General features: G+C 42.7%; 1 long non-coding RNA gene across 1 annotated transcript; it reads left to right on the forward strand.

Annotated features, from left to right (window-relative positions):
* Positions 1–14888: 14888 nt before the first annotated feature.
* Positions 14889–106453, forward strand: LOC140486162 (uncharacterized). Its single transcript, XR_011962533.1, has 4 exons — positions 14889–14982; positions 95735–95843; positions 96621–96786; positions 104935–106453. It is a non-coding gene; the product is annotated as an uncharacterized lncRNA (long non-coding RNA).
* Positions 106454–144179: the final 37726 nt, after the last annotated feature.

Raw genomic sequence — 144179 nt, forward strand, 5'->3', positions numbered from 1 at the left:
GGCAGCATCCAAGGAGCAGTGAAATCGACTTTTCGGGCAAAAGCCCTTCATCAGGAATAAAGGCAGTGAGCCTGAAGCGTGGAGAGATAAGCTAGAGGAGGGTAGGGGTGGAGAGAGAGAGTAGCATAGTGTACAATGGGTGAGTGGGGGAGGAGATGAAGGTGATAGGTCAGGGAGGGGAGGGTGGAGTGGATAGGTGGAAAAGGAGCTAGGCAGGTCGGACAAGTCCGGACAAATCAAGGGGGCAGGGCTGAACTGGACGTGTGAAGCTAGGATGAGGTGGGGGAAGGGGAAATGAGAAAGCTGTTGAAGTCCACATTGATGCCCTGGGGTTGAAGTGTTCTGAGGCGGAAGATGAGGCGTTCTTCCTCCAGGCATCTGGTGGTGAGGGAGCGGCGGTGAAGGAGGCCCAGGACCTCCATGTCCTCGGCAGAGTGGGAGGGGGAGTTGAAATGTTAGGCGACGGGGCGGTTTGGTTGATTGGTGCGGTGAAGCAAGGAGAGGCTCCACAGATGTGCATTGAATTTTCTGCAGTCTGAGGTAGACAATTGGGAGACAATTAACTTCATACAACTTTGAGGCTAAAGTACAGTGGAGTTGGTGCTGGACAGCATTAGTTGGTGTGCTTGGAGATTAGAACTGTGAGCTTGGAGCCAATAAGTTTGAAACATCTTTTCTCGGAGGTTCTGGTGAGTTGGGACTGCAACTTTGCACATTCTTTATGAACAAACTCCAGTGCCCATTGGATGAAAGCTGCTTTACATCATAATAAAAGGCATCAAATTATGTTTAAGAAGAAAATTGAGGATCCAACGCCATAATGTTAGTGCAAAGAATGTGTCAGAAATGTTATTCAGAAAAGAAAATATGCATTCTGGACCCACAGCAATTTGAGTATAAAAAGACCTTCTGAAATGACCTAGCAGCCATAAAGTTATATCAAGCCACTACAGACAATTTGAATAAGTATAAAAATAGAGGAGCCATCCAGCATTAGCCTGGGAACTGGAAATGACAAAGGACTATCCTGCTCAACCAACCCTGCAAAATCTTTCTGATAGACATGTGGGGTCCTGTGTCCAAAGAGGGATAATTTTTGTCCACATTGGGAGAGTTGTCCCACTGACTAGTAAACAGCCCAATGTTGACATACTCACTAACTTTACTGACCATGTCTGAGACTCCTTCATTGCCATACCTGGCTATACACTGCTCTGAGGGAGAACAGACACATTGGAGGTGCCAGCAAATTAATTTACATTTAAATGGAGTTAGCCCCGGGAGCCTCTGCATTGACTCTGGACTTCATGACATCAGGCGAAACTTGGGCAAGGAAACCTTCTGTTGATAACCAACTACTTCCCTACCTCAATTGCCACATTAGCTCTCCTTTTTGAACACCCATGAGAGGAATGACCAAGGATGGCAAGGCCAGGAGATGTACTCACGTAAGGTCTTGAATATCTATCACCAAGAGTGGATACATAGCTTCAATATTGATTGAGCTGGCTGAGTTCTGAACAACATCAATACTAGACTGTGACTGAAGCAGGTATTGAGGGAAAAACACATCTTTGAACTTGTGCCAAGCAAGATACCTGTCGCAAAAGCTTCTGTCCATGACATTGCTGGGGACTGCACAGACCCACAGAGTGGAAATCCTTCCTTCAAATTGAGGATACCCTAGCGAGTTTTGAGAAGATTTGTAGCTCAGGTTGAGGTTCTGGATGTAGGTTTGCTTGCAGAGCTGGAAGGTACATTTTCCTGAAAACAGGTCTTCCAGCTCAGTGAGCAAACCTACATCCTGAGGATACCCTCCGTTGGGTTGGATGGCTTCATATCATACTAAAGTCTAACAGTTCAAAATTGGGCATCCATGAGGTGTTGTGGACCATGAACAGTAACAGACTCACTTTCAATTAGTATTTGTAACCTCCTGGCCAAGTAAATACAGAGGAACCTTGATTATCTGGCATTCGATTATCTGAATATCGGATTATCCGGCAAGATCCGATGCTTGGCGAAACTACGTTATCCAGCATTTGATTAACCGGAATTCGTTTAACCAAAAGAAATACTTCCCGCCCGTGTCCTTCGGATAATTGAAGTTCCTCTGTACCTCATTGCACCAGTACCATTGATGCAGGAGAGCAACCAAGGTCAATAAGGAGTATAGATGAACATATTAGGGTGCATCCAAAAACAGCATGCCATCCCGCTGAAGCGATAACTCAGGCTTTCATACACGCTCAATAATAGCAACAAGAAACACAAAGAGCCAAGCAATCCCTCAACAAATGCATCAAATCAAAGCTCTGGAGTCCTTTCACATCTAGTCATGAAGGGTGGTGGTGGTAGACATGTAAGGGAAGGGAGTGACTCTATAAATATCCCCATTGTCAATAATGTGGGCAGTCAGAACGTCAGTACAGAAGACAAAGCTAAAACATTTCTGAGAATGGGTGAGTAAAGGATCCACTTTGGGTTCTTCCTGAGCTCCCTATTCTAGATCCCAGTCATCAGACAATCTGATTGGCTCGACATGTTATCAAGAAATGGCTGAAGGTGTTGGATACAGCAAAGGCTCGAGGCTCTGACAGTTTCCTAACATACTAATTAAGGTGTGCTCCAGAAGTAACCACACTGCCATCCTAGCTATTCCATTAAAACCACAACAACGGCATCTGGTGTACAATATGGAAAATTGCTTGGATACATCTTGTACACACAAAACCAGGATGATTCTAGTCTGCGGTACCACTGTCTTATCAGTCTGTGGTCAGTTATGAAAGGAATGGAAGGTATCATTGACAGTGCTATCAATCAGCACTCACACAGCAATAACCTGCTTAGTGATGCTTAGTTTGTCTTGGCACCAGATCTCAGCTTTTCTCCAAAATAGACAAAAAAAGCTGAATTCCAGAAGTAAAATAAGACTGATTGCCCTTGAAATCAAGGCAGCATTTAACTGAGTTTGGCATTAAGGCATCCTGAAGATAGTGAGAACTGCAGATAGAGTCATAGAGATGTACAGCATAGAAACCGACCCTTCGGTCCAACCCGTCCATGCCGACCAGATATCCCAACCCAATCTAGTCCCACCTGCCAGCACCCAGCCCATATCCCTCCAAACCTTTCCTATTCATATACATATCCAAATGCCTCTTAAATGTTGCAATTGTACCAGCCTCCACCACTTCCTCTGGTAGCTCATTCTATATACGTACCACCCTAAACCTATGACCTCTAGTTCTCCATTCCCCGAACCCAGGGAAACGACTTTTCCTATTTACCCTATCCATGCCCCTCATAATTTTGTAAACCTCTATAAGGTCACCCCTCAGCTTCTGATGCTCCAGGGATAACAGCCCCAGCCTGTTCAACCTCTCCCTAAAGCTCAAACCCTCCAACCCTCGCAACATCCTTGTAAATCTTTTCTGAACCCTTTCAAGTTTCACAACATCTTTCCAATAGGAAGGAGACCAGAATTGTACGCAATATTCCAACAGTGGCCTAACCAATGTCCTGTACAGCCGCAACATGACCTCCCAACTCCTGTACTCAATACTCTGACCAATAAAGGAAAGCATACCAAACGCCTTCTTCACTATCCTATCTACCTTCGACTCCACTTTCAAGGAGCTATGAACCTCCACTCCAAGGTCTCCTTGTTCAGCAATACTCCCTATGACCTTACCATTAATTGTATAAGTCCTGCTAAGATTTGTTTTCCAAAAATGCAGCACCTCGCATTTATCTGAATTAAACTCCATCTGCCAATTCTCAGCCCATTGGCCCATCTGGTCAAGATCCTGTTGTAATCTGAGGTAACCCTCTTCGCTGTCCACTACACCTCCAATTTTGTGTCATCTGCAAACTTACTAACTGTACCTGTTATGCTCACATCCAAATCATTTATGTAAATGACAAAAAGTAGAGGGCCCAGCACCGATCCTTGTGGCACTCCATTGGTCACAGGCCTCCAGTCTGAAAAACAACCCTCCACCACCACCCTCTGCTGGAGAGTCAGGCTGAATGGAGTTGAGTTGGACAAGGCACAGCAGGTCAAGCAGCATCAGAGGAGGAGGGGAATCGATGTTTCAGGTCAGAACCTTTCAACAGGACCCTGCTCAACCTGCTGTGCTTTTTCCAGCTCAGCTCTCCATCTAGCATTAAGACACCCTCACAGTTCTGGGGTCAATGGGAATCAGGGGGACCTCCCACATTGCTTAGAGTCGTAACTGGCACAACAACAGATACTTGTGGCTGTTAGAGTCCAATTAACAAAGCCCCAGGACATCTCTGCAGGAGTTCCTCAGGGTGGTGTCTTCGACCCTTCCATCATAAGGTCGGAGGTTGAGATATTTGCTGCTGCTTGCAAAATGTTCAGCACCATTCATGAATCCTCAGATACTGAACTAATCCATGCTCAAATACAGCAGGATTTGTACAATATTTGTACAATATTCAGTCTTAGGTTGATAAGTGACAAAAGACATTTGTGCCACCAGGTGGCACAGGTGAGTTGTTGCTCAATTGGTAATACTGTCATCTTTGAGCCACAAGGTTTAGGTGTTAAGTTTCACTTCAGAAATTGAGAACAAAAGACTGATACACAAGTGCTTTACTGAGGAGACTGGACTGTTTGAGGCACTATCTTTGGATAAGATGTTAAACTGAGGCCTTATCTACCTCTTATTAGGGACAAATGTAAACATCTAGCCTCAGACTCCATTAGCCCTCCTGCCTGCCATCTTAAGTCAAGCGCATATTTGCAAAGCACCAGCTACCTACTTGACTCTAGCTCAATGTCTAGGCAAAAGTGATATTAATATTAATATCCAACAGCATAAAAATAATGTTCACCTGGTAGCCTCAGGAATTTTGCATAGAAGCCAGCTGAGCCAGGTGGGCCTGATTTTTAACTCTGTACCGATGAATCAGATGCATTCTTGCCCAATCCAGTGCAGGAACATTTGTATTGAGCTGGTTGGTCTCAACCCACACAGCAATGAGAGATACTGCTGGTCCTGAGCTGTGAGAGTTGGGGACGGGGGAAATTTAAGGAGGCAAATCAACAATAGCTTTGATATTCCGATGGCCAGATAATCTTTGGATTGGCGTAGACTGAAGTTAGGTGTGGCTTTTATGAAGAGTTTCTTCTTCTGCTGGGTGGAGACTTGGAGTGGCCCTCCATGCTGTCTTCAGGCAAAGTTAGCGAGCACTGAAACAGGAAGCAGGCAAAACCCCTTCCACCACCATCTTAAATTCTTGCCATCTCTGTCACCACGGAGCTTGGTCTGAGGGGACTGGAGCCACCAGATTGAAATCTACTTCAGTGTTTTCAAAGCAGGGTGAGGGGAAGGCAAAAATTAGTCATGGAGAGGAGGAAAATAAATTACAGAAAGGCAAAACCCCAAGAATGTATTCTCAGACCTGTATTTTACATCCCGGGTCTTTGATCATTCAAGCTAGTACAAGGAAGTGAATATTTCATGAAAGGAATGAAACAGACTTGCTGGATTCCAGTCTCCCATACTAATTCGTTAATTATTCTTTCAACCAGTCTGTTCTTGCCAGTGGTCTTCATTGTGATAAGTAGGAGCCGGAATTCTGCACACAAGCCAAAATTCATCATCTAAAGCCTGGATATAAATGGTCCTATTCAAGTACTCTTGGAAAAAAAGTGACCTGCATTTTATACAACCAGAGTCCATTAAATGTTAATGGGACCCTAACTGCTTTGAAGACAGATTGATTGGAGACAATTTGCCATCCACAATGGCAAAGAACTTCAGGGAACACAAACTAAAAGAAAAAAGATTTAGCCCACAGCTTCCCACAATTGCTCATACTCTCTCAGTAACTAAATAATCAGCTGCTGCTTAGTATTACCTCCCCTGTCAGTTAAAAAGAGGATGGAAAACTGCACTCTCATGTTGTGACAACTGTTCCTCAATACTTCTCCCTGCAGTTATTTTAAATTGTATAACTACGGACCAGATTAAACACTCTCAAAATATATTAAGAAGATAATAACTCTAACTCTTTCTTACCTTAAGGGCAAGTGCCAGATGCAATTCGATTGGTCAAACTACCAGTCTTGAAGCAAAACGCACTTTATTTATATGTTATAGTTAAAATACAGCATAAGAAATTTGTCTAACTTAACTCTAATGGAAAACTTAACAGAATGACAGATTAGGAGAAAGTGAGGACTGCAGATGCTGGAGATCAGGGTTGAAAGATGTGGTGCTGGAAAAGCACAGCCAGTCAGGCAGCATCCGAGAAACAGGAAAGTCAATGTTTCGGGGATAATTATTTAACTACTAGACAGTAACTGTTTCCATATTGTAACATCCCATAAATACACCCTTGGCAAAATAAATTGTCACACATGCAATTCTAGCAGCAGGAGGAGAACCCCAGTTTGTAGCTGTAAGAGACAGAGGAGAAACAGCTTCAAGACCCTAGCAGCAACTACTACTGAAAAACAAAAACTAAAAATCTCGGTTCTGTGGGAGATTGACCATGCTCATTCAAGTTACTTTTATTGTTCTGAATTTGGAAAAAACACAAGGCCTCACAAGTTGTTAACTTTACTGGCTTTGAAGCAGACTGTCTTAACCCTTCTTCATAAAGAAAAACCCAGGATCAAATATATCTCTTAAAGCCATAGTATTGTTGCCATATAACCAGAATAAATCTTGTCCAAAGACAAATGGAGCTTTTTTGAGAGTGAGACAGTATAGATTTTTTTCCTTTGAGTTAATTTGATATTTATTTGATGAAGCAACAGGGGCAGATCAAATGAGGAAAAAATTGAATTCAGGTGAAGGAAAAGGAGGCAGGTGAATGAATTAGATTTAAACAGCAGGAAATAGGGGAGGCAATGGCTTAGTGGTATTATTGCTTGACTGTTAATCGTTAGACTGTTAATCCAGAGACCCAGGTAATGTTTGCAGACCCAGGTTTGAATCCTGCCATGGCAGATGGTGCAACTTGAGTTCAATAAAATTTGGAAGGAAGAGTCTAATGATGACCATGAATCCATTGATGTTTGTTGGAAAAACCCATCTGGTTCACTAATGTCCTTTAGGGAAGTAATCTACCATCCTTACCTGGTCTGGCCTTAACCAGACCCAGAGCAATGCGGTTGACTTTTAACTGCTCTCTGTGCAATTAGGGATGAGTAATAAATGCTGGCTTGGCCAGTGACACCCTCATCCTGTGAATCAATAAAAAAAAACAAAGATGGCCATCAATTATCGTGTGACACATTGACTATCTGGAACCACCTTTCATGGCTTCCAAGAGGGATTGTGGGAGAAAATACAGGTCCTGGCCTCCTCATGACATGGCCACAAAACAAACAACACAAAATGTCTGCACTTAGCCACTAAGCCTACCCACAATGCCTCAAATTTACCAAACCAGCCACCCGAGACATCACGCATACCTCATGACATGACTCATCCAGCTCCAGACCAAGGGAATTTACTTCTTCAGATTAACTGATAATGAGCCTCACACTCCACAATAGCCCAGCACCTCTGATGTCCTTGGGGCACAGCTGCTCCCACTAGGAGTCAAGCCTTCACAAAGGGTACCCAGACAAGGAGGCACCAAAGGTACTTTGCTTGCCCCCTCAACAACACAAACACGTTGATACCAGGATGAAACCCACTAACACCTACTCAAGCCAAGGATCGAAATCTCCTGAGTCAATGAACAAACTCATTGTCAGACACTCGACTCTTTTCAATGAATGAACTTTATTTTTCTTTGTTGTACAACTCACACCATTGTCTCATAACTCACACTTCATTGTTGTAAGAGTATAAAAATCCACTGCATTCTCTGCTTGGGGAAGAAGCTGTGGTTCCTTCTGAACAGCCTGTCAGTGACTGTTTCAGTGAGGATCAAGTCTCTTTCGCGATATCGCTGTTTGTTAAATAAATCCTTGTCAGTTCTCAGTCCGATCTGTATGTTAGTGATGGCAGATTAATTGGGCTAAATTCTCCGACAGGAATCTAGCCAACATTCGATGGTGTTAATGCTTTGATCCGTATTAATGCAGAATAGTCCCCAGCAACATGTAACAGCTACTTTATTCTAACATTTGGAACCCAGGAATTCTCTGATTGTACATGCTGCAGTGACACCAGCAAGCCTTCTTGGTAAAAGCAGGATCGTGCCTCTCCATCATTGCATCATTACAAAGCAGCACTCACCCTGCTTCATGCTTTACTATCCCCTCCATGTTTATCTGAGGCATTGTATAGAAAACATGTTATGGATGGCAGTTTATTAGAAAAAAGTATATTTCTAATCTATTTTGATCTAGGCAACCTAAAGCTTCTGCTTCTTGGCAAATGATGAGAGGTGGCTCCCTGTGGTGGATTTACCTGAGAATTATGCTGAAGCTGCATCATGAACCTCCATTTGCTATCTCTGCTTTGAATAAAAAAGACCTCTATTCAAGTTTGAGAGTTTTGGTTATGGGTTTTCATGTGTATGAATGGGCTGATTCTTGACCCACAGATCTTTGGGTACACAGGCAGGAGGTGGTGGTATATGCAGAGCAGGATTTACTGCCTTTTCTTTCCCTTATCATTAAGACGTTATAACTCAAAGCATGGCAGAGCTTGACACACACATTGTCAGCATTCAGAATGACTGGCAGGAACCTCCTGCTGGATATTGATGTCAATGCTGCCTTACTTCAAGGAGATCGGCAGAGGATCTTTGAAGAATGTTCTTTGTCCTTCCTGGAATGTTGGCTGTTTGAAGATTCAGACAGCAAGCCCTTACAGGAGAGATGGTTCAGCTATCCAAATGCAATGGGTTTGATTTTGCAGGAATTTTGCCTTGAATGTGCTAAGCAGGCTTCAATATGGACATGAGCATTTGTTTAATGGTCCTCTCATTGAATCTGGAAGACAGGTTGGAGACATTGCTGGTGGAATTTCTCTTGTGCTCTTCTTTGATACACAGTTCAGGTCTCACTGCAGTGTGTGAGCCTGGTAATGATAACTGTTCTGTTTGCTAGGGTTTTAGCTGACTTGTGGAGATTCTGCTGTCAAACATTCGCTGCCTCAGTTGGTAGAAACCTGGTCTGATGATGGTCCTTCTTGTTAATGACTGGTTTCTCACAGGCATGACTTCCAAGTTATGGGAAGTGCCCCACATATTCCAGAGTCTCTCCTTCATCAATTATGGGAGATGAAATCTTCAGCTGACCACATATGCATTAACAGGTTTTGTTTGAAAAATATTCAGGGAAAGATGGAGTTTCTTCGTTGCAGAATTGACAAGATGGAGAATGGCTTGCAAATATGCAGTCAACTGTGAACATGTATACTTATGGGTGTCAATTGAGTTTAGCTGTGGAAGCAAGTGAGGTTAAAGCTGTTTCCATCAAGATGTTATACTGAAACCAGAGAGCAATTGGGTCTTTAACGATGCGAATAGCCAGGGTCAGGCAGATTGCAAATATGAGGGAGTTGCCAATGCTATCTCAATACCTTTTTTCATCCTGCCTTGGACTTTGATGGGGACTGTTTCAGATCTTCCATCAAGACAGTTGCAGTCATATCATCATGAAACAGATGCAGAATTGTAATGAAGCTCCCTGGACATACGAATCTCTGGAGAACAATCCACAGAGCCTCATGACTTACTGAATTAAAGGCTTTCAGTCCTTTCTGTTGTTTTTGACATTTCTCTTGGATTTATCACCAACCTGTCAGAAGCTCCCTGGAAGGTTTAAAGTGAAACTCTGTTTCTGAAAGGACCTACCTTGGTCACAGGAGGTAGAAGATTCAGGAAAATATATGGCAGCATACAGGATTACAGTCATCTGGAGGAATGCACAGCAATATAAGAAGAAGATCAATGACCTTTTTGACCCTGTCAGCCTAAGTGCCACCATCTTCTTTCTGATATCTCACACTCTATCTCTGCTACTGTATCCACCTCCACCAAGGCTCAGACTCTATCACTCTCACTATTGCATGTAACCTCTTCCCTGCTAACTCTCACCACCCAATCTGTGACACCACTAACCCTGCATGTCCTCTGTGATGCCTACTCACTCACCTGGGACATCTCCCCACCTGCACCAACAATTGTGTCACCCACTTTCATCTCCTTGATATCTACCTCTTTCACATTCCCAGAGGGAAGCAGCCCACAACAGGGCAGAAAGAGACACGATGGGTGGCGTGCTCCCTGTCATTTGGCTTTTCGATTCTTATCAGGAGAGGATCCTGATTCTGACTATCCAAGGCTGGTATGTGAGGCTAGCTTACTGTGCCATGATCCCCTAACTGAAGGCTATCCACATTGACTGAGGACTGTTGATAATCATCGCTTGCTTCCTGGATTTGTGCCTGTGCTAAATGGCAAGGAAAAGAGGCAATAATGTGAGCCTGGTCTCTGAGAGAGAAATGCACAGAAAGGCAGTACAAGGCAAGGATATCATGAGCATTCAGGGATGTTCGGAGTGAATAGGTGCTTTGGCAGCAAGCAACCAGCCCGGCAACGCATCCTGGTCCAGTCCATGAGCTGAGTATGTGTCCCTGAGCACACAGTGTCCTTGCTGTAATATTAGTTACCAATGCAGCCCCAGGTATGCATACTGTAGAAGTGCAGAAGTGTACTGTAGGTGGATTGGAGATGTGCCATGAGGGCTCATAGAAGCCAGAATCTGTTGGCTTTGTCTATGAATGTGGAGTGCATGTGCCCAGTGACCGTAGATTGTGCCTAGGGATTTTGGTGCCCAGTGCCCAGCAAAGAAGTCTTTCAGAACCCACCAAGCACCACCTCTGAGTTGTTCCGATGGCCACTTTGTGTGGTGAGTTTGGTAAGATCGCCACCACACATGTTGGGGTGGGGTGTGAACATGGCATTCAACAAACAATGATGCCCGTCAATTGGAACTCGCTGCTGCCTAGTGAGAATCTCACCACACTTCTTGAGAAGATGTAGCAAAATGATTTGAATTGAGATGGGCCTTGTCAAACATGTAGCTGATTCTATCTCACGTTTCACCTTAGCCCACATCACTCATAGCCTGATAGGATCCTGCCCTTGGAGTCCGGATCTGAAACTAGTGCAGGAGCCCCTCTTCAATATTTTCATGTGGCTGCCTATAACAGGGGCTCAAACTGGTTTAGTAGTGACCAATGCCACTTCACTGATTATGTGAGCACGGCTAAATTGCTTTTCGCCGCATCCCATTTTAAGTCTATGAAAGTGCTGCAGTGATCTTTAAAATTGGACCTGAGTGGGTACCAATTACTCTGGTGCTTTTATAGAGATCAACTTGGCTGTGGGCTACCCAATGTGAGCAATGTTACTTACTGCTGAATGTTTTGGGAGTGGTCTACCAGAGCAAGGAGAAGGCTGGGTCCTTTGCCAAAAGAATGACTCTTGACCTGCCTCTAACATGCCCAGCATTTACCACACTCAAGAGTGGAATGCTTTACACTCAACTGGATGTGAACAGCTGCAATGATATAAATAGAAGATAACACTTTCCTGACAGATTTGCATGATTGTCATGAGACTCCATATCCTCTACTGCCTCTGAACCATGACAACACTATGTCCAGAATCTGTTGTAGCAACTGACCTAGGTAACTCCAATAGCATGTACCTTCTCTGTATGACCTGGAAACAGGGATAATCACCTCCAAGTCACATACCCTTCTGACTGACACAGATCCTCACTGGATCAGAATCCTGATATACCTTGCGTGACTGTGGTTGCAATGTGAATGCTCCCCACATCCTTCTTATGGAAACTCGAACAAAGCGTAAATGAAGTAAAAGCTTTCACAATGACTGTGAACCCTCCATAAGGTATGTAGACATACTTTTTTTACCGAATAAACTGGAGCTGTTTTTCCTGGGCCGAAGAGACACCTTGTTTATAAAATCATGAGGGACATGGATAGGATGAATAGCCAAGGTCTTTTTCCCAGGATAGGGGAGAACAAAAAGTAGAGGACATACGTTTAAGGTGACGGGGGGGGGGGGGGGGGGGGGAGATTTAAAATGGACCTAAGTGGCAGCTTTTTCATGCAGAGGGTGGTGTGTGTATGGAATGAGTTGTCAGAGGAAGTGGTGGAGGCTGGTACAATTACAGCATTTAAAAGGAATGGGGACATAACTAGGAAGGGTTTAAAGGGAAGTGGGCCAAATGCTGGGAAATGGGACTACATTAACTTAGGATATCTGATCAGTATGGACTAGTTGGAACAAAGGGTCTGTTTCCATGTTGTACATCTCTATGACCCTATGACGGGATGTTCTCATCTGAGTTCTTCTGTCCTGACATCTGTTTGGAAGCTCACTGCTGTGGTGATTCTAGATATTTGCCTTGTTTTCCTCACACTCCTATTGTTTTCATTGAAGATATTCTCCACCACAATGAATGCTGGGATAACCCGGCATCTGCAGCTTTCTCTTGCTTTATTTTCAGTCAATGAAATCAAGAGGAAAGTCTGGCAACTCTGAAACAGCCAATAGACAATTAGGAATAGGAAAATGAATGGAAAATGGTTGAAAGAATAATGAGTGACAGAGTAAAATAGATAAAAGAGGATAAAAGAGAGGGGACAAAAGCCTTGATGGCAATGCCTACATTCTACGAAAGAATAAAAATGAATATATTGCATTTAGCTTATCACTCTAACATGTTTCTGTGTTAGGTATGAGGTGATAACTCAGGGACATATTGAAAATCTCACAGATGTGGGAGCTCATGTTACCCAAATATGATGTGGCACATGTGTGGAAGATGCAGCTGTATGGCGTGCCTAATTCAATTGAAGAGGAAAGAATATGGTCATCAAATCCCCCTTTGTGTTACTCACGTTTTAGTCAGCCATTAAAGTTTAACATGCCTTTGCCGTAACATTGTCGTGAATTTTCCCAAACATTCGGTCAATGCTCTGTGCGAGAAAGTGAAAGTATCTTTGGAAACCTCTTCTGTTTAAGTTTGATAGTAGGAATGAAAATCAGGAAATGACCCCCTTTCTGAAAATTAGAGAATGATATTACAGATAAAACACAGACACGGTGACTCCAGACTGCCTCAGAGTAACTACTTAAATAACAGACACTAGCTGATTAGTGTTCTCTTTCACAAAATCTCAAGCTGTGGCCAGACTTTGAATCAATTGAAGAAAAAAAAAACTCATGGCTACAACTTAAGTAAGTGATCTGTAATGATGGATGCTCTTAAAATCATGAACCATTTGTGTGATTACTGCTGCTTGCCAGCAAAGGCTGTTGCTGCCCTCTAGTGCTACATCTACAATTTGCAGGTGGCAACTGTAGATTCCTTTCCCCTTTCCCGCATTTGCCTTGCTCTCTTGCATCCTGGCTTCTGTAACCCATATTGCAATATCTAAGACAGAGAAGAGAGGGATAACTGAGTTTTGGAAGCATATGTGCAGTTTGTTAGGCGCAGCGTGTGAGGTCCAGGGGAGTTCAGAAGATATAGAGTGAAGTAACCCTGATGATGTCTCGTCCCGTGTCATTAGACGTCATGGCCTCCACTAGCCCTTCCTGAATGGCGAGCAACATTCGTCAAGAGGGAGTGGGAAGAGAGTCTGTAGATAGATTGTACTGAGAAACTGCTGCCTTGTATAACTTCCCCTGCAAGAACAAACAGTGCAGTGGAGTCTTATGAGATGTTTGGAAAATGGAATAGTGAAGCGTGAGACATGATCTACAGGTAGTTCTCCTATAATGCTGTAGCTGCATTCCAGCGCAGCCTCACTTAATAGAAAATAGCTTAATAGAAATAATGGAGCCAATGGGAAAAGTGGGATTGGGGCAGATCAGTAACAAATATCACTCATGCCCGCTCAAAAATCACCAAAACGTCTAACGGGAAGTATAGCACAGCCTGAATGATGGTATAAATTATATTTATCAATGAAACACATGTAAATTTAACACAATACATTTAAAAAATATTGTTAATGCAGGGACAGAGGGTCACTGTGGTGCGTAAGGTAGAAGTGGCACGGTGGCTCAGTGGTTAGCACTGCTGCCTCACAGTGCCAGGGACCTGGGTTTAATTCCTGCCTCGGGCAACTGTCTGTGTGGAGTTTGCACATTCTCCCAGTGTCTGCGTGGGTTTCCTCCGGGTGCTCCGGTTTCCTCCCACAGTACAAAGATGTGCAGGTTAGGTGAATTGGCCATGCTAAATTGCCCACAGTGTTAGGTACATTAGTCAGAGAGAAATGGGTCTGGGTGGGTTACTCTTCAGAGGGTCGGTGTGGACTGGTTGGGCTGAAGGGCCTGTTTCCACAGTGTAGGTAATCTAATCTAGACTTCCTCATTTTTGTTAAGCAAGCTATATAACATTCTCTCCTTATGCTCAAAGCGCTTTATAATATCTAGCTTCTCTTCCAGTGTTATAGCCTTTCTTTTGTGTTCACCCCCACCCCATAACTTTATCACCAGGATGCCTCTTGCTCACATTCTTGTCATTATTCCCCTCCATTTTTTCAAAACAAGGGATAATCTAGGATTGGTATACCTTTAACAGGAAGTGCTCAATGTATTTCTCTCAGAAAGCTGTTGTCTGGACAGTATCTCTCACAGAAAGCTGCTCTCTGTACACTATCTCTCTTAGAAAGCGATGTCTGTACATGATTTGGAGATGCCAGTGTTGGACTGGGTGTACAAAGTTAAAAATCACACAACACCAGGTTACAGTGCAACATGTTTAATTGGAAGCAGCAGTTTTCAGAGTGCTGCTCTTTCCTAGTGCTTCCAATTAAACCTGTTGGTTTATAACCTGGTGTTGTGTGATTTTTTTAGCTCTCTGTACAGCGTTCTCTCTCAGAAAGCTGCTTTCTGTACAGTATCTCTCACAGAAAGCTGCTCTGTCAGCAGCTGCTGGCAGAACAAAGCATATGACCAATCCCCGCTGGAATCATGTTATTGCGAACAGAGGTAAGTGTTCTCAAAAATACCATTCCTTAGTTCCTCAGTGACATTATAAGCAAATCGCACTGCTGGAACACACACCATCTGAGAACTACCTGTATCTTAAAGATGTGGATATATAAGGATTGTCAAACTTGAGAGTGTGTCAGTATAAGGAGAGAGAAGAGCAGTGATGAATAATGCTGATGGGAGAGTGGTGGGAACTGGGGAATAGCTGTCTGGTCAGAGCTCCCAGTATTCTGCTTCATGGGAATTGAATTGGTGCAGGTTTGGGTAAAGAGTATAGAGCAGTCTTCTGCAAGAACCTTAGTGAAGATTATTAAATGTTCTATGGCATTGTAGTTATGCTCTTAATGCAATCTTCCTGGCATTAACATGTATATTGCACAATTTGGAAAGCAGATACCTAGAGGATATCCTGCTCCTGATGGTTGTGGGGTGAGGATTTCTTTGTTAACACAGGTCACATACCTCATCATTAAAGCAGGAATGCTATGTGTTGCTGCTTGCATACTAACTGACCTGTTCTTTCCTGGCCTATTTTCCAGAAGTGATCGAAGTTTCAGGTCTAGAGTTAATGAACTTCACCAGCACTTGTACAAAACCAGATAACCAGCAGCTGAGCGAACCAGCAGGATGACAGCTCAGAGGAACCCAAGGAGACAGCTCTCCAAACAACCTCTGTGATAATCATCCCATGTCCGTCATGTTTTACTGGTCAGAGAGTTTGTGGGTCATGCTCCATGTACTGGGCCTTAAAACTGCACTAAAGTCCTAAACTTTGCACTAAGATCCTAGATTATATCATGGAATCCCAAGTGTGTAAACTAATGAGGCTCCTGCCTCATTCTTGTGGGTACCTGAGTCAATGTGAATCAGATGATAGGCAAAATAGGGAAATGTAGTAAGTCATAGAATCACCTTATCCCTACAGTATGGGGGCAAGCCATTTGGCCCATTGAGTCTACACCAACCCTCCAAGCAGCATTTCACCCAGATCCCCTACTCTATCCCTGTAATCCTGCATTCCCCATGGCCAACAATCTAACCCTGCATATCTTTGGACTGTGGGAGGAAACCAGAGCACCCAGAGGAAACTCACACAGATATGGGTAGAATGTGCAAATTCCACACAGACAGTTGCTTGAGGGTGGAATCAAACCTAGGTCTATGTTGCAGTGAGGTAACAGTGCTAGCCACTGTGCCAACCTGACAGCCTTTGTTTTAACACTTTCACTCTCTTGGTTTAGTCAGCTGAAGGGAGTTAAAATTTCCTGTGGAACATACAGCTTTAAACTTAGCACTGAATTATCTGTCTGCCCATGGTCCAACTTGTCCCACAACCTGTAACCCTGCTGTGTCTGAATGTTAGGATTAGTCGGTAATATAATACAGCTGGCTATTAAGGGCTCTCGTGATGCTTCTGTCTCTGAGCCAGGAGGCCTGGGTTCAGTCCCAGCTGCTCCAGAGGAGTGTAATAATATCTCTGAACGGGTTAATGAGAAAATATCAAGAACTGGCTATCGGCTGAGGTTTATAACAGATGGTGCATGTAATGCAGTTTGTGCTTTTGGATGTAAGTTTGCTCGCTGAGCTGGAAGGTCCATTTCCAGAAGTATCGTCACCCTATTAGGTAACATCTTCAGTGGGCATCAGGCGAAGCACTGCTGATCATTCCTACTTTCCATTAATATGTTTGGATTTCTTTAGGTTGGTGATGTCAAAAGAAACCCAAACATATAAATAGAAAGCAGGAATTATCAGCAGTGCTTCGCCTGGAGGCCCACTGAAGACGTTACCTAGTATGGTGACAAAACGTCTGGAAATGAACCTTCCAGCTCAGTGAACAAACCTACACTCAGAACCTCAACCTGAGCTACAAGTCTTCTCAAAAATCGCTATTTGTTGCTATTTTATCATCCAAAACAAACTTCACACCCCTTTTCTACAATCCAAATGAGCTTAATATTATTGAGTAAATGTTTTATCACTTCCAATGCAATAGTCCACCAAAGAGTCACTTCACACAAAGGCAGAACTTAAATGAAAGATGGGTAAACCACTTACTATAGGAATATATTTCACATATTGAATCAAACATTCCTGCTTGTGGTGCAAGGATTTCCAATAGTCCATAAACATTTTAACAAATGGGGAGGTATGTTTCCTGTCGTAATTTATATGATTTTCAGCAGTATGTCCAGATTTGGGCAATATGATTCAAGATAGCCAGGACATACAATGTACAACTAATGCATAGTCTTGACATATTTCACAGCAGAAACTCTCATTATAAGCATGCACCTCCCAACCAATAAACCCAGCTTCAATCTGTCAATGCATCTATAAGGAGAGCAAGCAATTAAATACATAATTAGTATACTATTTAACATTAAAGGGGTCTTGAGTTGAAATGAATTTAAGTCGATGTTTAGCACGGAATGTCCTCTTGGCAAAAAAGTTGAATTCGGAAGAGGGTCAAGGCCCATTAAAGGGCTGATTGCCACTTAGTTTTCCAGCTGGCACTCAGTGAAGAGACTGCAAACAAAAAACCAAGACACTGCCTGGCAAAATGGTGGCTGGCACCTGTGAGGAGGTTGCAGTGCTCTGTCACAAGAGCAGAACTTCAGCAAGTATCTTCAAATTCTCTGCTTTCAAACAGTTTCCAATAGAAGAGAGTTAAAAAATTCAACTTACCCGACTATTGGGCTGGCTGGCCCTATAAAATGCTTCTTCAATGTCAAAAAACACACAACACCAGCTTATAGTCCAAAAGGTTTATTTCGAAGCACTAGCTGCTCCTTCATCAGGTGGTTGTGGAGAATAAAATTGTAAGACACAGAACTTATAACAAAAGTTTACAGTGTGATGTAACTGAAATTATATATTGAAAAAGACCCGAATTGTTTGTTAAGTCTCTCGTCTTTTAGAATAACCAAGTTGGTTTCAGTTCTTTCATATGTAAATCGCAAAACCTTTTTTAAAAGTTACATTCTCAAGTGCACTTTAACCATTGTCATCATGTCGGCCCGGATAAGGTACTGAAGGTGTTAACTCCCTGTGAGTCTGTCTGTGCCACACTAGTCAGACTAATTCTAATCTAAAAAAATTGATTTATAGAATCTTACATGGATTCATGCAGTTTCTGAGCAAAGTAAAATGTAATTCTGCAAGTACAAATTCACCCCACAAACCTATATGTATATGTGTGCATGTGGGTGTGTGTGGGGGGAGGGGCTTATGAGTGTCTGTGAGAGGGTTTGTGTATGTGTGTGAGTGTGAGTGTAAAGGGGTTTAAGTCTGTGAGAGGGTGTGTGTGGGAGTGTATGTGTGAGTTTATAGAGAGGGTCTGAGTTTTGTGTGTGTGTGTGTGTGTAGTGCAATGGGGTCACCTGTAGTGTGACATGAACTCAAGGTCCTGGTTGAGGTCATCCCTATAGGTACCTAACTTGGCTATCAGCCACTGCTTGGCCACTTTTTGATTTAGCCAAGCAGAGGCTGATAGCCAAGCGTTTGGAGCGCTGCTCTACCTGATGAAGGAGCAGTGAGCTGAAAGCTTATACTTTCAAATAAACCTGTTGGACTATAACCTGGTGTTGTATGATTTTTAACTTTGTCCGCCCCAGTCCAACACGGGCACCTCCACATCGTTGCTCACTTAAGACAGAGATTGGGAGAATACTTTTCTCACGTGAATCTTTGGCTCTCTGCTTCTGCTGCCTTTTAAGTAAGAGAGTATTTGAAGGTTTTTAAAGCAGAGATTGACAACTCTTGTTCAGCAAGGGGATGAAAGGCTCCAGGAGTAGAAAAGAATGTAGAGTAATCAGATTGGTCATGGTCTTATTGAATGGCATAGCAGGGTCAAGGGGCCGAGTGGCCTCCTCCTGCTTCGAAGATGTGTGATTGTATGTAACTGTGATGTGTTAACACTGCCGGCAGAGGACTGCATTGCTACATGTGTTTGCAGCAGAATGGGTTCAATGACATGACAGGTTGCTTAGTATTTCTTGTCTTTGCCTTGTCTACAAACTTTTAAACTGTGAAAAGGTGACAACAGCCTGGTTTTGTTGGCCTCACTGTCTACTGATGTAACACCAGGCAGCAAGCCAGTTGGGCGACAAAACACCAAACTGTCTGCAAAACTAACACATACCTGCTTGAGTACATCGCCCAGAGTGCAAGGAAGTGGGAAGTGATGGTATCATATTGATACTATGTCCATACTTTAAATATTATTTCACCTTTGGCTCGGCTTCAAGGATCAAAATTGTGAAGAGAAACCTTAACAGCAAAAAAGAGCTTGATCTTCCCTTTCCAGCAATTCAATATGACTGCTGACTAGGCGAGGACAGAAAGGGCACATCTGCTGTCAGTTATGCAATGTATTGGTTTCTCAAAGTGTCAACAGACATGAATATGTTGTAAACAATGGTATGTAACAGTAGAAACATCTGTCAGAAAGGTATAATGTTGCTTAAAGAAGGAAAAAATTTTTGTTTTTTTAAGGGTGGTTACGGTCTCCTGGGCTTGTTTTCATAGAATCCCTACAGTGTGGAAACAGGCCCTTCAGCCCATTAAGTCTACACCAACACTCCGATGAGTATCCCACCCAAATCCATTCCCGTATATTTACCCCTGACTAATGCACCTAACCTACACATCCCTGAACACAATGGGAAATTTAGCATGGCCAATTCACCTAACCTGTATATCTTTGGATTGTGGGAGGAAACCCACACAGACACAGGGAGAATGTGCAAACGTCACACAGACAATTACCTGAAGCTGGAATCAAACCCGGGTCCCTAGCGCTTGAGCCACCATGCCTTTCAAGCTTTTTGGAAGTTCATTCTTGAGCCTGCATTTATTGCATACCCCTAGTTGCCAGCGGTGAAAAGATGGTGGTCAGCTGCTTTCTTGAACCGATGCTGTCCATGTGCTGTTGGTAGACCCATGTTGTTAGGGAGGAATTCCCAGGAGGAATGGAGATATATTTCCAAGTCAGGCTGGTGAGTATTTTCAGACTATAGTGATCAATGTAATGGGAGTTTGATTATTCTATCCTGCTATTTTCTCACTGGCTTTCAGAGTCATATGAGGATGGGTGGAAAGAAGATCATTTCTTCATGACTGGACTGCTAGGATGTGTGCTATTAATAGGCCAGACTGATTAATCTATCATCATTGACTAAATGCACAATGGTAAAATACATTAAAGATTGATTAACAGTTGTGCAGCATCATAGTTAACTGCCTTGAATTGAGTCAAAGTGACCAGGTACTGTGTATGAGAACAGAAATGACTTTTGCATTGAGCCATGCAGTACTTGTGCACTCATTACCAGTACCTTTAAAAATCTCTAAAGGAAGATTCCTATATGCTTTATGAAGAAATCAAACATGCTCATGGGAAAAAGTGGCTATTGTGCATTGTAGCGCCCAAATCAGACACTGTTAAAGAGGACTAAGGAAAGAATTATTATTTACGAAGATCACAGTTCCCCATATGACTGTTGTCAGTCTAATTCCCATCTCAAATGGATACTATATTCATGAATGCAGACAGTTTCGTTTCAGTGTCTGGGATCAAATGCAAGTTTAGATTCTGCTTTAATTTTCCATCAAAATGACGATTGTTGATGTTATGTTCAAATGGTACACAGCAAGTTTAGGGGGCAGGCATGCACATGGTTAAACAGTTGCCGTTTGAGATTCACCACTTTGCAAGAAACTTTGCAAAATTGGCACCTTGGTTCTGACTTACTGTTGTTATATTATTTGTATCATGTGAATTCAATGTGTGCAATATCAAAGTAAACTTCACAGGATATTAAGCCTTCACAGTTCAGGCTAAATTTGACCTTAGTATTAATCAATATCAGTCATCACCTTGGGACTTGAAAATTAACAATAACGAGTATGGAGTTTCACTTTGTCATGTTTAAACTGGTGTTGGAAAACTTTAAAACAGAAAAATATTAAATGTAATCTCTATTAAATTTCTCCTTTCTGCTTTTTGCTCTCTCTTAATGTTACGTTCTGTTATCTCTCTCTGTGGACCAGATTTGCAAAGCTGAATTTCAGGCCCCAATTCCAAACTTCAACTTATGCTTGCAGGAACTATTTTTAAGTGGAAATGCCCAAGTTGTGCAGGAGGTGAACTCCACACTGAATTAGTGGCATTGAGTGTCCTCAGGAGTAGGAAGGTGGAAAATTGCAGATTGCAACCATGATGGTCCTCTTATCATCTTGCGAAACAGGGAAAGCCAATTCATGAGAGGGCCGTGAGTATTAATGAGGAGGATAGTGCAGATGAAGCAATGGTATTGTGCTTGACCTGGAATAGCATAGCCTCATTGCTGATGAAGAGCTTTTGCCCGAAACGTTGATTCTCTTGCTCCTTGGATGTTGCCTAACCTGCTGTGCTTTTCCAGCACTACTCTCTTGACTCTAATTTCCAGTATCTGCTGCACTCACTTTCACCTGGAATAGCATAGCTCGTGAAACGACAGTTTTCAATAAATGAAAGGAAACTTTCATATGTCCTGAATTGAGTCCAACTGCTGGATGCTAACAAGTAAGTTTGCAGGTGACAACAAAATTGGAGGTGTAGTGGACAGCGGAGAGGGTTACCTCAGATTACAGCAGGATCTGGACCAGATGAGCCAATGGGCAGATGGCGTTTAATTCCGATAAATGCGAGGTGCTGCATTTTGGGTAAGCAAATCTTAGTAGGACTTATACACTTAATGATTAGGTCCTAGCGAGTGTTGCTGAACAAAGAGACCTTGGAGTGCAGGTTCATAGCTCCTTGAAAGTGGAGTCGCAGGTAGATAGGATAGTGAAGAAGGCGTTTGGTATGCTTTCCTTTATTGGTCAGAGTATTGAGTACAGGAGTTGGGAGTTCATGTTGTGGCTGTACAGGACATTGGTTAGACCACTGTTGGAATATTGCATGCAGTTCTGGTCTCCTTCCTATTGGAAAGATGTTGTGAAACTTGAAAAGGTTCAGAAAAGATATATAAGGATGTTGCTAGGGTTGGAGGATTTGAGCTATAGGGAGATGTTGAATAGCCTGGGGCTGTTTTCCCTGGAGCGTTGGAGGCTGAGGGGTGACCTTATAGAGGTTTACAAAATTATGAGGGGCATGGATAGGATAAATATACAAGGTCTTTTCCCTGGGGTGGGAGAGTCCAGAACTAGAGGGCATAGGTTTAGGGTGAGAGGGGAAAGATATAAAAGAGACCTACAGGGCCACTTTTTCACATAGAGGGTGGTACGTGTATGGAATGAGCTGCCAGAGGACGTGATGGAAGCTGGTACAATTGCAACATTTAAGAGGAATTTGGATGGGTATATGAATAGGAAGGGATTGGAGGGATTTGGGCCGGGTGCTGGCAGGTGGGACTAGATTGGGTTGGGATATCAAGGGTCTGTTTCCATGCTGTACATCCCTATGACTCTATGACTGTATGACTGTTATTCCCACATTGCTAGCTCTGCAATAATTGAAGATCGAGCTCCTTATTTCTTTTTCTGACCTGATTTGACATTGAAATCTCACTTTAATTTACACTTCTTTCTCAGTTCTTGCACAAGTTTATTTTAGTTAAAGAAATATACAATAGGTTGCTCTGCTCCTGAACAAATCTGATATGCTCTATTTTCTCCACAACAATGCATCAGTTTATTGTATGCTTAAAATACGCAAGAGCGGATGTAATTGATGGCAGATACCACATTGTGGATCATTGAGAATAGGAATGTGTTCAATACATTGCTTACTGTGCTTGTTGGTGGGAAGATAAAGGACACACTACCCAAGATAAACTATCAGAATTTTGAGACAGTTCGGAAACCAGTCATGGATTACTGAAACCTGATGAATCAGGACCTGTAGTTGACATCTGTAATTGATATGTAGAACTGCTAGTGACACTTTTGTCTCCAGAACAATCCATTAGGATACTTCCCACATGTCAACCTGTTTCCCATCTCCAAATACTTCAGAGGAGACAGAGAATTTGTTCCATGGGACACACTACCTGCCTGCTGACCAAGTTCAACAGGAAATGTTAACACAGTTCTGTTGGGACATCATAAATGAATGCAATTTGTAGCTCTTGTTTCAACCTATGTTATGCCTGGCTTTAATCTAATTGATTTATAGTTTATTAATAAGCAGCAGCTTTGTAGGGAAATGAATATCTAATTTCCCAGCAGCCCTTTTCTTTATATTAAGGTACCCGTCATATGAAGTACGGGCACAGACCTGAAGGAGGCGTTTTAAATTGGGATTTTCCAGTCTTGACCTTGAGTCACAGTCTTCCCAGTCCCTTATGATGTTCTCCTTAAGATTACTGAGGATCTAAGTTTGCTAAATTTGCACTCACACTCTCTCTTTGGTTTACTTCATCATCTTCCCTTCTCCTCCCTGCTGACTTAGAAAGGTCATATTTTTCTGTTTTAATTTCATGTTGTTTACTTGATGGTGTAAAAAAGTATTTACTAGTTAAGGTTATAGAAGTTTCTTCTTCATGGAAGGCCATCTTATCCTGCTCTGGATAATTTATACATACTCCCAATTGCATATCAGCGATGGTTGGATAGTTCCCTTACCAGACTCAGCAATGACATCATACCTAATTCACTGCAAATCAAATCTTTGGATCCTTGATGGCATTTCTGTGGTTTCTGTTGTTTCTAACAAGGTTACTAGTAGCTATAATTGGTTTCACTTTTGAACTATAATCCTATAACATATTCAAATAACTATATGGCTCCAAGCACTTCTTATTCAATATTCTTGTATCTATGCTCAGTTTTAATGAAGGAATTTGATGAATTGTAAGCTGCTCTTCCTTTGTTATCTTCTTCAATCTGAAACAAGACGATTGCAGGTGTGTTGAGATATATCAGTCTCCACAATGCTTATTTGATTTGGATCGTCGTGGGTTCAATCCAGCACCATAGCTAGTCTTGCCTAAGATGTCCAGAAAAAAATCTTTGATTTGAGATAGATGCATTAGAATTTGGATGATCATTCCCATAAATTTTTATTGTTCAGCTTGTCATTAAGATGGATCAGAACTGTGTGAGAAACCTGTTTCAAGTCACCCACTTTCAGAAATACACAGGGGAAAGGGTTTAAAGCCAGTTCAGCCGTGATCTATGTGGAAGAAGGTGTGTGTGCGGGCTGAGGTGCTGGAGTGGCCTAGAGGGCTGAGGTTCTTGTGAACAGAGCCTGGATTCAAGCATGACCATGCAATAAAAGTCACAGTCAATGGATCATCCATTAGTCATCCCTGCATTGCAGGTACGAAACTCCTTATTCTGAGTGTTGAAAGCCAGTTAGGTAACAAGCCAGTCAAAAGGAAACAGGACAAGAAAGACTTGCTTACCCTGAGTGCTACAAGCTAACCGTAATCAATAGGAAACAGGACAAAAGAATTTTTAGTAGCCCGCAAACCCAGGAGTCCCGAAATTGATGGTTTAACAATGAATGTTCCATCATCCACTCCTCATGAATGACATGTATGGACTGATATTACATATTTTAACTTGCATTTATTTTTGGCTTTCTCTTGAATTTAATGTGCGCGTGGTGTTAATATTCAGTTTTGCATTTAGTAGCTAATAATATTGATCAAGAAAGGCTGGTTGGCTTGGCTCCTTTTAACACATAAATCCATTTGGTCTAAGCAAAAGGCATTTGCAAGGGAGGGGATTCTTTTTAAATTAGCAAGTGAGGGGGGTGAGTGAATAAAAAGGGGAGCCGATTGATCTCTTCTCACCCAGGAGCTTGACAGTTTGTAATTGCATCCCATTTGGAACCATAACCAATTTGATAAGCCTTGGCCAGGATCTCGTTGTGATTCCAGTTGTTTATTATATGCTGCACCATCATAGGTCAGATAAAGTTCAGTGGTTCAACACAGGTTTTAAAGATGTCTTTGCTCCATCTAATAGTTATGCTGCACCGTGATGAGGGCAAGCGTTAAACTGGAATGAAGCTAAGCCGCTATGGGTGACTATGTATCCAGTTTAAGTTGGAATGTTTTATTTTACAAAGCTTAAACCTCTAACATTGTCGCAGCAAAACATTTTAAATAATATTCTTCGGTGAAGTGTCCATATGTAGTTGTAAGAGATGGTAATACTGTAAAATGGAAAACATTTCTGCCCTTTGTTCATGGAGTCCACATAGAACAAAGCCAAAGCAAATAGACTGAGATTCAAAGGTCATTCCATCAGGTCCTGACAATATGGTTTAATACCATCCTTGCCCAGCTATTGCACCTATGCAGAGAAAAAAGCCCAATTTAATTAGAAATAAGAGTCTTCTTTTAATGAGAATTTAAAACTAAACTGACTAGGAACTGCACAAATTAAAGACATAGAGGTGGTGAGTAAACTGCAGTAGAGGCAAAAATATAAGGCGATAAGAAATAAAAGTGTGGATGGATTCGGGGAAAGAGAGTTGACTTCAATCTTTCTGAAATATTTTGTCAGGGTACTAGGGCAAAAGTCAGATATTGTCACTATGGCTGTAGGCCCGCTGGAAAGGTAAGAGCTGTATGGAGATTGTATGGAACCACCTGATGAAGGAGCAGTGCTCCAAAAGCTAGTGCTTCCAAATAAACCTGTTGGACTATAACCTGGTGATGTGTGATTTTTAACTGTATGGAGATTGTTGGCTTTCTGTTGACATGAGAACTGGAAATGTAAACCTGAACATTAATGTTGGTAAACTATCGGGCGGCACGGTGGCACAGTGGTCAGCACTGCTGCCTCACAGCGCCAGAGATCCGGGTTCAATTCCCGCCTCAGGCGACTGACTGTGTGGAGTTTGCACGTTCTCCCCGTGTCTGCGTGGGTTTGCTCCGGTTTCCTCCCACACTCCAAAGATGTGCAGGCAAGGTGAATTGGCCATGCTAAATTGCCCGTAGTGTTAGGTAAGGGGTAGATGTAGGGGTATGGGTGGGTTACGCTTCGGCGGGGCGGTGTAGTAATCTAATCTAATCTATCTAATTATAGAAATGTATAACTATTTTCCTGAGATTTTCAAACACGTTTTCCAGAGGACAATAATCAGCAGTGGGAATGCTAGCTATTTTTATGCGCACTCTTTTTCAGATTCAGAAAAGCTGCCCCATTGTGGTGACTTTATCACATCCCAACTATTGTCATTTAACAAAAAAATCATTCCCAGTATCTGGGTATTGCTAGCAGTTCCAGAATTTATTGTCCATCCCAAGTTCCCATGAAAAGTTAGTGGTGAACTGTAACAGACTGAAGATTAAGTCTGGGACCAACTGGTCTCTGTGGCTCAGTTATGTCTTCAGCTGAACAGAATGAGCTGGAAAATAAACTGCTCCAAAATTCACAGGATAAAAATGTAAACCAGCAGATATTTGACTTTATGCATCAGAGTAAGACTTTGTGGAATTTATTTATAAAGTTTACAGATTAGTCTGAGGGATCATAGCACTACAATAAACATGATGAAAAGCAGGAATTTTAATATTTATAATTCCAAAGGCAATTTGCAAAGCACTGAGAGTTTTTGTTATGCAGACAAATATTCAGAGACACACGATCAATGCCTGCAAATTAGAAATACTTGCCATCTTTAACTTTACTCTGCTTTAATGCTATAATTTTTAGCTGCAATTGGTTTCATTTTTTTCAAAAATAGAAAACAGAATTAGTGCTAATGAGTTGAAAATGAAGGGAACGTGGAAGGAGGAAATCATTACATAGAATCTATCGCTGCCTGAACAACTTGGTATAATGGGAAATGCGATAGAATCATATGAGAAGTGTAGCAATGACTATCTCGACATCAGGAGCAAAGCACTGTATCTTTTAAATATGTTCTGGGTGATGAAGCAAGGTTCTTGCCAGGCAGCAGCAAATTTTCTGTTTTGGGGGTGGTTATCATTGCTGGTTAACAACCTGATTAATTGCTGAGTTTGCCTCATTAACATGCGTCTCCCTATCCACCACCTTTCACAAGCAAAATCGGTACCAAGTATCTTGGTATAGATGTCAGAGCGGGTACATCGTGACTTCAGCTACCACTCACTCTAATGAACCTTTGTGTTGGATATCAGGCACAAACCTGTCAGTGCTAACTTTATAGGCACGAGCTGTACACACTTGACATCCATAGACATTGGCATCCAACATGTGCTCGCTTCAGGGCACATCTCTGATCCATTCATAGGACACTTCTGCACTTCAGGTGGGACAGCAACTATCATTGTAATGCTGCAGCAAGGACACTGTATGCTCAGGGCCATGCACCCAGTTCACAGACTGTACCAGGCTTCAGCCCTAGGCTGGTCCCTTGCCCACCTATTGTTCACTAACTTTGAGCCTTCCTGGATGCTCACCGCATTCCTGCCTTGCATTGCCTTGCCTTTTTTATGCTTTGCCCTTCAACCAGAGATATCAGGCTTGTAGTACTGCTGTCTTGCCTTTAGATTTTAGATTAGATTACTTACAATGTGGAAACAGGCCCTTCGGCCCAACAAGTCCACACCGCCCCGCCGAAGCGTAACCCACCCATACCCCTACATCTACATCTACCCCTTACCTAACACTACGGGCAATTTAGCATGGCCAATTCACCTGACCTGCACATCTTTGGACTGTGGGAGGAAACCGGAGCACCCGGAGGAAACCCACGCAGACACGGGGAGAACGTGCAAACTCCACACAGTCAGTCGCCTGAGGCGGGAATTGAACCCGGGTCTCCGGCGCTGCGAGGCAGCAGTGCTAACCACTGTGCCACCGTGCCGCCCTTGTTGTGCTGTTAAGTGTTGTCACAGACCAGGAGGCTTGTCATGGTTTGTCAGCAGTCCTCAGTCAAGTCAAGGGAGCTAACCATTAGTCAGAGGGGGTTCCAGGACAGTATGTCAAGTACAACCCTGATAACAGTCCAGGGGCTTGGACCCAGTCAGCCACTCTGATATTCAGAATCATGAACCTCTTATTTGGGTGATAAGCTGGATGTTGTGTAGGCCACAGCATCTTGGCTCTTTCTGCCCCATTGTAAATTTTTCAAGTTTCAAGACATTTACTGTAACAAACAAATTAAAAGCAACATTGAATGAATATTATATTTATAGGCAACCTTTACAGTAAAGTACAGAAATGTTTCCCCATTTTAACTTTAGAACAAATAAAAATTCCATTCCACTGTTACATTTTACACTAGCTCCTGAATGGATATCTCATTCTCTGGGATTCAGACCAAAGTAATTCTCAGCTCCCATAGCTTTGCTTCACTTTTTTTCTTAACAGAGCTGATTAACTTCAATTTTCCAAACTGACTTTCATGGTGAGGGATGAATTGGAGATTTTTCCCGCTAGCTAAGATAGACAAATCTTCCAATTTCATTTAAATCCTAATGAACTTGGTCTCTTCGTTTTTTTTATTAACTTGAGAATGTTGCTGGCTTGGCCAGCATTAATTGAATGTCTCACATTGCCCTTGGGGGGGTGGTGGTGAGCTGCTTTCTTGAACTGCTCCATCCCATGAGTGTGAGCTCCCATCCACATTTGATGTGTGAATCATCAGGCCAGAATTTCTATGCTGAAACTGTAGGTCTAGCAGCCTCTATCTTTCTCCTCTCTCCCTCTTTCACCCAGAATCTTGTGAACTGATGCTGCGACTCCTGTATAGATCTGTCTGCCAGGACAGGTATTTTGGTTCATTTGCCCACCTCTGCTGATCTGGAGTCTGAGAATCCCGGGCCATTATATTTAAAAGCAGTAACTAAAGGAGTACAGTAGCCCACCCCTGTACCCACAGGAGATACATTGCAAGACCTACAGCGGAATCCCAAAACGGTGGATAGGAGCGAGCCAATTCATTTAAATGGGAAGGTAAACTTCCCAGCAGCCTCCTGGTCCCTGGTTCTAGAAGGTTTCCTATTATATATTCAGGTTGCGATAAATCGCCGGTAACTGAAACTGCGGATAACGATTCCGCGGATATGGGTGTCGCCCTGTAATCTTATTATGGATGGGAAAGCAATGTAATAATTGAGGTTCTGTGTTCCTGTGGTATGGGAGACATGTCATCCCCTAATTATTGTTTTATAATGTGCTGTGTAAAATTTTGTATGATGAGATGGGGATAGATGGGCTTAAAGTCTCCTGCTCTGACTTTACTAAATCCGTTTTCTTCTCAATTCATTCATCAGTACTGACCGAATATCAATGGTATCTGAGGATTGTGGATGCTTGTGGAACTGTACAAAGGTTACAGTCAGCATTTTCCAGAGAAGAAGGGAGAAATGCCTCAAAAGGAAAGCTAACTGAATTGTAATCTGTGTCCTCATACCAAAACATTACTTTATCTGTATTTTTATTTGCAAAGACTTTGTGATTCAGGGAATATTACACAAGCTGAAAATAACAGCATTTTATGCAAGGAATTGTAAGCAAAGTACTGATCACAGTGTACAACGTTGCTCGGATCCTTGTATTTTCTGCTTTTCATCAATTTAAACAACAATTTCTTGTGATGCATGAGAACTGTTGCTTCTTAAGGCCGAACCAGTGAAAACTGAATACTCAAGTTTTCATGATTCAGAGAGAATAAATTTGCTGTATTCCATTATTCCAAATGTTATTCCATTTAACCATGATGGTGCTGGTGTTGGACTGGGGTGGACAAAGTTAAAAATGACACAACACCAGGCTATAGCCCAACAGGTTTATTTGGAAGCACTAGCTTTCAGAGCGACGCTCCTTTGCCAAATAGCTAGTGGGGCAGGATCATAGAGCACAGAATGTATCTTAAATAACTGATGCGATGTATTGAACAAACCTAGGATGCTGTTAAGTCTTTAATCATCAGAGTGGGATTGCAGGTTTCGATTCTCCCAGTTGAGAAACATTTCAGCGGTCAAGGACATTTGGCCTTGGATCTTTGGGTGACTGTCCTCCAAGACAGACTTTGGGATATGCAACAAGGCAGAGCTGCTGAACAGCAGTTGATAGCCAAGTTCAGTACCCATGAGAATGGCCTTAACTGGGATCTTGGGTTCTTGTCACACTACAGGTGACCACACTACACTATACACTCTCATACGCACACACTCTAACGTACGATCACACTCACATATACCCTCTCTCTTACACACTCTCTCTCTCTCAGAAGCACACACCCTCCCACACTCACACTCATGAGCACACCATCCCACAGACATATACAGAGAAACCTCGATTATCCGAATGAGATGGGTGGGCACTATTTCGTTCGGATAATTGATTATTTGGTTAATTGATCCAATGCCTTTCCTCTGAGGCTAAGGGTTTTCAGTTAAATCCTCTCCCTGTTCAGGCGATGAGGCAGCAGCATAGCATGTGCGAGACCCCGCCCACCCCCATCCGACCCCAAACCACATCCAACTCCGCCCCCTGTCCGCCCCATCCCTGCCTCAACCCTGTCCACCACAGTCACACCCCGTGTGCCCCCATCCCGCCACCTGTCCGCTCCCCCACTCCCCCAGTCTGGCCCGCCTCCTCTCCAGGGCAGCCGGATTGGACACCAACAACAAGCCTGCTGCTGCCTTTTGGGGGTGGGGGTGGGACTAGGGGGTTGGGGGGGATGAGTCTCCAAATAGCAAACACACACACACACACAATTTTTTGACAGGTTCCACCTTTACCCTTTACTGGACAATGTTGGAGAGATTATCTGGGTTTAGGGTACATGACTGTGTAGAATTCCAGGGAAAGTGTGTGGGGAGAGAGAGAGGGCGGGAGGTCAGTCATTTGGAGATGGTGCCCGGGCTCCCATCAGTCCAGGTCTGTTCTCGGCAGCATTTCAGTAAGCCGAGTTCACTTTTAATCACTGCAAACAAAAGACGTGATCTGTGTTGGAAACACGCCTTTGATGTAATGATTCTATTGGGACCTCGAGATCTCCTTCAGATAAGCTGATATTCGTATAATCGAGGTTCCTCTGTATTCCAAAACCCTCGCGCACACATTCTATCAAACATGCATGCACACACACACTCTCCATCTCTCTCTCTCTCTCTCTCACACACACACACACACAGTCTTGCTCTCTCTCACACACGTGTACACACATATATAGGTTTATGGGGCGAGTTTGCATTAGCAAATACATTCTGTTTTGTTCAAAAATCACACAATCTATAGGTAATCAGCCAATGTGGAATTTTATCAGTTCCTACTTTGGAAATAGAGCCAGTCTGACTCAAGTTTGGGATACAGACAGACTCTAATCTCACACCTTTAATGCATTGTCTGAGCTGAGATGTCACTTTTTAAAAATAAATCTTAAGTTATCCCGAGAATGTAACTTGAAAGAAGTCCTGGGATTTACATAGTCGTGAATTGAAACCTGCAGCCCCATTCTAAGTGATTAAAGATTTAACAGCAATCTAGGTTTGCTCAATACATCACATCAGTTGTATGATACTTTGATCTTTTAAGATAAATTCTGTGTCCTATGGTCATGTCCCGCTCGCTACCTGACGAAGGAGCAATACTGCAAAAGCTAGTGCTTCCAAATAAATCTGTTGGATTATAACCTGGTGTTGTGTGATTTTTAACTTATTCCATTTAACGTTGTAGGACATGAACTGATATTTGTGCTTTTCAGGGTCAATTGAGTGGGCGGCAGCCCTGTGTAACACTTTTAAAGTGGGTTTGACCTAAACAAGCTTGAGGCCAGCCAGGAAATGTTGCTGCTGCTTACAGCCTTTAGATCTGTAACAGTGCTAATGGCAGGCAGCATTGAGAAACAAGCTATTCCCAAGCCTGATGGAGCTTAGCCATAGTCATTGAGTCATAAAGGTCTACAGCACAGAAAAAGGCCCTTCAGCACATTGAATCTAAACTTGTCAAAAACTATTCTAACTAGCCTCCTAACTATTCTCATCCCATTTTCTGCAGTTGGCCCATAGCCTTGTATGCTTTGGCATCCCAAGTGTACATACAAAGACTGCCCTTCCAGGCAGTGAGTTCCGGATTCCCACCAGCATCTGAGTGTAAAATCTTTCTTCACAGACCACCCAAAATTCATGCCCCTTATCTGGAATCTATGCCCTTGGTTATTGATTCCTCCATCAAAGGGAAAAGTGCCTTCCTGTCTATCCTGTCAATCCCCCTCACAATTTTACACTTCTCAATGATTTCACTACCCCACCCCCACCCCCACCCCACCCTCAACTTCTCTGTTCGAAGGAAAGCAGCCTCATTCTATCCAATCTCTTTTCACAATTAAAACTCTCCGGTCCAGACTGCATCTTGGTAAATTTCCTCTGCATCCTCTCCAGTGCTAGCACATCTCTCCTATTATGTGGATCCAGAACTGTACATAATACTCTAGCTGTGACCTGACCAATCTTTTATACAGTTCCAACATCCCCTCCCTGCATTTAAACTCAATGCCTCAGCTAATAAGGTTAAGTATCCCATATGCCTTCTTAGCCACTTTAACTATCTTAAAGTGGACCTGCACACCAAGTTCACCACCTGTTTCCCCAGGGTTCTACCATCTGTTATGTATTTTGGGTGTGGGTGTAGATTTGCTCACTGAGCTAGAATGTTCGTTTTAAGATGTTTCATCACCATACTAGGTAACATCTTCAGTGAGCCTCCAGATGTATTTCCTTGCTTTATTTGTCTTGCCGAAATGTATCATCTCCCACTTATCCAGATTGAATTTCATTTGCCACTGATCAGACCATGCTATCAGCCCGTCCATATCATTCTGTAATCCAAGGCTATCTTCTTCACAATTTACCATGCCACCAATGTTTGTATCATCGACTAATCAATCCTCTCACATTCAAATCTAATTTGTGTATGTATATCAGCAAGGACCCCAGTACTGGTCCTTGCAGGCCCCACTGGGCACAGGCTCCCAGTCATAAGAACACCTCTTGGCTACCACACTTTTTTTCCTGGCGTTCAGTCAATTCTGAATCCAATTAACTAAGTTTCCTTGGATCTCATGGGCTCTTACCTCCGCTTTTAGTCTCCCATGCAGGTCCTTATCAAAAGCCTTGCTGAAGCCAAGTAGACTACATTGAATGTGTTGCCCTCATCTCCACACTGTGGTGTCAGATAGTGTGATGCTTCTCTGTGTCAAATTCCAGCAGATGATGAAGTAAATCCTTGGTCACATTTGTGTTTAACACATTTGTAGTGTTCAATCTTACCCTTGACTGTTGTCGCCATTATCATAGGCCATTAGACCACAGTAGCTGTGTGATTCCTCTATTTCAGATGTTAAGTATCTTTATATTTCTCTTTCTTTGCTGGTTTTTAGTTGACTGTTATACAAACCTGGTTATTTATGTGGAAAGTGGGGAAGAAAAAAATGGATAGATAGTTTTGCATTTTTGAAGTGCCTTTCAAAAGATATCCCAAGACCCTTTGTAATCAATGAAGCATCTTTGGTGATGTGCTGTTGCGATGAAGAAACAGTGATATAGGATTAAGTTGGACATTACCTTAAGCTGTACATGCAAAGTGGTGATTAAATTTACTTTTGGAACAGCCTCTGTGTGAGGAAATTAAATTGTAGCACAACTGTGGAATCTGAAAAGATGTCATCTTTGAGGTAAGCCAGTACTCCAGTAGGTTATAGGATTCGTCTTCAAAGTGGCAAACCTCAATGAGGAAATGGGAATAGAATCCATTTTACCGTGTCATGTAGCTAAGCAATAATTTCCTTTCTCATGTGGTGAATGAACAACTGATTCACAGATGACCACTTGGAGCCCAATACATTGCTTGAGATCGAGCTTGCAGTGGGGGCTTTGCCTCATCATGCAGATTAAATGTGCACGTGGTCACATGCATGCAGCTTCTTACCTGAAACCCTCTAAATAAAATGAGATTGAAATCTGTGCCTGTTGGACGTCACATTCATGAGCACCCTACTGATTCTTAATCACTGTCCAGGAGAAATACACAATTGTCTTTTGAGGAATTCAGCAATAAACATATGTTAAATTGCAGCGGAACATTGAGCTGTGTGGGCTCAATTCCATCTGGAAAAAGAAATAAGCTTGCTTTTTATCATCTTTCAGAAGCTGCGGATGTCTGATAGTGCCTGACAGCCCATGACATGCATTTGAAAGGTTGTCACTGTTGAAATGTAATAAACGTTACAGCCAAGTTTGTATGGCAGATTCATAAACAATAATGTGTCAGTAGCCAGACAGCCTGATCTGGTAATGTTGATTCATGGATACAAAATGGCCAGTGCATTGTGGAAAATCTCCAAAATTAGGTGACAGCATATTTAATAGGCATCTGAGAGGGAGGTCTTGAGGTCTAATCTCATCCAAATGCCTGCATGTCTGACTGTGCACAGTCATTCAGCAGTGCACTGGATTGCCTAAACACGGTGACGTGTATTTGTGTTCATTCCCTGGTGTCTTCTTGAGTGGAGAGCGCATATGTTCAATATAACTGAGGAGAAAACAACGCTCTCTCTAACCCTCTCTTGTGAAAAGGCATTTCCTCTGAATGTGGTTCTTTGCAAAATCAAAGCCAAAAAAATGTGGAGCTAATTCCTTGGTATTTTTGAGAAAGCGGCAGCCAAAATATTTTTCTAATTTGTGCCGCAGAACAGGCTCTGTTTGACGTAGTTCTGTGTTGGATGAAGCTGTGCAAATTTGGGAGCCCAACCACATTTCCACTCCTGACTGGATTTCAAAGCATTCCTGGCCAATGCAGCTGGTAACACGACTCAAAATTTCTTTTAACGACTCTCTCCAACTGCTTTTCCTTTCCTTTCTTATCCTTCTTTTTGTGTTTTTTTATTTATTTTCTATTTTCCTTACATACCTCTTCAGTTCAGATGGCATTGGCAGCAGACCTTGAGGACCTCAGTTGAGCCCTCCACACCGGAGAGTAGGCCCAGCGTGCACCTTGAGTGTTCCTGAAGCAGATATTGTGGAGGAAGCAGTGATGACAGAGCATGGAAGAGGTTGGAGCCCAGTGTGAGCCCAGGTGGCAGCAGCAACGATTGGCAGTCGGTGGCCTAGGATGGCAGCAGCGATGGTTACCTTTGAGGTGGCAGTCAGTGACGAAGCCTTGCGAGCTGTGGCGGAACCTGGAATGCCCGGCCTGGTCTTAGCCTCGGGTGGGGGAGAGCATGCCCAGTGTGGGGGAGTGTGTGCCCAGTGCGGGGGAGAGTGTGCCCAGTGCAGGGGGGAGTGTGCCCAGTGCAGGGGGGAGCATGCTCAGTGTTGGGGAGAGCGTGCGCAGTGTAGGTGGAAACTTTCTCAGTGCAGGTGAGAGCGTGCCCAGTGCAGGGGGGAGTGTGCCCAGTGCAGGAGAGAGCATGCCCAGTATGGGGGAGAGCATGCCCAGTGCAGGGAAGAGCGTGCCCAGCGCGGGGGAGAGCATGTGCACAGTAGGTGGAAACTTTCCCAGTGCAGGTGAGAGCATGCCCAGTGCAGGGGAGAGCATGCCCAGTGCAGGGGAGAGCATGCCCAGTGCAGGGGACAGCATGCCCAGTGCAGAGGGGAGTGTGCCCAGTGTGGGGGCAGAGCATGCCCAGTGCAGGGGAGAGCGTCCCCAGTGCAGGGGACAACGTGCCCAGTGCAGGGGGGAGCATGCCCAGTGCAGGGGATAGTATGCCCAGTGTGGGAGAGAGCATGCCTAGTGCAGGGAAGAGTATGCCCAGTGCAGGGGAGAGCATGCTCAGTGCGGGGGGGGGGGGGGAGAGCATCCCCAATGCAGGGGAAAGTATGCCCAGTGCAGGGGAGAGCATGCCCAGCACAGGGGAGAGTGTGCCCAGTGCAGGGGAGAGCATGCCCAGTGCGGGGGACAGTATGCCCAGTGCGGGGATGAGCAGGCCCAGTGTGGGGGAGAGCATGCCCAGTGCGGGGGACAGTATGCCCAGTGCGGGATGAGCATGCCCAGTGCGGGGGAGAGTATGCCCAGTGCGGGGGAGAGCATGCCCTATTAGGGAAGGTCACCTTGGAGCATCACGGAACAGACCCAAGGCTCAGGAAATGACTGTAATGTTTGACATTTCAACTTTAATTCTTTGTTTTTCCATATTAATACCAAGACGACTGTGGTGCTGAACTTCTTAACTTATTTCTTTACTTCTCTATTTCTGTGACTAAGATTTTGTACTAGGTACTTGTAGGTTTAGTTTTTACTGTCACGTGTATTCAAATACAGGATAGAAGGGTACAGTGAAACATGTACAATGTCTCCATGCACACCAAACACTAACCACCCAACGCCTAGAGGAAGAAAGCCTCATCTTTGGATTGGGACCCCCCAACCACACGGGGTCAATATGGATTTCACAAATTTCCCCATCTCCCCTTCCCCCCCACCTTATCCCAGATCCAATCTTCCAACTAGGCACCACCGTCTTAATCTGTCCTCCCTGTCCATCTTCATTACCATCTATCTACTCCACCCTCCTCTTCGACCTATTAACATTACCTCAACCTTCATCTACCATTCCCAGCTACCTGCACCCCCAGCCTCAACTCCCCCCCCCCCACTCCCCAACCCCCCCTTCCACTATCTCTCAGCCCCCACAAGCCTCATTCCTGCTGAAGGGCTTATGCCCGAAATGTCAATTCTCCTACTCCTTGGATGCTGCCTGACTGGCTGTGCAAGACCAACATAGATTATCCTTCGAGAATCTGCTGTCATATAGAGAGGTGCGTATGTGTTGCTGGAGAATATCACTACAAACTATTGAATTTACTGAAATTGTTCTGTGACATCTGAGGTTTTGAAACAAGTAAATGCAAGTCCAGAAGTTCAAGCTAAATAGGATTAATAGGTTCTTAGTCATTGGAGTTAATGTCTGGTTATCACCTACAGGTGATCTAATGCAAAATTATAATAACACAATAGTTGTGGGTCAATATGAAAGTTAACAAAAATCAATATAAATAAAGTACACAGAAATACATACACAATGATGAAATATTCACCACCTGGTGGTGTTCATGCTTTGAGGACCAACTATACTACAGCCATGACAGTGGTGCAACTGTCTATCAATCTGATTTTATGTTTGTCGAGGGCACATTGGTGTAAATGTTGGTGATGAGACTGACCTTGATCTGGTGTCAAATCCGACAGTAATTTAACAGTAGCTCGTTGGTTAAAGATGAGACTTGCACCTCTATCGGAGAGGAAGACCTGCCTCCGAGACCCATGGTGCTTACAATTGGCCAGCAGATCATTGATAGCAGCAGTGCCACCAGGAGCGATGGTGACTACTGGGACTGCATGTGGTTCAGAAAGGAAATATTTATTGAAGCCAAACACTGAGAAGTTTTGCCAGGCTAAAGTTTTGTAAGGCTAAAAATAAAGAGCACACAGGGAAGGAGTGGACAGGCTGGGGTAGGAGAAAGGGTGTGTTTCCACTTTCAGAGAAATGGGATGGGGTGGGTTTCCAATGGGCCAAGGTAACCCATAAAGGAGACTCACCTTCCTACCCAACACCAGCCTGAGCGTTAAAAACTAATGGGCTTCACTCTTGGCATGAGTATTACTTGACACAGGAATCCTGTGGCTGAGATGGAGGAGACTTGCTGCAAATGGTATCCATGGCATTGCAATGAATTTCAACCCCTGTCCACTGCCTGTTAACTTGTCCAAAATTCAACCAAGTGTGTGCAGCCTCATTTACATATAAGCCACACTTAAAGGTCTTACTGTAGGAAGGAAATCTTCAAATTTGTTTTAACCATTATCTCATCTCCACTTTTGATAGATTTCTTCCATGGAGGAGAGATACATTCAATAAAATGACGGTTGGGAATTTTCAGGAATAAACACATTTGTGTCTTCATATAGAAGTTGAAAAGTGAGAAAACATTGTTGATATTATAAACTGAGCACTTAATACATTTGCCTAACATTCCACTGTTTACTCTTTAAACAGCAAAGGTTTGATGCATTGTTTGTAAAAGTGGCGAGGTTTTGCTCAAAGTCATTTGTTTATTACTTACAGAGAATTCGCTAACACACACCTTGAAATCGTTTCTCTAGTTTCAGATGAGAGGCAGAACTGAAGGAACAAAGCCAGCGTTGTCACTGACAGAGTACTGCACAAATCAATGATGAAGGCTGAGGGAAACCCTCCAGGACAATAACATTGAGAATTTTGAGGAAAGTTTTGCCCATATTCTAATTTAGATGAACAAAAATGATACAATACAGCAATAAGCCATTTGCCCCATGATATTCTGGCAGCTATCCAATTAATCCGACCCTCTGACTCTTTCCTCATAGCCTTTTCCAGGATTTATCCAATGTCATCCTTTCAAAATCACACAACGCTGGGTTATCGTCCAACCGGTTTATTTGGAAGTACCAGCTTTCGGAGCGCTGCTCCTTCGACAGGTAGCAGGATTCCGAAAGCTTGTGCTCCCACATAAGCGTGTTGGACAATAATCTGGTCACAGAGTCATAGAACCATAGAGATGTACTGCATGGAAACAGACCCTACGGTCCAACCCGTCCATGCCGACCAGATATCCCAATCTAGTCCCACCTGCCAGCACCCGGCCCATATCTCTCCAAACCCTTCTTATTCATATACCCATCCAAATGCCTCTTAAATGTTACAATTGTACCAGCCACCACCACTTCCACTCATTCCATATACGTACCACCCTCTGTGTGAAAAAGTTGCCCCTTAGGTCTCTTTTATATCTTTACCCTCTCACCCCAGTCCTAGTTCTGGACTCCCCGACCTCAGGGAAAAGACTTTGTCTATTTATCCTATCCATGCCCGTCATAATTTTGTAAACCTCTGGAAGGTCATCCCTCAGCCTCCAATGCTCCAGGGAAAACAGCCCCAACCGGTTCAGCCTCTCCCTATAGCTCAGATCCTCCAACCCTGGCAACATCCTTGTAAATCTTTTCTGAACCCTTTCAAGTTTCACAACCTCTTTCTGATAGGAAGGAGACCAGAATTGCAAGCAATAGTCCAACGGTGGCCTAACCAATGTCCTGTACAGCTGCAACATGACCTCCCAACTCCTGTACTCAATACTCTGACCAATAAAAGAAAGCATACCAAACGCCTTCTTCACTATCCTATCTACCTGCCACTCCATTTTCAAGGAGCTATGAACCTGCACCCAAAGCTCTCTTTGTTCAGCAACACTCCCTAGGACATTACCATTAAGTGTATAAATCCTGCTAAGATTTGCTATGCCAAAATGCAGCATCCCTCATTTATCTAAATTAAACTCCATCTGCCACTTCTCTGCCCATTGGCTCATCTGATCAAGATCCTGTTGCAATCTTCTTTGCTGTCCACTACACCTCCAATTTTGGTGTCATCTGCAAACCTACTAACTGTGCCTCTTCTGCTCGCATCCAAATCATTTATGTAAATGACAAAAAATAGAGGACCCAGCACTGACCCTTGTGGCACTCCACTGGTCACAGGCCTCCAGTCTGAAAAACAACCCTCCACCACCATCCTCTGTCTTCTACCTTTGAGCCAGTTCTGTATCCAAATGGCTACTTCTCCCTGTATTCAGTGAGATCTAACCTTGCTCACCAGTCTCCCATCTGGAACCTTATCAAACGCCTTACTGAAGTCCATATAGATCACATCTACCACTCTGCCCTCATCAATCCTCTTTGTTACTTCCTCAAAAAACTCAATCAAGTTTGTGAGATATGATTTCCCATGCACAAAGCCATGTTGACTATCCCAAATCAATCCTTGCCTTTCCAAATACCTGTACATCCTGACCCTCAGGATTCCCTCCAACAACTTGCCCACCACCGACATCAGGCTCACTGGTCTATAGTTCCCTGGCTTGTCCTTACCACCCTTCTTAAACAGTAGCACCACGTTAGCCAAACACCAGTCTCCCGGCACCTCACCTGTGACTATCAATGATATAAAAATCTCAGCAAGATGCCCAGTAATCACTTCTCCAGCTTCCCACAGAGTTCTCGGGTACAACTGATCACGTCCTGGGGATTTATCCACTTTTAACCACTTCAAGACATCCAGCACTTCCTCCTCTGCAATATGGACATTTTTCAAGGTGTCATCATCTGTTTCCCTACAGTCTATATCTTCCATATCCTTTTCCACAGTAAATACTGATGCAAAATACTCATTTAGTATCTCCCCCATTTTCTGCGGTTCCACACAAAATATGAGATTTTTAACTTTGTCCACCCCAGTCCAACACCGGTAACTTCCACATCAGTCTTTCAATAGTTATCACTAAAACTGCTTCCACTATCCTTTCAGGCAGTGCATTGCAAATCATTGTAACTAAAGTGTGTCACAAAATTCTTCTCCTTTCCCCTCTTTTGTCAGTTACATTAAATCTGTGTCCTCTGGTTAATGACCCACTTATTAGTGAAATTTCTTTCTCACTATTTATTCTATCCAAAGATTTTCTTGATGGAAGGCACAGTATTCAAGTAGGCCTTGAGATTTGCTGAAATACAACTGAACGAATCATGGTTATTCCTGCAGCTTCAAAGCTCACTCAAAAACTGAAATTGAAGGTATTACTGAGACTTTTTGTGATTTGCAAATTTTACTAATGCTGTAGCCGCTGACCGAATTGTGAGGACACGAGAAAAGAGTTCAAATGGCAGAATATGAAGTGCCCTTGCTCACAGACCCAAAGTTCCAGAAGCTACAGGGAATTCAGTATTGGCAGAAATAACGGCATGATGAGATACGTCGGTTAACAAAATAGGAAACCACAGAAAAGGGTGGTGCAGGCAGCAAGTGTTGCATCTCAGGCAGTTCGTCCCACATCAACCACACCGTAAATCATAAGATGTGGCTGCAAATGTTTTAGTGACTTGGTGAAGATGGCAAAGGTCAGTGAGGCATGAGTGTCAATTCAGATTCTAAAATAATGTGGCAATATGATTTATCACCACACCATGCATATCTGTGCAGTTAATATGTACAAAATGCCATATCAACCCCACCACTAGCACCTATCCTTCTATGTAGGCTGATTCCCAAAGCCTGTCGTGTTGAAGTTGTTGCATAACCTGCAGAGAAAGCTACAGCCACCTAAGTGATTGCCAAATCTGACTCTGTCAGTAGCCTTTGGAACTCTTTATTTTCCTCCTGCCTCACAGTGCCAGGGACCCGGGTTCGATTCCAGTCTCGGGCAACTGTCCATGTGGAGTTTGCACATTCTCCCCATGTCTACGTGGGTTTCCTCCAGGTACTTCAGTTTCCACCCACAGTCCAAAGATGTGCAAGTTAGGTGAATTGGCAATGTTAAATTGCCCATAGTGTTCAGGGATGTGTAGGTTAGGTGCATTATTCAGGGGTAAATATAAAGTAATGGCTTTAGGTGGGAGGCTGTTCAGAGGGTCGGTGTGGACTTGTTGGGCTGAAGGGCCTGTTTCCACACTGTAGGGATTCTATGATTCTAAGAGATTTTAAGATCCTTGCAAAGGATCAATTGGGATCAGCTATGAACATAAAAACAAAAAACAAGAGCAGTTCACTTGGCTCCTTGTACCTATTCCATCGTTGAATAACATCATGGCTGATCTGATTTTAAACTTACCTTGACATTCCTGCATACTCCAGATAATCTTTCATCCACTTGGAAATTACAAATCTATTTAGCTCTGGCTGAAAAATGTTTAAAGATTCTACTTTCTTTTGAGGGAGGGAATTTCAAACAATCCTCCAAGACATTTTTTTTTGTCATTTGTGTCTTAAATGGGTGGCCACTTACTTTTAAACTCTGACCCTTGGTTCTAAATTGTCTCACAGGAGGAATTGTCTTCGATACTGAAAAGACAACCTGAAGGCAGCAAAAAGAAGCAATTCACCTTCTTAGCAAATACTGTTTTTGGTGTACATTAGTGATTTAAACTTAAATGAAAGGTATGATCACGAAGTTTGAGGATGACTTGAAAATTTAATAGGGTTATAAATAGCCTTAAACTGCAGCAGAATGTCAATGGACTGTTCAGCTTGGCAGAGCAGTGCCAAATGGAAAAGTGTCAGGTAATGCACTCTGGCTGGGCTAACAAGCCAAGGATGTGATTGCACTAGACAAGGTAGAACAGATTGACCAGGATTCTGCCTGGGCTGGAAGGTCTGACTTATGTGGTTTTGATTTATAACCTGGGGTCTTTTACTTGGAACAGTAAAAGGTTGAGAGGGATCTTGATAGAGGTGTATAAGATTATGAAGGGCATGTATAAAGTAGACAGGAAGATTTTTTTTTCCATTAGTAGAAGGGTCAATAAACAGGGGAATAGATTTAAGGTAAGGATAGAAAGTTAATAAGAGAGTTGGCGAGAATTTTATTTCATTCATAGGGTGGTGGGATTCTAGAACTTTCTGTCTGACGGAAGGTTGGAGCAGATATTCTTGTAACATTTAAGCAGTATTGAGAAAAATCACATGTTTCCCTTGTCTCCGGGGCTATGAGCTAAGAGCTGGAAAATGAGATTAGTGTAGTTAGATCTCTGTTGACTGTTATGGACATGATGGGCTGAATGGCCTCCTTCTGTGATGTAGATGTCCCTGAGTCTGTGAATGTGGTAGAAGATAGAAATATTGCAGAATCCTATGCAATTCATTGTAACATGTACTCAACTGTCTGAGCAGTTCACTGCACTTTTTAGAGTCCCACAGGGAAACCATAGACCTCTTCTTTTGAGACTCGCCCTCCCTTTCCAATACAAGACAGATCCTGCACCCCTGCTGTCAGAGAGCATCCTCTGTGATGTGTGATAAATGCTGGCTACTCAGGCTCATGACCTTCTGAGGGAAATGAAGGTAAGCAACACATATTACCTTTGACACCGATGTACACTTCCTAACAATGTTTGATATTTTCCAATGGCAGAAATATTCCGGGTGTCTGGGGACAGCAGGTGGGCAAGTTCCTCAGAAATAATCAAGGGATGAGTAAAAATGCAAGAATAAGAAAGTGCTGAAAAAGCTCAGCAGATCTGATGGCATCAGTTCCAAAGAAATATTAACTCTTCTTCTGTTTTCACCGATGATGAGTTTGTCGAACTCTTTTTGTTTTTATTTCAAATCTCCAACCTTAACAGTGCTTAACTTTTATATGAATAGAAACACATTGGACTTCATTTACAACATTGAACTTGCTGTCATAAATGAAAACGTAGTGGGCATATAAAGTAGTGTTATGTTTCACCCAGGCCTTAAGTAAGATGTCCCAAATTCCATACAGTGGGGGTGAACTGGCTTTCCTCCTTTACCCACTTGACCCCTTCCCTAAAGTTCCAATCTGTTGTTCCCTCATAAAACAAGGATAATTTAAAAATATATCCCTTTGTTTGTGGTTACTTTTCTCCCAGACCCAAATGAACTCATGGTTTAATAAGAGCCAATTTTCTTGAGTCAATAAGAAGTTGAGTTTATTAATGAATCAACACACGAAGATTTAGTAACACAATGCATGCAGACACAGATCAGAAATAAGAGATGAATCTAAAAAGATAAAAGCATTTTTGAAAAGTTATTTGGATCAGTTCCTGAATTGTTCATGAATGTGGGTAGTTGAACGTTGTGGTCATTATAGGTGACAATACATTTTGCCAGAGAAGCGAGGAGAGAAGGAGAGGTGAAGTGAGGGCTGCAGGGAAGGGTGAGTTTTCCCATATTAAAAGGGACTTACTTCGGGAGTCGGGCCTCCATTTTGCCAGAGCGGCGAGGAGAGAAGGAGAGGTGAAGCGAGGACTGCCGGGAAGGGTGAGTTTTCCCGCATTAAAAGAGACTTGGACTTGGGAGTTGGACTTACCTCCATTTACTGAGAGGTGCGAGGGAGGAGCAAAGGATTTCTGGGAAGTCATATATTTGTGTGGTTGCGCCTGTGCGCCAGATTGCCTTATTTTTTCATCAGTCTCTTTGTGAATTTAGAATAGTGGGAACGGAGGTTAGGGCAGTTGAATGCTCCTCCTGCAGAATGTGGGAGGTAAGGGTCAACACTAGTGCCCCAGCTGACTACATCTGCGGGAAGTGCACCCAAGTCCAGCTCCTCGAAAACCGGGTTAGGGAACGGGAGCCAGAGCTGGATGAACTTCGGATCATTCGGGAGGCAGAGGGGGTTATTGAGAGGAGTTACAGGGAGGTAGTCACTCCTTAGGTACAAGAAAAAGGCAAATGGGTTACAGTCAGGGGATGGAAAGGAAACCGGCTGGCAGTGCAGGGATCCCCTGTGGCCATTCCCCTCTACAATAAGTGTACCGTTTTGGATACTGTTGGGGGGGACTTACCAGGGCGACTTACCAGGGGAAAGCAGTGGGGTACAGGGCTCTAGCACAGAGTCTGTCCCTGCTGCTCTGAAGGGAAAGATGAAGAGGAGCAGACCAATAGCCATTGGGGACTCGATAGTTAGGGGGACAGATAGGAGGTTCTGTGGGGACGAGAGAGACTCACAGTTGGTGTGTTGCCTCCCAGGTGCCAGGGTTCATGATGTCTCTGATTGTGTTTTTGGGATCCTTAAGGGGGAGAGGGAGCAACCCCCAAGTTGTAGTCCACATAGGCACCAACAACATAGGTAGGAAGAGAGTTGGGAATTTAAGGCAGAAATTCAGGGAGCTAGGATGGAAGCTTAAAGCTAGGATGAACAGAGTTGTTGTCTCTGGTTTGTTGCCTGTGCCACGTGCTAGTGAGGCAAGGAATAGGGAGAGAGAGAAGTTGAACACGTGGTACAGAGATGGTGCAGGAGGGAGGGTTTTGGATTCTTGGATAATTGAGGCTGTTTCTGGGGTAGGTGGGACCTCTACAAGCAGGATCGTCTTCATCTGAACCAGAGGGGTACCAATATCCTGGGGGTGGGGTGGGGGGGGGGGGCGGGGGAGGTGGGGGGGGGGGGGGTTGGAATTTCTCTAAGGCTATTGGGATGGGTTTAAATTAATCCAGCAGGGGGATGGGAACCAAAATTGTAGTTCAAGTATAGAAAAGGTTGAGAGTAGGGAGGTTCAGGGATGCATGATGGCACCGGCAAACAAGAAGTTGGTTTGAAGTGTGTCTACTTCAATGTCAGGAGCATCCGGAATAAGGGGGGGTGAACTTGCAGCATGGGTTGATACCTGGGACTTCAATGTTGTGGCCAGTTTGGAGACATGGTTAGAGCAGGGACAGGAATGGTTGTTGCAGGTTCCAGGATTTAGATGTTTCAGTAAGAACAGAGAAGATGGTAAAAGAGGGGGAGGTGTGACATTGTTGATCAGGGACAGTATTACAGTTGCATAAAGGATGTTTGGGGACTCGTCCACTGAGGTAGTATGGCTGAAGTTAGAAACAGGAAAGGAGAGGTCACCCTGTTGGGAGTTTTCTATAGGCCTCCGAATAGTTCCAGAGATGTAGAGGAAAGGATAGCAAAAATGATTCTCGATAAGAGTGAGAGAGACTGGGTAGTTGTCCTGGGGGACTTCAATTTTCCAAATATTGACTGGGAACACTATAGTATGAGTACAATAGATGGGTCAGTTTTTGTCCAGTGTGTGCAGGAAGGCTTCCTGACACAGTATGTAGACAGGCCTACAAGGGGCGAAGCCACATTAGATTTGGTACTGGGTAATGAGCCCGGCCAGGTGTTAGACTTGGAAGTAGGTGAGCACTTTGGTGATAGCGATCACAATTCTGTTATGTTTACTTTAGTGATAGAAAGGGATAGGTGTATACCACTGGGCAAGAGTTACAGCTGGGGGAAAGGCAATTACGATGCAATTTGGCAAGATTTAGAAAGCATAGGATGGAGAAGGAAACTGACGGGGATAGGCACATTAGAAACGTGGAGCTTATTCAAGGAAAAGCTACTGTGTGTCCTAGATAAGTATGTACCTGTCAGGCAGGGAGGAAGCTGTAGAGCGCGGGAGCCGTGGTTTATGAAGGAATTGGAATCTCTGGTCAAGAGGAAGAAGAAGGCTTATGTTAGGATGAGATGTGAAGGCTCAGTTAGAGCGCATGAGGGTTAAAAGGTAGCCAGGAAAAGCCTAAAGAGAGAGCTCAGAAGAGCCAGGCGGAGACATGAGAAGTTGTTGGCGGATAGGATCAGGGTAAACCCTAAGGCTTTCTATAGGTATTTAAGGAATAAAAGAATGATGAGAGTAAGATTAGGGCCAATCAAGGATAGTAGTGGGAAGTTGTGTCTGGAGTCAGAGGAGATAGGGGAAGCACTAAATGAATACTTTTCAACAGTATTCACTCTAGAAAACGACAATGTTGTCGAGGAGATTACTGAGATACAGGCTACTAGACTAGGTGTGATTGAGGTTCACAAGGAGAGGTATTAGAAATCCTGCAGAGTGTGAAAATAGATAAGTCCCCTGGGCCGGATGGGATTTATCCTAGGATCCTCTGGGAAGCCAGGGAGGAGATTGCCGAGTCTTTGGCATTGATCTTTAAATCGTCATTGTCTACAGGAAGAGTGCCAGAAGACTGGAGGATAGCAAATGTGGTTCCCCTGTTCAAGAAGGGGAGTAGAGACAATCCTGGTAATTATAGACCAGTGAGCCTTACTTCAGTTGTTGGTAAAGTGTTGGAAAAAGTTGTAAGAGATAGGATTTATAATGAATTTATAAAGAATAATTTGATTAGGGATAGTTAGCACGGTTTTGTAAAGGGTAGGTTGTGCTTCACAAACCTTATTGATTTCTTTGAGAAGGTGACCAAACAGGTAAATGAGAGTAAACCGGTTGATGTGGTGTATATGGATTTCAGTAAGGCTTTCGATAAGGTTCCCCACAGTAGGCTATTGTACAAAATGCGAAGGAATGGGATTGTGGGAGATATAGCAACTTGGATCAGTAATTGGCTTGCTGAAAGAAGACAGAGGATGATGGTTGATGGCAAATGTTCATCCTGTTACCAGTGGTGTACCGCAAGGGTCCACTGCTGTTCGTCATTTTTATAAACGACCTGGATGAGGGCATTTGCAGACGACACTAAGGTTGGTGGAATTGTGGATAGTGACGAAACATATTATAGGTTACAGAAGGACATAGATAAGCTGCAGAGCTGGGCTGAGAGGTGGAAAATGGAGTTTACTGTGGACAAGTATGAGGTGATTCACTTTGGTCGGAGTAACCGGACTGCAAAGTACTGGGCTAATGGTAAGATTCTTGGTAGTGTAGATGAGCAGCGAGATCTCGGTGTTCAGGTACATAGATCCTTGAAAGTTGCCACCCAGGTTGACAGGGTTGTTAAGAAGGTAAAAACAATGACTGCAGATGCTGAAAACCAGATTTGGATTAGTGGTGCTGGAAGAGCACAGCAGTTCAGGCAGCATCCAAGGAGCTTCGAAATCGACGTTTCGGGCAAAAGCCCTTCATCAGGAATAAAGGCAGTGAGCCTGGAGCGTGGAGAGATAAGCTAGAGGAGGGTGGGGGTGGGGAGAAAGTAGCATAGAGTACAATGGGTGGGTGGGGGAGGGGATGAAAGTGATAGGTCAGGGAGGAGAGGGTGGAGTGGATAGGTGGAAAAGGAGATAGGCAGGTAGGACAAGTCCGGACAAGTCATGGGGACAGTGCTGAGCTGGAAATTTAGAATTAGGGTGAGATGGGGGAAGGAGAAATGAGGAAACTGTTGAAGTCCACATTGATGACCTGGGGTTGAAGTGTTGCTTCCTCCAGGCATCTGATGGAGAGGGAGCGGCGGTGAAGGAGGCCCAGGACCTCCATGTCCTCGGCAGAGTGGGAGGGGGAGTTGAAATGTTGGGCCACAGGGCAGTGTGGTTGATTGGTGCTGGTGTCCCGGAGATGTTCCCTAAAGCGCTCTGCTAGGAGGCGCCCAGTCTCCCCAATGTAGAGGAAGAAGGCATACAGTGTTTTAGCTTTTATTAATAGAGGGATCGAGTTCCGGAACCATGAGTTTATGCTACAGCTGTACAAAACTCTAGTGCGGCCCCACTTGGAGTATTGTGTACAGTTCTGGTCACTGCATTATAAGAAGGATGTGGAAGCTTTGGAAACGGTGCAGAGGAGATTTACTAAGATGTTGCCTGGTATGGATGGAAGGTCTTACGATGAAAGGCTGAGGGACTTGAGGCTGTTTTCGTTAGAGAGAAGAAGGTTGAGAGGTGACTTAATAGAGACATATAAGTTAATCAGATAGGGAGAGCCTTTTTCCAAGTATGGTGACGGCGAGTACAAAGGGGCATAGCTTTAAATTAAGGGGTGATAGATATAGGACAGATGTCAGAGGTAGTTTCTTTACTCAGAGAGTAGTAAGGGTATGGAATGCTTTGCCTGCAACGGTCGTAGATTTGCCAACTTTAAGTACATTTAAGTCATCATTGGACAAGCATACGCACATGGAATAGTGTAGGTTAGATGGGCTTCAGGTTGGTATGACAGGTTGGCAGAACATCGAGAGCCAAAGGGCCTGTACTGCGCTGTAATGTTCTATGTTCTATGGTAGCTATGATATTGGTAGCTGAACAATTGATTTCAAGATTCTTAGTTTTGTAGCTTGATTGATATTCTGTTGTTCTGATTCCATTCAATGGTGGTGGGATTCCAGCATTCAGTGGGAGAGCACCCTTTTGTTGTCTTGTTTAATTTTAACTAGCTTGTTTGCTCGCCAGCTGACTGTGAGCACTCAGATTGAGAAAGTTGCTTTCACCTGCAACATGAGGGTGACTAAGGAATAGTTCTTTGACTGTGTCATGCATAGGAGCTAACACTGAAACCCAGACTAATGCTCATGAGCCTCTTGGAACATTCAATCCCACAAGCACAGAGGGGAACTCGGCATCTTACCCCTATCCTTGTGTATTCTTCAAAGGGAAGAAAATAAAATGTGCCTGTAGTTTAGACACAATCCCCAGGGGGGTGGGCTTGCTGATGAACAGGCAGTCTTCAGCCCCTCATTATCTTTTTAAACACAGATCTCAGTCCAGTCTGTTTTGATTTGTCTTTGCCCCTTTGAAGGATTGTTGTTTGAAGTTTGTTTTTCCATCTTTAGATGTGGCATTAATTGCATTTCTCTCTCCCTCTAGTCGCCGCTTAAATTAAATCAGCGGTGAGATCAGCCCAAAACACATTTTGGAAGTACAAGGCTCAGTACTTTGGGGTTCTGACCCTTAGTCAAGACAGATATGAGGGCAGCATGTATAAAACCAAAACGAAAATTGAATGAGAAAAGGCCTTTTGACCCTTCAGGTCCATTTCTTCTGTAGCTCATCTACAATCTGGACAGCAATGAACTTTACACACATCTTCTATGAAATGGTTCTGCAAGGCTTCTCCCTGGTTCCCCCCAGTATTCCAGATAAGAACAGAGAAACACATTTCTTTCTGCATACCTGACATCATTCTTTAGCAAATGGCAGACTCTGCATTGAGTAAATGAAGCTGAAGTCTCAGCACCAAGCTCCAGCACACTTTGCCTCATACCTGGCTCACATGAACTGACCTTTCTGTCAGTAGGTGCCCTCCTTGACGTGATTGCCACCTTGGAGATTTTGGCAGGCTTGAAATGAATCATTACCATCTGACTCCGAGAGGAAGAACGCCTCATCTTCCACCTTGGGACCCTCCAACCCCAGTGCATCAGTGTGGGTTTCACTAGTTTCCTCATTTCCCCTCCCTCCATCCTACCCCAGTTCCAAACTTCCAGCTCAGCACCATCCTCACGACCTATCCCATCTGTCCATCTTCCTTCCCACCTATCCGCACCACCCTCCTCTCCGACCTATCACCTTTACCCCCCTCCCATCCACCTATTGCACTCTCAGCTACCTTCTCCCCAGCCCCACCCCCCTCCTATTTATCTCTCCACACCCAAGCCTCATTTCTGATGAAGGGCTTTGGCCTGAAACGTCGATTTTCCTGCTCCTCAGATGCTGCCTGACCTGCTGTGTTTTTTCAGCACCACTCTCCCGATTTGTAATGAATCCTTTCCTTTTATTGCGCATTGTGAGGAAAGCTAGCTCACAAGCATGATTTGTTAATTCATTCAACAAGACTATAACAAAGACCTGCCTAGGTGAATACTGCTGTCACGCAGCAAAACCAATTTAACAAGGTTTGTTCTACATTGTTTAACCACAGTTACCACAGTTTGTTTGCAAAAGCACCAAATGAACTGCTGCACATCTTTTTTTTGTTCCTCCTTTGGTAGTGAATGCTTTTCAGTCCACGTTATTATGACTTGTAGTATTCTATCACAGCCATTATCCATGATCATTATAGCTGAAGAATGCAGTCAGTACCTAAATAGAGCAGCGCATCCACAGAAAGAAATGTGTTTTATATCTTATCTGGAGGATCCTGTAGTTCCTGCTTTTGTCACTTCCTCCTTGAAAGAAATCGCACTGCTGGGTCATAGGCCGCAGTAACTCTGCACCAATGAGACAATATCAGGTTAATATTTTTTCATAGACAAACATCATGTTTCAAATTGAAGCTTAAAAGCAACAACTTATATTTATATTGTGCCTTTAACATGAAGAATTGTCTTAAGATGCTTTGCAAGTGTATTAAGCAACATGAAGAGATGACTCAGGTCTGATGACTAAAAGCTTGGCCAAACAGATAGGTTTTAGCAAGTGTTTCTAAAGGAGGAAAGTAGGGATGAAAAGGTGTATAAAGACCTAGCGCTTGGGCCTGGACGCTGAAACACCACCACCAATAGTGGATCTATTTTGATTGGGAATCCACAAGAGGCCTGAATTCGAGGAGTACCTCAGGATACCTCAGAGTTAGTGATGTTGAAGAAGATTAGAGCTATGGTGAGGAGAAAGTCATGGAAGAATTTAAAAATGACGATGAGAATTTCTACATTAGGATGTAACCTTACTGAGAACCAATTTAGATCAATAAGCAGACGGTGATAAGGGAATGGAATTTCATGAACTTTTACATGGCAGAGTTTTGACTGATCTCGGGTCAACAGACAATAGAATCTGGGAGACCAATTAGGAATGCATTGGAATAGTGAAATCTTGAGATATGTTCCCTAATGTTGAGCAACATAATGGAGGTGAAAATTGGGGGAAGTAGAGATGGTAGCATAATGAGATTGGAAGCTCATCTCAGAAGAAATGTGACGTGAAGTTGCAAGGAGGCTGACTTGATCTCAGACTGTTGCCAGGGAGACAAATGGAGTTAATAGCTGGGGAATGGAGTTTGGTGTAGAGAGTGAAAACAAAGGCTTAATCTATTGTGTAAGTATGGCAACTCATTACACTGTAATGAAGGTTAAGTTAGAATTAGAATTAGAATTGGCTTTATTGTCATATGCACTTGAATGAGTGCAGTGAAAACTTTGCAATGTCGCCACTAATGGTGTTTTCTTAGATATAAGGTACATAGGTACAGATCATTGAGTACTTGGTACAGACTTGAAAAAAAAAATAAAGTCCAGCATAGGAATACAAAATTTTCAAAAAATACTTGAATTACTCAAAGTCTAGTAGAAAAATAAAATTCTTTTTAAAAAGTACTCAAATTACTATCTTTTTCACCAAGTCTGTGCCAGCACCTAACCTCCACACTGCACCTGGCTAAGCCTTCAGACCACATCAGCCTTCAAAACCCTGCCTTGCATCCAGTCTGCAAAGATCACAACTCCCTTTAATGCCCTCCAGTCCAGGACTAACCTCCCCTCGATGGCCTCGAGTCCAGGACTAACCTCCCCACGATGGCCTCGAGTCTGGGACTAACCTCCCCATGATAGACGCCAGTCCAGGACTAACCTCCCCACGATGGCCTCGAATCTGGGACTAACCTCCCCATGATAGACGCCAGTCCAGGACTAACCTCCCCACACTGGCCTCCAGTCCAGGACTAACCTCCCCACGATGGCATCCAGTCTGGGACTAACCTCCCCGCAATGGCCTCCAGTCCAGGACTAACCTCCCCATGATGGCCTCGAGTCTTTGACTAACCTCCCAACAATGGCATTCAATCTGGGCCTAACCTCCCCACGATGACCTCAGTCTGGGACTAACCTCCCCATGATAGATGCCAGTCAGGACTAACGTCCCCATGATGGCCTCCAGTCCGGGACTAAACACCCCACGATGACCTCCAGTCTGGGACTAACCTCTCCACGATGGCCTCCAGTCTGGGACTAACCTCCCCACAATGGCCTCCAGTCCAGGACTAACCTTCCCATGATGGCCTCAGTCTGGGACCAAACCTCCCCGTAATGGCCTCCAGTCCAGGACTAAACACCCCACGATGACCTCCAGTCTGGGACTAACTTCCCCACGATGGCTTCCAGTCCAGGACTCTCCTCATGCACTGGCCTAGTCTCAGAGTTGCCTCCAGGACTCGCTAGCAACGTCCTCTGGTCTGGGAGTCACCTCTTCCATTCCCTCTAGGTAAGTTTAGTAGTTAAAAGTTTGGGAAGATAAGGAAAACTGCAGGAAAGCAAAGAAAAATAGGAAGAGAAAAAAAAGGGAACTGGTGGAGCAGAGGAGCTCCTGCTGGAGTTTCCTACCCTGCTGCCATCTTGCCAACGTACCAGGAATGCAGGAGACTACAGGGCCTACTAGATCTAGTGCAGTGGAGGAGAACCACTTTGTGGTCTCAATCAAAGGATGTAGTATGGTTAACAAGATAGCTTATTGCATTTTAGCAACTGGTTACAACTGATATAACAAAAATTGTTACAGAGACTTTGAAGAGGACTGGTGCGAGGTCTAACTCCTTCAATTCCTAAACTGCTCTGCCCATGAGTCCATATGACACCATCACAGTGAGTGGTGCTTATGGCAATCATGACTATTAACCCTTTCAACACAGTCATCCTAATCTTTAATTGGAGGACATTTCTGCTTACCAATTACTAGATGTTGAATGAGTAGTAGTGATAATTTTGCAACAGTGACAGAGTCGAGAGAGGTGATGGTGAGTTTGAGCTGATTATGTGCAATATTAAAACTGATTGTGGAATCTAACTGAAGTTTGAGTTATTCACACAGGATGATCAGAATATAAAATGATAATGCAGTTATTTGCCTTAATAGCAACCTCTCCTTGAGGTACTCAATATTTTAAAGGACAGGATGTTCTTATTTTTCCTCATTTCATAATGATTTCATTTTTTAATCATAATCCGTGTATTTGGGTCCCAACAAGATCATCTGATTTTCCTCAGGTTGTCAGGGACAAAATGTCTCCCTTCTAAACATAACTTTGTTTTTTTCCCACTTACATTCCTGATTTATGGGCTGGAGGTATTAGTTGTCATGGTCACCAAGATTTGCAACAAATTCCAAAATAGCGAAAAAATTAGGTTTCAAACCAGGGGAACATCATCCCTTAAATCCTAGCCCACACCCCCACCCCATTATCTTTTCCCTGAAAGTTCCCTGCCAGCTTTGGAATCTGTTCGTTAGCCATATAAGGCAGAACGTTCAATTGTCCACATATCTGGAAAAATTGATGGTTATGTGGAATCAGCAGGAATAACAAATAGTTGAAAATCAGAGAAAATGGGGAATTACATTAAATCCCTGGAAAATCTATGATTGGCCCAAAAACATTTTTTCCTGTAAAAATGGCCTGGATTTTAAAATTCTTTCAGTCGTTCATGGGACGTGGCTGTTATTGTCTGGGTCAGCATTTATTCCCCATCCCTCGTTGCCATTGTGAAGGTGAAGGTGAGCTGTCTTCTTGAATTGCTGCCGTCCATATGCTATAGATACATCCAGAATGCCCTTAGAAATGGAATTCCAGCAACAGTAAAGGGACAGCAACACATTTCCAAGTCAGGATGGTGAGGGGCTTGTCCCATGATTGATTTAAAAGCAATGGGTAACATCCATACTTTGTACCTTGCCCAATTTTCCTACCTAGTCCCTTCAATGAAGGTGAAAATCAGGCATTGTTTAAAATGGCTGCTACCTGGCAACGCATTTCCAAGTCAGGGTGGTGAGTGGCTTGGAGAGAAACTGGCAGTTGGTGGTGTTTCCACATATCTGCTACCCTTGTCCTTCTAGATGGAAGTGATCATAGGTTTGGAAGGTGCTGCTAAGGATCTTTGTGGAATTTTTGCAGTGCATCTAGTAGGCAGTACACACTGCTGCTACTGAGCATCGATGGTGGAGTGCGTGGATGCTTATGGATGTGGCGAGAAACATATGGGTTACATTGTCCGAGATGGTGCCAAGCTTCTTGAGTTGATGAAGCTGCACCCACCCAGGCAAGTGGGGAGTGTTCCATCGTATTCCTGATTTGTGCCTTGTCGAAGGTGGACAGGCTCTGGGGAGTCAGGAGATGAGTTACTCACCCCAATATTCCTTATACTAAAAGAATCTCAAGGTTTGCCCTGATTAAGATTGATTGATCTGAATCTTCTGTTGCTACAAGAGATTGCTGGAAAACGAGATTACCATGCCTGGGCGATAAATGTGGGACTATGATTGCTGCCGTCCACATGCTGTAGATACACCCAGAATGCCCTTAGAAATGGAATTCCAGCAACAGTGAACGGACAGCAATGCATTTCCAAGTCAGGATGGTGAGGGGCTTGTCCCATGATTGATTTAAAAGCAATGGGTAACATCCATACTTTGTACCTTGCCCAATTTTCCTACCTAGTCCCTTCAATGAAGGTGAAAATCAAGCATTGTTTAAAATGGCTGCTACCTGGCTCGTGAATACTTTATGATGCTACCCCACCTCATTTTTGTTGAATCATTTTGGTATGAGTCACACAAGATAAGTTTCGAAATTGTTCATATATAAAAAATGGCTTACACTGTGGAATGGAGATTTGTTTCATGGTGACTGGGAGCTCATTTTAAAAAAATCATTTTTGAGAAGTCAGCTTTGCTGTCCAGGTCAGCATTGATCTGTCTCGGCCAATGCCCCTAACTGATCTGAGAGGATGGTGGTGATGGGCCTTTCCCTTGAATCACTGCATTCAATGTTGTGTAGCTACACCCAGAGGGTCATTGTGGTGGGAATCTGTAGTTGGTAATCCAGCAACAGTGAAGGCATGGTGATCCAGTTCCAAATCAGGATCTGCCTGGGACCTAGAGGGGAACTTGCTGGTGGTGATGCTCCTGTGTCGCTCCTGTCATTGCTTTTCAGTCATAATGCATTTGAACAAGTCTACAAGCTTTGGTCAGACTTTTTTTGATGAGCTCCATTTTCCATTTCTCCATGATACCATAATGACACTATTGGCAAATCACACAGCTCTAGTTTATGCTGGGCGGGGCTAACTTTTACAACCATTATGAGGAACAGTTCTAAAAGCTTTCACATTCATTTGCTGAAAATGACAGTTCCAGCACTGAAGGTCTTGAGCATGGAGATATATTGCAGTGCCCTTTTCAATGTTTATGGAATTACTACGCTATCTACATTTAACAAATGGTTACTCCTGTTGTTGTCAGATTAGATTAGATTACCTACAATGTGGAAACAGGCCCTTTGGCCCAACAAGTCTACACCGACCCTCCGAAGAGCAACCCATCCCCCTACGTTCACACCGACTAATGTACCTAACACTACGGGCAATTTAGCATGGCCAATTCACCTAACCTGCACATCTTTGGACTGAGGGAGGAAACCAGAGCACCTGCAGGAAACCCATGCAGACATGGGAGAATGTGCAAACTCCACACAGACAGTTGCTTGAGGCAGGAATTGAACCGGGTCCCTGGCGCTGTGAGGCAGCAGTGCTAACCACTGAGCCACCGTGCCGCCCCATTCTCCTGTCTTAACCCATAGAGAATAGTATAAATCCATGGAAGGAGCTACAGGCTGATTAAGGCTCTGCCAGCATGATGTGAATACTGTTGCCATTGCTGTTAACCTCGATACTTGAGATAACAGGATTTTAAAGCCATAAGGAGGGAATGGGATTTATAAACTCCTCCAGAGGCCTGATGGGAAGGATGGGTAGGGCTAAGAGTGTGTTGCTGGAAAAACACAGCAGGTTAGGCAGCATCCAAGGAGCAGGAGAAGCAATGTTTCAGGTCGGAGCCCTTCATCAGGATTAAGGTTGGGAGTCTCGGGGGTGGAGAGATAAATGGGAGTGGGGGGTAGGGCTGGGAAGAAGGTAGCTGAGAGTGTAATAGGTGGATAGAGGTCGGGGTAAGGGTGATAGGTAGGAGAAGAGGGTAAAGCAGATAGGTGGGAAGGAAAATTGATAGGTAGGACAGGTCAGGAGGGCAGTGCTGAGCTGGAAGGTTGGGGTAAGGTGGAGGAAGGGGGAATGAGAAATGAAGGGAAGGATAGTAACAGTGCCACCCCCATCACTTGACGTGGGTAGCCTGCTGGAATCAGGATGTAGAGTCTGAGCTCTATTTCCAACTGTTGACACTTTGGGATATGGTTCAAACCCTGTGTTTCTGTCTCAAACCCCAAGGCCCAAACTTTATTTTGTAAGGTGCTGGGAACTGGACACTGTGGCTACATCTAAAGAAAGGCAATAGGGACTGGTGTTAGCCATTCTGCCCCTCAAACTACCGCTGCCATTTAATAAGATCAAGACTGATCTGATTGTGGATTTAATGCCAGCTGTCCCCCAGCCCTTAATTCCATTGTCAAATCAAAATCTGTCTACCTCAGCCTTGAATATATTCAATAACACTGTGCTCTGAGAGAGAGAATTCCAAAGATTAACAACCCTCAGGGAGAAGAATTTTATCTTTATCTCTGTCTTAAATGGGAAGCCATTTATTTTTACATGTCACTTACAGGGGTGATCATTTTCCCACCATCTATCCTGTCAACTTTTATCAGAGTCTTACATTTCAACCAAATTACTTTTCAATCTTCTAAACTTCAGTGCATACAAACTTAACCTTTCCTCACAAGGCAACCCGTACATCACAGAAATCAGGAGGAGAAAGTGAGGACTGCAGGTCCTAGAGATCAGAGTCAAGAGTGTGGTGCTGGAAAAATGCAATAGGTCAGGCAACATCCAAGGAGCATCCTGACCTGCTGTGCCATCACAGAAATTAAGTGAGCCTTCTCCAAGCTGTCTCCAAAGCAGCTGCATGCCCCCTATTATAAAGAGATTCAACTGTACACCTCAGTCTATGTGTGACCTCACCAACATCCTGGGACAGTGTCTAATTCTGGGTCACAACTCCACGGGACATGCTTTAGATATGACCACTGCCATTTTGAAAGCTTCTACCAATCAAATAGGAGAGAGTGGGCTTGCCATGCAATTAAAGATGGTGCAGATGGAGTTTTCATGTTGAAGGGCAGAGGAGACGAATGCCAGCATTCACTGAACAACAGCTCTTAAAGGCCAAAGTGGAAGCTGCCCGCACGAACTGCAGGCAAGTTCATTTTGTTTGTTTTTAAATGCCGCAGGTTACTGGCCGTGAGAGTCAAGAGTGTGGTGTTGGAAAAGCACAGCAGGTCAGGCAACATCCAAAGAGCAGGAGAGTCGACATTTCGGGCAAAAGCCCTCCATCAAGCCATGAGAGTCAACCCCATTTAGGAGATGGGCTGAGGGTTACAACTCAGGCCACAGCAGCCATTTTGGATGGTGGGCAGGACACTCATGTGACATATTGTATGATCTACGTGCGGCTCGGAGGCAGTTACATTGGCTAGCCTACAGCTTCAGTCAGTGTAAGAACAGTATGGAGTTCTCAATTACATTTATTAATGGCAATTAGATAACTGCCACTTTCAGAAATTCAGCATGGTCACTTCTACCCCTTCGTCATCACCTTTACAGCCATACAAGTAAGGACTAGGCCACAAGGGTCTCCCCTTGCCATTCAGTAAGGTCATGGCTGAGCTGATTGCAAACTCAAAACCACATTCATGCCTACCCCACCCTTGTAGATTTCCATTCCCTTACTCATCAGGTATCTACCTGCCTCTGGCTTCAAATGTTCAAAATCTCTGCTTTTGATGGAGAGCTCCAAAGACTCGCAACTTTCTGTGAGAAAATATTTCTTCTTATTTCTATTCTAAGTAGGTGACCCCTTATTATTGAAAGGTTTCAGACTCTCCCACAAAAGAAAACTAGGTGCGAAGTGATCACAACCACCTGATGAAGGAGCAGCGCTCCGAAAGCTAGTGCTTCTAATTAAACCTGTTCGACTATAACCTGGTGTTGGGTGATTTTTAACTTTGTACACCCCATTCCAACACCGGCATCTCCAAATCCTGGTTAAGTGATGGCAGTACATTTCATTTGCCTCGTCATGTCAGGGAGAGGTCATCTGGAATTCTGCTTTGCCAATGGGGACCTGCTCCCCTGAAGGTGCATGCAGTCACTGCCCTGACCTTTTTAGTGTTGGATGGAGATCAGGAGGAACAAGTAACAAGCTGGAATCACTAAGTTACTGTTTTGGCTTTCATGTCAGAGATTATTGCCTTCCAGTTTCTAATGCAGTGCATGAGAGACTTGGAAATGAATTAGCATTAAATAAATGTGGGGCAGTCTGCATGTGTGCTGGCATTAATGTCACACTGTCCATAGAATGAATCCTGAAGCCAGTTGGGGGTAGCTGACTATCACTGTCCCTGTCCCTGCATGTTGGCCATTTAATCAGCCATTTAGGCATTTACAGTAATCACCTCATTTTGGAAAATTAAAGCCAACATAACTGTCTCATTAGCCATTTCTTTTAAAGCTATAAGATGAAATCCATCAGGACTCAAGGACATGTCAGCTCACATGCCCATCAATTTGCTCACTACTACTTCTCTAGTGATTGCAATCTTCTTGAGTTGCTCCCTCCCCACTATTTCCTGAAATATAAGTAGTCCTGAGATGTCTCTTGTATCATCAGCATTAGTGACTGATGGAAAATTCATGTTCAATTCTTCTGTTGTCTCTTCGCTTTCTCTCATCAATTCTCCAGTCTTGGTTTCTCTAGTTCCAGCACTCACTTTGTTAACTGTTTTTGTTTTCTTTAAATGTTAATCCTATCTAAAATTCTATTATCTGGTCATATATTTCTGGTTATGTCATACTTCACATTTTCCCTCCTTGTTAATCTTTTGGACATTCTTTGCATTTTTGAAATATTTTGTCCAATCTTCTGACCTGCCCCACGTTCTGCTTTTTCTTTAAGTCTGCTACAGTCTTTAACTTTCTCAGTTAACTACACAGGTCAGGTCCTCTGCCTGGAATTTTACTTCTTCATTGGAATGCATCTCTTCTGAAATATCTCCTTAAACGTCTGCCATCGCATCTTGATTGACCTATCCTCCAACCTAAGTTATTAGTTTACTTTAATTAGCTTTGCTTTTGCACCCTTATAATTCTCCTTATTCTCTCTCCTTCAAATGGAAAGTAAAATTTGATCATATTATGATCACTGCTACCTATGGGCAATTTCCCCTTGAGGTCATGAATCAATTCTGTCTTGTTATGCAATACAACGCCTAGTATAGCCCTGGGAATGGAGGATTTGAATTATAAGAGAGGTTGTAATCTTTTTTAACTGTAGCATAAGAGGTTGGGAGGTGATCTTATAAAGATTTATAAAATAACAAGGGTAATAGATAAGGTGAATGACAGGTGTCTTTTCTCTAGGGTGGGGGATTTCAAGACTGGGGGCAAAATTTTAACGGGAGAGGAGAAAGATTTAGAAAGAAAGTATCAGGCAACTTTCTTACACAGATCATGCTTCGTGTGTGGAATGAATTTCCTGAGAAGGTGGTGGGGTGGGTAGGGTTACAACATTTAAAAGACATTTTAATACGTACGTGAATACGAAAGGTTTGGAGGGATATGGGCCAAGCACAGGCAGGTAGGACTAGCTTTGTTGGGATTATAGTTGGCATGGACTGGTTGGACCGAAGGGTCTGTTTCTGTGCTGTATGACTCTATGACTCCAGAACAAGCTGTTCTCAGAAACTATCCTGGAAATATTCTATAAGCTCCTTTTCCAGGCTACCTTTGCCTAACTTATTTGTCCACTCTGCATGCAGATTGAAATCCAAACTGAAGACCAGCAAATCTTTCTGACAAGCTTCCATTATTTATTTTTCAATTGTACTCAGTCGTACAGTGTGACCACAATTGGAGTTTAATGTCAGTATCATTCTATGGAACAGGTTGAACTGACCGGTTAGAGCATATGGTATAGTCAGAAATTAAGAACATAAGAAATAGGAGTTGGAGTAGGGGTAAGCCATCTGGCTCTTCAGTAAGGTCACAGCTGATCTTTTCATGGCCTCAGCTCCACTTAACCGCCCTCTCACTGTAAACCTTAATTCCCTTACTATTCAAAACATTATCGATCTTAACATTAAAAACATTCACTGCAGGGAATTCCATAGATTCACAACCCTCTGGCTGAAGAAGTTCTTTCAATTCAATCCTAAATCTTCTGCCCTCTTGTCCTAGTTACGCCTGCCAGTGGAAACATCCTCTCTACTTCTATCCTACCTATTCCCTTCATAATTTCATACATATCTATAAGAGCCCCCTTTATTCTTCTAAATTTCAATGAATGTAATCCCAATCTATTTAGTCTCTCCTCATAAGCCAACCCCCTCAACTCCGGAATCAACCTAGTGAACTTCCTCTGCACCCTGGAGAAAGTGAGGACCTCGATGCTGGAGATCAGAGTTGAGAATGTGGTGCTGGAAAAGCACAGCAGGTCAGGCAGCATATGAGGAGCTGGAAAATTGACGTTTCATGCAAGAGCCCTTCAACCGGAAACTTCTTTCCGGATGAAGGGCTCTTGCCCAAAAGGTTGATTCTCCTGCTCCTCGGATGCTGCCTGACCTGTTATGCTTTGACGTGCTATGCTACGTAGGACTAAGTACAATTGAAAAATAAATAATGGAAGCTTGTCCAGCACCACACTCTCGACTCCTCTGCAGCCCCTCTAATGCTAGTGTATTGTTTCTCAAGTAAGGAGATCAAAAACTGTGCACAGTACTCCAGGTGTGGCCTCACCAGCACCCTGTACAGCTGAACATAACTCCATGCTTTTAAACTCAATCCTTTTAGCAATGAAGGACAAAATTCCATTTGCCTTCCTAATCACTTGTTGTACCTGCAGACCAACCTTCTGTGATTCATGCACAAGGACACCCAGGTCCTTCTGCATAGCAGCATGCTGCAATTTTTAACCATTCACATAGTGTTCCTTTTTACTGTTATTCCTACCAAAGTGGATGACTTCACATTTATTAGTATTTTAGTCCATCTCCCAGACCTTTGCCCACTCAGTTAAATGATCTATGGGTGAGTGCCTCAGTTCATTTACGATTCAGAAGTGGTAAAAATGTGAAGAGTTCAAAAGCTCAGTGTGCAACAGACAACATATCTCCTCTTGAAGGAAGCAGCCATAACAGATAATAATTTATGAATCTAAAACGTTTTTTATTTGACAGGCCTTAAGCTGCTGTCAGTAGCAGTTAGTTAAAAACAGTCTAAAAAGTATGCTTTATGAGTTAATTCCTGGCAGGGGGTGCAGGTAGATTTCCACACAGAAGAAAATAAATGTCTAAGGCATTTTCATGTTGATTAAAAATTTATTGAGGTAGAAAGCTCTGGCAGAGCTGAGTTACTTACAGGATTCATATTAGGTACAGTTTACACTGTAAGTCACTATTGCCACACACTGAACTGGAAACAAGTCATAGAGATGTACAGCGTGGAAACAGACCCTTCAAACCATCTCGTCCATGCCGACCAGATATCCCAACCTAATCTAGTTCCATTTTCCATCACTTGGTCAATATCCCTCTAAGCCCTTCCTATTCATATACCCATCCAGATGCCTTTTAAATGTTGTAATTGTACCAGCCTGCATCACTTCCTCTGGCAGCTCATTCCATACACGCACCACCCTCTGCATGAAAGGTTGCCCCTTAGATCCTTTGCAAATTTTTCTCTTCTCACCCTGAACGTATGCTCTCTTGTTCTGGACTCTCCCACCCCAGGGAAAAGGCCTTGTCTACTTGCTCTCTCCATGCCCCTCTTGATTTTTTAAACTTCTCTAAGTTCACCCCTCAGCCTCCGATGCTCTGGTGAATACAGTCCCAGTCTATTCTGCCTCTCCATATAGCTCAAATCCTTCAATCCTGGCAACGTCCTTGTAGATCTTTTCTGAACTCTTTCAAGTTTCACAACATCCTTCCAATAGGAATTGCACACAATATTCTAAAAATGGCCTAACCAATGTCCTGTACAGCTGCAAAATGACCTCCCTAACTCCTATGCTCAATGCTCTGTCCAGTACAGGAAAACATACCAAACGCCTTCTTCACTATCCTTTCAAGGAACTATGAACCTGCAGTCGAAGGTCTCTTTGTTCAGCAACACTCCCTAGGACCTTACCATTAAGTGTATAAGTCCTGCTAGGATTTGCCTTATAAACATACGACACCTCACACTTATCTAAATTAAACTCCATCTGCCACTCCTCAGCCCATTGGCCCATCTGAGCAAGATCCCATTGTAATCTGAGGTAACCTTCTTTGCTGTCCGCTACACCTCCAATTTTGGTGTCATCTGCAAACTTACTAACTATACCTCTTATGCTTACATCCAAATCATTTATATAAATAACAAAAAGCAGTGGAGCCAGCACCAATCCTTGTGGCATTCCACTGGACACAAGCCTCCAGTCTGAAAAGCAACCCTCCACCACCACTCTGTTTTCTACATTCAAGCCAGTTCTGTATCCAAATGGCTAGTTCTCCCTGTAATCCATGAGATCTAACCTTGCTAAGTAGCCTACATGAGTAACCTTGTCAAATGCCTTACTGAAGTCCAAATAGATCACATCCACCACTCTGCCCTTATCAATCCTCTTAGTTACTTCCTCAAAAAACTCAGTCAAGTTTGTGAGACATGATTTCCACGCACAAAGCCATGTTGACTATCCCTAATCAGTCCTTGCTTTACCAAATACATGTTAATTCCTGTCACTCAGGATTCCCTCCAACAACTTGCTCATCACCAATGTCGGCCTCACCAGTGTAAAGTTCCCTGGCTTGTCCTTACCACATTTCTTAAATAGTGGCACCGCGTTAGCCAACCGCAGTCTTCTGGGACCTCACCTGTGACTATTGATGATACAAATATCTCAGCAAGGGGCCCTGCAATCACTTCCCTAGCTTTCCACAGAGTTCAAGGGTCCTGGGGATTTTTCCACTTTTATACATTTTAATATATCTTTTTGTCTTTCTCCAACTTAATGCGAACTTGGTGCTCAGTCCAATTCTTGAAGCAGGTGGCAGCCTCAGTAGAATACTTGAACTTGTTCATTTGTCCTTTTTAATATCACTGTGTGATACACACTCAGAAACCAAACCTTCCATGATCAGAAATCAGATAGTCTGGGAAAGATTTGTTGATAGACTGGAAAAGTTGGGTTAGAGCAGAAATGGAATCAGGTGATTTGACCGAATTGCTTATAGACATGAAGAGTTTGGATGGAGAAAGGAGAAACTGAAGAGACTGACTTAAGGTAATTAACCAAAGAACCAGGGAATATTGGGAATTATTTGCGTCAAAACAGGCATTACAATTCAGAGTGCACTGCCTGCAATTTGGTAGAAAGAGAGTCAGTAGTAAATGATAACTTTTGTGATGGAATTTGAAGCACTTGAAGAGTGAATAATTGCACGGTTATGGGAAAACACAAACCCATGAAATTAGGACCAATTAGAGAACCAACTTGGACCTGATGGATTGATTGGCATCCTTCTAGATGATGCCAGTTTGTGCTTGCATGATAAACAAGCCTTGCAGCATCTGCGAAGAGGGAAATAGTTAACATTTCAGCTTGGTGTCAATTTTATTAGGACTGCAACACTCTCACTCACACTATCAAAAAATGTATTGAAAGGGCAGATGTAATTTCATGCTGATTTCTTCAGCCCTGGTGCTGAAGATCAATTTGCAAATTTTCCACACAGCAGCTATTTACCTTTATTTGACCTTAAGCAACTTTAACTGGTAGGCTTAAAGTTGTCACTAAACATAGTTGTGGATTGAAATAGAATTTTGCATATACCATCACAGGACTGGATTTTATTGGGTGCTGCACTCATCACAGCCCTGGTTAAAAAGTCAGTGGGGAGTGCACCTAATCTGATTGCTGGTCTGCAGCAATTTGACATTGGGAACAGCATTGATTTAAGTTGAGACTACCATCCCTATCAAGTTGGCTCAGTGGTTAGCACTGCTGCCTGGGATTAGTATTCAATTCCACCCCTGGGCAACTGTCTCAGTGGAGTTTGCATATTTTCCCCATGTCTGCGTGGGTTTCCTCAGTGTGCTCTAGTTTCCTCCTACAGTCCAAACATGTGCAGGTCAGGTCGGTTGGCTATGCTAAATTGCCCATTGTGTCCAGGGATTTGCAGGCTAAGCGGGCATGCCATTGGAAATGCAGGGTTACTAGAGGTAGGTCTGGGTGGGATGTTCTTCGGAGAGTCAGTCTGGACTTGATGGGCCAAGTGGCCTGCACTCGGACTGTAGGGATTCAATGATCTTGGGAAGATAAGTAAAGTCATCATAGTCCCAGAGGAACACAGGTCTGTTCTCTCAGTGGATAGAGCTGACAGACGGTGAGTTTAATGTGAGGGTCACCATGCCTCAGGCCAGGGGAGAGGTCGGGAAGGCAGGATCTTCACAGTGATGTCAGCTGGTGTGGGAAATGAACCTGTGTTGTTGGCATAACTCTGCATTGCAAACCAGCCGTCCAGCTAAAGGAACTAACTGACCCCAAGTCCCATTAGGGGAGCAGATAACATACTTTCTGGAAGAAGCACATAAATTGTGCACCTGCTGGGCTGCAAAGCAGGAACACAAGCCTGGTCACACACCAGCTATTTAGTAACATATAAGTAAGCAGATAGATACCACCTCCAAGTTAAAAGCAATTGTAAGTGAGGAAATTGTCAATCTAGGATCAGGAAAGCCCTGGAATGTTATGTGCTGTTCCTTAGCACAATGCATGTTCCTGAGTTAGAGAATGGAAGATCAGCAGCGACCCTGCTTCTGACCATTAGTAAGAGAAAGTATAGGTATTTAGACACTAGGTGATGGTTCATTGGGTTCAGCTGTTACTGTTAAACAAGTTTGCCAAAAGTCGCAAATGTGTTTTCTTTATGAAAGAGGATGATAGGTGAAGTAATCAGAGGAGGTTTTCTTTCTCTTCTGCACTGTGAAGTGTGCTGACAGAGTGGAGGGTGGAGTGTGCAGGGGGTGGGGGTGGAGGGAGGAGTAATCTTTTTTAAATGATTAATATAAAAGAGATTGTGAGACTTGTATTGATAGACAGTTCATTCTGTTAATCTCTCCAGTAAAGCCTAGCTCAGGGAAGCAACCAAACTGTTCAGCTCCTCACCCAAAACACGCATCACGTTAAGATGTAGTTGGAATAACCACATGGGGAATTAGGTCACCAGCCCCTTTGTTTCCACTCAATCTTTCTTCCATTTTAGTTATCTGGCAATGTTCTATAAAGAGTTGTGGTTTTGTCTCTGAAAGCTGTCATTTGAATGGACAGCCCACATCACTGAGTCATTGCGAATGTGTCTTTCTCTGATAGTGTTGTAGATGTGAGCTGTGTTTGTGCCAAATGTTTAAATCTGCTTTACAATTCCAATCAAATAAAGTCAAGTAAACATTTCTTTGTGGAAAACAAAAGGACTTGGGGGAAAAGGGGTTTAACATTTTTAAAGTGCCTATTTTCTTTCTTAATCCAATAAGAATACAGCAAGGACAAAGAGGTCAGTGATGACACTGACCATAGATGTCCACACAACTGCATCTTTTGTGCTACTTGAGACAATGACTGATCTACACTGCAAGCTGATAATGCTTGGAAAGAAAATAGACTTGTTATGTTCATTCCCTAAAGCAACATGTGCTACTACAAACGCTACATGCTTGAGTTAATCATTCAGAGGTCCAATGGGAACAGCTCAGTGGTAATCCTGCCTCCTTGTTTCCATGTGGGAAGCATCCTTGTTAAGCCAGGAACTCAGCAAGTATCAACACAAAGTATTTCCTTCTTTCCGTTCTTCCTTTTCTTTCTTTCCTTTGCTTTCAATCTTTCCTTTCATTCATCCATTAAAGTTGCAAAGTATAACAAAGTAATTAACCACAGAAACAGGTGATTTGGCCTGACTGGTCCCTGCTGGTGTTTATGTTTCATCCAAATCTCCATCTACTCTTCTTTATCTAACCCATCACTACATCCTTCGACTCCTTTATATATAATTAATGTACCGTTAAATACATCTATCAACATCCTGGCACATTACAATTGACCAGAAATGAAACAAGATGTGCCATGTGGCTCAACAGCAGGTCAGAGGCTAGGAGTACTGTGGCAAGAAACTCACCCTCTGACTCCCCAAAGTCTGCTCACTATCTACAAGGCACAGGTCAGGAGTGTGATGGAATACTCCCCACTTGTCTCCAACCACAATCAAGAAGCTTGACACTGTCCAGGATGATGCAGTGCACTTGATTGGCACCACATCCACAAACAGCCATTTTATCCACTACCGCTGCACAGGAGCATCAATGTATAATATTTATAAGATGCTCTGTAGAAAGACTCCTTAAGTCGCACCTTCTAAACCCACATTATGATCAGAAGAATAAAAGTTACAGATACACAGGAGACCCACCACCTGGTTTCCCTTCAAGTCACTCACTACCCTGATTTAGCACTATATTGCCATTCCATTGGTGTCACTAGGTCAAAATTCTTAAATTGCATCAATCCCCCCGCATCTACAGCATTGTAGTTGTTGCTGTACCTACATCAAATGGACTGCAACAGTTCAAGAAAACAGCTCACCACCGCCTTCTCATGGGCAGCTGGGCCAACCAGTGATGCCTAAACCCCATGAATGAATTAAAAATCGTAAATTGTACTCCCCTCATCCACTCCTTGTAGTAGCGCATATTTCAGTCAAACCAGAATGAAATGAAAGCAATCAAGTTTCAGATCAGTTCTCTGTTTGCTTCAGCGACGTCATAGCCTGAGGTGAAATGAAATGATCAATTGATAGGACTTCACTGAAATGTTACTCAACAGAATTGCCTTCTTGTCCCAATTTATTCATTTTTATTAACATTAATAATGACAGGCATATCTCAGCTCGGCAGATACTTTCACTGAAACGTACTGTGCACCCCTTCCCAATGACATGTTTTTGTACATATCTGTTGTAAACAAACATAATTGCACTTGAAGAGTAAGATAGACTTGCTTGGAAATAAAAAATAATAAAATGCACACAGGTCTTTCAACATACGACATAAGCTGTTTGTTTTATACTTTGAGGAAAGATTAATACTTTGACTTCACCATCAATGTCCTATCAATGAAAAGTTTAATTTTAGAACCAGGCAGTTCCATTCCTGTCTCTTGAGCTGTCGACCTGTAAAATACAATGACCTTCAGTTCCTATTCGCATGAATCCACTGCACTGTTCTGTTTGTTTACCCAGTACCCAATTGCTACATGCCGTAGTCACCGATAATTATGTGTGGGAATTAGAGACAGCAAGCTTGTGTGGACAGATTCACAGTCAAGTTTGATTCTCACATCCAGACTTTATGGCAGGAGTTATTTGTGCATTGGGCTGAAATAGTTCATTTTCACCTCCCAATGTGTTAGAGGTAATTCTTGTCCTTATTGTTGGTCCAGTTCAGAGTGGTTCACTTTACAGAGATGTGTAATACCTGAACATTTGGTGCAAACTTGGAGGAGGGCAATGGGTTGGTGTCTACCAAAATATGATGTGGCAAGACAGCAGTTGTCTTGCTCATAGTGTTCCCACTGCCATGCCACCTTGCCAATTAGCGGGATAGTTGGTAGTTGATATGCCTGCCTGGAACCCATTGTGCCACAACAATCTAGTTAAAGACTTCTTCCCACCACAGTTAGTATTGTACTAGTGACACTGACTGTCTACATCACTGCCACCCACCCTTGAGGCATCATCCTGTGAAATATGATGATTTGGAGTATGCACGTAGGCAGTAAATCTGATAACACATCCTTGAGTGAGTCACAGGGTGCAGGAAGAGATGTGTGGGCAGCAAGGAAGATTGAGGTGGAAATCAGTGGTGTGGAATGGAACCTGATCAATCAATGTTAATGATTTAGATAAAGGGTTCATGAGTAAAGTATCTAAGTTTGCTGATGATACAAAGTCATATGGGAATGTAGACTGTGAGGAGAATACAAAGAAGCTGTACATTCATATATAAAGGTTAGGTAAATGGGCAACGAGGTGCCAGATGGAGTATAACATGAAGAACTGTGGAGTTATTCATTTTGGTTCTAAGAATGGAAAAGCATGATTTTTTTTAAGGTATGAAACCATCTCACCCACATGGGGTGGCTTGATGGCTCAATGGTTAACACTGCTGCCTCACAGTGCCAGGGACTTGGGTTTGATTCCGGCCTTGGGTGACTGTCTTTGTGGAGTTTGCACAATGCATAATGGCATTAGTCCTCCCCATCTTATTCCTGCATATGTCCTGATACTGCTGCAACAAACCATTCAACTGCATTTTTTGTTCCTGAGACAGATAGTTCACTAATCTATCCCACTCCTTAAAGGACTTCCTCAGTGTTTAACAAATTTTGAGGCACATCAAAGTCCATGATATTTGGATTTGATTCTTCACTTTGCAGGGCAGTAACTAACACCTGTTTCTCCAGTTCCTCTCTCAACTATGATAAGGTTTCAATATATTTACATGACATACCCAATACAATTTTTTCCTATCTGGCATCAATAGCAGATAGTTTACCTGACTTAACTTTTTCTCAATTTGATAGGAACCAATAAACCTGGCTTTGCAGGGATCTCCTACACTGACTAACATGTCATCCCCATGGGAAAATGTCGAATTTCAGAATTTTTATCTGCCACCCACTTCATTCTATGCTGTGCCCTCTTCAGGTGCTGTTTAGTTAACTCACCTACCCAATTTAATCCCTCCCTCACCACCGAAAGATAACCCAAGTGTGAGATCTCCAACTTCAACTCTGTCAATTTCTCTTTAATTAATTTCAAAGGCCCTCTTACTTCATGTCCAAATATTAACTCTAAAGGAATAAACTGAATAGATTCATTTGGGGCATCTCTAGTGGCAAGCAATACGAATGGGATACCTTTATTTCAATCATTTGGATAATCCTCTGTGGGTTTCCTCCAGGTGCTCTGGTTTCCTCCCACAATCCAAAGATGTGCAGGTCAGGTGAATTGGCCATGCTAAATTGCCCATAGGTTAGGTGCATTAGTCAGAGGGAAATGGGTCTGGGTGGGTTACTCTTTGGAGGGTTGGTGTGGACTGGTTGGGCTGAAGGGCCTGTTTCCACACTGTAGGGAATCTAATCTAATCCTGAGTGTACACTTTTAAAATGATCTTCAGGGTCTGATGCCACCTTTCTAAAGCTCCCTGGGATTCATGATGATACACACTTGATTTAAAGTGGTATATAACTAAGCTATCCATGACCTCCTTAAACAGCCTAGCTATAAAATTAGACCCTTGGTCCGACTGAATCTCTCTGGGTAGCCCATACTGCGTGAAGAAAGCTATTAATTCCTCTACCAGGCTTCTTGCCATAATAATATTCCATGATGGAATTGCCTCCGAAAATCTGGTAGACACATCCATTAAGGTTAGCAAGTACTGGTTCCTAGTTCTAGTTCTCGGGAGGGGACCTACACAATCAATCATAACCCAGGTGAACGGTTCTTCAAATGCAGGAATTGGCAACAAAGGGGCTGGTTTTATTACTGCCTGTGGCTTACCTACCATTTAGCATGTTTGACATGTCCGGCAAAATGTATCCACATCCTTGTGCATTCCAGGCCAATAGAAATGCTTTTGTAGCTTAAGCTGAGTCTTCCTAACCCCTAAGTGACTTCCTAGTGGTAATTCATGTACCACCCATAATACTTCCTGCTACCGGCAACACTTCTGCCCATTTCTCTTCTGCGCTATTTTGCCATGGTCTCCATTTTCGTCTTAGGAATCTGTCTTTAAGATAACAACCTTCGGAAATATCCTCTTATGCATTTTCTGAGTATGCTTCAACATATATATCTTTTATTGTCTCGTCTTTCTGTTGTAAGTCCATTAGTCTTTCAGGACTAAACACTTCTGCCTGAACATCTGCCTGTTCAGGTTTTTTTCTGCACCAATACATCAAACAACGTGTCCGCTAACTAAACCTCAACTCCTTCATCTTTCTCATTAGTTTTTGCTTCATGCTGTGGCTTATGATAGTGGGATCTTTTTACTACACTGTCTGGAAAAATTCCAGGGTGTTTTTCTTTTAACTTCTCAGTTCCCTGGTCTTCCTTTGCTTTCTCCACAACAAGGAGTGTCACTCCCACCTTGGATCCTGCTAAATCGTTCCCAGTAACAAACTGTATTCCTGGAACTGACACTCTATCAATCACTCCCACTGTAATGTCCCCAGTCTTGAGTTGCCACTCCAACATGATCTTGCAGAGGGGAACATTAAATTTCTGTCCATCTATCCCACAAATTACATGTGCATTCTTGGGTAACATGTCAGAAAGAGTGCGTATTCACTCATCTTTTACTATAAGAGAATGATTAGGTCCTGTAACTCTCAAAATTATAACGTCTTTCCCTTCTTCCTGTGCTCTGAGTAAACTTTACCCACAGAGGTGAAGTCTTTATAGAGATCAGGAACTAACTCCAGACCCAGCCCCTGCTTAGGCTGTGCACCCTCCTGCAGCTCCTCGGTCTGCTTGGGGTTTTCTTTACTACTTTCACTAATGCCACTGGCTTAGCCTCTTTTACCACATCTTTTCCCAGAATGCCCTTCTTTAATGACCACCACTGTGACTTTATGTGCCCCACTTTTTGAGAGTGAAAGCACCTTTTCCCAGTGCTGTTCTAAACCATCAGCACTGTAATTTTCTGTCTCCCACTCCATTACAGTGAAAACAACTGAGGCCTTTCACCTCCCTTGGGTTTCTTTTGTAACCGGTGGCAAACAATGTGCTCTGCTCTTTGGTTTGTAGTGTAGGATCTCCCCTTCTCCTAGTTTCTATCCCTCACTTAACGTGGCCTCATGCACCAATGTATATTCATCTTCTATCCCTGCTGCTCTTCTCACTTCTTGAACCTTCTGTTCATCTACATGAATTCTTATCATCTCTGAAGTGAGCTTTTAATATCTTCCAGCAGAATAATCTCTCTTAGAGCCTCATAGGTCTTTTCTATTTTTAAGGCACACACCCATCTATCAAAATTACTATGTTTAATTCTTTCAAACTCAACATTAAGCCTGATGTGGTTCTTTCTTTTTGTTTCTGAACTGCTGTCTATATGTTTCTAGTACCAATTCATAAGCACTCAAAATAGCCTGATTGGGAGGATCCAAGATGGTGGCATCCTGGTAGAATCATTTATGCTGGGCTCTGCACTGCAACACTGACCCAATAGAGCCATAACCCATCCAAAACACTTTATTGTGTATAAAAACACAGTAAAGGAGCTGGAAACCTGAAAAATTTTACTTGCCTGTGTCCTTGCAGCTGGAGAATGCTGAAGGAAGGTCGAAGTTCACCCAGGGCCGGGACCTCGGCCTAGCCCTCTGAAGCAGTGGGCTTGCTCACTCACTAGACACTGGTTCAGGAGATGGCCAAATCTCGTGAGGTCCTGGGGAAGCAGAGCCAGGAAAAAATCAAGGAAAAGCTAGCTCCTGTATCTGCTATGCTTTAAGACCTGGGAAAAAGGACCGATGAGCTCGAGCACTGGGCTGCAGGGGTAGAGGCAGAGACTGACTCCTCCAAGACCCAGATTGAAGCCCTGGAAGCACAGGCCCGGGGTCTGTTGGATCTGGTAGACGATCTTGAAAATAGGGGCAGAAGGAAGAACGTGGGCATTATTGGCATACCAGAGGGAACGGAAGGTGAGTGACTGGTGGAGTTCTTCACAAAGTGGTTCCCAGAGTTCCTTAGTTTAGGGTCTCAGAAGGGAAGGATAACAATTGAAAGAGCCCACCGGATCACGGCATGAAAACCAGGTGCAGATCAGTGCCCATGCCATGTCCTTGTACGGTTCCATCATAATAAAGGAAAGCAAAGTCACAGAGTCATAGAGATGTACAGCATGGAAACAGACCCTTCGGTCCAACCTGTCCATGCCGACCAGATATCGCAACCCAATCTAGTCCCACCTGCCAGCACCCGGTCCATATCCCTGCAAACCCTTCCTATTCATATACCCATCCAAATGCCTCTTAGTGGGCAACGTAGTGGCAAGTGGGCGGCACGGTGGCACAGTGGTTAGCACTGCTGCCTCACAGCGCCAGAGATCCGGGTTCAATTCCCGCCTCAGGCGACTAACTGTGTGGAGTTTGCACATTCTCCCCGTGTCTGCGTGGGTTTCCTCCGGGTGCTCCGGTTTCCTCCCACACTCCAAAGATGTGCAGGTCAGGTGAATTGGCCATGCTAAATTTCCCGTAGTGTTACGTAAGGGGTAAATTAAGGGGTATGGGTGGGTTGCGCTTCGGCGGGGCGGTGTGGACTTGTTGGGCCGAAGGGCCTGTTTCCACACTGTAAGTAATCTAATCTAATCTAATCTAAAAAATGTTGCAATTATATCAGCCTCCACCATATCCTCTGGCACCTCATTCCATACATGTACCACCCTCCTCTGCGTGAAAAAGTTGCCCCTTAGGTCTCTTTTATATCTTTCCCCTCTCACCCTAAACCTATGCCCTCTAGTTCTGGACTCCCCAGCCCCAGGGAAAAGACTTTGTCTATTTATTCTATCCATGCCCCTCATAATTTTGTAAAGCTCTATAAGGTCACCCCTCCATCTCCGATGCTCCAGGGAAAACAGCCCCAGCCGGTTCATCCTTTCCCTATAGCTCAGATCCTCCAACCCTCGCAACATCCTTGTAAGTCTTTTCTGAACCCTTTCAAGTTTCACAACATCTTTCTGATAGGAAGGAGACCAGAATTGCAAGCAATATTCCAACGGTGGCCTAACCAATGTCCTGTACAGCCGCAACATGACCTCCCAACTCCTGTACTCAATACTCTGACCAATAAAGGAAAGCATACCGAATGCCTTATTCACTATCCTATCTGTCTGTGACTTTATTTTCAAGGAGCTATGAACCTGCACTCCAAGGTATCTTTGTTCAGCAACACTCCCTAGGACCTTACCATTAAATGTATAAGTCCTGCTAAGATTTACTTTTCTAAAATGCAGCACCTTGCATTTATCTGAATTAAACTCCATCTGCCACTTCTCAGCCCATTGGCCCATCTGGTCCAAATCCTGTTGTAATCTGAGGTACCCCACTTCGCTGTCCACTACACCTCCAATTTTTGTGTCATCTGCAAACTTACTAATTGTACCTCTTATGCTCGCATCCAAATCATTTATGTGAATGACACAAAGTAGAGGGCCCAGTACCGATCCTTGTGGCATTCCACTGGTCACAGGCCTCCAGTCTGAAAAACAACCCTCCACCACCACCCTCTATCTTCTACCTTTGAGCCAGTTCTGTATCCAAATGGCTAGTTTTCCCTGTATTCTGTGAGATCTAACCTTGCTAATTAGTCTCCCATGGGGAACCTTGTCGAACGCCTTACTGAAGTCCATATAGATCACATCTACTGCTCTGCCATCATCAATCATCTTTGTTACTTCCTCAAAAAACTCAATTAGGTTTGTGAGACATGATTTCCCATGCACAAAGCCATGTTGACTATCCCGAATCAGTCCTTGCCTTTCCAAATACATGCCCATCCTGTCCCTCAGGATTCCCTCCAACAACTTGCCCACCACTGAGGTCAGGCTCACCGGTCTATAGTTCCCTGGCTTTTCTTTACCGCCTTTCTTAATCAGGGGCACCACGTTTGCCAACTTCCAGTCTTCTGGCACCACACCTGTGACTATCGATGATACAAATACCTCAGCAAGAGGCCCAGCAATCACTTCTCTAGCTTCCCACAGAGTTCTTGGGTACACCTGATCTGGTCCTGGGGATTTATCCACCTTTAACCATTTCACGACATCCAGCACTTCCTCCTCTGTAATCTGGACATTTTGCAAGATGTCACCATCTATTTCCCGACATTCTATATCTTCCATATCCTTTTCCACAGTAAATACTGATGCAAAATATTCATTTAGTATCTCCCCCATTTTCTGTGGCTCCACACAAAGGCCGCCTTGCTGATCTTTGAGGGGCCCTATTCTCTCCCTAGTTACCCTTTTGTCCTTAATATATTTGTAAAAACCCTTTGGATTCTCCTTAATTCCAGAGGGTCATGGTAGCCTCTAGAATCCAGGGGAGGAATCCAAAGGCATTGGTTTGTGGCGGCTCCAGGGTCATGTTTTTTTCAAGACTTCTCGGTGGCAGTGGTCTGAAAAAGGAAGTCCTACCATGGCATCAAGAGGAGATTGAGAGAGCTTGGGATCCAGTATTCTCTCAGATATCCAGCGCTGCTTCAGATCAGTCATAATGGATCCATACATTTGTTCGACCCATCAGAGAAAGTGAAGAACTTTGTGAATGCTCTGATTTAAGTCAAACAGCTGAATAGGTGTAGAGGACAGAGATTTTGGGGTTTGCTTTTCTTTAAAAAGGACTTGGTGGAGTCTTCTTTCTGGTAATAAGTTGCGTGAAATGTTGTTCGTGATGGACAGAGTATTTCTTTCAAATTTCTAAGTTATGTTAAGGGATGAGTGTCATATTTATTTTTCGTTTACTTGTCTAAAGTACTAATCTTGCTCTTTGGTGTTTTTTTTTCCTACTGGGTGGTCGGTGTGTGTGGCATGACCCTGGCTGGTACAAGTTGAGAGGGCAGTTGAGATCTGAAAATGTGTTGCTGGAAAAGCGCAGCAGGTCAGGCAGCATCCAAGGAGCAGGAGAATCGACATTTCGGGCATGAACCCTTCTTCCTTAAGAAGGGCACATGCCCGAAACGTCAATTCTCCTGCTCCTTGGATGCTGCCTGACCTGCTGCGCTTTTCCAGCAACACATTTTCAGCTCTGATCTCCAGCATCTGCAGTCCTCACTTTCTCAGGGCAGTTGAGATGGTTAGTAGGGTTGTAGAATGTGTAGGCACCCCCTTTGAATGGGAGGTAAATTCCTCCAAATAGTGCCTTTGGCATTTTTTTGTTTTTCTGTCTTTGCTGTATATAGTTTTTATAAGTTTTGTAGATTTGTTGGATGTAGTTATTTTAGTCTGTGTAGTTTTTGGGTTCTGTGAATTATTTTGTATTAAAGCTCGGCGATCTTTAGTTTGGGTTCCTCTTCTCTGGAGTCTAGATGGTGCCGTGGAAGGGTATGGCTAAGGATGTGTTTGAGTGGTGCACTTGGAATATTAAGGGGAATCACTCACTTGTCAAGAGAAAGAAGGTACTTTCCAGCCTTAAAAGGGAGAGGGTGAATGTTGCCTTATTATAAGAAACACACTTGGATGATGCAGAGCATTTTACGCTGCAACAGAATGGGTATGACTGAGTTTACTTTACATCTTTCAATACGGAGAGTAGAGGGGTGGCCATCTTAGTTAGAAAGTATCTCACTTTTAAGTTATTAGAGTGCATTAAAGACACTCACAGGAGATTTGTAATCCTTAAAGCTTTGATACATGGCGAAGAATATGTGGTTTTAAATGTTTGCTGTCCCCTGGTCCATCCCCTTAAATTCTTGACAGATGCACTTTCAGACTGGTTAACCTTGCATCTTAATATATCATCATCGAAGGGGATTTCAATTGTCTCATAGACCCTACAGTAGACAGATTGCCCAAAGGTCAACCCTTATCTTCTTTGCGATCTAAACTAATAAGGGCTGAGTTGGAGTTGGTCGATGTTTGGAGGAACCTTCACCCTACTGGCAGGGACTTCACATTCCTTTCGAGCCCACATAAATGCCATACCAGGATTGATCTTCTTCTGACCCCCGCAGCACATCTGGGATCGGTGGCGTCATGTACAATTAGCAATATCACTATTTCCGATCACGCTCCAGTGTATTTAATGGTTAAGAGGAAGGTACTGTGGTAGGCTCAAGGCACTGATGACTGGATCCTTTCATTCTTAAGGATAGCAAGTTTATTGAAGTCTTTTCTACTGAGTTCAGGGCTTTCTTAGATATTAATTCAGGCTCGGCCAGTAGCCCATCCATTCTTTGGGAAACAGCTAAAGCCTTTGCTAGGGGGTTGGTTATTTCCTATTCAGCCAATAAGAAGCAACAGATGGATGTGCAGCAACGCTTGCTTGAGATGCGTCTGAAAGTAGTTGAAAAGACATACTTCGACAGGCCCTTGCTGGTAAAACTGCAGAAGATCAAGGTGCTCTGGTCCACGCTGAACTCCATGCTCACATGGACAGCCAAGAAGGAGCTTTCATTTGCAATTCAAAGGCGGGTAAGCCGGGGGCTGGTACCTAGTATACCTTGCTAGGAAAGGGAGTGCCACAAAGCCATTACCTCAATCAGAGAGGACACTGAAAATGTGACCTATGATTCTAAAAGGATTAATGCAGCATTTCTGAAATTTTACTCTGAATTATACCAACCTGAAAACTGTGAGAGTGGGCAGGTTAGGATGGAGTCCTTTTTAAGAATTTGGGCCTTCCAGGAGTGACCCCTGAACAAGAGTCTCTCCTCATTGCCCCATTGTCAGAGCAAGATGTGCAGGAGATTGTGAGGCAGTTCCAGAATGGGAAGGCGCCGGGTCCTGACGGGCTCCCCAGTGAGTTCTATAAGGAATTTGTAAGTATATTGTCAGGGCCGATGCTTAGTATGTTTAATGACTCACATAGTCAGGACCTCCTCCCACCATCTCTAAGAGAGGTGAACATCTCTCTCATTCTTAAAAAAAGGGAATGCCCCGGAGACTGTGCTTCCCATAGACCCATCTCCCTCCTCCAAAATTCTATCCAAGACTCTGGCATTAAGGCCAGAAACTGTACTGTCCTCCATCATTAAGGAGAACCAGATGGGGTTCATAAAAGGTCGCAGATCGACGGATAATGTCAGGAGATAATATAATCCAAGTATATCAACAGCAATCAGTACAGGGATTGGTGATCTCCTTCGATGCAGAAAAGGCATTTGACAGGGTCGAGTGACCATATCTTTTTCATACCTTGAAGTGATTTTGCCTGGGAAAGAGTTTCATCAGGTGGGTGGGAGTTTTGTATTGTGATCCACTTGCTGCTGTCCTCACCAATGGCATATGGTCAAGCAATTTTAATATTATATCGACAGGGCTGCCCCTTGTCATCGTTGTGTTTCACATTGGTGGTCGAACCGCTGGCAGAGGCAATACGGAGGGATCCCAATATAACCGATCCAGAAGTGGGGACAAAGTCACACGAGGTTGCACTTTATGTGGATGATGTTCTTGTCTTATCAAACCCAACAGTCTCAGTGCCACACCTGATACAATGCAGCAATCTATTTGATGGCTTCTCGGGTTATAAGATCAATTTTGCAAAGTCAGAGGCCATGCTCATGGTGGTCTCCTGAGAGTGCCTGATCCTGAGGGCGGATCTCGGTCCCACTTTCGATGGTCGCAGAAGGTCTTTCTCTACTTAGGCATATTTATGATTTGGAGATGCCGGTGTTAGACTGTGGTGTACAAAGTTAAAAATCACACAACACCAGGTTATAGTCTAACAGGTTTAATTGGAAGCACACTAGCTTTTGGAGCGACGCTCCTTCATCAGCTAATAGTGGAGGGTTCAATCGTAACACAGAATTTATAGCAAAAATTTGCAGTGTGATATAACTGAAATCATACATTGAAAAGTTGATTGTCTGTTAAGCCTTTCATCTGTTAGAATACAGTGATAGTTTCACTTCTATCACTGTAAACTATCACTGTATTCTAACAGATGAAAGGCTTAACAGTCAATCAATTTTTCAATGTATAATTTCAGTTACATCACACTGCAAATTTTTGCTATAAATTCTGTGATACGATCGAGCCCTCCACAATCACCTGATGAAGGAGCGTCGCTCCGAAAGCTACTGTGCTTCAAATTAAACCTGTTGGACTATAACCTGGTGTTGTGTGATTTTTAACTAGGCGTATTTATTACTCCATTTTTGATTGGCTATTTAAAGCCAATTTTGCCCATTTATTTGACAAAATCAAGCAGGACCTTTGTAGATGGGAGGCGCTGCCGATCTCTTGGTTAGGTCAGATAGCCCTCATTAAAATGAACATTCTGCCATGCCTGTTGTATCCTATGTGAATCCTTCCTCTGCTTTTTACTAAGCCAATATTTAGAAGACTGAATGGCTGGTTCAGTTCTTTTATTTGGTATCGCAAGCAGCCCCTAATTAAATTGACTAAATTGCAGTTACCTTACAGACTGGGAGGAGTGAGCCTCTCAGATATCAAAAACTATCAGTTAAGCTCGTTGCTGTCTCACGTGATTGATTGGGCCCGGGGGGACCATCACTCACTTTGGTTGGACATTGAAGTATCTCAGGCAAGATGCCCCCTTATTAGCCTGCTGTTCTTAGACAAAATGAGAACAGTTAAGGAATATTGCCATAGCCAATAGTCATCAATACTGTCAAGGAGTGGAGGGCACTGCGTCAGGGTGAGGGCAATATTGCCAAAACCTCATTTTTGACACCCATAGTTAATATGGTGGACTTTTAGCCAGGGATGATGGACTCTGAGTTTAAACTATGGGCAGCTAGGGGGGTGTCTTGCCTGGGTGATTTATTCGCAGGGGACATACTGATGTCTTTTGACCAATTGGCTCGGAAATATGAATTGCCCAGCAGAGACCTCTTTCATTTCTTCCAGATTAGAAACTTGATACAGAAAGAGACCACACTTCTAAGTGATCCTTATAAGTTCAACATGGAGAAGAGGGTGTTGAGTGCTGAGGGTATATTATCTGTTAGCAACACTTATCATCTTTTCGGAGAGGGTCCCTCGGAGGAGACTGAATGGCTCAGTAAGATATGGAAGAGGGAGTTGGATGTTGAGATCTCTTCTGAAATATGGGCGGATATCTGGGAAAATGCAAGGAGCATCTCAATTTGCAACAGGACCCACACTTCACAATGGAAGATTCTCCACAGGTTCCACCTGGCCCCAGACTGCCTCACTAAATTTAAAGTGGGTACACCTCCAATTGTCCTAAATGTAAAATGAGCATGGGCACGCTTACTCATTGTCTCTGGTCCTGCTCCAGACTGGAGCGCTGTGGTCGGCAAAATACGGAAGGCCTTGGGGACAGAGGTGGAGATGGACCCAGTATCTTTTCTTCTTGGCTTTGTTAATTCTCCTTCATTAGATACACACAAAAAAAGGCTTTTCAGCGTACTCACTTTTTGTGCCAGAAAGAACATTCTAATAGGGTGGGTGTCGGAAAATCCCCCCGGGGCTGGTGGGCTGGCAGGAGCTAGTTATGGAGCACATCCCTTTGGACTTTATGATGAGTATGGTGCACCATAAAACTGAGAATTTCTATAAGATATGGCAGCCTTTTTTGGACTACCTGGGTACAGATTTGTCTGCCATACTAATTAGAGCCTTTATATAGCCATGGCAATTCTAAGTAATGGGCTTGATATCCAGAGGGGAGGAACTACAAGCATATGAATATGCATTAACTTGTGCAGGCGATGTTCGAGGACTATTGTTTTGTTTTGCTGAGTGGCGTTGCGGTTGTTATCATTATTATTATTGCTAAGACTTTCCTTTTTTAGCTTAGTAATTAGTTAGTATTTATTTGTGTGATTAGCAGTTTTGTTTTTCAATATTCATTTGAATTGTTTGGTTTTGTATTTGTTGTAATAATCAAAAGAAAAAAAAAGTTTCTTCTTTTTAATAAAAATATATTTTTTTAAAAAGCCTGTTTGACACCTTCATAACCTTTTGACCCCTCATCTGATAGCGCTGCAAATAGCTCACTAGCTCTGCCGACCAGCTTAGTCTGAATTAGTATTACCCACAAATTCTCTGACCACTCCATCTGCCTAGCCAATATTTCAACTGAAATTAAGAAGGCTTCAACATCTTTTTTATCAAAATGTGGCAGTGTTTTAACGTATTTGTACCTTCTGTCTTTATCTCCATCCTGTTAACTTGACTTTCCTGACTAAGTCACAACTTTTGAAGTTCAAATTCTCTCTCCTTTTCTCTTTCTCTCACCCTTTCTTTTCTCTCTCTTTGCTCAGCTAAGAACATTCTCTCTCTTTCTTTCTCCTCTCTCTTTTTTTCTTCTCTCTCTCATTCCCTTTCTTTATCTTCTAACTGCATTTTCCTCAATTGTAATTTAAGTTTTTCTAACTCCACTGCACTTGTCTGTTTCTCTGACACACCTAAGTGCTTGACTAACTCCCTTACAATTTCAGCTTTCCTTTTGTCCCGGTTAGACACAATTCTAACCTATTTGCTAATTCTAAAAGTATGTCTTCTTCTGTCTTTCTAAACTTTCTTGGCAAATTTGGAAATAGTCTTCAAACCCCAGAGCTTCTTTACCAATCTTAAGAGCCATTTCTCTCACTTTTAACCAGCCACTAGTAAGCAAAGTTAAATAAATTGTCTCACCTACGTTTTATTTAAAGATCGAGGACACTAATCGGCAAGTGTTTAAATCTGTTGGGACTTTTCGTACCCCAAATCTATTCAAATCTGTCCAAATCTCAGACTGGATCTGTCTAAACCTCTCCAAATCCTATATCCGAGCCCACAAACTGTTATGACACAGTGGTGAACCCTTCTGCTAATTAAACCAAACAGAAAGAAAAGCTGAGAGAAAGTGAGGACTGCAGATGTGGGAGATCACAGTCGACAGTGCGGTGCTGGAAAAGCACAGCCAGTCAGGCAGCATCCAAGGAGCAGGAGAATCAACATTTCAAGAATATGCCCTTCAGGAATGAGCTGATGAAGGGCTTATGCTTGAAATGTCAATTTTTCTGATGCTGCCTGACCTGCTGTGCTTTTCCAGCACCACATTCTTCAAGACAGAAAACCGCACCTTGCCCCGTAATCTGTTAAAGTATAATTGACAGAGGGCTCCAAAATTCCACTATCTAAAGAAAAAATATCAATTTATTATTTAACTCTAAAAACGAACATTAAACATTAACTACTTACTACTCTAGGCCTCTGTCTCTTAAATGTTTGTTATCTACACCCCACTCTATAACATTATACTGTTCTGATAAAACAAATCCGTATTATAATTGCATCAACTTAATTTCAAAACCACACAGCATTGGTCATCATTGGTGCCTGTCTTCCTCTGGCTGTAGATCTCCCTGGGTCATCGTCAGTCTTTTGCTGCAATAATGTTTCATATGAAAAAGGTATCTTTGATTGAAAGTGTTTTTCTGACAGTTATTCTGGCAATGGTAATTGATCTCTCTGTCTAACTGTCAAAATGTCTGGTTCTTTATACCCCCAGCATCAGATCGTGTCATTGGTTTGATGTTGGCAAACAGTAATTCAAAATTGATTGGGTTTTAGTATCCTGGGGCATAATTTAAACTGATTGTTCATTTTGAATTGTTGTAAAAATAGCAACCAAAACTCAGCTATTTGTTTCACAGCCAAATGTTACATATTTTCAAATTTTCAGTACCCTCTGAGAGTGCTAGTCAGTCATATGACAGGTGCCTATAAGCTCTCAGTGCAAAACAGCTTTCACTCTCTCTTAAAGGTACAGTACATCCCTTCACCTTCATAACAGATTAAAGGGTCTGTTTCCATGCTGTAAACTCTGTGACTCTGTGATAAGGAGGAAATCATTTAGGATTGAGATGGGGAGCAATTTCTTCACTCAAAGGTTTGTGGATCTTTGGAATTATTTACCCCAGAGAGTGGTGGGGTTTGTGTCATTGAAGTGGTGTTGTAGTGACAGGTCAGAACCCCAAATTACAACAGCCATTTTTAGCCCTTAATTCCCAAATGTGTTTATTTTAACGTGCCATGAAAACAAAATAACTGCAGGAGTAAATTCCGTGGATGGCTGGCAAAATTTCTATGTGTGACCAATGAGATGCAATACACAAGGACATGTGTTTACAAAGAACAGTTTCAGCTCTACTGCAGTATGCTACTTGGACTGAACTCTCTTCCATCTTCCAGCCTGGAACTGAACATTAGTGTGCAGCAAAGGTCATTATTGAAGAACTATCCCCTAGTCACCCTGTGTTGCAGGTAAAAATATCTTTCATTCTGAGTGCTAGGAGTCAGCTAGCTGAAACAGGACAACAAAAAGGACTTACTATAATCCTGAGTATGGAATTTAATCACAGTTCAAAGAAATCAAAACCCACAGAATCAACAAAACTATGGATTGTGAAACTGATTATTCAACCACCCTAATCAACACTATTCGTAACCTTCACTGCAATTACGACAGCAATTAATAATTCACTTTAATTTTGGATAATGTGTGTTGCATTATTAATTCTTCTACCCCACTTGATAATTAAGAAACTCAGTCTTCGTTAATTCAACAAAACCTGGTTAATTTGATTCTTTTAAAAACACAAGTTCACTTTTGTCTGGGAGATAGCTATCCAGAAGGAAAAGGATCTGTTATTAAATCAACCATTTTTTGTGACCAACTAAGGGTGCAGGGGAATAAAGATAAGGAACCGTCTTCTTCCGTCTTCACCCAGGAGCTTAAACGTTTGGGGTAACCTGCTTTGGATTGTGAGAAATTGGGAAGTCTTGCCTGGGGTCTGATGGTAACAAAACCTAAGGCTGAGATCGATAAGTTAATTGTCTTTCAAATTCAGCGATATAGGGATCAGTTCCCATTCAAATCCATTGCAATGAAAGTGAGGAAGGTGAGGAGCTGTCCTGAATCTTTTCAAAATGTGCTTTAAATCATGAATGTAAGTAGGTTTTATTTTAAAAAAAAAGAGTGGATTATTTGTATCCGGAGCAAAACAAAAATGGCTACTTTATGGCTATAATGGTATATGGTATATGGTTACTTTAAGCTGAATGCTACTTTGTAGAAGAGTGGAAGAATTAGAATACAGCTGACAGGCGTAGGACTAGGAATATTACCGACCTTGGAATTATCGCACCAAACTGCAGCTTTTGTTGATCTGTCCCCTGTGGGGAATACCAGAATGAATGGATAGAACACCTCCCATGACCCTGTTGAATAGCTGGTGACAGTATTGAATTTCATCTGCAGAAAGGGATATTATGCATAAGCATTTTAAAAAATTCCACCCCTTCCCTCCTGTCAGTCAGGTGACAGGAGGCTTTGGTGAAAGAGGAGGAAAGGTTGTCATTGACAGAAATACAGTGGCTGCAGTGACCTATGGCCGGGAAAAGGTGATAAATACCACTGGATTGATTTTGTTTGGATTGATGTTCTATTGTGTTGTAGGACATAGGTTCAACCAGAAGGGTAGATTCCAAAGCAACAACATGCAAACAAAACACTTGGGAATTTTTTTTTAAAGTGCAACTCTGACTTTTGATTCCTGTATGTGGACATTCTCAAACTTTAGGGGAAAACCTACAGGAGGTCAGCAATGTGGAAGTAAAATCACAGCCAAAGACTTTATTTACATTAACACATAGTCATTGAAGCTAGTGGATCACGCATTCTGGGGTACATGCAATAGAAGCGAAATGCTTACAGTTTACATTGTGCTTATTTATATATTTCAAAGCTGTGTCTATTGTCAATGCCATTGCGAAGTAGGGCTGTGATTATGTGTGCAAGAAATCCCAGCTTTGCAGTCAAACTCCTGAGCATTGGCTAACTAAAATTAATGGCCATTACAGTTTGGCAGAATTAACTCATTAGTGCATGGTTTGATTAAACTTGCAGCATTGTAAGTATCCCATGTCAGAGCATCCCAGAATTGAATGAGAAAACCAACGCACTTGGAAAGAACTTAAAGTGGTAAGCCACGCAGCAAGGAAGGTGGTCCCACAGCAACCAGTAGTGAGGAGGGGATATTAGCGTCCAGTAGCATAGCCCAGGGGATGTAGAAGATATGATGTCATCATCATCTGCACACACACAGGCAGTTGGTGGCCATCTTTGCCTGCCATTGTGGTATTGGCAACATGCACTCCAATATTTCAATCAAAGAAGTGGTGCTGAAATTAGCCTGTTCAAACAGAAAGGAAGAAAAGATCCTGCATAATGTAAATTTGAGTATGTTTTCCCATTGCTTGATTGAATTACTTGATGAAGAAACAAAGAAAGTTGATGAAGATGATGTTTTTTTTATGTACATTCTTGGATTTAATGCATTAAACGCACCTGATGGAATTAAAAGGACAGGGATCATGTGTATATAAAATTGACAAAGATACATAAAACAGAGAGTAGGGTTGAGTGGTTATTTTTTAGACTGGACTGAAATTCACATTGGCGTCCCATGAGTTTCTGTGAATGAGTAGGTATACAGGGCAAAGCTTCACTATTTGTGAAAGACACAAAACTAAATAGCAAACACAATGAGGGAACTCACAGACACCAGAAGGACATGAACTGGAGAAAGAGAAGTGAAGTATCAGATGTAAGATCTTTTTTAGAAGAAATGGATTTATATAGCACCTTTCAGGATTACAGAACATTCCAAAGTACTTTAAAACATATGAAGTGATTTGGAAGTGTAGTCACTATTGTACTATGGGAATTGGGGCAAACAAATGCATGCACAATCCATGCGGGCATTAATTGGATAAGGACAAGTAAAATGACCAAGCTCTGGATGAGATTTCCTATATTAATTTAGGTTCCAGACCAGAATACTGCAAACAGCTAGGCTCACAGGCAAGAAGGGATGAACTGGCTGCCCTTCGCTGTTCATCCACCCATGTAGTTTGTTGTACTAAGTTAAAATTAAAAAGGTCCTTTCCCTTGTGAATACTGTTCTCAAATGCAAAATTAACTTGAGCTTTAAAAATAATTTTTGCAGGATTTGTTGAGTTAACAAAAAAAATGAAATAGTACTCAACACACATACACACAGTTTAGAAAGAAATGTTGAGTCCCGAAAGATAAAAATTTTAAAAAGTACAAATCAGTGTCTGAATTAGAGTCATAGAGTCATAGAGATGTACAGCATGGAAACAGACTCTTCGGTCCAACCCGTCCATGCCGACCAGATATCCCAACCCAATCTAGTCCCACCTGCCAGCACCCGGCCCATATCCCTCCAAACCCTTCCTATTCATATACCCATCCAAATGCCTCTTAAATGTTGCAATTGTACCAGCCTCCACCACATCCTCTGGCAGCTCATTCCATATACGCACCACCCTCTGCGTGAAAAAGTTGCCCCTTAGGTCTCTTATATATCTTTCCCCCTTCACCCTAAACCTATGCCCTCTAGTTCTGGACTCCCCGACCCCAGGGAAAAGACTTTGTTTCCATGCTGTACATCTCTATGACTCTATGATGCTAAGTTATCTTAAGACTTAATGATCTATCTTTTTGATGCTACCAGTTAAAAATCTCACAACACCAGGTTATAGTCCAACAGGTCTATTTGGAAGCACTAGCTTTCGGAGCGCTGCTGTTTTGTGACTATAGTCTGGAGTTGTGTGATTTTTAACTTTGTACACCCCAATTGGAGTTGGACACTAGTTGCACACTTCATAGGATGATCTCCAAGTTATTCACAAAGCCCTGCAGCAAATTCTGCTTAAATCTTCTGTGTTTCTTTACATTGACCACAGTCTTTCTAGCAGGCTTTTACAATGTGCAAAGAGTTTCATTGTTTTCAGCTTTCAGCCTTCTCTGTAGTCTGGCCCATTGAGGTCCTGATATAAGATTGTGCAGGAGAACCCATACACAAGCTTTTCAAAGAAAAATAAGTTTACAGTAAAAGTATACTGGGGAAATAAGAGGTGCACGCTTATAACGTGCAGCTATTAAAGCAGATTGGATTGTAGGGCATGGGAGGAATGGGACGTGGAAAGAATTAGGTATGAGGATATCATTATCTTAAACAGCTTTGGCACTCAGTATTTGCTATTCTAATACTGATCAGCACCATGTCTCCCAAAGGGATTCAGTATGTCCAAAGAAGAATTCTGTTTGATTCAAAGTATCAGCTCTGTTTCTCTCTCTGTAAATGCTGCCAGAACTGCTAAGTTTCCGCAGCACTTTCTGTTTTTTTTATTGAAGACACGCAAGCTAGCCTGTTTCCTTCCAATTAGCTCCCGTTTCCTTGCCTTGCACGCTAGCCTGTCCTGCAAGGCAGAGGCAAGTGCGTCAGCGAAAATAGTGCCATCTATTTGGATGTCAATCATGGCTAAATGGTTGGCAGTGCATGCACGCTGTGAGATATGGATGTGTGGCTTACAGCAATAGCTCAGTCTGTAAGGTTGAAGTTAAGCTACAAATGTTAGGAGTCCCACTAGAGACGGTTTGCAGGTGAGTGAGAGAAGTCTAGTCATTTATGCAGTTGCTGTTGACTGCATGCAACCAATTTACTAACAACATGTGAACAACAGGCATGAATTATGATTCCCACATCTGTTTTCAAGGGTTATCAGTTTAGAATACGGAAGCAAGGGAGCACTGCTAAACATTTATAAGTCACTGATTTAAACCCCACCTGGAGTATTGTGTCATCACATCGAGATCTGTTGTTATTCCCTGTGTCAGCTGAGTTATACAGGAATCAAACTGACAAATGAAGTAAATAATTCAAGACTCATATTAATATTGCTTTTCATGTGGAATGATGATGGCCACTGAGATGGGCCAAGCATCCTGCTTTTGGGGATAGTGCCAAGAAAGATAATGAATCTCGCAGTGGAGGTCAGGTACCTGAGTTCTGAGGAGCGATTAAAGAAACTGTGGGAGAGAGACTGATTGGGAAGAAGCTTTGCTACAGTTGTCCTTGGGATGACAATCGATTAAATCTCAGTAAATCATTTGACATCACTGATTTGTAACCGAGGGGCATGCTCTCAACCTCGAAAGATTATCTTAGATTGAACTGCACCGCACAGAAAGGATGTATGGATCAGATTGCAATTATCAGATGGTGTTTTGTTTTGGTGAAAGAAAGGATTGAGAGGTGTGAGAAATGGAATATTGAGTTACAATAATTTGAACTATGACACTGGGAACATAAAACGCAGACATACATAGAACTTCAGTTATTGCTGATTTAGGCAAAGGTATCATCTTGTGAACAGCAGCTCAGAGCTGACTTTAAAGACAACAGCCGCAAGAGCCCCTTGAGGATGCAGAAACTGCAACGTGGCCTTTCTCATTAGATCATCCCCCCAGTGCCTTTGTTGGTGTTTTTCAATTGTTGGAAACAGGTGTTGGAAACTCTCTGTCCAGTTGATATATACGTTGACCCAATGCATGGTGGCAGATTCCTCCCGTGTGTTTTTCTGCACTAGGAAAATTTCCCATGCATGGAATTGCAATCCACCCAGTTGCCTTGCCAATGCTCATTCTAATTACTGTCTCATGTTTTTCTTCAAAAAGCAAGCTACAGGATATTGGTGGCAGCAGTGCATCAGTCAAGCTAGAAACTGGATGCAAACCAGAAATGGAACTTAGGGCAGAGTTTTCCCAGCCCCAAGATGGAGGGAATGGAGCTGGGTTGGGTGGTTGGGAAAATAGTAATATTGTAAAGAGTCCCGAATGCATTCTCGCTGCTGGGGATGTTCATTGACACCAGGCAAAGGGCTCTGAATGAGGTTGGAGAGTCAATTGCCACAGTAAAAAACTCCAATTAGAAATGGTATAGTTGGCCTGCCATACAGAAATGCTACCAGTCTCATGGACGTTGCCTCCTTGCCGCAGTGTGTAGATGAGGTAATTGGAGCTGGAAGCTCATGATCCAAAGAGGGGCCTGAGAGCACACAAGGTGGACCCTGTAACCCAGTGAACCATCCTGACAAGACAGTCTCTAATCCGTGGGTCCTGTCTGCTTTACCTTCTCTGAGATGCTATTTTGCACACATATAGTGCCTCTATTTTGAAGTTGTCTCACAGTTTCTGACTTGCCTCAAAAGTGACCATCTGAGGTTGCCCAAGACTACACATTTGGCAGCCCTCTGATTCAAGCAGCGGCCTCAGGAATGGTTGTGCCTTGCTGTTATCTGACGAGTTCAGAGTGGTCAATTAGGAGGCCACCTTTAAAAACATCCCTGAGCCAGTCAGCTTGGGAAGAAGTGATTGGGCCTGAGAATGAGGTCCCAGATCACTGGGGAAATTCAGGCTATGATTTCTGATATCCATTTGACATTTTGTAGAATGATTAATAACCCTTCAGAACTTAAGAGCAATGGGAAAAAAGCCTAATTTCCTTTATTGCTGTGAGATTTGAATCAGAGAAAAAGCCGGAGTGCATTAACTAATTTTGTGACAGACTTTGGGGAACTTTTAAATTTAATTCAGGAAATTTTATGTGGCTTGCTGAGAGTTAAGATAGATGGTCTATTTTGTTAATGAGATGTGTGCTTCATCATGCAAAACAGAAGACATTATTATGGTCCATACACATACACATGGTCTATGCCTCTTGAAGTTTAGAGTTTAATTGCCATTTAATCAAATATAGATTAAAATCAGTCAAAATTCATTAAATCTTGTACACTAGGAAGCACATAACTTCAGTTCTACCGAACTCAAGGAAAATAATAATTCTAACAGTGGCACAGTGGCTCAGTGGTTAGCACTGCTGCCTCACAGCACTGGGGTCCCAGGTTCAACTCCAGCCTTGGGCAACTGTCTGTGTGGAGCTTGCACATTCTCCCCGTGTCTGTGTGGGTTTCCTCATGGGGCTCAGGTTTCCTCCCAAAATCCAAAGGTGTACAGGTTAGGTGAATGGCCATACTAAGTTGCCCATAGTCTTAGGTGCATTAGTCAGAGGGAAATGGGTCTGGGTGGGTTACACTTCTGAGGGTCGGTGTGGACTTGTTGGGCCTTAGGGTCTGTTTCCACACTGTAGGGAATCTAATCTAACTTAGCCTATTATACATATGACCTCTGGTCTTCCCAATATATGTGGTGAAAGTCCTTAAACAATCTCTTTAATAAAATTCCACTTCTTTATGAAGTAACAATGAAGTCTCTGAATTTCTAATGGATAGGGACAGCTGATTAGAATAGATAGTGACCAGAACAGTTATAGCCTTGAAAGAATTCTGAATAACTAAGATATTTTAAATGGGCATGAACCTGGAACCCTTCTTTGTTATTTACTCAAGCCTTCTTTCTCACCCACCCTGTGAGGGAAGAAGTCTGAATGCAGTTTTTCAATTGCAGTCTAAATGGGATTCTGTACAACACCAAGAGTGTGCGGTTTGTTGCAAGTTGAAACTTTTTATTTGAGCAAATTAATACCTTGTTTTCTTTGGCTGTGGTTTCTCAGCACTAATGATACACCTTTAGAGATTTACAGCATCTGCAAGAGTTTATAATGGGTTTGAAGTCAATAGTACATTGTGTAATAATACACTTGGTATTGTTCCTGGCCAATACATTATATACTCTACTTCCATTAGATAAAGGACATCTGTCAGTTTGCAGAAATTACATGCCATCCTTTCAAATGTTCAATAGAAATAATCCAGTTTGTTCCTTTATAATCATGTCTCATCTACTCTGTCCATCTTGTAGTTCACTAAAGAGAAGAAAGTGCAAGTCAAGGGTTTAACCAACATTTCCAGTGCATGCAACAAGAGGCCACTGTCCTAGACCCTAGATCACAACATTGTTTACATATTGTAGTAGTAATGGGGCACTCCCACCTATAAACAACATAAGGTCTCCCTCAGCCATGGAAACGATTGGTAAGATAAACCCAAAATGTTAACTTGTGAGATTTGTAACATTGAGGTCCCTTTAATTCTAGTTGACATAAAGGTTAGATGGGTTTGCCCTAAGCTTGGTTTTTATTCTGATCAGCAATCGGAAAGCTGGCTATATGCATATGAAGGCCAACTGGGAGCTAATAGCTTCCATACTTTCTCATCTCAGAGAACTATCCATTGAAAGTGACCGCCCTCTGAAGATTTTTTTCAGAATAGTGACCAAATTAGCATTAAACAATACATTATGTGTGACATTTCTGCAGCGTGAAAACAAAGCGTACCATTCCAGGAAAAATGGCTCTGAATCTCCAAGGACTTTGCTCCTGCCTGGTCCCCGGAGATTGTGATCTTTGTATTAGTGTGTGCTGTTGATGGCAGCAGAGCCAAGCATCTGCTGTTGACAACTTTTGCATCATTCAGGAGTGCCTCAGGAGGGAATGTGACAATGCAGTGAGCGAAAGGAGCAACCTGACCAAATCCATATACCAAATAGATAGATGACTGTAAAATGGATGACTATTTACCATAATCAAAAAGTAAACACTCCTGCAATATGCTTATGTTTTTAAAGAAATAAGCATGGAAACATAAAGAGTTGCAAATTTCTTTTCCACTGCTATCACCTGATGTCATCATCCAGAGCACTCCAAGATCAGGAATACTATGGCCGGAAAAATGTTAAATAGTTGGCTCAGGAGTGACAATCCAACAACTGATTCAGTTGTAGATCAAAAATTGCAGTGTGGACTTCAGCATACATGTTAGGCTGTGCAGCACTCGTAGCGAGAAGTGCTGTCTTTCAGAGGAAATACGAAACCAAGGCCAAATCTCTCCCCCTAGTTTTCAGTCTGGTTGTCTGATCATTTATTATCTGTTTACAGGATTTTGCTGCACAGAAACTCACAACTCCCTTTGTTGACAGCAAGGAGTGTATCTCAGAAAGTAAATAATTAATCACACAACTTTTAGACTTTCTGAGGACATAATGAGGCACTGTACAAATTCAGCTTCTCGTTACTTTTTATCTACAATGACTGAGAACATTTTAAAAATGTAGTTAAGAGTAAATTCATGGCTCTGGCATATTTATTGATCGCAGTATGGCAGCAGGGTTACATCAGTTTATTTTTTGTCACTTGGCACTGGTTTCTGGAATAAACAATAATAGTGTATGGAAAGTTGTCAGCAAGGGAGAGTGAGACCTGGAGGCCAGTGGAACACTACTGTTCTGAAAACAGTATAGAAGTAGAAATGTAACTTTTTGCTGGATCTTTTTATGCTCGATCCAGGGTTTAGAAGCACTGGAAGATTGAATAGGGATTGAGTGCTTGAATCCTTAAAATTAATGAATGCAGCATCATGGCGAGTGCTTGGCTGATGTCTGAGATTGTGCTATCATTCGTAAAGCTCGATCCTGGAAACACAGTTCAGCAATTCTGACCTTAATCAATGGTCCCTGAAATTTGTGTATTCAGACATTCAGAATCAATAAACGATTTTGATGTGCATACCTTCTTAACAGCTGCATGTATCTGCAGTCTTGTGCATTGGTAGACAGAATGTGAATCAAAGCAGAAAGGTACAGATTTAATAGAATGAGTCAATTTGCTTCTGTGCTCCAATTCAGCACTTTCTTGTTTTAATGAAGCTAATTAGAAGAAAACAGAGCAAACAAGTCCATCACCAAAGAAAACAGCTCAATTGATAACAAACCACTGAAGCTGGTCATCCCCAATTGCAGTAATCAGCTGGGGAGATGGATTGGACACTGCCTTGGGTTATATTTTATGGAGTAGACTGTCACTGACGGAGGTTTAGACACTACAGAGAGACTATGGATTCCTGATGAAGGGCTCCTGCCCGAAACGTCAATTTTCCTGCTCCACGGATACTGCCTGACCTGCTGTGCATTTCCAGCACCACTCTAATCTTGACCACAGAAGACAGCTTGTCATGGTATAGAGCTGTCATGGTATATAGCAAAGCTACTGACTGACTTACTTGCTGTAGAAAAGCTCCAGGTTCTGATATATACTGCCTGAACTCACCAAGCACAAAAAAATTGTACTCCTGCAAACCTGCACATTCTCTGTGTCTCTGCTGGAGGGAGGGGCAGTGCTCCAGGAAAAAATGTGATACTATGACTGTACCTTTGTCAGACTGTGTACAAGAACAAGAGGAAGCCACTGCTCTAGTCCGTCTGCACCGACTGTTGAGGCGTAACCCTACTGAGTATCATGAGGTAAGTATTTGCCTACGTGATCCTTACCTGACTGTGGATGCTGGGCTGAATGGATAATGCCTGTACGATTTCAGCATTGGAAGAACTACAATTGGCATGGTCTTCTCAGCCTGACAGCTGCATGTGAAATGCTTTGAACAAAGGAGAGCCCTGTATATTGCTTTCACCAATCTCACCAAGATATTTGATCGTGTGAGCAGAGAGGTGCTGGAGAAAACTGGCTTTCTGCCAAAGCTGCTCAATGTGATCTCTTCTTTCCAAGACAACCGAATGGGTAAGGATCAGGCAGTATATTGTTTTTACCAACCTAATGGGTAAGGCCAACTATGACTGGAATCTTTTGAGATCTCCTGTGGCGCCTACACTCTGCTGTATTATTTTTACTGCTGTCATATCTCTTTGGGTCGTATACAGAGGCTATCTACTTAAACACCATAACCGATAGAAGGCTATTCAGCCTTGCTTATCTGAAATTGAAGTCAAAGCTGTGTTAAGCCCTCATCAGAGTTCGTCGATGCTGACGATGCAGCATTACAATTCCTCGCTGAGGAACACCTTCAGTGAAAACTTGACAGATTCTCTCTCACCTGTAAAGAGTTTAGCTTGACCATCAGCATCATGAAGACAAATATCGTGTTCCAGGATGTTATCATAACACCTATTAGCATTGGCAATAAAACATTGGATGTTGTTAATACCGTCACAAGTCTCAGCTCTGCAATTAATCTATTAATTACGTGATTCTGAAACAGTCATGACAATCGATCAAAATGCCAGATTCCTTACGAACACACCAGACTTTTTATTACGGCATCTGTTATTTAAATGAGGACTTTCAGGCAAAAGATGATGGCAGATGTAATTTCAATAGCTGTCTGACAAATCCCTGAGAGGAAGCCTCAAATGTCACATCTGAGTTAGGAAGCATGGACAGGGAGCAATTGTTCCATGGTAAAGGCACTATAGACATGTGGAGACTGTCTAAGGAACAGTTGTTGCGAGTGATGAATAAATATGTCCCTCTGAGACAGACAAGAAGGAGTAAGATAAAGGAACCTTGGATGATGAGAGCGGTGGAGCTTCTCGTCAAAAGGAAGAAGGTAGCTTACAGAAGGTGGAGGAAGCTAAGGTCAAGCTCAGCTCTAGAGGATTACAGGCAGGTGAGGAAGGAGCTCAAAAATGGTCTGAGGAGAACCAGGAGGGGGCACGTGAAAGGCTTGGCAGAACGGATTAGGGAGAACACAAAGGCATTTTACACTTATGTGAGGAATAAGATAATGGTCAAAGAAAGAGTAGGTCCAATAGGGATAGGATAGGGAACTTGTATGTGGAGTCTGAGGGGGTAGGGGAAGCCCTAAGTGAGTTTTTTGCTTCTGTCTTTACGAAAGAAACGAACTTTGTAGTGAATGAAACCTTTGAAGAGCAGGTGTGCATGCTGGAATAGATAGAGATAAAGAAAGCTGATGTGCTGAAAATTTTGTCAAACATTAAGATTGACAAGTCACCAGGCCCAGACCAGATTTGTCCTTGGCTGCTTTGGGAAACGAGAAATGCAATTGCTTCGCCACTTGCGAAGATCTTTGCATCCTTGCTCTCCACTGGAGTCATACTTGAGGACTGGAGAGAGGCAAATGTAATTCCTCTCTTCAAGAAAGGAAATAGGGGAATCCCCGGCAATTACAGACCAGTAAGTCTCACGTCTGTCATCTGCAAGGTGTCAGAAAGGATTCTGAGGGATAGGATTTATGACCATCTGGAAGAGCATGGCTTGATTAAATGCAGTCAACACGGCTTTGTGAGCAGCAGGTCATGCCTCACAAACCTTATTGAGTTCTTTGAGGATGTGACTAGAAACGTTGATGAGGGTTGAGCTGTGGATGTGGTGTATATGGACTTCAGCAAGGCATTTGATAAGGTTCCCCATGGTAGGCTCATTCAGAAGGTTGGGAGGAATGGGATACAAGGGAACTTAGCTGTCTCGATACAGAATTGGCTAGCCAACAGAAGACAGTGACTGGTATTAGAAGGAAAATATTCTGCCTGGAAGTCAGTGGTGAGTGATGTTCCACAGGGCTCTGTCCTTGGGCTTCTACTGTTTGTAATTTTTATTAATGATTTGGATGAGGGGATTGAAGAATGGGTTAGCAAGTTTGCAGATGACACAAAGGTTGGAGGTGTCGTTGATAGTATAGAGGGATGTTGTAGGCTGCAGCGGGACATTGACAGAATGCAGAGATGGGCTGAGAGGTGGCAGATGGAGTTCAACCTGGATAAATGTGAGGTGATGCATTTTGGAAGGTGGAATTTGAAAGCTGAGTACAGGATTAAGGATAGGATTCTTGGCAGTGTGGAGGAACAGAGGGATCTTGGTGTACAGGTACATAGAACCCTTAAAATGGCCACCCAAGTGGACAGGGTTGTTAAGAAAGTATATGGTGTTTTGGCTTTCATTACCAGGGGGATTGAGTTTAAGAGTCGTGAGATCTTGTTGCAGCTCTATAAAACTTTGGTTAGACTGCACTTGGAATACTGCGTCCAGTTCTGGTTGCCCTATTATAGGAAAGATGTGGATGATTTGGAGAGGGTTCAGTGGAGGTTTACCAGGATGCTGCCTGGACTGGAGGCCTTATCTTATGAAGAGAGGTTGACTGAGCTTGGACGTTTTTCATTGGAGAAAAGGAGGAGGAGAGGGGACCTAATTGAGGTGTACAGGATAATGAGAGGCATAGATAAGAGTCGATAGCCAGAGACTATTTCCCAGGGCAGAAATGGCTAACACGAGGGATCATAGTTTTAAACTGGTTGGAGGAAAGTATAGAGGGGATGTCAGAGGCGGCTTCTTTACACGGAGAGTTGTGAGAGCATGGAATGCGTTGCCAGCAGCAGTTGTGGAAGCAAGGTCATTGGGGACATTTAAGAGACTGCTGGGCATGCATATGGTCACAGAAATTTGAGGGTGCATACATGAGGATCAATGTTCGGCACAACATCATGGGCTGAAGGGCCTGTTCTGTGCTGTACTGTTCTATGTTTTATGTTCTATGAAAGGGTGCCAAGGGAACTTCAGATAGCAACCTTTCAAAGGGAAAGATGCAATTCAAAACATGCTGACTTATGATTTCCTGTGTCTACAGAGATAATGAGGGGATGACTTCTCTCTCAGCCTCGCAAAATACTGAGTTTTTCTGTTTCACTCTTCATCAACATGCAAAGAAAGTTAAAACTCTACTCCAACCCCTGGTCTCTGTGTGTTAATATGTTGATGTGCTGGTGTAGACTACTGTACACTGAAGTTCACACCTTGAGAACAGTCATTTGCCAGAGGCAAAGAAAGATTCTGTCTCTTGCTCTGAATGCTGCAGTCAGACAAGTCAGTGAAATTGGCTGTTGAAAAGGAAAGAGTATAAAAGCCAATCAGCCAACTTGCAGAGGCAAAAATCTTAAAATCAACTGCTTCACTACCGACCTCAGCATTACCCAAATCATTCAGTTTAATAACCATAACATTCCACTACCTACTCTTCATGAAATCCAGAGAATGAGTCATGTATGTTTGTAACTGTTATTTCTTACTTAATTCACATTTCCAATCTGTGCATTTGCATACCACATTTGATTATCTTTTCTTGCATTTAGTAGCTAACAAACACACCATTTCTTTAACTTAAGCAAGTATGTTAATTTGACTCCTTTTATAACTTAAAGTACATTGGATTAGGAAAAGATATGCACTGGAGGAGAGATCCTTTTAAAGTTAATCTTGTTGTGACCAACAGATAAAGGGGACACTTGGAATCAACATATGAAGATGGTGGACACTGTTGCTGACAGATGGGGGATGACCACTGACAGCTGTGACCACTGGAGGCTGACTATTTGGAGCAGGTGAGCAGAAATGAACAGAGTGAGTTTTGAGAAGATTTGTAGCTCAGGTTGAGGTTCTGGATGTAGGTTTGTTTGCTGAACTAGGTAACATCATCGGTAAGCCTCCGGATGAATCACTGGTATGGCCCACTTTTTATTTATGTATTTCCTAGAAGCATGGCATTCCAACCAGAACTCTATCAACAAACACATTAACTTGGATCCCATTTACCACCCCCTGAGAAAAACAACAGGAAACGACAGCACCACAGAAAATGACATCACCACAGGAAATGACATCACCATAGGAAATTACATCACCAACCCAAGGAAACCTAAACACATAAATAGAAAGTTGGCCATACCACCAATGCTTCATCCGTTGGCTCACTGATGCTGTTACCTAGTATGGTGACGAAACGCCTGGAACTGAACCTTCCAGCTCAGCGAGCAAACCTACATTCAGAAATGAACAGAGACCAGTGACTGTGCACCTTTTCAATCTATTGGTGTACTCTGCAATTAATGCAACAACCACAGCCAGGCTAGAGTTGGGCGCTGGATTGACACAGTTGATGCCCAGTGCAGAGTTAAGTACCATGGTACAATTCATCATCTGACAAGGTAGAGACATGCCATCAATTCAGTAGTTCTTTCTTATAATGAACTTCTTTTGATTATAAGCAATCTAATTCCAAAAAATTGTAAAAATATTTCTATTTTGTTTCTTGTGTAGTCATCATTTGGAAGCTTGAATACTACCTAACACGACATCGTATGATTTCATTTTTTTTTCAGTCATGGTTTCTTTGGATGGAATTTTCCCAATTTATGAACAACATTGGCAATAGTGGGAAAGTTGGGAGATTCTCATGAGAAGGCCAGTGAGGGGATTCCTGACACCAAGAGCTCAAAAATCCCATTTCCTAACAAAGCGTTGATCGACGAAACAAGATTTTCACTCGTGAGTAAAAATGACCTCACCTCAGCTCAATTAATTGCAGTTCTAATTTCTCCCACCCGCAGATAGAAGTTGGACACTGGCTGTGTGGGTCATTTTTACTTCCTTGTTCATTGAATAGCTCCCTAATACCGCCACACCAGGCCTGTTATTTTAGTTACAAAAGGAATCACTGATCGGAATCCCATCAGTAACAGTGAGTGGCAATGTGTGTGGTGCAATGGTTTTGATGTGCAAAGTTATCGGTGTATGAGTGAATGGCAAGATTTTTCATTGCACTTTGACTGTGTACTGTGATGAAGTATGAGTGGACGTGACTTATAAAGGCTGTAAAGAAATGTGAGGGCTTAGAATTGGTGAAGAATAAATGAGGATAGATTGATGGGCAACATGGAGTTTAGGCCCTTGCATGATTCTGTGTATTCATTTTACTTGTTACTTCCTTCAGCTTTAACATCAGTTCCTGGTCAAAATGACCGCATTCTCACACTGAAAGAGCCCATTTGGGCCATTATGTTTTCACTGGGTCCGCAAGAACAACCCAGTTAGACTTAGCCTACCCTGCGCATTCACGAGGAGAAAGTAAGGATCTTCCTTCCCATCTATCCGCTCCACCCTCCTTTCCAACCTATCTTCATGACTCCCCCCCCACCCCCCCACACACATATACACTGGTTAGAAATGAGAGATGAGTCCAAACATCAAAAGCTAAAAAAAATCAGTCTTTTGATGAATAAAATGTTATTTTCTTTAATGTGGATGATTGTGGGAATGCTTACTTTGCCAAATAAGTGGTTGTTTGGAGATTCATAGTTCTGATGTTAGCTGAAAGAAGTTTGGCCAGTTTCCTTAAACAGTGATGTTGCTGATAACTTGTTTTTAAAAATCAGCAAGACTTTATTTCCTTTTTTACCTACACATGGAAAGGAGTCGAGTGGAGGTTGTCAACTATCTCCCTTTACAGCACAGGAACTATAGCAACTAAGGTCACCATAGTCTTACCTGACCATAGGGCTGCTGTCTCATTAGAGAGAGAGAGAGAGAGGCATCTGGTGATGATTTAACCTGATGGCTACCACACATTAGGCAAGGTGAGAGGTTGAGAAGGAGAGTCCTTCATGGTAACCTCAGCTGGAATTAAGCCACACTGTTAGCATCACATTGCTTTCCAAACCAACCATCCAGCCAACTAAGCTAAACCAGAAACTGGCTCCCTGCTTATACTGGCGTGTAATGACCAAGGATTGCAGCTGGTTTTTAACCCCTTTCTTCTATATTCTCAAAGGGTAAAACACAAACATACCCTTCACCCAGAATTGCCTTTCTTTCAACTCATCATATTCGCAGTCTGAGACACAATGCACAGAAGGTCACAGTTCACTTTTCTGAATGGCAGCTCTTCCTTTGAAGTATTTTTGTCTGAAGTCCTTTTGATGTTTCCAGGGGCAACATTAGTTGGTTCCTCTTGAGGCTCAACATAATATGGTCTTTATTTCAGAAAGCCACCTTTTGGCTTTTTTGTCTTTATTTTTTTTTAAAATTCAGTATATCAAAGTTCAACATACTTGTAAGTAATTCAGGATTATGTTCTGTTTGCATGACAATATTCCAGTAGAGGCTGAGCCAGTGTTTTATAAAAGTTTACTATAACCTCCTTGCTTTTGTACTATCTGCCCTATTTATAAAGGCTTTTGCCCGAAATGTCGACTCTCCTGCTCCTTGGATGCTACCTGACCTGCTGTGCTTTTCCAGCAACCCACTCTTGACTCTGATCCCCAGCGTCTGCAGTCCTCACTTTCTAAGCACCACCATTCCTGACTCCCATCTTAATACCTCTTGAAATGGCATTCTGCTGCAGAGAATAGAACATAGAACATAGAACATAGAACAATACAGCACAGAACAGGCCCTTCGGCCCACGATGTTGTGCCGAACTTCTATCCTAGATTAAGCACCCATCCATGTACCTATCCAAATGCCGCTTAAAGGTCGCCAATGAATCTGACTCTACCACTCCCACGGGCAGCGCATTCCATGCCCCCACCACTCTCTGGGTGAAGAACCCACCCCTGACATCTCCCCTATACCTTCCACCCTTCACCTTAAATTTATGTCCCCTTGTAACACTCTGTTGTACCCGGGGAAAAAGTTTCTGACTGTCTACTCTATCTATTCCTCTGATCATCTTATAAACCTCTATCAAGTCACCCCTCATCCTTCGCCGTTCCAACGAGAAAAGGCCGAGAACTCTCAACCTATCCTCGTATGACCTACTCTCCATTCCAGGCAACATCCTGGTAAATCTTCTCTGCACCCTCTCCAAAGCTTCCACATCTTTCCTAAAGTGAGGCGACCAGAACTGCACACAGTACTCCAAATGTGGCCTAACCAAAGTCCTGTACAGCTGCAACATCACCTCACGACTCTTGAATTCAATCCCTCTGCTAATGAACGATAATACTCCATAGGCCTTCTTACAAACTCTATCCACCTGAGTGGCAACCTTCAAAGATCTATGTACATAGACCCCAAGATCCCTCTGTTCCTCCACCTGACCAAGAACCCTACCATTAACCCTGTATTCCGCATTCTTATTTGTTCTTCCAAAATGGACAACTTCACACTTGGCAGGGTTGAACTCCATCTGCCACTCCTCAGCCCAGCTCTGCATCATATCTAAGTCCCTCTGCAGCCGACAACAGCCCTCCTCACTGTCCACAACTCCACCTATCTTTGTATCATCTGCAAATTTACTGACCCACCCTTCGACTCCCTCATCTAAGTCATTAATAAAAATTACAAACAGCAGAGGGCCCAGAACTGATCCCTGCGGAACTCCACTTGTAACTGGACTCCATGCTGAATATTTACCATCTACCACCACTCTCTGACTTCGACCGGTTAGCCAGTTTTCTATCCAATTGGCCAAATTTCCCTCTATCCCATGCCTCCTGACTTTCCGCATAAGCCTACCATGGGGAACCTTATCAAATGCCTTACTAAAATCCATGCCTTACTAATGATCCTCAGTTTGACAAGTTAGGGCACCATCATCAGGAAAAGCAGCTGGGCCTAATATTAACAATAGTACTTGCAGGAATCAAACTGGAGGAAGGCATTCAATGGAGTTCTCTCACTGGATTTGATTTGATTTGATTGGTTTCCTTGTGGATTTTCTTACAAAATACAATGAAAAGTGTTGTATAGTGTCGCCATACTCCGGTGCCATCTCACAGCGCAGAAAAATAAACCAAAACATTGAATACACAGGCAGAAAAATAAAGAAACAAAGAAAAAATGTTCAACTTCACAGTCCTTCTTGTTTAGTGGCCTATCTTGAGTCTCCTTCACTGTGCTGCCACCACTAGAACCAAAGTTTCCCACTGTTCAGTGCAATCTCATCTCCTTTGATGTCCTCACCACTATGAGTCCTTGCTGGACCTCAATAATGCAGATGCCACCAGGTACCACTCCAGCCCCAAACCCAACTCCAGTTTTTCATTTTCTATATTAATGATTTAGACTTGAGACTGCAGGGTACAGTTTTAAACCTTGCAGAGGTCACAAAAGGTGGAAAAATTCTGACCTATGTGGAAAAGCAGCAGTTTTCAAGAGGAAATGGACAGGCTGGTAGAATGGGTAGCTGACATTTAAAACAAAGAAGTATGTAGTGATATATTGGTTGAAAAAACCAAGAAGAGGGAAAGGCTGCAATTTCCGAAGAGGTTTGGCAGCAGAGAAACTTGGGTGCATATTAGCATAAAGATGGACTGAGAAGATGGTTGAGAAGCCATATTGGACTCTGGTCTTTATAAATAGGCAAAAGTGAGGACTGCAGATGCTGGAAACCAGAGTTTAGATCAGAGTGGTGCTGGAAAAGCACAGCAAGTCAGGCAGCATCCGAGGAGCAGGAAAATCAACGTTTTGGACCGGAGCCCTTCATCAGGAGGCTGAGAGATAAATGAGAGGAGGGGAGTGGGGCTGGAGGGAAGGTAGGTGAGAATGCAATAAGTAGATGAAGGTGAGGGACAAGGTGACAGGTCGGAGAGGAGGGTGGAGCGGATAGGTGGGAAAGGTGATGAACAGGTCAGAAGGATGGATCGACCGGGAAAGTCAAGTTTGTGAATATTTGGTAGGACTTTTTCAATTGACCTCTTCATTTCTAACTGCTGCCGTGACATCAACTGTTTCAGCCTGTCCACTCCTCTCACCCACTCCAACCTCCCACCTTCACAACGCGCAGCCCTCCACTCCCTTTGCTCCAGCTCCAACCTCACCATCAAACCAGCAGACGGAGGGAGGGGCAGGGTGAGGGCGCAGTAGTAGTTAGGCGCACCGACCATGACATCATTGAAGACAGGCACTAGCTCGTAGACACTGCCTCCATCTCCCATCCACAGCCTCCAACCTCATTGTCTGTGAACCCCACACCGCCCATTTCTACGTCCTACCAACGATTCACAAACCTGACTTCCCCAGTCAACCCATCCTCCTGACCTGTCCATCACCTTTCCCATCTATCCACTCTACCCTCCTCTCCAACCTATCATCTTCTCCCCCACCTTCATCTGTCTGTTGTATTCTCAGCTACCTTCCCTCCAGCCCCGACCTCCCTCCAGTTTATCTCTCAGTCCCCCGACCCACTCTCCCGATGGAGAGTTTATGCCCAAAACGTCAATTCTCCTGCTTTACGGATGCTGCCTTACCTGCTGTGATTTTCCAAAGCCACACTCTCTGCTTAGTTCTGCACCATGCCCAGAGGTTCAACTTCATGTCCCCTCATTGGGTTACCTACCCCTTTTACCTTACCTGCCATTTCTTAATGTTGAAAATCCTGTCAAAATTTATGTGAAAACGCTCAAAAACAACAGTCAAAATGACAAGCCAAAAGTCTCAAGAGGGCCTGTCAAACTATGGTCACAGAATGAAAAGCAAGAGGAGCTATCAGAAATATCAAGACGACCCACCAAAACTGTTAGGGGGATATGTCAAATGCAGCTATCAAAGAGAGTCTTTTCCTTTAAGTCTTTGAAAAAAACATCAGCAAGATTTTTTTGAAATGTCCATTATTTCACTCTGTCTGCTTCATGGACTTATTCCAAAACCATCCATAATCACAGTAGGGTGCCTGTCATTTCAGTTTGACTAACAGCCAGAAATGGTTATAGACTCTTTGTAGTAGGACTGTAAATGAAATCCAATACATGTTGTTATAAAACATTGTGCATTTGAATTAAATGTTTAGTCTTATAAAGCAATTACATTGTCAATGGAATGTAAACATAATAATGGTTTTAATAAAGAATCGTGTTCTTTTCAATTTAGTGAGTTTGCAAAACAAACTTAGAATTTTATTTAATAGATCTTTAATCTCTGCATGGACTGCCCATGTTATATACTGGATTGACATTAAGTTGGCAAGGAGAGTAATGTGCAGTGAATAGTTATGGACATGGAAAAAGGTATATCGTTTGGGTATGAGATGTTATGGGGGGGAAGGTACTGGATATGAGCAACATTGGTTGCCATGGCTGGAATATGGGAATTGTGGTTGGGGATGGTAGGGTAGTGCTGGGGAGCTGGGGTTGGGTGGGAGTGGAAGGTGAAGGAACGGTGTGATAGTAGAGGGCTGGAGAGCAGTTTTATTGCTTTGTTCCTGAAACTTCAAATCAATGGTGGTGCACTGAGGCTGGCCTTTTGCCCAGCCTGCCTCTGCACCCAAAAATCCCTGCTGGAGTTCCAGGGTCTTCTGGATTAAGTAATAATCCCCACCCATCTATTCATGGATGGAAAATATGGCATCTGGGCTACCATTGTGGGCGGCACAGTGGCACAGTGGTTAGCACTGCTGCCTCACAGCGCCAGAGACCCGGGTTCAATTCCCGCCTCAGGCGACTGACTGTGTGGAGTTTGCACATTCTCCCTGTGTCTGCGTGGGTTTCCTCCGGGTGCTCCGGTTTCCTCCCACAGTCCAAAGATGTGCAGGGCAGGTGAATTGGCCATGCTAAATTGTCCGTAGCGTTAGGTTAGGGGTATGGGTGGGTTGCGCTTCGGCGGGGCGGTGTGGACTTGTTGGGCCGAAGGGCCTGTTTCCACACTGTAAGTAATCTAATCTAATCTAATCTAATCTAATCTAATTCTTTAATGGTTGGATTTCCCCAACTCTATGCACCTTGACTTGGGAAAAGTCATTCATCCTGAGAAAGAAGAACATATTTGAATCCATCTTTATGCTTTTAGGCCTCTCAAGAATAGATTATTCATTCAAATCCAAAACAAGCAGTTCACTTATCATTTTCAACAGCCAATCCTTCATTACCCCTTAAGAAATACCTAATTAGACAGTGTTATCCACTCTGTTGTCTTATGTTATTGCTGGAGAGTTTTGCTTCCAGTGTATGCCACCACCAGATAGCACAATGGGTGAGTTTGTGCGCTGTCATGACTGAACATTATGGAAGTGCCGGAAGGAAATGGCACTTTATGGTGGGGGAGTTGGGGGGGCGATGGGTGATGTGTCAGTAATGGGGAAGTAGACCTATTTAGTTCTGAGTGGGGCCCCATTCCTAGAGTGGGTGGTGAATCAGCAGTGCCTGGAGAGGGACAAGTAATAGCTGCAGTAGCCCAGTGGTCAGAGAGGACAAGTGCTCCAGGCCTTTCACCTCCAATATACTTGCAGCTAATAAATGAAAGTATTCTTAAACAAAAAAAAACATATTCTTAAATACATCCTGTTATTTATTTTCTGGGTTCTTCAAAATGCCGTCCAGGAGATTAATCCAAAATATCAAATGTTATTTGGGTAAGCACAATTGTCTCTAATTCAGGTTTAAATCCCACTTCAAGAGTTTGTGTGCAAATCTACTTGGAGACAGTAAGGACTGCAGATGCCGGAAGTCAGAGTCGATAAAGTGTGGAGCTGGAAAAGTACAGCAGGTCAGTCAGGTCCTGATGAAGGGTTCTGACCCAAAACGTTGACATTCCTGCTGTGCCTTTCCAGCTCCACGTTTTGTCACCACAAAACCTACGGCCTTGTTTCCTGTTACAACACTGACAACACTTCAAAGGCATCTAATTGACCTTATTATACTTTGAGGTAAAGTGCATTCATGAGATGTGTTATAGCAAAGCACTTTCTTTAATTCCTCATGACTTCAAGGCCATTTTGGAGGGGCATGAATCCTGCTGTCTTGTTGCTATTCCAACAAAATTCTCTGTCCATTTGAGCCCTTAAACATTGAAGTGATTATGTATGATACTGTATCCATTGGCAATTCACTGCAAAATATACATGATCACTGAACTGAGATTAATGATTCAAAAGCAGTAAGCATTACCTCACCGTTCTGCCTCAGCAACTCCAGATCTGCCTCCACACTGATTCAAAGCAGAAAAGAATGTTGCCCCAGGAGGTTTGTAGTCTGTGACATTGGAGCAGCTTTGGTAATGAATGCAGACTTCAAATGGCAGTCATCCAAAGTAAGGAACCACACTGAACACAATTCCGATAATACGTAAATTGTATATATAGCCAGGTACTTTACTTGCATTATTACCTCATGGATTTGTGTATTTGTGAATACATGATCCTGTTTTGATGTGGAACTTTCCTCTCATCCATAATAAATGGGAGAATATTCTACCCATCTGCTTGTTTTATAATAGAAACAGATTCCTGGTGTTACTTACTGGTGTCTGAAGAACCACCTCCTTTATGTGTCAGTGATTAACCTAGATCTGTGATCAGGCATTTTGTTATTAATGCTGCTTTATTCTGATTTCAGTGCAAAGCAGTTTGTGGCCTGTGTCAACCTGAAGACAGCGATGTAAACCAAGGGTTAGGTTTCAACCTGGCCTCTGAGTGCACACTGAAATGGGAAGCTGTGAACTTGTCTCTCATCGTAGGGTCATAACACATCCCATGCATTCCACATCTGCTGCAGCGTAGCCACAGAACAGTGAGAAGCCCTGTCTCAAATATAATCATGCAATTATTTAACAGCTGTCCAAATGTAACATTCAGACTTAGTGTTCTGAGAGAAGAGATGACCTGCCCTGCCTCTCTTAAAATGAACAACCAATGACCCAGCACAACAAATTCTTGTTTTGGAAAGAAATGTGACAGTGAAACATCTCTCATTTTTCATACAGAGTGAAAATCCCAGATTTTGCACAGTACAAGTTGGATCCAAAAGAAAGAATCAAGCTCGGGCTCTTTGATGTTCAATGGCATTACTGTCAATGAATTCCCCATTATCCATAATCTGGGGGTTATCATCGATCAGAAACTGAACTGGACTTGCTATATTTACTCCACCAACAACTCAAGGCACCAGGCAAATGAAGGCTTTCAGTGTTGTCAACCACATTGTCAAGATGTACTTATGCAGAAATAACCTGGCTCATCAGTTTGCGTTTCATCAGGACTGCTCGAACCCAGACCTCATGACAGGTTTGGTTCAAACAAGGAGAAAAGGAGCTGAATTGTGAGATGAACTGAAAGTGACTCTTTGATATCCAAGGAAGTATTTAACCAAGTGTTGTATCAAATAGACTGAGTAAATTTCAAGACAATGGAAATTGGGGGAATGGCCCACCAGTTGGAGTTATGTCCAGTTCATAGTAAGGTGTTTGTGGTTGTTGGAGGCCGGTCATCTCATCCTGGGACATCACTGCAAGATTGTTTGTCTTTCCTCTATCATAAAGTCAGATGTGGGAATATTAATTAATGATTGCTCAAAACTCCATCCCCTTTGAAACTCCTTAGATAACAGAGGATGTCAGATGCCCTTGCAGTCTATTAATATCTATATTTGCATTGTGTTGTGAAATACAAGAGAAATTACATTTCATAATATATATGATACACATTTGCAATATATTGTACAGCCCTACATTCCTCCCCCACATTAATTAACTGAACTTCACAATTACAAATAATCAACAGAAACAGTAAACCACAAACAATGAAGTTCAGCTGCTCAATGAAGAGTAGTTGGAGGCTGGCCAAACAGAATGAATAAACAGTCTCGTTCATAATATTCACACACCACTTTTACTTGAGCATTCTGAAATTAAGATAGAGATTTAAACGGAAATAGAACATAGAACGTTACAGCGCAGTACAAGCCCTTCAGCTCTCGATGTTGTGCGACATGATCTTTGTCATTACTTAATTTTCAATGGGTCCACAAATATATAAGTGATTATGTAGTGTTATGGTTGTAGATTTTTCACAATAATGTGTCGGTGGGAGAAAATGAAGGACTCTAGGGGGTGTCTATTTTCCAGTTAAAGGACCTATATTGAGCTGCAAAGTTCTGCATTCCTGGTTCAACAAGACAAAGATCTTTTTGCAGGCATCTTGGAAAGTGATTGATAATAGATTAGGGTTAGCGTCAGACTCCTTAAATTATGGATCCAAAGTATGTTTAAGGCTCCTTGAAGAACTGGTTTTGAATTCACTGTACTTGTTCTTGGTTTTGAGTATTACAGGCAAGGCCATCATTTATTGTTAATCCCTAATTGTTCTTTGAAGTTAAATTAATATTAAAGAGGTTTGAGAATACTGTGTCTGTGGAGGGACAATTAAGGACATAAAAACGGGCCACATTTCAAGCTGAATGAATCTGCTTCTTTCACTTAGAAGTGTTCAATCAAAGGCATTAACAACCACCAATAAAATGATGGGATCCCATAGAGAGTCCCATTCACATGTCTCCTTTGCTTTCTCTGCTCTGTGCGTATAATCACTTCAGCAAGATGATACTTTATGAGCTGAAGATGTTTTAATATATTGAATACAAACTATGAGACCAAGGCTTGACTCAACAGTAGGTATTTAATTCCGACATAATTTTAATTACTATTCGCCCTAGATCATGTATTGAAAAGTACAGTAGAAAAGCATAGAGTAGTACTGGATAGGAAAGGCCTTTCAACCCATTAACTCTTAATTGGGTGCTTTGAATACTAAGTAAGTTAGTCTTTTCCCTTTTTTTTGTCACAGTCCTGCAATTTTTTGCTTCTTCAAGAATTTATCTAATTTCTTTTTGAAAGTTCTTATTGAAGTTTAGATGATCATATTAGTGTATGTTCTATATCCTAATGAGTGGGTTCAATGGGCTAATGAAGCAACCAGTAATTTACTATCTTTTAGTGCTTACTGTTGCTAACAGCTTTTATGTGTGCTAATTGTATTATGGCACTAGCATCACTTATATGAACATTACTGGCGATTCTGACTACCACTGCTGCTGCTACCCTCATTCATAGTCATAGAAATGTACAGCATGGAAACAGATCCTTCGGTCCAACTCAGATATCCTAACTGAATCTAGTCCCATTTGCCTGCACTTTGCGCATATCCGTCCAAACCCTTTCTATTCATATACCCATCCAGCTACCTTTTAAATGTTGCAATTGTACCAGCCTCCACCACTTCCTCTGGCAGCTCATTCCATACACGTACCACCTTCTGAGTGAAAAAGTTGCTCCTTAGGTCCCTTGCAAATTTTTCTCCTCTCACCCTGAATGTATGCCCTCTAGTTCTGGACACCCCCACCACATGGAAAAGACTTTGTCCATGCCCCTCATGATTCTATAAACCTCTAGCAAGTCACCAGTCAGCTTCCAATGCTCCAGGGAAAAGAGTCCCAACCTATTCAGCCTCTCCCTATAGATCAAATCGTCCAACCCTGACAACATCCTTGTAAATCTTTTCTGAACCCTTTCAAGTTTCACAACATCTTTCCGATAGGAAGGAGACCAGACTTGCACACAATACTCCACAAGTGGCCTAACCAATGTCCTGTACAGCTGCAACAAGATCACCCAACTGCTATCCTCCATGCTCTGACCAATAAAGGAAAGTACACCAAATGCCTTCTTTACTGTCCTATCTACCTGCGACTCCACTTTCAAGGAGCTATGAACCTGCACTCCAAGGTCTCTTTCTTCAGCAACACTCCCTAGGACCTGCTCTCATTTGCTTTTCCAAAATGCCGTACCTCACATTTATCTAAATTAAACTCCATCTGCCACTTCTCAGCCCATTGGCCCATCTGATCAAGATGTCTTTCTAATCTAAGGTAAACATCTTCGCTGTCCACTGCAACTCCAATTTTGGTGTCATCTGCAAACTTACTAACTATACCTTCTATGGTCACATGCAAATCATTTATACAAATGAAGAAAAGCAGTTAACTCAGTACTGATCCTTGTGGTACACCACTGGTCACAGGCCTCCAATCTGAAAAGCAACACTCCACCACCACCCTCTGTCTTCTACCTTTGAGCCAGTTCTGTATCCAAATGGCTAGTTCTCCCTGTATTCCATGAGATCTAACCTTGCTAATCAGTCTCCCATGGGGAACATTGTCGAACGCCTTACTGAAGTCCATATAGATCACGTCTACTGCTCTGCCCTCATCAATCCTCTTTGTTACTTCTTCAAAAAACTCAATCAAGTTTGTGAGACATGATTTCCCATGCACAAAGCCATGTTGACTATCCCTAATCAGTCCTTGCCTTTCCAAATACATATAAGTCCTGTTTCTCAGGATTCCCTCCAACAACTTGCCCACTACCGATGTCAGGCTCACTGGTCTTATAGTTCCCTGGCTTTTCCTTACCACTTTTTAAAAATAGTGGCACCACATTAGCCAACCTCCAGTTTCCTGACACCTCAACTGTGACCAGCGATGTTACACGTATCTCAGCAAGGGGCCCAACAATCACTTCCTCAGCTTGCCACAGAGTTCTTGGGTACACCTGATCAGGTCCTGAGGATTTATCCACTTTTGTGAGTTTCAAGACATTCTCCTCTGTATCTGAACATTTTTCAAGATGTCACCATCTATTTTCCTACATTCTATATCTTCCATGTCCTTCTCCAAACTAAACTCTGATGCAAAATATTCATTTAGTATCTCCCCCATTTCCTGCGGCTCCACACCAAGGCCATCTTAGTGATCTTGAGGGGCCCTATTCTCTCCCTAGTTACTCTTTTGTCTCCTTTTTGCCCTCCTGATTTCCCTCTTAAGTATACTCCAAGTGCCTTTATACTCTTCTAAGGATTCATTCGATCTATCCTGTCTATACTTGACATATGCTTCCTTCTTTTTCTTAACCAAAACGCTGAATTTCTCCAATCACCCAGCATTCCCTGCACCTATCACCCTAACAGGAACAAACTGTCTCTGGACTCTGGTTATCTCATTTTTGAAGGCTTCCCATTTTTCAGCTGCCCTTTACCTGCGAACATTTGCTCCCAATCACCTTTTGAAAGTTCTTGCATAATATCGTCAAAATTGGCCTTCCTCCAATTTAGAACTTCAACTTTTAGATCTGGTCGATCCTTTTCCGTCACTATTTTAAAATGAATAGAATTATGGTTGTTGGCCCCAAAATGCGCCCCCACTGACATCTCAGTCATCTGCCCTGGATCCAGGGAGGCAACACACCATTCTGATTTTTCACTGCTTGCCGCTAAACGTCTGTCTGTGCTCTGACTAGATAATCCCCGATCATTGATGATCGCTTGGAACCTGAGATACCCCTTGTTACATTAGAGCTAATCTCGATACCAGAAACCTAGCTGTTCATGCTACGTTCCCCTGAGAGTCCATTGCCCCCATGTTTTCCAAAACAGCATACTTGTTTGAAATGGGGATAGCCACAGGAAACTCCTGTACTACCTACCTACCCCTCCTACCTTTCCTGGAGTTAACCCATCTACCTGACTGTAACTGCAGCTTTTCTCCCTTCCTATAACTGCCATCCATCACACCCCCAGCTCTTGTAAATTCTTTAATGCCTCCAACTCCTACTCCACTAATCCTTGCGATCTGATAGGATTTCCAACCAAAGACACTTCCTGCAGACATAATCATCAGTAACATGGAAACTCTCCCTAACTCCCACATCTGACAGGAAGAGCACATCACTCTGTTAATGGCCATCTTTGCTCCTTCACAATCTACAGACCCATAAAATAGCATTGTCTTATTGTTCTGAAAAACACTGCCCCAGGCTAACTTAGTATTTAAGGTTTATATTTTTTAAATCTAATCAAGAGACAGAGCTCAATAAAACATGTAATCAAGAAAGAATCCACTTTACTAACTACTGTAGACTTACAGCAAGGTTACACTTAAAAATTATGCATGTATCTGTTCCTGTGCTGTGACCTCTCCAATACAGGTTCCTCCAAGGTTAGTTGTGAATTTTGCTGTTTGTTAATTTTTCATAGATGCACTCCAATATCCAGAGATCCATGAACTCAAACAGCAAAGGCAGTAACTGTGCAGATTTACTGCTGTGCCAATTAACAATGTACTTTTCTGTCTCTATCTCCCTCACTGATCATGTGATCGCTCCTCCTTTTAAAAGAGCCGTTGTTTTAATCTTTTTTTCCCCAAAGTTCCAAAACAACGTAATAGCATATAAAACAATAATTGCTGCTCTTGGAATTCAAGGAAATTACCTCCAACAGCGAAAATACCTCAAAAAGGAGCAGCTCTTGCAGCCACAATTGTTTCCTGTTGTCCATCTTGGATTACCCAGAATCATTGATTATCTGTCTTTGTTACTTCTAGACTTGATTATTTTAATACACTCCTCAATGATTTCCCACCTTCTTCCCTCTGTAAACTTGAGTCACACAAAGCACTGATATCTATGCTCTAATATATACCACATGCTGTTCTCCCAATAATATTGTGTTTGCAGACTTTTTTTTATTGTCTTGTTGGATCAGCATTTATTGCCCATCCCCAGTTACCCTTGAGAAAGTGGTGGTGAGCTGCCTTCTTGAATCGCTGCAGTCCACAGTGCCTTTTGGAAGGGAAACTCCAGGATTTTGACTCAGGTGGTAGTGAATATATTACCATGTCAGGGTGGTGAGTTACTTGCATCCCTGGTCTCAAATTGCACCATAACCTCATCCTCCATATCCCTGTAATCCCCTCCAACCTATAACCCTCTGAAATATCTGAACTTCTCTAAATCTGATCTCTTGACCATGCCTGTCTTTAATTATTCAAATACTGGTGGTCTGTTTTCAGCTGCCTCTTCCTAAACACTGGAATTCCCACTCTAAACTTTCTTTCTTCTACTTCATTTGCCGTTTTTAAGCTGCTCCTTTGGTCATCTGTCCTGATATCTCATTTACTACAGTGCGTTGCTTTTAATAATACCCTGAAGTATCTTGGGATGTTTTATTATTTTAAATGTGCCATATTAAAATAAACTATGGTTGGTTGCGATAAAAGAATGAAATTGCTCACATTGCTTCTGGTTCTTTGTCATCTTAAATCTGGACCATCTTTTTTTTGTATTAGGAAAATATGCTAAGTGTGTGGATATTTTTCTATGTAGTGTCTCGTGATGGATTTCCTTGGATACTCAGGCTTTAAAGAGTTTCTTAGTTGGTGTAAGATGGAACCTTGAGAAGCAACTCCAGGTTAGCCACCTCATTAAAGAGTAGATGTGTACAGCAGGAAAGATATTCTCTGTGAGGGCGATCAATTATAGAGTCATAGAGATGTACAGCATGGAAACAGACCTTACGGTCCAACCTGTCCATGCCGACCAGATATCCCAACCTACTCTAGTCCCATTTGCCAGCACTTGGTCCATTTCCCTCTAAACTCTTCCTAATCATATATCCATCCAGATGCCTTTTAAGTACTGCAATTTTATCAGCCTCCACCACTTCCTCTGGCAGCTCATTCCATACATGCACCGCTCTCTGTGTGAAAAGGTTTCCCCTTTAGGTCCCTTTTGTATCTTTCCCCTCTCACCCTAAACCTATGCCCTCTAGTTCTGGTCTCCCCCACCCCAGGGAAAAGATTTTGTCTATTTTTTTTATCCATGCCCCTCATGATTTTATAAACCTCTATAAGGTCACCCCTCAACCTCCGATGTTCCAGGGAAAATAGCCCCGCCTGTTCAGCCTCTCCCAGTAGCTCAAATCCTGCAACCCTGGCAACATGCTTGCAAATCTTTTCTGAATCCTTACAAGTTTCAATCCACATTAATGAGGTTGCATGCCATTGTTCTAGCCAGCATTCCAATTAACAACCTCCTCTAACAGCACTGACCTGAACAGAAACAATAGTGAGGATTTCAATAAATTATACTTAACTTGCATTGACCTTGAGTATAATATATAGTTTTGGTCTTTTTACTTAAGAAAGGATATAAATGCATTTCAGCGATGGTTCAAATTGATTGATTCCTGGGGTAAAAGGGTTATCTTTTGAGGAAACATTGGCAAATTGGGCCTGTATCCATTGGAGTTTAGAAGAATGGGAAGTGATGTTAAAAGTATACACGATCCTGAGAGGATTTGACAGGATTGGTGCCAAGTTGATGTTTCCCTTTATGGGAGAGACGACAACAGGACACCATTTAAAAATAAAGGGCCTTTCATTTAATGATGGAGAGGATTTTTTTTCTCTTAGAGCATTGTTAGTCTGTGAAATTCTCTTCTGTGCTGAGCTGTGGAGTCAGGGTTATTGAATTTTTTGAAGGCTAATTGTATAGATTTTTGATTAGCAAGGGAGTCACAAGTTGTCAGGGATAGACAGGAAAGTAAAGTTGAGACCATTATCAGATCAGCCATGATCTAATCAAATAGCAGGGCAGGCTCTAATGGCCTACTTCTGCACCTGATTAGCATAATCATATGTTTGTATCTTCATTACTGAGATTAAATGATGAACCTGTATTTGAAGAAGGCCATAGATACTTATTAAGATACTTTTTCAAAACTTCACTAAGGTCATAGGTATTACTAAGACAAAGGGAGAGTTTTGCATGGGTTCCAGCCAATGGCCACCCCTTGGTCCCTGCGAGGAATGGGAGGAGGATGTAAGGCTGTTGCTGCATGAGAGAGGGCAGGAGGCTGAAGGGGCGCAAGATTCATAGCCATTTGGCTGCGTGAGCCAGACTTTGACAATCATGAGAGACGAGGTATTCCTTCCAGCAATTGTGCCAGTGAGGGGAGGAAGAAGAGGTGCTAGGAAGTTCAGGAGCAGGCGATCAGGGGAAACAGGTGTCCAGTTGGATGGATGTTTGCTTTTGGGAGGTACACATGCTGTCTTCTACTTGATCTGTTTGATCTAATTGATCATTTTGATCTCAAAATGACTAAGAGATGTCCTCCAACGTTAAACAGCAGAAATTGTTGCCCTGCATCTTAACTTCTGTGACTATGGATCTATCAGGAAGTCCAATGAATTCTTTCAACTCCTGCCCCATGAAGAACGTAATAATAAAATGACCAATAATTCAATCACGACCCAATTAACATCCTACAAAAAAAAATTACTGCACAAAACAATTAAAATGTGACACAACTAACTCACAAATATGGAGCTCTTCACCCCAGTCTTTTCCCTTAGTGACTATCCTATAAGTGGGCTTGCCTATTCTGGTGCTTCTGTAAAGGGCAACCTGAGTGACAACAGCACACAAGGTGAATGAGAAGCTGAAGGCGTAAGTTCAGACTTCTTTCTATAGGATGCCCTCAGAAAACTGGGAGACCATGATGTGCCCACCTCAGTCAGCACCACTCCAGTGTGGATTTCATGAGATTCAAGGTGTGTGGTTTGAATGGCAGAAAGACATAGCATTGCTGGTTTCTGATGAGAGGCCAGTAGGTGCCAGGTTCATTATCCCTTTGATCTAGTATTCCTGATCTTGAACCCCTTTAATTTAGTCCCAGTCATGGTCTCAGTAGCTCTAAGGACCAAGAATGTGCAAGGTATCTGACAGGAAAATATTTTTGTAGTACCAGTAATCCTAAGTACTGGTTTTTCATTTGAATGTATTGTCAAAAAAGTATAGTTAGCAGTAAATATCTCACAAACAGGTCCTGCAGATCTGGTACAAAATATGCTTTCAAAAGATTGTGAATGTTGATATTTTATGACAGAATCCATAAAAGAGCAATTGAAAGCTGCCCAGCTTTCAATGTAGTGACGGAAATAAAATTCAGTAAGAACTTGATTTCAATTGGTTGAAGTAATCAATTATATTGAGATGTAAACAACTAAATCATTTCAATTAGAAAAGACTCTCACTTAACAGAACCAAAATGCGTTTATAGTCAGGCTGCTCACAACAGTGTTATCTACAGTCAGGCAGTACCTTGTTTACACTGTCTTAATCTGTTTAGAACTCACATCCAGAGCCCTGATGGACACGGTAAAAGATGCCAAGCTGCACGACGTCTTCAGCACCCCTGCGGACGGAGCGCAGCGTAGATACACCTGGTCACGGGCAGACGGGTCTATCCACTCAAGGATAGATTACCTGTTTGTGTCCCGAACGCTCTCGGTCAGATCCACCGACGTCAAGCCGGTGTTCTTCTCTGACCACTGCCTCCTGCTGGCCAACTGTCACCTACAGGACGAACAGCGGGCTTGTAAGGGAACGTGGAAGCTGAACACAAAGCTGTTGACCCCGGGAAACATTGAGGAGCTCAGGAGGGACTACGCAGGTTGGAGAACCGTGAAGCCCCTCTTTGAGTCCCCAGCGGACTGGTGAGAAACAGTAAAAGGGAACATCAAGAGGTTCTTCATCCTCAAAGGTGTTCAGGAGGCGGGAGAGAGGCAGGGAAAACTGTCCCAGCTCCAGGAAAGTATGCAGAACCTGCTCCTGCTGCAGACGATGGGGTGGATGTCACAGAGGACCACCAGGAGGTGAAGGGCCAGCAAGCCTCGCTCTTTTCTTCGGAGGCCTCCAAGATAATCTTCCGGTCCAAGGTCCGCTCGGTGGAGCAGGATGAGACGTGCTCACATTTCTTCTTCCAGAAGGTGCACAAAGAGAACTCCGTGCTCAGCAGCCTGAAGGAAGAACATCATCTCAGGCTGACGTCATGAGGATCAGCAAATCCTTCTATGCCAGTCTGTATGACGCGAAGCCAACCAACAGCGCAGCCTCCCAGTCGTTCCTATCCTAAATCACGGAGGTCTTAGGCGACAGAACACGCGAGAGGCTGGACCAGCCGCTATCTCTGGACGAGCTGACCAAGGCCCTTGAGTCCTTCGAAAAGAATAAAACTCCCAGAAGCGACGGCTAACCGGTCGAGCTCTATTCCGCTCTGTGGGACTTGATTAGCCAGGATCTGCTGGAGGTGTATGTCAGTATGCTTCGGGCAGGTACCATGAGTGAATCCATGAGGAAAGGCATCATCACCCTCATCTACAAGTGGAAGTGGGGGGAGGGAGGAACTCAAAAATTGGAGACCAATCTCACTGTTAAATGCGGATTACAAAATTCTGTCAAAGGTAATCGCCAGCCGGGTCAGGTCTGCTCTGGGGTCGGTGATCCACCCTGACCAAACCTGTGCTGTTCCGGGCAGGAAGATCGCTGAGAGTCTCGCACTCTTCAGGGATACGATCGCCTACGTAGGGGACAGAGGGTTGAACACCTGCCTGATCAGCCTGGACCAGGAGAAAGCCTTTGACAGGATATCACACAGGTATATGAGAGATGTTCTCTCCAAAATGGGCTTTGGGGAGGGAATCTGCAATTGGATCAGACTGCTCTACACCAACATTGTCAGTGCAGTCTCAATCAATGGGTGGGAATCAGATAGCTTCCCAGTCAGATCTGGAGTCAGGCAGGGCTGCCCTCTCTCCCCTGCCTTGTTTGTGTGCTGCATAGAGCCATTTTGCCGAGTCCATCAGGAAGGATGCGAGCCTGAGAAGGGTGACTATTCCTGGCAGCAGAGGCCTGCAGGTTAAGGCCTCCCTGTACATGGATGACGTCGCTGTTTTCTGCTCAGATCCGCTGTCCGTGCGCAGACTCATGTGCGTATGTGACCAGTTCGAACAGGCCTCGGGGGCCAAGGTAAACCGAGGCAAGAGCGAGGCCATGCTGTTCGGGAACTGGGCCGACCAATCCTTGATCCCCTTCACTATCAGGACCAACCACCTGAAGGTGCTGGGTATTTGGTTCAGGGGGGCTGGGGCATGCGCCAAGTCTTGGGAGGAGCGTATCAGCAAAGTGAGGCAGAAACTGGGCAGATGGAAGCTACGATCACTCTCCATCGCGGGAAAAAACCTGGTCATCAGGTATGAGGCACTATCATTGCTATTATATGTGGCACAGGTCTGGCCTATTCCCAGAACCTGTGCCGCTGCAGTCACCCGGGCCATCTTCCAGTTTATATGGAGGTCAAAGATGGACTGGGTCCGAAGGGACTTGCTGTACAAAGATCTGGGCAACGGGGGAAAAAGTACATCCAACGCCACCCTCACCCTGATGGCCACCTTTGTGTGTGGCTGCATCAAGCTGTGCGTGGATCCCCGGTATGCAAACACCAAGTGTCACTATGTGCTGAGGTTCTACCTGTCCATGTTGTTGCAAAGGCTGGGCCTGGGCCTGGCCTCGCTGCCGTGGAATGCTCCAAGTAGGTGGACTGTTCCGTATCACCTGTCCTTCGTGGAGAAGTTTATGAAGAAAAACACCTTTGACCACATGTCCACCAGGAAATGGTCAGCATGTAGTGTCCTTGAGACCCTTCGGGAAAAGGAGAGGGCGGATCCTATTGAGCGGTTCCCTGAGCAGACTGTCAAAGCCATTTGGCAGAATGCCTCTTCGCCAGAACTTTCCAACAAGCACCAAGACATGGCTTGGCTGGTGGTGAGAAGGGCTCTGCCTGTGAGATCCTTTATGTACGCCCGGACTCTCAGCCGCACCGCACGCTGCCCTCGAAGCGGCTGCAGGGGGGATGAGACTGTCACACACCTCCTTCTGGAATGTACCTATGCAGAAGAAGTCTAGAGAGGAATGCAGTGGTGTTTGTCGAGGTTTGTCCCGAGCAGCGCTGTGACGCGGGACTCCGTGCTCTACGGCCTGTTCCCCGGGATGCACACTGAGACGAACATCAACTGCGCCTGGAGGATCATCAACTTGGTGAAGGACGCTCTCTGGGCGGTCCGAAACCTGTTGATCTTCCAGCTGAAGGAGTTGACCCCGACCGAGTGTTGCAGACTGGCACATTCCAAGGTCCAGGACTACGTGTTGAGGGACGCGCTGAAGCCAAGGCGCGGTGGGGAAAGACCACCGTGTAACATCTGCCTGCCTAAAGAAGAACAGGGGGCCTGCGCAGTCATTTGGGCTCTGCTGACGCCTCAGCTAAAAATGTAATCGTACAAACCTGTAAATAGGAATGATTACTCTGTTTTCGGTATGCAAACAAGTGGGATGTTTACATATGTATGGCATGTCCAGTTGTACAGATCATTAAAGTATTTTATGAATAAAGTATATTTTTGAAATATTAAAAAAAACTCTCTCATCCAAGGGATAGCAACACACACATTAAATGTTTAGACCAGCAGTTTCACTTTTGGTAATAACATTGAGAAAGCTACATCAAAATTGTGCTGGTTTTCAGAAGTTTATCTTTTGCTGAAATTCCTGCTCAAATTTATTTGCATATTGATAAATATGGAACCTTCAATGGTCCTGTGCAATCAGCAATAGGTTATATAGTTTTTAAAAAGTTGTTTGAAAAAGTATTTCTTGATCTCATCAACAGCAGTAACCCTTGTACATGTTTATTCATTTTATCTGACAATTGGTTCAGCACAATAAATAAACATTTGTAATCAGCGTCTAATTCACTGTCTGAGAGTAAATGGTTTTTAAATAACTGAGACATCATTTACACAGCGTTTTACTTGCTTCATTAGTACACCAGTCAGTGCCTTGGTAAATTTAAAAATAAATAAAAATGTTTAAAGTATACGTATTAATGTTTATGCAGCTGAAGAACACCAGTTTGAATTGATAGCTGCCTTGAAAACTCTCAAATGGGCGTAATTAGCAGAAATTCACTAATAATGTGAAGTGGGCAGGATATTACCAGATTTGTGGGTGGGGTTGGCTACTGGCACAATACTTTTCAAAGCAGCGCAGATTAGAAACTTGATTTTCACTTGGTTTTCATTTTTCATTTCGTTGCTTAAAAAATTCACACTCTTTGCATTGATGTGATTGATGTTTAGATAATTGCTGTCTGGAAGCTCTAGATCTATGTGTTTAGCAGGGCGGTTGAGAGCACCCATGCTCTCTGAACTGTTAAACTTACTCTGTAAATGTTTAATACATGCTCGCTGAGTCTAAATCAATAAAGATGGCGTGGAGGTGCAGGTGGTGAACTGGGTTAGACAAGGCCAAAAATTTACATGGCACCATGATATAGTCCAGTAGATTTATTTGAAAACACTAGTAGGACTATAACTTGGTGTCATGTGATTTTTGACACAAATCAATAAAAGAATGGACTTGGGCTCCAGAATGAAAACCCTTGAAATAAAATGTGGAAATGGCACATACTAATCCAACTTGTCTTATATATGACCAGTGTATATTTGCAAGTATTACAGTTTTATTTCTGGCAGGTGTCAGAAAGGGGACAGAGTCATTAAAGAGTGTATAGGTTCCATAAATTTCCATCAATTTCCAGTTTCTCGGTCTATGAGTTTACCTCAGCTGGGATGGTTGAAGGATTATTACAATTGGATTCATCATCACTAACCTAGAAAATGGACAACTGCCATTCTTAATTCTAACCCATTGACCTCTGGCTATTCATAAGGACTAATTGGGCTTCGCTGTGAGATAAAACCATTTGAAGTCTTCCTTGAGAAAATAGCCTGTCAACAGACTGGGTGGAAGTTCACCTGCTCCTTCATTTTCTTACAAATGAGCTTCATTTCCACCCAGTGGACCCACTGTTAAAACCTTTGTGGTGGGTTTACACAGATTTTTCTCAGGGTTCCAGCCTGTAGTTGACTCTATTGTCAGCAGAGAGTGGGAGAAGGGGAAGCAATTGCTGTTGTGGGAGAGGGACCTTCACAGCAACTCAATGGTGCAGCCAAACTGGGAGCCAAATCCAAATTTTTGGATCCAGTGAAGTAACAGCATTTAACAATATAAATGTGCTGCTAAGAGAGTTTGAACGTTCTTGATATCTAGCACAAACATGTATTTGCAGCAATTCAAATTGCTGACTTGAATAGAATCATAAAATGGAGCAGCATAGAAGGAAACCATTCAGCCCATTCATCCTGCCTGCTTCATTCACTTAGCAGTCCAGTTAGTCTCACTTCCCCATTCTTTCACTAGATATCTACAACTTGTTCTCCTGTCACTATATATCCAATTCATTTTTGTAGGCTACTGTTGAGTCTACATTTACCACTCTATCAGACAGCACATTGCTAAACTATTCATTAGAGTTCTTGAGAGGTTTTGTTGCTTGGGTTGTGGATGAAATTGTGGATTTGTTCTCCGAGTCGCTGTGCTTTTCTGCAAACATTTTGTCACCTCTCTAGGTGACATGATCAGTGCATCTTTGATAAGGGGTTGGTGCTCTGTCCCGCCTGGTATTTATATGTCTCTGATTGTTAGTACTTACGGTTCTGTACCTGCGTGGTTTGTATATGGGGCCCAGTTCAAATGGTTATTGATAGTTTCGATTGGAGCACCAGGCTTCAAGGAAATCTCTGGCGTGTCTCTGTTTTGCCTGTGCTAGGATGGGTACATCATGCTCGTTAAATTTGTGTCCTTTGTTGTCTATGTGATTGGAAATGAGAGAGTGCTAGTCATGTCTAGCAGTGGTGAGCTGATGTTTATGCACTCGTATGGTCAGTTGTCTTCCTGTTTGTCCTATGTAGTGCTTCTCACAGTCATTGTTGGGTATCTTGTAGATAACGTTTGTCCTGTTGGATGTGGATGTCAGGTCTTTAACTTTTGTGAGGAGCTGGTGGAAGGTGTTTACTGGTTTGTGGGAAACTAAGACTCCCAGGGGTGTGAGTATTTGGGTAGTTATCTCTGATATGTCTTTGATGTATGGTATGGTCACTATCGTTATGGTCATGTAGTGTTTTCTTCTTTGGGTTTGTTCCATAAATACTGGAGGGCTATGGGAAACTACTCATTGTGTGAAATAGCTTTCTCACATTACTTCTGGTTCTTTTGTCAATAACTATAAGTCTGTGGTGTTTGGTAATCAACCCTTTAACTATCAGAAACACAGCTTCTCTTTATTTGCTCTTCCTAATTCTTTGCTATTGAAAGCATCATGATCAAATCCCATCTCTAAGGAGGAAAACCTGCTTTCTCTGATCTAATTACAATTTACGACATCTAATGTTGAAATATGAGCAGGACTTCATTTAAAATTCCATCCCGTGTTTGGACAGCATCTTGTAGTAGAAACTGAGGACTGCAGATGCTGGAAAAGGGTGGCGCTGAAAAAGCACAGCAGTCAGGCAGCATCCAACCTTCTAGTGCCAGACAGAAGGTAACAATTGGAAGATCCTCACGGATTTTATGGGAATCGAGGATTATTGGTTGCAAATAGGAAAGTGAAGTTCATATGAGAAGCAGGTCAACCGTGATCTCATTGAATAGTGGTGCAAGCCTGAAAGGCTGAATGGCCTCTATTACTATGGATGGGCAGGCATCCAATGGATCAGCTCCCCTGGAACTGCAAATCTTCTACCTTGTCCATCTGGATGATACATTTAAAGGGGCATAACATAGCAGGAAGATGTTACCCATACTATTTATGCTCGTTGGATTGATACATCAGAGAACAAGTGTTGCTTGTGGACTGGGGAAATACTTCCACTTGCTGGGAGGAACAGAAGACAAAACAAAAGAGAATGAACTGGCGAAATAAAAAAAAAGACATTACCAGATATTGGTGAATAGTCACCTTTTACCCAGTGTGTACTGTTACCCAAACAACCATAATTGTTGCAGCAACAGAGCACTGGCAACATGGAACATAGACTGTGCTGTGATAAGTGAGCACAGCTGAATAAACAATGCCAATAAAAAATAACGTCATTGTTGTGCAGAGGAGAAAACGAAACAAATATTAGCACATAATAACTTCTGGAATTATAATAAGTCTTCTATGGTAATATTAGACTGCTGAGAGCAACAGAGAACTGGGTCATTTGCAGAAGTCACCAGGACTGGTAGAGAAATCTAGCCAAGTGAAATGTGCAACAGCACCTCCCATGGGTACTAAGAGCTATTCAAGCTTCAGGAAGTGCTTTGTGGCAAAGTGGGATGGTGAGAAAGATAGAGCAACAGAGGGAAATACACTCCAGCAAAAACCTCTAACCTCTGAACTGCATTGTCCCCTGAGATTGAGAATGAGACAGCTGCAAGCCCTGTACAGTCAAATGGGCAATGCAATGAATACATTTGAATTCAAGGGGAATAAAACTGGCTGTGTAAAAGTCAAACTGAAGCTCATGTGGCTTAGAACATCAGTGACACATTATAACATTTTATCCATCTGAGAATAATTCTTTACACTGAGCAAGGAATTGATGTTGACTGATTAAAATATCTTTCAGTAAAGATGAAGATAAGAATAGGGTGTTATGTATTTAAGGCATAGGGTTTCTGCAAAGGGCAGAAGAAAGAAATGTGAATTGCTACTTTTAAAATGCTGTTACAGTTGCTAATTATCCATACACTCTGTTTTGTGTACACAAAGCTCTCTCTGGAAGTAAAAGACATTGTAATTTGATATTTACGTGGGCCTCACTGTAGAATAGTAATTTTCTGCTTGAAAATGTCATAATAGGGAACATGGTTTCATCTTACAATTCTCACATATTGAATTGCTGAACTCTGTGGCATTATGAGAGGAATGTGAGGATTTCAGAGTGGAGTGTTTCTCCAGAGCAAGGAGAAAAACCTGGAAGCTACTCTTCACCCGCCTCATGGCCTAGACAGTTACAAAGTGGAATCATTTCCTGCTTGTCTTCTGGCTACAAGACGCTATTTTGCACTGAAAACGTGAGAGCAGAAAGTAAACAAAAATATCTACCCTCTCAGAATAGACAAGCAGTCACAATTTGATGAAAATTGCACATCCATGTAGCCTCTGTTCATCCCTCTCCTAATAGCTCCTCAGGGACAGTCCGCATTTCAAAGAAGAAAATCTGAGTGAAACTTTATTTAGTCATAGCATATCAGTTGGGCCAGCATTTATTACCGATGCCTAATTGACTTCGAATTGAATGGCTTGCTATGCCATTTCAGAAAGCACTTGAGTCAATTGCATATCGCTGTAGGTCTACAGCCCCATGTAGGCCAGAGATTGCAGACTTCCTTGCCTAAAAGACATTAATAAAGTCGATAGGTATTTGTAATAATTGACAATGGATGCCATTAGACTTCTTCTCATGCAAGATTTATAAACAATGAGTTTGAATCTCATCATCTGTTATCATAAGATGTGCAACTATATCCCTAGAACATTAATCTGCGGACTCTATATCACTTATTGAATGACATTACCAAACAGGCCACCATCACCCCGTCAGCTGAAATATTTGAACTATAGGATCTTCTGGATTTCCATTCCCAAACAAAGAAAAGTTACTGAAATGTTTAGCAGCACTCGAAGAATGCCAGCTCCAAATCCATCGTATGATAGTAAAGAGAAACGTGTATATAATGGGGAATCTGGTCTCAATCTTTCTATTCGAATTAGATTGTCATTGTTGATTTTTGTTTTGACTTGACGTCTACTCAGGACTGTGACTGAATGACCCAATTCTGTATGTGCAAATATTTGGGAGAATGGTGCAGGATCTCCCAGCAGGTAATGGGATTGGGAGTGAAAATTCACATCAATTCCTTTCCCTTTCTGCTGCTGATCCAACTATCATTAAGACTTTGTGACTCAAATCATGATTCTGCTTGATGGGCTAGTCACTGCCTTTCTGAACGATTGATTGCAAGCTCTTTCTGGGCATTCAGAGCAATGGTGTCAGGCTTCAAGGAACGATTCACAAAGTCTTTCAGGGATGCTTTTTTGTCTTGTCATTAAGACATTGGCCACTTGAGAATTGGGAAAATAGAACTTGGAAGGGCAGATACTTTCAGCCCTCTCATCGCAATGTCCAGTCCATGGAAATTGATCTTGCAGGAGTTTTGCCTGCATGTTTGTGGACTTGTCTGCAAGAGGGATGCTAGCCTTTGTTTAGAAGTGTTCCATTGAGAGGCTGATGGAATTAATTTAGAGCTGCTTTGCTTCACTATAATACAGTCCAGGTCTCTCTGCAGTCCAGACCCGTTTTGTTAATCCCTCCACCAGTTGGTCTGAATAGGCCTTTGCTTCTCTCAGCTGTCCAGCCACCAGTTATGGGCATTAAGTCATGCTGAGCCCATCCCATATCATGAAATATTACCCAGAGATGAAATGGACAAACATGCCAGCTCCTGACACGAAATTCCATGCTTAGCCACTTCCACATCTGGCCCCATCCAGGGAAAAGTGAGTTCAGGTCCAGTCATATTTAAATGTGATAGAACAAGGCCTTAAATTGCACTTGAATTGAACTAAACCAGCCTTTAATAATTAATATGTCTCTGTATATTACATAAGACAGAATTTGGAAAATAAATTAGTGGTGTAGATTTGGGCCAGAGATGTGATAAATAACATCTGCTCTTCATAGGATGCCATACAATTTAAAGGTGGGCGTTGTTCTATAATGTTAGATAGGCTTCCATTAATCAAATCATTTGATATCAGTGATAAGGAAGCAGCAGTTACATGTTCATAGAACATAGAACATAGAACAGTACAGCACAGAACAGGCCCTTCAGCCCACGATGTTGTGCCGACCATTGATCCTCACGTATGCACCCTCAAATTTCTTTGACCATATGCATGTCCAGCAGTCTCTTAAATGTCCCCAAAGACCTCGCTTCCACAACTGCTGCTGGCAACGCATTCCATGTTCTCACAACTCTCTGTGTGAAGAACCTGCCTCTGACATCCCCTCTATATTTTCCTCCAACCAGCTTAAAACTATGATCCCTCGTGTTAGCCATTTCTGCCCTGGGAAATAGTCTCTGGCTATCGACTCTTATCTATGCCTCTCATTATCTTGTACACCTCAATTAGGTCCCCTCTCCTCCTCCTTTTCTCCAATGAAAAGCGTCCAAGCTCAGTCAACCTCTCTTCATAAGATAAGCCCTCCAGTCCAGGCAGCATTCTGGTAAACCTCCGCTGAACCCTCTCCAAATCATCCACATCTTTCCTATAATAGGGCAACCAGAACTGGACGCAGTATTCCAAGTGCAGTCTAACCAAAGTTTTATAGAGCTGCAACAAGATCTCACGACTCTTAAACTCAATCCCCCTGTTAATGAAAGCCAAAACACCATATACTTTCTTAACAACCCTGTCCACTTGGGTGGCCATTTTAAGGGATCTATGTACCTGCACACCAAGGTCCCTCTGTTTCTTCACACTGCCAAGAATCCTATCTTAATCCTGTACTCAACTTTCAAATTCGACCTTCCAAAATGCATCACCTCGCATTTATCCAGGTTGAACTCCATCTGCCACCTCTCAGCCCATCTCTGCATCCTGTCAATGTCCCGCTGCAGCCTACAACATCCCTCTATACTATCAATGACACCTCCAACCTTTGTGTCATCTGCAAACTTGCTAACCCATCCTTCAATCCCCTCATCCAAGTCATTAATAAAAATTACAAATAGTAGATGCCCAAGGACAGAGCCCTGTGGAATACCACTCACCACTGACTTCCAGGCAGAATATTTTCCTTCTATTACCACTTGCTGGCTTCTGTTGGCCAGCCAATATTCACAACCTTAGTATGGTCTAAAGTACTTCCTAATGAAAAGCTTTACTTTGGACTTGCACTCACTGCAAATGTAGACTATTTATACACTATAATTCCCACAGGAAGCCATGAGATTACTGATGAGCTAATGTGTCTTTGATGACACTGGTTCAGAGGTAAACAGGACACCAAACTCTGCACTGCTGTTCTTCGTGTTGTGACAAGGGGGTCCTGTGTCTCCATCTGACCCAAAAAGCAGGAGTTTGGCTTAATGTCTCATTAAAAACAAACATGCAACATTCATTCAAATGCCTCGATTATATGCACAAATTGAGCCTACAACGTATTGACTCAGAGATAGTGGAGCTACGATTGAGCCGTGGTGCCTGCCAGGCTGTTGTTTTTGTCCCATGTGTGAGAACATACAGCTGATACAATATGAGCTGTTACACTATTATATGTACAGTAAACTCTAACAGCAATGGGGCAGTTTTGTGATCAATTGTTCTGGTCGTGATTAAACTGAACTGAAAAATGTTATAAATCTGTTACTTCATATGATCTGGTTTTTCATGTGATTTATGTTCTTGAGTTACAGCCATGACTCAATGTTAATATTTTGTCTTGTCTCTTAGTCAGTTCAAAATCAAAGCTGATCCTCCACAGCAGTACTCAGGGTGTGCTGCACTGTAGTGGATACTTCCTGTTGGACGAGATGTTATGCTCAGGCCCCGTTCAGCTGAATATAAAAGGTCCTGTGGCACTATTTTTAAAAAATAGAACCTAGAGTTATTTTCAGTGTCATGTGCAACATTTTTTCCTAAAAATCAACATCAAGAACATTATCAGATTATCTGATCAAGTTTATAAAATCATGACGGACATGGATAGGGTAAATAGACAAGGTCTTTTCCCTGGGGTGGGGGAGTCTAGAACTAGATGGCATAGGTTTAGGGTGAGAGGGGAAAGATATAAAAGGGATCTAAGACACAACTTTTTCATGCATAAGGTGGTGCGTGTATGGAATGAGCTGCCAGAGGAAATGGTGGAGGCTGGTACAATTGCAACATTTAAAAGGCATCTGGATGGGTATATGAATAGGAAGGGTTTGGTGGAATATGGCCCGGGTGCTGGCAGGTGGGAGTAGATTGGGTTGGGATATGTGGTCAGCATGGACGGGTTTGGACTGAAGGGTCTATTTCTGTGCTGTACATCTCTATGAATCTATGATCATTACTATATATTGCTGTTTGAGGCAACCTTTGCTGTGTACAAATGGGGTACTGCCTATCTTAGAGTGGATATTACTTCAAATAACAATGGCTGTATAGCAAGGTCTTTGGAATATTAATTGGGTGTGAAATGTGCCATATAAACACAAGTTTTTTTCAAATCAACTTAATTATGTTTGGGCACGCATTACTTAATATTTCTACCATTCAATTGTTATTTGTTAATAAATACTATAAATTGGAAACATAATAAACTATATAATCAATATCCTTCTGCTTGCTGTAAAGACACAAATAATTTTCTTGTTTTCTTTCTCTCAAAGATTTTATCCCCCTACTGTCCTGCATTTCTGAATGTACTGACTCATTGTTGTGTCTGCCATCACGAGCACTGGTTGCACACTGATACTCATCCAAAAGGCTGTTATTGACTTGTAAGACATAACAGCATTTGGTGGCAGGCTGTTTGACTGTATAGTGCATATAATAATGCCAGGTCTATGATTTGTGCAATGAGAAAATGGCCAAGCAGATCTAATTCATTCTGTATTCCCACATACACACATATTAGACTGGTTACCAAATGCTGATTAGTAGTTGTGATCCTTTCCAGTTTCCTTCCCAAGTCCATAGACTTTTAGTATGAACTAGCCAGTGCCCCAGCTGAGAGTGGTTAAAATGTGGAATCTACCTGGAGTTCTGTAGAGCTCAGCTAATTTTCAAATAAACCTGCTGCGTTATTAGGAAGGTTTTGCTCAATGCATTTTAAACCACAAGGAAGTGCCTAGATAATCACTTAATAAGGAGAGCTTTTAAACTGTGGTGATATTAATAGCTGACTTCAAATAATTTATTATCAAATTCAAATGATTAGTCAATGAGCTTAAAATAACAAGACAAATAAACAATTCACTAGCTTTCAGAAGCAGGATGCGCTCCTATTTGAATAGGCTGTGTTAAGAAATATGACATTATGAGACTGTGGAATTGGGTCTCTGAGGATTTTAATACAGTAGTCCCCCCCACCCCATACCTGCAGGGGATACATCCCAAGAACTACTGAGACCGTGGAAAATGATTCCACGGATTTGGGGATCACCCTGTATCTCCAATTTTTTCCAGAAAGCTGCCCTGTCCAACCACTTTTATTAACCCTCCTACATGTTAATGTATCAGAAAGCAACTCTGAAGAAAATAGGGGTCATAATTGATCCCACAAGTGCCCTTATGGTGCATAACTGAAGCCTGAGGTGCATTATATGTACAGATCCAATATCAATGGTGCCCAGATTGATCATGGCACAGGGTAAGGCAATGCAATGAAGCTGCATTGGATGCATGCAGATCAGGCTGGTGAATCTGTATGTATTTAATACCATTCAGAAGAAGCATTGAGTATGGAGAGAGCACAGAATATATTCTGTGTCAGGGATTTCAGCACCACTACTAACTGAACCGGTCAACTCCCAAAGGACATAACTGCCAGATTGAGCCTGGGGCAGGTGGTGAGTGAACTAACTCGAGGGAGAAACCTCATAGACCTCATTACCACCAATGTATCTGTCGCATTTACATCTGTCCATGAGATTATCGGTAGAAGTGATCACCACACAGTTACTTTGGAAACAGAGTATTGCCTTAATATTGAACCTCCCCTCTACAGTGTGGTGTGGCACAGTAAAATGGGTTAAATGGGATTGATTTTAAACAGATAAATAAACTCAAAACTAAGCAGCAGCAGCAAAATTGTATTCAATCACACTCTGCAACTTCACGGTCTGGTGTATCAATCCACCCTACAACTACTGTCAAACTGGGACAGCAATTATGGTTCAATGAAGAGTGCAGCAATGCACGCTGAGAGCAGCAACAGGCATATGTCAAAATGATATGCTAATCTGAATCTTGACTCATATCTAAGAGCAGAAGCAGTATGCTTCTAATGTGATACTATTCAATATGTGTTTAATGCCTTTTTGTTTTAAATTACAGAAGTCGGCAGGGAGTGGTGTGGCTTCCATGCTCCTGCACAAACTAGTTTCTCCCAGACATGGATACACAACCAAACCAAGGGCGGCACGGTGGCACAGTGGTTAGCACTGCTGCCTCACAGCACCAGAGACCAGGGTTCAATTCCCGCCTCAGGCGACTGACATGTTCTCCCCGTGTCTGCGTGGGTTTCCTCTGGGTGCTCTGGTTTCCTCCCACAGTCCAAAGATGTGCAGGTCAGGTGAATTGGCCTTGCTAAATTGCCCGTAGTGTTAGGTAAGGGGTAAATGTAGGGGTATGGGTAGGTTGCGCTTCAGCGGGTCGGTGTGGACTTGTTGGGCCGAAGGGCCTGTTTCCACACTGTAATCTAATCTAATCAAACATTCCCTCAGAATTGAGCATGATTGGGAGAATGGTGGAGGTCAGACCGAGCAGGATAAACTGCTGAAAGAGGGAGGAAGGGTTTGAAGCCATTTTGGCAAAAGGCTGCACCCTCCCAGGATTCAGGGAACTACTGTTTGAATGGAAGAGGAACAATGTACACAATGTCTTCATTGGAATCTACCAGGTGCTGAAGCCAGATGATTGCATTGCAATGGTTTTGAAAACAACTGTGGTTATTAACAACTATGTGTTCGTCTTCAAGGCTGTTAATATCGTAATTGCTTGCTTGGGGATAATCATTGATTGAGGTAGATGGTGATAGAGTAATAATGCCACTAGTCTCATAATGTACATGTCCAGACTACTGTACTGAGGACTTGGATTCAAATTCCACCATAATAGTTTGTGGAATTTAAATTCAATTAACAAAATGATACAGATTTGAAAGCACGTTTCAGTAATGCTACCATGAAACCATAAGCGATTATTGTGAAAACCCACCTAGTTCAGTAATGTCCTTCAGGGAAGGAATTATCACATCAGTATGTCCATCCATGACTTCAAACTCATAGAAATGTGGTTGACTCTTAACTGCCCTCTGAAATGGCCTAGTAAGCCAGCAAGTCAGCTGGCATTGGGAGGTGAGTCCCAGAGCAGAGGCCAGTGTGGGGGAGGTGAGTCCTAGAGTGGACCCAGAGTGGGGGAGGTGAGTCCCAGAGTGGACCCAGTGTGGGGGGGAATGTGAGTCCCAAAGCGGCCCCAGTGTGGGGGAGGTGAGTCCCAGAGCGGACCCAGTGTGGGAAAGGTGAGTCCCAGAGTGGACCCAGTGTTGGGGAGGTCAGTCCCTGAGCGGACACAGTGTGGGGCAAGTGAGTCCCAGAGCAGACCCAGTGTAGGGGAGGTAGGTCTCAGAGCGCACCCAGTGTGGGGAACCTGAATCCCAGAGGGGACCCAGTGTGGGGGAGGTGAGTCCCAAAGCGGCCCCAGTGTGTAGGAGGTGAATCCCAGAGCAGAGGCTGGTATTGGGAGGTGAGTCCCGGAGTAGAGGCTGGCTCAGGGAAAAAGAATCCAGGAATGTAGTCTGGTGCAGGGAAAGTGAGTCCCAGAGTGGAGGCTGGCATGAGGTACATGAATCCCGGAGTGGAAGGCAGTCAGTCCTTGAGTTGGGGTCAGCACAACAAATGTGAATCCTGATTGGAGCCCTGCATTGGGAGGCCAGTCCCTGAGAAAATATACTGTGGTGTGGCTGAGTGATGGTGTGGAGCAGACTGGAGATTTGGAGCAGAGCAATGTCAGTTGTTGGACTGGGGCCTGGCATGGGTGGTCAGACCCTGCTCTCAACTACTGTAATCTAATGCTTATTTGTAATTTGTTGACTGTAATGTCTATCCTTTTAACAATGTCATATTTCTAATGTACATTATGAATCACCTGCAAAGTAACGCAACTACTTTTTCTTATTTTATTCCTCTTTTTGTATCTGAGATTTGTACCTAGGCACTTTGTACTTTATACCTAGGCACCATAAGAGGCAACATTGTCAACTTTTTACTGTACCCCTGAATATGTGACAATAAAGGATATGCTAATTCTAGGACACTGGGAAATCTCCTTGCAGTTCTTCGAATAATGCCCTGCATCTACCCAGCAGACAGTTGAGTTCTCATCTGAAGACAGATCAGACAGGGTAACATTGCCTCATTTACTGGTGTATTACCCTAGAGACTGTGCTTAGGGCCTTTGGAGCAGGACATGAAGCCACAGTAATTCACAATAGTTTACTAGTATTATCCACGTGTGGCCCTCTAGGTCTTTATGCTATTTTCCACGGGCAGAAGTGGGTACTGCAGATGCTGGAAATCAGAGTCTAGATTAGAGTGGGACTGGAAAAGCACAGCAGGTCAGGCAGCATCTGAGGAGCAGGAAAATCAACATTTCGGGCAAAAGTCCTTTATCAGGAATGAACACAGAAGATCCACAGCAGAACAAATTAATTATTTACTATGAGCCCTCTGACAATGTGCCAGAAAAATGAAGTGACACTGGGTCATCAGTGCTGTGTAGGTTTGATAATTCTTAGTTTTTTTCCTCTTCCGCTAGATGCTTCCATTAATTGTGTATTGTTGTATGACTCTTCAAGAATGTGAACTGGAAATGGTTCTAAAGCAAAGAGGAGAGGTGATACTGGAGAATGCCCATTGGACTTCTGATGTATTGAGCTTAGAGATGGCCTGTGGAGAGTAAAAATAATCCTTTGCCGCTCTGTCTTAAGTGAAAAGAATTTGGCAGCTCTCAACTTTTCACCATTCTAGGAGTGCAGCCAAACCTATTCATCAACTTCTCTCCTTCAATCAAGGAGCAGTGTAAATAGCCCGACTTTCAAGGGCTCAAAAATACACAAAACTAGAATTAGGTTGAAGCTGTCAGCTATAGAAAAACATGCAGGGTGCTGATTTGTATGTGGAAGGCATCAATTCTTCGCAAGAGATAGGTTTCTGTTCACTTAACTAGATCAGTGTTTACTAGATGCTGATTTCCAATCTTTTGGGACAGGTTTTAAAAATATCTCGATATTTTTTCAGTGTCTTGAGATGTACAGCTTGAAATTCTGTACTTGTGCCGAAAACCTGTGTCACAGCACTTGGCTGACATGTATTCCAAAGAGAGAACAGCAGGAATCTCCCTCACCCTGGTCAGGGACAGTTACAGCATTTAACACACAACCTTGCCTTTTGATGCAATTATTGTTGTGTTCAAAAGTTAGCGTGAATTTGAAAAAAGATAGTCATCCTCAGAAAGGTAGCCTGGTCGTAGTCGACAAATTGAACTAAATTATCTGAAAAAAAGATAATGGCTGGTAATTTAGAGTAATCCCTCTGGATTTTTTTCAAGTCTATTTTCAATTTTGTTTCTTGTTTACATGGATGCATGGGGAGTTGGTGTAAGAATAATTTATTTTATTTTTTAGCTGCCAGGATTACAGTGCTACTAATTACAGTGATGGTACAGGGTGACATGTACCAACATTCTGAAATGGGAGCACCGTTCAATCTTTGTTGTGTTAACTCAGGGCTTCCGTCAAGGGAACAGGCTAGATCTAAACTTTACATGATACTGCAAAGTGGGAGATAGCAGGTCCACAGCTCAGCTTTCATCTTTCCATTTTTATCTCCATTTGTAGGAAAGAACTGGCATCAAGATAAAGGTGGCCTGGACAGGACTAATCAAGTTATGGATGTCAGAGGTTAATGTGCCCTTGTACTCATGCATGCATTTTCCACATTTACATGCTCTCCAGTTGGGATCATTAGGACAGTGGATTATTTGCTCTCTCCCTTGCAGATGCACAAGGTTAAAGGTTAAAGGTCATATGATACCTATTCTTGGGCCACAACCTTCCAGCTTTACAATCAGTAAGTAGATCCACAACTTTAAAAATTTTTTTGTATTCACTTGTGGGACTTGGGTGTCGCTTGATGGCCCATCCCTATTTGCCCTTGAGAAGGTGGTGGTGAGCTGCCGCCTTGAATTGCTGCAGTCCACTTGCTGTGGATTAACCCACAATGCTGGTGGGGAGGGAATTCCAGGATTTTCACCCAATGACTGTGAAGGAACAGCGGTACATTACCAAGTCAGGGTGGTGAGTGGCTTGGATGGGGACTTGCAGGGGGTAGCGTTCCCAAGTACCCGCTGCCCTTGTCCTTCTAGATGGAAATGGACATGGGCTTGAAAAGTGCTGTCTAAGGATCTTTGGTGAATTTCTGCAGTGCATCTTGTAGATAGTACACACTGCTGCAACTGAGTGCCAGTGGTGGAGGGATTGAATGTTTGTAGATGTGGTGCCAATTAAATGGATTGCTTTGTCCTGGATGGTATCAAGCTTCTTGAGTGTTGTTGGAGTGGCACCCATCCAGGCAAATGCAGAGTAATCCATCACAGTCCTGACTTGTGCCTAGTAGATGGTGATAGACATGGGGGTGTCAGGAGATGAGTTATCCGCTGCAGTATCCCTAGTCTCTGACCAGTTTTTATAGCCACTGTGTTTATGTGGTGAGTCCAGTTGAATTTCTTGCCGTGGGCAGCACGGTGGCACAGTGGTTAGCACTGCTGCCTCACAGCGCCAGAGACCTGGGTTCAATTCCCACCTCAGGTGACTCTCTGTGTGGAGTTTGCACATTCTCCCCGTGTCTGCATGGGTTTCCTCCGGGTGCTCCGGTTTCCTCCCACAATCCAAAAATGTGCAGGTCAGGTGAATTGGCCATGCTAAGTTGCCCGTAGTGTTAGGTGTAGGGGAATGGGTCTGGGTGGGTACGCTTCGGTGGGTCGGTGTGGACTTGTTGGGCCGAAGGGCCTGTTTCCACACTGTAAGTAATCTAATCTAATCTAAAAAAAAAGGTAACTCCAAGGATGTTGACAGCGGGGGATTCAGTGATTACAATACCATTGAAAATCTTTGGAAATTAAGCTCTTACTCTAACTGGCTTTGTTTCCTTCCATTGTTGAAATGACAAAGGCAATCAGGAATTTTTTATTGTTGCTCTCTTGGGAAAGTGGCACAAATTCTCACAGAGCCAGGGACCCGGGTTCAATTCCAGCCTCAGACGATTGTGTGGAGTTTGCACATTTTCCCAATGTCTGCGTGGGTTTCCTCTGAGTGCTCTGGTTCCCTCCCACAATCTAAAGGTGCACAGGTTAGGTGAATTGGCCAAGCTAAATTGCTCATAGTGTTAGGTGCATTAGTAAGGGGTAAACACAGGGTAGGGGAACGGGTCTGGGTGGGTTACTCTTCGGAGGGTCGGTGTGGACTTGTTGTGTCGAAGGGCCTGTTTCCATTACTGTAGGGAATCTAATCTAATCTTCAAGTCCTGATGTATAGATGATCGAGTTAAGACAAATACCTATTCTGTCAAATGCAGGGCACCATAATAAGGGACTGGAGATCTTTCAGATTGCAATTGAGAGGACTCTGTAACCAGGAGTAGAATTTGTTCTTCAACTTCCAGGTGCTCAGCTCTGCTTTTGGGTAAGGTGGTGGTTTGATGTTGGCAGGTTCTGTTTCAGCTGGGGACACAGCCAGGTCTTTAAACAGGACTTGAATCCTGGAATACTATGGGGTCATATCATTGCAGGCAAAGTACATGGGAGCTCAACTTGCTCAATGGAAAGGGACAAAGTTTATCTTAATATTTTGAACCCTTTCTCTGATAATCAGGTTGAGTACAGTCATTGGCCAATCTGACTTAATGAAAGTGTTTTTCAATCATTTCTTTGCTTACTTTTCAGTGATATATCTACACTTAACAAAGTGCTTCAGACAGCTATTTCAACATTAATCAATTTTAGGCTATACTTATACAATTTAGATTACATTCCTTACAGTGTGGAAACAGATTCTTTGGCCCAACAAGTCCACACCAACCCTCCGAAAAGTAACCCTCCCAGACCCATCCCCTCTGACTAATGCACCTAACACTATGGGCAATTTAGCATGGCCAATTCACCTGACCTGTACATCTTTTGGACTGTGGAAACCGGAGCACCTGGAGGAAACCCACGCAGACACGGGGAGAATGTGCAAACTCCACATAGTCGCCCAAGGCTGGAATCGAACCTGAATCCCTGGCACTGTGAGGCAGCAGTGCTAACAACTGAGCCACCCTTAGATACCCGAGTCCTCTGTTCAGCTAAATTTTAGTAATACACCCTTTAACTCACCAGTTTGATATTGACTTACACCAGCACATGAAAAATTAGCCCAAGTGAACACTTCAACATGAAAAAACCTAAATTAACATTTGCTTAACATCAAAACATTTAGAATATAACATAACCTGTCATGTGCTGATTCATTGCAATGTTTATTGGATGCAATTTTTAATAAAAGAAGTTGAAAATATTTCTTAACTTGTTCACCAGTGTTATGACAACAGATCAAAACCTTGAAGTATACTGGACATTTTTAACTTTTATTTCCAAGATGTGACTTTTTTTAAAATGTGGACTGTTACAGACAAAGTAAAAGGCTGTCCATGTAAATTCAGTGCTGTCCGGCAAAGTTTTACGTGTGACCCATAGAGTGTTACACCTGTAGAGTGTCAGTGAAATTTCAGAGAGAGATGCCAACACAAAAAGTTAATGACCAGGGCTGACCATCTTCCACCTCTCAGCAGCACATCTCACCTTTCACCTCATTTTTGCCTTTCCAGATATATACAAAAAAGGGGTTAAAAACCAACTGTAACCTTGGTCTGTGTGTGCTAGTGCGAGAGTTGAGCTAGTGGACAAAAAAAGGTGTGCCCATGAACTGATGTTCATGTGTGCTAGCTTGGATTGGTGTGCTGTGAAGATCACCCACTGGTCACTTGTGCATTGTAGTTATTCTACTGCTCTGAGTGCTAGAAGCCATCTAGCTAACAATCCAGTCAACATTAAACAGGCCAACAGAAATATTATCTCTCTAACTGCTGCCAGAAAGCTACAGTCAAAAGGAAACAGGATAAACAGATTTCAATTAACCTGCAAAAATCACAAATCCTGAAATCGACTGTTCAACAATCAATGGTCTAGTACGTACTCTCATGAATTCCTGAGACAGACTGATCTGAATCTTTCAAATTTTATCTTTTTTTTGGAGTCACTTCTCATTCCCAATTAGTGTTGCACAATTATTACTTTTGTTTAACAACTAAAAAGCTCAGTTTTTGTTAGCTCAAGGAAGCCTGCTTAAATTGGCTCTCTTTAAAATATAGATTGATTTTGTTCTGGGAGAGAGATTTCCACAAAGAAGAGATGCTTTAGAAATTAACTTTGCTGTGATCAACTGATGCAGGGGTGGGGGGTGGAGGGGTGGGAGGGGGGATGGTGGAGAGGGAGCTAGTTTGTCTCTGCTCAACTGGAAGCTTGGCAATTTAGGAAATCCAACTGGATCGTAATTACTGAGGGAAGGTTTCTCAGATCCGGTTATATCACCAGTAAGATCAGATTGATGACTTTTAACTTCTCACATCTCTTCACAAGACAACGAGAATTGGGCAATAATTGCTGGCCCAACTAGGGATGCCCACATCCCACGAATGAATACAATACCTCTTACAAACAGTGATGTGGTCATCTGTTTTTATGATGTTCCTTGAGAGATTTCGCCCATTACACCGGTGTCTTAGCCATGGGACAGAATTCCACAGACATTTTTAAACTGTAATTCCAAAATGTTTTTTTATTGACCAGGGGTACTGCCGCAGCCAAATGTGGCTAGAGATCTAAATTAAGTGGTTGTCTGGAGAGAGAAAACCCCAAAACACGTCACACCTAACAATTCACAGGGAACCTCAAACAGCAGCCCTTCGAAGGGGAAAAGGCAAATCAAAATAAATTGGACTGTGATCCTTTGTGACGCCAAAGATAATGAGTGACTGGTAAAGCCCTAATCAGCAACAGGTGAATAATGTCGTAAACTGCAGGCATATTTTACATTATTCCCTTTGCAGAATACACAATGGCTTGGGGTATAAAGCAAGTGGCTGGTGTGTGTTTGAGAGGCTGATTGTTCTCATATGTACCAGTGGGCTTCTGGGATTAAGGTTCTCAAAGCCTTGGCTTTGAGCATTAACATGCAGTGAAGGTCATAGCTGAAGGACTAGTCATCCCTATGTTACAGGTAAAGGGCTTCTCTCACTCTGAGTGCTGACAGCCAGCTCATTAGTAAACCAGACAAAAGGAAGCAGGACAACCAAAGGGCTGAATGCTGGAATGCAATCACTATTGACAAAATCAGAACACGATCTCAAACAACCAAGATAACTAATAATCTTAACTCGACTACATTGACTGCCGACGTCAACAGTATGGGGAACCTCCACGGCAATTACTGCAAACTTCAATCCATCCTTCACAAACAATTTGGAGACTGGTCCATGTACCTTCCTTTTAACTTTTAGACTTTTGGACTCGCTTCTTATATCTTATCTGAGTTTGTGTGTTTGTGATAGTAATTAACAAACTCAATCTTTGTCAGCTCAAGAGTGCCTGATTAAATTGGCTCCTTCAAAACATATGTTCATTTGCATCTGGGATCCACAAGGGAAGGGATCCTTTTGTTAAATTAGCATGATTGTGATCAACTGAGGAGGGTTGGTGAATAGAGAAGAGTTGATTCATCCCAACTTACCAAAGCATTTAACGATTCGGGATATCCCAAATAACAATTTGGGAAACCTTGCTCAGAATTGGGCGTAACACTGGGCATACCTTCCCTGCTCTTCTCAAAATGATGCCATCAGCAGGCAAACTGGAATCTCAGTTAAAATGGCGCTGCAGCCCTGTTTGTAATAGTTAAACCCTGGAGTGGGCTTTCAGCTTAGAGGAGAAGGTGCTAAGGTACAGCAGCCACACAACTTGCCAATGCTTTTTCTAGAAGATCTTTAAGTCTAAGAACAGGAAACAGCAGTAGTTTCTTCTTTCTGTGTAAATCACCATTGCAAAAGAAAAGTTTTGATTATAATGAGACATATCTGCCCAAATGTTCGATAAACATGGTGTGGAAAGTTTCTAAGGAACTAAAGAGGAAGTTTTCAGGGATGACATCACAGTAAAAGAGATTTTAAAAGAGCAAGGGCCCAATGAACAATAGGTGAGGGAGTTGGAATTGTAGGAAATTACGGAGGTTTAGGGCTGTGCTTGAATTAACTTCCTCTCAGACAAAATGGCAAGGATATAGTTACAGCTGCTCGACACAAACATCACACATTTCCTTTTGTTTTTACCATTAAAGCATCCTTTCTTGAATCTTTTTTGATTGTACCCAGTAAATTAATTGCACAAAAAATCCTTTTCTGAATATTTCCTATTTAAGATGATTCATTTATTTCAGTGGTGAGTGATAGAAAGGCCATTCCCTAAAATTACCATTGAGTCCATCGATGGTAGGAAAGGAACTGATAGTTATTTTGTGTTCGGTTGGCTGGGGCAGAGGTTATAAGCCTCTCCACTACTTTGTTGCCAAGGCTTGTTCGCCAACTTTTCAGCAATACTCTGTTCATCTAGCTCTGACTATTTTTCATCCCCACTTTCTTCATCTTGCCATTTTGACCATTCCTTTAGCTAACTTGGTCCTAAACTCCTGAATTGGCTTTGTACAGGTAGTTCTTCTATGACGTGATGGTTGCATTCTTGTGCAACCCTGTGTTATAGAAAAATTGTGCTTTAGAAACAGCGCTTAAAGTGTTGGTGATTACAGTAGTAATTACAGTAGTACAATAGTATTACAGCCAACACACATTATAGAAGTTTGCGCTTTAGAAACAGTGTCCCCAATTCATCAATCACGTTACAGCAGATTCATATTAACAAAACTCGCATTATGGCAGAATGATCTGTACCTCCCCATATGCTGTCCTCCTTGGAAATTCTCCTTAAAACTTAAAATGTTCAAACCTTTAGTCCTTCTCCCAAGACCTCTCTCTTCAGTGTTTTTTTTTGTCCGATGTTCTCCTTTGAAACACTTTGGGAAGATCTATTATATTAGACATGCAATAACAATGCAAGCTTTTGTAACAGTGGTTGCTATTTGATTATATTCCCATAAGGTACCCATTCCACAAACACAGCTGTAACAGTGACACAGCACCAGTCTGCAACACACACTTCATGGGAGGCTCCAAATAAAGGCAAATCAAAATTCAAGTGCCCCCCTGTTATTTAACACCTCATGACATGTGGAACCTCAAAGCCTGATGGCCCAATTTTCATTGACCCTATGCCCTTCTTTCTTACTGCTGCCCTCTTTATACCCAGTGCTGCCTGCAGCTTGGGAAAGCGTATGCTTCAGAAAAGGTAATTCTTGACTGCATAATCTTTCAATGCAAAGGCATGGTAGCCATAACTGACATGTGTTAGGTATAATAGATTTGTCAAGACTTAAGCTTGCAAACTTAATAAATTTATCCAAGAACACTGTCAAGTTCAGATGCTTTATTATTCTTTGTAGAGTTTGTTATAGGATTCATTTCTGCAATGTCAATGTTAGGATCAGGTGGAATGTGACTAATGCTTCCTCAATTTAGTGGTGAGCAACTTGTTGAAGTACCATACTCTTGGTACATTATACCTCGTCTGTTTTCAGTAACCTACCAGCTTCATCCTTTTCTGGTGCCAGCAGGACATGATATGAGTTATGAGTGGTCCAATTCTGTACAAAACTATTTTGTGATCTCCATTTGCATATTCCTCTGGTTGTTACGCTAGACTTTTCACGATCCAAATGTCAGAGGAGCTGTGGAGGCAGTTGTTTTTCCCTGATCTCTGTTTTATTTTTGCCAGTTGGTAGGTATCATGCCGGATAACAATGTTCCATAAGGTAGACATGTGATGACAAGCAGTTAAAATGATTTTAATCTAAGAACTGCAAGTTACCAATAAGAAAATAATATTATCGATGCAGATCAAAGAAAAAGATCAAAGGAACATCAGCCACGAGTTAATTTCCTCCTCTTTATGCATCAACATGAATTATGCAGAAACTGCAAACAACACAAGGTAAGGATTACAGGTGCACAAGCTGTGAGTATATGCAGTACATTCTCTCGGTGGAATCTGGTTGAGGTATTGGTGGTTCAACAGCCAGCGCCAGGGAGAGACCTATGCTATCTTCCCCATGGAAGGTTTGCTGAGGGAAGTATGTAGGCCACCAATACGCCTTCCTCTGGAATTAAGACCCCATAGGGGATGACATTGCATCCAATGAGAACTCTTGTCCAATCAGAGGCTGGCAACTCTTGCACACACTAGCGCCACAGACGACATTGTGGCTACAGCCAGGAAAACACCCTCAGTATCTAAAACCCACAGAGGACTCAGAACAAAGGTAAGTGATGTGGCATGGTAAGGAAGGGTCAGTTTGGTTTAGGGCACTTATATAGCCCTCTCTGTCCAAAGTTATTAAATGGCCACTTCTGGGCCTCAATAGGCGTTGGTGTGGGCAGATCAGTCATGAATCCTCTTGTCCAGAATGTAATTCTGGTGGAGCCAAGAAAGCAGCTGGGCTCAGGCACTCTATTACCCTGCCTAATGAAGGCCCCTCCCATCTCCAAACCTGCCACCTCTGGGAATCCTCTGTTACTGGAAGAAGTTGGGAACATTACTGAGCTACCCATTTCCTTTTAAATTATCTTCTGATTACTTATTTCATACTTACTTGACCCCAGACTTGTGTATTTATTTGACATTTGGGCCATTGTATTGTTGACCTTATCCAAAGTTGTGAGACATACCAAAAAACCACAAGGGCTCAATTTTTTTCAAGGAATGGAGGCACAAGTTGCAAGATGGCAGTACTGATGGAAAGCTAAATGTGAAGGCAATTTAAATCAGGGCTGATGTTGACTTTGTCAGATTACTAAACCTTACCTTTAAAAGAAAAAGGTGAAAGAGAAAAACTGTTTTTGTTTCTACAGTTCCAGAAAAGTGTTTTCAGGAGCAATCTAAATCCTCCATGTCAAGCTGTAGCTAAATACTGCTAAAGTGAGATATAAGTATTAATACATCAAAATTATAATGACCTACCTCTTGTCCAAAGTAGGCTGTTGATACATGGGATACTTGTCTCATTTTCTTAGTTCTCCATAAAGGTGAAAATTACAACATTTGACAGATTGAGACATTGAGGATAAAATGGTTTCATCAGATTTATTTACAAAATAGTTAACAGAGAGAAGCTAATGATACAATAAGTTTCTAAGATCCAGGTTCAAGTTCCACCTGCCATAACTTGTCATAATTTGTCTTAACAGGTTAGTTGAAATTAATAAGAACTTGAATTAGTCTAATGCTTTAAAAATGACTATAGAGATTAAATTCCTTTCTTAAGGGATATATTTCTTATGTGATCAGACTTTTGGATAAAACATTCAAGATTGATGCAGGTCGTAATTCAATGCATAAGGTTAGGATTGCTGCCAACAGTATGGAAGGTGATCTCCTGTTGTTCAGTCACTTGGTTGCTGAAGTCAGAGTTGGCAATCAGCTGTGGTTAAAATACAATGATTAGAACAATTTTATGAACACTGAGCGACTAAATACGTGCTCTTGGTTCTTGTGCTTGGTGCTTTATCCCTTGTGTCTTGCCCATTGTGTTGATGAGCCTTTATGGGTTTTAAAACTGAGCAGGGGACTTTTATTTTCAATCTAAATTATCTTTGCAAAATGCTCATTCTAAAATAAGCTGTCCTATGGTTAGCTCATCAACATGCAACTCCAGAAAATTATCCACAAGACACCGCAGAAACATATCCCCCAACGTGCTCAACTGGTTTGCCCAGTCTATGTGCAGATTGAAGTCACTCATGATTACTGTTAATTAAAGACTTAATTAAAAGGCTTGGCCTTTTGATTGAGAAAAGATGGTTTTAATTTTAATTCAAATCTCACCTGCTCCCGAGGTGCGGAAAGCATCTCTGAACAGGTTGACTAGAAAAATTGGTTAATTTTTTAAAAAATTCAAACATTGTATAACTAAAATGCAGGAATATCTTTATTTGTTACCAAGAGTTCCAAAATTTTGTGGACATGACAAAGGCATAATTGGAGCAGGACTACATATAAGTGGATGATTTTAACACAGAAGTCTACGGACAAGTGAGCATCTGAGAATATATTTGTAATTTAGGAGGAATAATAGAAAAGAAATGCTTGCATTCATACAGAGTTCATTATAGCTTCAGATCATCCTAAAACATTAAATTGTGTGTGTATTTTACACAATGCGAGGTTAGCTGGCATCATTCTACTTGTTCGTACATAGAGATGCATTCACCACTAAAGAAAATTAAAATCACTAGAAAAACTTAATTAAAAGCCAGTTACAAAGTCTCTGTTGCTAGATGCTTTGATCAAGATCAAGCCAACATATGGGAATGGAATGTTCTTTTGCTTCGTGCTGGTGTGAGATATAACTACTTTTATCTGTGTTTGGCGATTAGCTCCCACACATCACAAAATGAGTAGGCAAGCGAGCAAAAACCAAATGGTCTACTTTCAAAATGACACATATTAATCATTACTAATAAAACAGATGTCAATGAAGTCTGGCTTTCTACAGGTAGCTCAGCATGCAAGTACAAACAGCATTTGCTCCTTTTGAAAGTTTGGCAGACACAGAAAGTGCTTGTCTGCTACAATGATGTGGTTGGATCTCGAAATCAATGCTTATCTTCCCTCTCTGTGTGAAAAACAAGTTCAACAAGTTGAAATTTGCCTAAGTATGAAGACATAAATTTGGCACTTTTTTTTATTATGATACAATGTAAATGTTGTGTTCAAATCTGGACATTTAATTTTAAACATCTAAGGCTAAATTTATTCTTTGACATTAATTTCAAGTAAGGCGTTTCCTAATATCTGAAGAATTAGGAATGAATACTATTGCAGTGCAAATTCACAGCCCTAGAGCAGGAGAATTGAAAGAACTGCACTTTTATAATATTGTTCTGAGTTTATGTTTGCTACTTCATGTTTCTGGTCTTAAGACTTCCTTGATGTTGAGACCATAGTGGTATCTTCTCTCCATTGGGTTTTACTTGGCTGCAAGCTATCTTTCCATTTAAGTTGGTAATTTTAACACCATTCTCTGCTTGCTTACAGAAAAGATCATGGTAGCTCCCCTACTGCCCTCTCTACTCACTCCATTAGGAGAGTCACAGCACTGGGCAGCATGGTGGCTCAGTGGTTAGCACTGCTGCCTCACAGTACCAGGGACCCGGGTTTGATTCCAGCCTCGGGCAACTGTCTGTGTAGAGTTTGCATGTTCTCCCGATGTCTGTATGGGCTTCTTCTGGGTGCTCCAGTTTCCTCCCATAATCCTAAAATGTGCACGTTTAGATGAATTGGCCATGCTAAATTGCCCATAGTGTTCAGGGGTGTGTAGGTTAGGTGCATTAGTCAGGGGGAAATATGGGGTGGGTGGGTAACTCTTCAATGGGTCGGTGTGGACTTGTTAGGCTGAAGGGCCTCTTTCTGTACTGTAGAGATTCTAATTTTAATCTGTTCTGTAATCTCTACTTTCAAGAAAACCTGTCATCTGTTAGAATTGTTTGAAAAACCATGTGCCACTATCCATGCTGGAACAAATTGGTACAAGTTACCTGTGCTTCTTGTCTGTTTCTTGACTAGGCTCCGTATGGTAGATGAAAGATCGCTGGTCAGACCAATCCCAACAAAGTGAAACAACAAAGGTGGCACAACAACAATAACTGCCATTTATATTCAGCCTGTAAATTCTGCTTACAAACTAGCATCAAGTCCTGTTCATGCTTCGCCCACTGATTAATATTTGTCTCTGAGTTGAGCAATGCTTCATTTGCAAAGTACTCATCCTAGTTTTTAAATCCCTCCATGCCTTTGCCTCTTCCTGAGCTGGACATTTCAGGTTGCCATGCAGGTCCTCTTCCCTAGTACCCAATTGAATGGTTGTTAGGGAGCCTGCCCTTGAACCCTATGGCCACTTCAAAGTAAATTAACACTGGCAGCAGCGTTGTTATTTTAAGGTGATACCTCTGCCCCTATCCCAGGTAATCCTGCCTTAGACAGTGCTGTACAGTCATAAAGCCGGTTGTTCTGTAGTCCCAGCAGTTCCAGGTGGCAGTAGTGGCCATCATTGGAATTAGTGAGTCTTAGTGAGAAGAGGTACTTGTCTTAATAACAAGTTGTAGTTTATTGCATAATAACAATGGGTACAAGTTACACTGGATAGTCAGACATAGTTTCTAAGAGTAACCAGGAGCCAGTAATGACATATCTGACTAGATTGAGATTTCGAATAAGATTCCTCTTTTTCCCATCCACAACTGTCTGACATCATCAGATTAGGTGAAGCTTATTGCTATCTTTAAACTTAACACCTTGTATATTATCGTTTCCTTACACAATAATGCAGACACTGCCATCAATCAGCGAGCAGCTACCAGCAATGGAGGATTGTGGCCAGTTCTCATGACTATAACCTGAATCTGAAGGCTGGCAGGGCCTGAGCTGATATGTCCTTGTTGGCTCAGTATCACATTGACGCCCCCTCTTCAAAAAGAACCTCCCAGCTTTTTGAGTGAAGTTAGTTAATTACAATGGCATGGTATGAGTTTATTTAGCAAATTGACTATGTGCTGCTGATGATCAAAAAATAGAAATGGATGCCTCCTTTAAAGAGACCTTTTACTTACGGTGTACTTCAGGCTGGAGTGTCCTTCCATTTCTGGTCAAGAGCGTAACCACCATATGATATTTTCTGTCACTGCATCACATCAATGAGTTTTACCTTGCTCTTCCAAGGAGACAAAACTAATAAACATAAACCACATGAAAGTGACATTTCTGGAAAGTGCAGGCAAATCCAAACAATGGGATTGCCAGCAGCTGGTTGTTGGCTCCTCAAGGTAAATGGCATTTTCAACATCTCTCATGGTCCAGTGGAAGGAGGAACACACCCCTCATCTCCCTCAAAGAAGCCTTCTCCTTCTTCCAGTGTCGAATTCCAACCAAAACCCAATCTTCAATTCACCGATCTCACCAACTGGTGCCTTATCAGTGACCACCCTAACAGTCCCACCTTTGGTTGCCAGGGCCATCTCCAAGGTTCAGTTCTTCTATTCTTTATGATACCATTGGCCTACCAACCATGTTGTCCATTTGCCAGACAGGAAGAGGAACTGATGATGAGCTTTTGCCATTAAAATCAGTGAGACCTCCACGTTCCCAGAGTTTGCTGGGCTTTTTGACCACTTTTCAGCCGCCTGTTTAATATGGAAGTCAATAGCTATGGAAAAAATGCCGTGCAACATTAGTGTTGTTGGGATGATCTAGAACCGTTCACTCCTCTATTTTGATTACGTAATTGACAGAAAATTCTCAGGTGAGCACAGTAAGTAGATTTCTTTTAGAAATCTGCAGTGCTGTTTTAAAGATAAGACTGTGTGTGTATTTTCTGATAGCCCAGCAGTTGTTCCAGTGTAGATGGGAGCCCTGTGGAATCTCCATTATAACAAACTCTGAAGCAATTACACAGGAAATTAAAGATTCCACTGGGCAATTCCTTTATGCTTTGAAAGTATCCATTTAAATCAGGATTCAGAGGTTTCCAATGAAA

The sequence above is a fragment of the Chiloscyllium punctatum genome, chromosome 15 (assembly GCF_047496795.1).
Source record: "Chiloscyllium punctatum isolate Juve2018m chromosome 15, sChiPun1.3, whole genome shotgun sequence".
Lineage (NCBI taxonomy): Eukaryota > Metazoa > Chordata > Chondrichthyes > Orectolobiformes > Hemiscylliidae > Chiloscyllium > Chiloscyllium punctatum.